Source organism: Pantherophis guttatus, chromosome 5, assembly GCF_059756535.1.
Source record: "Pantherophis guttatus breed Tessera chromosome 5, ASM5975653v1, whole genome shotgun sequence".
NCBI classification, from domain to species: domain Eukaryota; kingdom Metazoa; phylum Chordata; class Lepidosauria; order Squamata; family Colubridae; genus Pantherophis; species Pantherophis guttatus.
The window spans coordinates 91,320,100-91,464,278 of NC_142067.1; the positions used below are offsets into that span (position 1 = coordinate 91,320,100).

General features: G+C 37.3%; 2 long non-coding RNA genes across 3 annotated transcripts in view; one reads left to right on the forward strand and one right to left on the reverse strand.

Moving 5' to 3' along the window:
- The window catches only part of LOC117673717 (uncharacterized), a 14,933-nt gene extending 14,390 nt beyond the window's left edge, over positions 1-543 (forward strand). Inside the window, exon 2 of the long non-coding RNA XR_004593551.3 lies at positions 202-543. This is a non-coding gene — a long non-coding RNA (uncharacterized LOC117673717). The remainder of the gene's footprint in view (positions 1-201) is intronic.
- A 12,351-nt stretch (positions 544-12,894) lies between these two features.
- On the reverse strand, positions 12,895-79,908 carry LOC148113518 (uncharacterized). Of its 2 annotated transcripts, XR_015734522.1 has the most exons (5): positions 79,849-79,908; positions 78,224-78,324; positions 28,785-28,882; positions 27,906-27,982; positions 12,895-15,324 (listed from the first exon to the last, which is right to left on the reverse strand). It is a non-coding gene; the product is annotated as an uncharacterized LOC148113518 (long non-coding RNA). The 2 variants fall into 2 exon arrangements; XR_015734523.1 differs by lacking the exons at positions 12,895-15,324; positions 27,906-27,982; positions 28,785-28,882 and adding an exon at positions 41,667-41,779.
- Between the last annotated feature and the right edge of the window lie 64,271 nt (positions 79,909-144,179).

Below are 144,179 nucleotides of genomic sequence, written 5' to 3' on the forward strand. Positions count from 1 at the left end.
TTTTACAATAAGTAAATTCCAAACAAGCTTCTGATAGTGATAATTATAGAGTAAACTTAGAAACTTTGTTCAATTGGTCACTTAGAAGCATGTGCACTGAGCCAATTCAAATATTTTAAAATGAAAGGAGTTAATTTTAATCCCTGTAATTTGTGTGTTCAAAGTTGCTAATCCTTGGTAATTCTCCGCAATGTTTTCTAGCCAATATGGATTTCCAGATTCTCAAAAAAATTATGGAAAATTCTATGCTGTGAAATTGTAACTCATCTTTTCTCAAAGTCCTGCCATCCCTCCTCCACTTGCAACATTCTAAGCTTTTGAAGAAGTTTGAAGTATCTATACATGAAGTTGTAGAAGCAGAAGACAGAGAGGAGAATAGAGGGGCACTTTTTAGAAGCAAAAAAATAGGAAGTCTGCTGTGTATTTACTATTCCTTATGTGCATGTGCAGAAAATCACATATTTGCCTCTTCTCATTACATAATGTTTTATATAATTAATTAGCAACAGAACCTCCATTAAATGTACCATATAAATACAAATCTATCCAAGTTCTTTCTCTTTTTTGTGTTACTGTTAGGTATGAGAATATAAATGAAGTTATGTTTCTGACACTTCAGATTTACATATCTGTTCAACCTGATGCTGCATTAATAATTTTCAGTTTATTCTTGGACCATTTGTTCATTTAGCAATGAATGTTCTTTGCCATCCTACTCAAAAATCTGGATGATCATGCTTTGGATAGCTTAGGTCAAAGGGCATGAATCTGTGGTGCTCTATGAGTTTTGAATGCTGTTTGGGTGAGATGATTTTTTTTATCTTCTTAATGGAAATTCTCATACCAGTTTTACACAAATATGCACCATCCTGTAGTTGCACACAAAGAATTTCTGCACAATAATAATGCTAGTTGTCAATAGCATGAATATCCAAGAGATTTTACAGTGGCCAAGCAAATAGTTATAGACATATATAGACACACATACAAGTGTGCCTAAAATCCTGTATTATAGAATCAGGCTAAAAAGCCTTATTTGTCAAAGAATACTATACAGTACCCTTTTAATTATAGCTCTGCTATTCTTTATTGTGTCAGCAATTCCATAAAAAACCTCCTATTTTTAGAGGCTTGAAATACTACTTTTAAAGATTTGTTTTAGGCAGAAACCTGGCTTGTAAGTTTGCATGCATGCATTATTTTTTTTGAAAAAGTAAAAATGACAAATATTTTAGGGGTTCAGTTCTTAGCATATTTGAAAATATATAAATTCTCTTTTATGCTTTTGGCTAGGTGTAGGGTTACCAGGTCTGCTTCCAAAAAATAGCGGACAAGCTGGGGGAGGGGGGGTGTTAAGTAGTAAAAAATAAAAAAAAATTTACAATTAAATTATATATTTTATTACAAACATTTTAACATGTATTAAAATAATCACTTCAAAACTTTACTTAAAATTCAAAACATCAAATATATTATAATAATATGTAAAATATAAAATTACATTTTACTTTGCTGTCGTGCATATTTTTTATTTGACTGCGCAGCTTTGATCAATTCTTTGTGTTTAAGGAATAATTCTTTAATTTCAGTACAACGTTGAGAAATATTAAAAAATATACAAAGTTCACTTCGAACTGATGGTACAAGCAGTCAGTTATGTTCGTCAGTCCTCAAATTTCCCATGACGTGAAAATTCGTTCAACACTTGCATTTGATACCGGAATTGATGCACAATACTGGAACAGTTTCAGTAAACTCAGAGCTGGCTCTTTCTTGAAAAAGTACGTCCACTTATCAAGGGATGAATCGCCCTGCAGATGAACATAAACTTTGGTGTATTTGCACACTCCTCTCTTTCGTTTTAAAGAATTCGAAATCTTGCCGCTGTCACTCTCATCACTCGACGCCATTTTAGGTCAGTCGACACAAGCTACAATACATTTTAAAAATGTGAACTGTACATAATTTTATAATATATTTTTATTTTAATCTTATCATTAATTTTTTCAGAGAATCGAGTTCAATGGATATTCGATCTTTGTCTCATTCTAACTTATGAAAAAAAAGACAAAACGCGATTCTCCTATCCTTATTCTCTTAGATTGTACAGCTTTAGATTACGTATCATTTCATCATAAAGCTTTTGAATAAAAAAAATGTCCACTATTTTGTGAAAAAAAATAGTGAACATAATGTGAAAAAAGCGGACTGTCTGCTCAAATAGTGGACACCTGGCAAGCCTAGCTAGGTGATATACTCAAGCATTCATTTTTCAGATTTTAATAGTTTGATCCTCATGCATTCATCATCTGTGGGTCTGATCTCCTATGTCAAACAGATACTGTATATCTAGCAATCTAACTATAGATCCACTCCTGCAGCTATACAAAAAGAAGCCAATGTGAAGAAGTTCTCCATATAAAGGTGAGCCTGATCAAGTTATCTTCAGAAGATACAACTAGGGGGTGGATCTATCCAGAGGCGGGTTTCAAAACCCATTGCTACTGGTTCACTCTAGGGTGCCCTTGCGCTTGTGTGTGTGCGATGCTTCTGTGCATGCAGGTGGGTGGGCAGAGCCTCCCGCCGCAGCTCCGGCGAACTGGTAGCAACCCACCACTGAATCTATCACACATGTTACTAGATCAGGGGAAGGGCTAACTTCAGGGGCTCACAAACCACATCATAATTTTGTCTTTCCATTCAGTCACGTCTGATTCTTGGAGACTTCCTAGACAAGTCTCTGCAGATTTCTTGGCAAGGTTTTCCAGAAGTGGTTTGCCATTGCCCCTTTTCTGGGGCTGAGAGAAAATGACAGGTCCAAGATCACAAAGTTGGCTTTGTGCCTAAGGCGAGACTAGAACTTATAGTTTTCTGGTTTCTAGACTGATGCCTTATCCACACCAAACTGGCTCTCATGCATTTTACTTACCAGTTTACTAATGGTCCCACATTTGTAATACTTTGATACCCCTTGTTCAAGAAAAATCTGAACCAGACTATTTACAAACCAATTTACAAACCATCATCAGTCATGATGTTACATAGATACTGAATTACCATTCTATAGTTGAATGCAGTCTGCTTGTAAAATGGGGTTTCCTGTTATTTTGATTACAGGGGGTATTGTGAATCTCTTTCACTGGTAGAGTGACACCAGTCAGCAGGATTAAATAATCAGATATGTATTTGCACTACATAATGATTAGTGGTTCTATAACTAGTTTCAAAAGATGTTAGATGTCTTCATGTATAACTCTTGTGTAAGTAACAATATAAAGAAATATGAAGATTCCTTAAGGGGTCCCATTTATAAATAAAGAAGAAAGCTAATGTAAAAGGCATCAAGTGACTAGCATTTATTTGTAATCATATCCTTCTTTTCCATAACATTTTAATATGCTAAATACATTGCTTTTCTATCTTTTAGATCACTATTTTATTCTGTCAAATGAAATGAATTTTAATTATTTAATCATGAATCTAGTTGATAAATTAACTATCTGATTAAATGTGCCTACACAAATGTATATATAAACAAAATGTTCTAAATCTGAACCATATTTAAGTTATTTCAAAATCAATGGAACATACAGTAAGTTAGCTGTTATTTTTTTTTACTTGAACTGGATGGAAGCTCAATAGAACTTGAGTGTAATTTCATGCAGATGTTGCAACAACAAATACCTTCAAAAATAACAGTTTTCTAAGCAATTATACACACTGTAAAATGTGCAAAGATAGATTTTAAAAACTACTAAAACAGATTGTCTGAATGCAATTTGTTGTATTTTTCACTGTGTGATTTATTTTATTTTATTTTATTTCAAATTTATATACTGCACCTTCTCTCAAAAGATTCAGGGCGGTGTACAGCCAGATAAAAACATACAATACAAACATTAAAAAACAATTAAAAGGATATATATTAATTTGGCCCCAGTTTAAGATAACAAACCAATTAAAAATTAAAAATATGTTAAAAAAATATGTTAAGCCAGCCCGATTTGCTGGAAAAAGAAGGTTTTAAGGGCACGGCAGAAGGCACCGAGGTCTTGGATTCTCCTTATCTCTGGCGGCAGCTGATTCCAGAGGGTAGGTGCCCCCACAGAGAAGGCCCTCCCCCTCGGGGTCACCAGCCTACATTGTTTGGCTGATGGCAACCCGAGGAGGCCCTCTCTGTGGGAGCTCACAGGTCGGTGGGAGGTCATCGGTAGCAGCAGGCGGTCTCGAAGATAACTAGGTCCTATGCCATGGAGCGCTTTAAAGGTGGTAACCAACACCTTGAAGCGCACCCAGAAGACCACTGGGAGCCAGTGCAGCTCATGCAGGAGCGGTGTTATATGGGAGCATCAGGCGGCTCCTGTGATTACCCGCGCGGCCGCATTCTGGACCAGTTGGAGCCTCCGGGTACTCCTCAAGGGGAGCCCCATGTAGAGAGCTTTGCAGTAGTCCTGGCGCGAGGTGATGAGGGCGTGAGTGACTGTGCATAGGGAATCCCAATCAAGAAAGGGCCGCAACTGGCGAATCAGGCGAACCTGACAAAAGGTCCCCCTGGCTACAGCCGTCAGATGTTCCTCCAAGGACAGCTGCGTATCCAGGAGGACTCCCAGATTGCGTGCCCTTTCCACGGGGGCTAAAGACTCGCCCCCGATCGGGGGCGATAGTCAGTGATGGAGTCAACTGACTATATCGGGATGCCGGGAACCACAGCCATTCAGTCTTGGAAGGGTTGAGCCTGAGCCTGTTCCTCCCCATCCAGATCCGCACAGCCTCCAGGCACTGGGACATCACTTCAAGGGCATCGTTGGGGTGGCCTGGGGTGGAGATGTACAGCTGGGTGTCATCAGCGTACTGATGGTACTTCACCCCAAAGCCACGGATGATGTCACCCAGCAGCTTCACATAAATGTTAAAAGAAGGGGCGAGAGGACTGACCCCTGAGGCACTCCACATATAAGAGGCCTTGAGGTCTATCTCTGCCCCCCTGCCAACACAAACTGTGACCGGTCAGAGAGAAAGGAGGAGAACCACCGTAACATGATGCCCCCCATCCCCAACTCTTCCAACTGGTGCAGCATGATACCATGGTTGATGAGCCGCTGAGAGGTCTAACAGGGCTAGAACAGAGGAGCAACCCTTGTCCCGAGCCCTCCAGAGATCATCTACCAACGTGACCAATGCCGTTTCCGTACTGTGCCCAGGCCTGAAACCCGACTGTAACGGATCTAGATAAGACGTTTCCTCCAGGAATTGTGGAAACTGTCACGCGACCATACTCTCAACAACCTTTGCCATGAAGCGAAGGTTGGAGACAGGACGGTAGTTGGCCAATACTGCTGGGTCCAGGGAGGGCTTCTTGAGGAGAGGCCTCACCACCACCTCTTTCAAGGCTGTGGGGAAGTAACCCTCATTCAACAAAGCGTTAATAATTCCCTGGAGCCAGCCTCATGTAACCTCCCGGGAAGCCAGTACTAACCAGGAGGGACACGGATCCAGTAAACATGTGGCCGCACTAAGTCTCCCCAAAATCCTGTCCACGTCATCAGGGGTCACAGAGTCAAACTCTTCCCAGATAACATTCTCAAGACTATTCCTCGCAACCCTGTCCGAATCTACCCAGTCAGAGTCCAAATCTCCCCGGATCTGCGCGATTCAAACTTTATGCCTGGATGCTTTTCAAGATGTTGGTTTGCCAGGTTATTTGAGGGACCATCTCTCCTCAATTAGTTATATGCATCATATCAGATCTGACAGGAAAGGCTTGTAGTGGATACTGTCTGCTAAGGAGTTCTGTTTGACAGGATTTAGGAGATGAACCTTTTCTGCCCTGGCATCTGCTCTGTGGACCATCATCACTCCCTGAGGTGAGGTTGGCCCCAACCCTTATGGCCCTCAAAGTATATTTTTCATTAGACCTGGTGGCTTAATCAACATTATGATTATAACTTCTTGTGGTCTTGTTCTTATTTATGTTTAATTATTTAGATGTTTTAAGTGGTTTCATTGTTCATTTTATTGTACGCTGCCCAGAATCACCATGTGAAATGAGCAACCATACAAATTTAATAAATAAGATTGTCATTGTCATTTAATTTCTCTCTCTATTTTAGGCAGAGACACACATGCATTCCTTTCCTACTGTATATTATATCAGACATAGAGAGTATTTTCTCTGGAGAAATACTATCTCACTATTCTCCCCAAAGCAACTGTTTTAGTTGAGATTCAAGAAACATCAGTTGCACTCTGTTAGTGACAACATACTTGCTCAAGTCAGATGCTTCCAGGCCTGCAACCTCTGACAAGACAGGTATGTCCTAAAGGTATCTTTCCCTCTAGGATTTCCTCCATCCCAGATGCTGTTTGATAAAGTTTTGACACTTCAACATATATTGTTTGTCTGTTACTAAGAAATAGATGGGGATTCTTTCCACATCTTGACTTTAGGAATTTTTATATTGAAGATAAGCTCACAATTATGTTCCATGAACTTTGAGAGACAGATAAAGCAGTGTGATAGCTAAGCCTATATGAAAAAGAACAGAGAAGGGATAAGGATTGGTGAGATGCTGACAATGAATTAGCCCAGGGGTGGGCAACTGTGGCCCTTTTACAACCTGTGGACTTCAACTCCCAGAATTCCTGAGACAGCCAAGCTGTCCACAGGTTGTAAAAGGGCCAGAATTGCCCACCCCTGAATTAGCCAATGAATCAAATGATAAGAGGGAAAGTGCTGATTGGCTTATGTAGAATAAAAGTTATTTCTCTACATCAAGGTACATCATGCTGGCTAAGGAATTCTGGGAGTTGAAGTCCACAGGCCATAAAGGATACATATTTCCCCACCCCTGGTCTACACAGTATTCTTTCTACTCAGCACTGAAAAAGTGGGCAATGTCCCACATTACCACAGATCTTTCCTTTCCACCATTGTATAGGACAAGCTGCAAGTCTTCAGGAACTGGTTAAAATTCAATTTGCTTATCACCTATGCAAAATGAGTCCCCCCCTCCTATTGCAGTAATAGAGTACACATGGATTCAAGTGAGACCATCTGGTCTCTATAGGTGGGTGTTTTCTCAACATATTCCTTTCATTACAATTCTGTTTTGATCAATGAAGAGAAGTCCAGCAATGCTACTTTGTCAGGATGAAACAATTGAAGAGCAACACACAGGAACATGGTGGTGCAGTGGTTAGAATGCAGTATTGCAGACTAAGTCTACCCATAGCCTGGAGTTCAATCCTGACCAACTCAAGATTGACTCAGCCTTCCATCTTTCTGGTTTTGCTGCTACGGGAAACACAATATACCAAAAGAGCCTATCTGGTGCAATATAGAAGACAAGTCTTCTGACTCTACAGTGGATATACTATGCCCATCATAATTTAATCTTCCTTTGAAAGGTATGCCTGCTCAGTACCCACAACATTATAACTGGTCAGAACAAATGTTTTACAAAGAATATGAAAGCATAAAATAAATTCGTACATATACCTGTTTGAGGTTATTGCTTTGGTGTGATTTGGTATACAATCTTTCAGGGAATTATGGAGCCGGTGTCCAAATGGAGTCAGAGACACTGACACGTAGGGTTGCCAGGTCTGCTTCGAAAAAATAGTGGACAAGCGGAGGGTGGTGGTGGTTAAGTAGTAAAAAAATAAAAAAAATTACAATTAAATTATATATTTTCTTACAAACATTTTAACACGTATTAAAATAATCACTTCAAAACTTTACTTAAAATTCAAAACATCAAATATATTATAATAATATGTAAAATATAAAATTACATTTTACTTTGCTGTCGTGTGTATTTTTTATTTGACTGCGCAGCTTTGATCAATTCTTTGTGTTTAAGGAATAATTCTTTAATTTCAGTACAATGTTGAGAAATATTAAAAAATATACAAAGTTCACTTCGAAGTGATACAAGCAGTCGGTTACATTCGTCAGTCCACAAATTTCCCATGACGCTGAAAATTCGTTCAACGTTTGCATTTGATACCGGAATTGATGCACAATACTGGAACAGTTTCAGTAAACTCGGAGCTGGCTCTTTCTTGAAAAAGTACGTCCACTTATCAAGGGATGAATCGCCCTGCAGATGAACACAAACTTCTTCTAAGGCAGAAATTTCATCGAAGAGAGTGTTGGGTGGAAGTTCTTCTCACCGTGGTGATAATAACCAGATGTTCGTCATTTCTTCTAAAGTTGGAGGATTATTGCGATCAATTAGATTGAAACAATTTAGCGTCTCATATATTGAATCAGTGAAATTATACCACTTTTCTAGGTACGCAATGGCTCTTTGATACACGTTGATGGCTTCTTTCTTAAACTTTTGCACGGCATTCTCAGGCAAATGTTTTTTACGTAAGGCAAATAAAACTTTCATTCCAAAAAACTGCTCATCGGATTTTTTTTGCAAAGAATCACGGAGCTTACACATGATAATGTGAAGATCACATGCAAGAATTTTCTTGCTTTCCAGCTTCAATAGGGTGTCTTGCATTATTGACATGAAGAAGTGCGTGAAATATAAATATAATTCTGAAATTGTTGGTTCATTGTCCTTTGCGAGTTCATTTTCCTGATCCAAAATAAGGTTCCAGATAACCTTATGGCACTCATCAGATCCGAGAAAAATAAAATACGATTTTAGAGGTATCCAGTTTAAAAAAGTCTTTCGACCGCTTTAAACGAACTTAACCAACGTGTTGGAACATGGTGCAAAACTTCATGGAATTCTGACTCGCAAAACTCAAAAAATGATTTCAACTCTTCTCGTTTCTTCACAGAATTCGAAAATTCGGCAAAAACCTTCAGCACTACATTTTCGATATCAAAAGATAACTGCTTTAATGCATTTTTTGCGCTGTTGTGTAAAATGTGATTATTGCAATGAGCATTCAATCTTTGTCTCATTCTAACTTATGAAAAAAAAGACAAAACGCGATTCTCCTATCCTTATTCTCTTAGACTGTACAGTTTTAGATTACGTACCATTTCATCATAAAGCTTTTGAATAAAAAAACGTCCACTATTTTGTGAAAAAAAATAGTGAACATAATGTGAAAAAAGTGGACTGTCCGCTCAAATAGTGGACACCTGGCAACCGTATGACACGAACCAGTTATATATAAATAAATATGTTTACAGTAAATAAGATAGACAAAAAGGAGCATTGTCAGGTAAATCAACAGAGCAGGAACATCATGAAGTAAATCAATAGACAGCACACACATCACAGAGGAAAAAGATGGGAAACAAGGAAACTCCCCCTTTATACTCAGCAACCAATCACAGGTTAGGTTGCCTCATGTAGTGGCCATCTCTCTTCAACCAATTAGCTATAACTGTGTGTTCTTACTCATTGTCCAACCCTTCACTGCTCTAGCTATTAAATTTTAAATACCTTAACACCCTTCCAATTTTATAGCTGGACAACATTTAAACCAAGTTGTTTCACAAGATCCTTGTGTTTCTGTATACCCAATGGCTTTGTCATGAGGGCAGCCAAATTATCTTCTGATGGACAATAAATTAGGTCTATAGCTGTGTGTTCTTGCTCATTGTCCAATGTTATCTGCTCCAGGTATTACATTTTAAATATCTTAACACAATCTTTGTATTACAAGTGGCCTAGGATATCGTAAGAATGTTTATATATAAAGAAAAAAGAGAAAAGCTATTTATTATTTCACCTTAGATGACTGAAGAGAGGTAGTTGCAATGAATTGACTTTCATACTTTGTCTCAACTATTGGTCAGTTTGGGCTCAGCAGTGATTGACTTTTGAGTGGGAGCCCTAGACTCTCAAGCATAGGGATGACAACAGTATATGTTTGTGTTTGGAGTTGATGACAGCAATATGACCAAAAACAGAAAGTTACACAGCTTTTCTAGCATGAATTGGGGATTGTAGTATGGAAAAAAATGGATTGGGATTCTGTCTTATCTTTCTTAGTATGGAACCCTTATTTTATTATAGATTTGATTTGTATATAAGAAAAACTGAAGGCCCTGTGAATCTGATTTCTATTAAAAAATTGCCCCATAATAATCTCTCTTTCTGAGTCAAAAAGATTGACAGACCTAATATAAAATTTTGAATCATGAATTTCAGGCTAGCATTTCCTCATATGATATGCCAGTCATGAAAAAGTTGAATGGAGTATATTCCTCCATTTACTCAAAATGGCACGAGGTAACCTTCTCCTCACAATGTTAAGCAATCCCTATCATCATGGTCAATACTAAGCTGTGTTGGGAGTTACAGTTATCAACAATTGACGAGCAACACACAGGAACATGGTAGTGCAGTGGTTAGAATGCAGTATTGCAGACTAAGTCTACCCACAGCCTGTAGTTCAATCCTGACCAGCTCAAGGTTCACTCAGCCTTCCATCTTTCTGAGGTCGGTAAAATGAGGACCCAGACTGTTGGCAATATGCTGACTCTGTAAACTGCCCAGAGAGTGCTGTACAGCACTATGAAGCAGTATATTAGTGCTATTGCTATTTATTTCTGTTGTATTCAGGGAGCTAGAATCAATATATAGGAGCACTATGTAGAGTTACTGTCTCACATTATTTCTTATCCTCATTAGGTGTTTTGGGGTTTTCTGTTGTGTTTCTTTTTTCTTTTTTCTTTTTTTTCCCTTTTTTTTTTCTTTGTTTTAAAATTTGATTTATATGCCGCCCTTCTCCGGAGACTCAGGGCGGCTTACAATGCGTTAAGCAATAGCCTTCATACTTTTGTGTATTTTATACAAAGTCAGCTTATTGCCCCCACAAACTGGATCCTCAATTTACCTACCTTAGAAAGGATGGAAGCTGAGTCAACCTTGAGCCTGGCAAGATTCAAACTTACTTTAATTGCAGACAGCTGGTGTTAAATTATAGTGCCTTGTCTGCAGAGCTATCCAGGCTCCCTAGTTTTTACACACTGTCTTCCTAAATGGGAGTTAAGTAGCATTATATTGAATCACTACTTTGTGAAATAGCTGGGCACTATCTCCAACACAGTCAAGGGTGGTTTTGTCATTGAGGGACTGAAAATACTGTGGAATTGTTGTGAATATTGCAATTAAGAGTTATGCATGCTCTGTCACACTAAGCTCTATAGCATTGTTAAAAGTGAACTGCAACCCAAGAAGACCAGTTTTTATCATGAAGCCAGTTCAAAGCTAAAACACATTTCTAGAATTACTTCTCCCCTGTTGATTGCCAAGCTCCAGAATATTTACTGTCTTGCTTAGAAATGTTAATATTTTAATACTTAAATACTTAATGACCAGTATACTGCAATTACTCTTTGTACTCCACTACGATCATCTTCTAATATTACAGAAAAAAATAGTTGCTGCTTATAGGCTCAGTTTAAATATCCCATATTCAAATAGCTGGAAAGAAGGAGTTAGTGATGATCCAGGTTGATGGAAGTATCTCAAGAAAAATAAGACCCAAATAATTACTGGACTGTTGATTAGGCAATAACACTAACATTTCCACTGGAGGATGAAACCATCCAATTTTATGGTCCCATTGTTGTTTCAGTACTTTTAATTCCACTAGATAATATACATATTTAAAACAAAAACAAAGAAAAATAATCAGTTTTCTGCTATGCTAATTGGAACAAAACAAAACAGGTATGAGAACTAAATGGAACAACTGAATGTCTAGAAACATTCTATAGATCCTAGGCCTAAACAACTGCAGCTTCTGGTTTCATGAATATAATAATAATAATAATAATAATAATAATAATCATAATCATAATCATAATAATAATAATAATAATAATAATAATAATAATAATAAAACAATCAAAATTAATTTGAGGCTATCCTGCCAGTCAATAGTGAGTTTTTTCAACTGAAATGGTAACAGTTAAATCAAATATTTATATTAGCCTGTTTAGAACAAGGTTAGAAAATTTATATTTATATTCTTACTGCATTTTTATGTAAATCTACTCCAAGCTCTGTTCTCTGAAATGTGGTGGAGACTACATACCATTGCATCGTCAATTAAGCCAAATTTTTTAAAAAAATTCCATAAGTATGTATTGCACCCCTAGTCCCTACCCTCACCCCATGCTATCTTCAGGTTTTAGAGAAAAAGTCCTCTCATACCCCAAACATGTTTCAACAAAATCAATGTGAATTAGTTTCTTGTGAATTCATGCAAGATTAAAATGTCAATCCCTGAAGTGGTTATGAGAAAATAAAAGCTAATTAGAAAGATTAGATTTTCTGCCTTGTGGTATGGAATGGAAATCTTGTTTCGATCACCAGTCAAAAAGAATGACAAATATCCGGTGAATTAATCCTGGAAGGATAAGGTTGAAGAGGATGAAGAAGAGGCCACATTATCATCATCATCATTATCAAGAACAACAACAATGGTGGTATATCCATTTTAAAGCCAGAGACTTTCTCCCCCTGGACTGCCCAGGGCATGGACTATTAGCTTCTGCAGTTTTCTCACTCCTTGTCCCTTTTTTTATTCCAGCCTTTAATCCCAGCCTTGGCTTGTTGCGCTTCAAATTGAAATATCCTGAACAGATGTAAAAACACATGTGAGCCACTGCTCGCAAGCTGTGCAAAGCTTTGTTTCATCTGCTGATGATGTGAGCCTAAAGGAGATCTTTTTAAAATTTCATCACTATTCAAAAGGATAATTAATACGTACCCCCAGGCTTTGATTATGCTATACCCAGTGTGTACTGCTGGTACAGAAATAATGAGGCTCTCATCAGGCCGAATGAACACTTGCAGCAAACATTCAGTTTCCATAAGAAATTTAAGATTCAGCAGTGGTACCATGTAGGTGGCTTAATCTAATTTTAATTTGTAACACAATACAATAGATAAGATCATTTGTTTGTAACCAGCGCAGGCATTTTGTTTACATGAAACCCCAGTCAGCATTCAGCAGATGGTCTTTTTAAAGGCTTAATTGAAGTTTTCTAATCTAACATTTTCCCCTTCCATTATGGAATTTTTTTAAAAAAAAATGAGAGAGAGAGAGAGAGAGAGAGAGAGGGAGGGAGGGAGAGGGAGAGAGAGAGAGAATAACGATAAAACCATTGTGTGGGAATGTACAGTATCTTGGAAGAGAGCAGATCCTTGTTACATACACCAGATAAGGAATTGGAGGTTTTCATTATCTACTAAGATGCTTGAACGGAACTGCCATGCAAAAGTTGACACCGAATGGTGTTTGCTTGTATGCTTGAAAGAGATTTCTAAGTATTGTCCCCCTCCTCCTCCTCCATGACCACAACTATTACTACTACTACTATTGTACTCTAAAAAAAACCTTCATCTCTCTTGTATTCACACAAGGCCTATCTTGCCTACGGTTTCTGTTTCTTTTCACTCAAGACTAGCTTTTCTGCCCTGATATTAATATTTTCCCCCACTGGCTTTAATTTGCTTCTGGCGACTTTTTTGTGATATGCACATATTTAAAAATCAGACTGAAACATGTTTCCGTGCTTTGCACATATTTAACAATTATTTTGAAAGCAAAAAAATGCAGTAAGTCTCCCCTGATTAATTGTTACGATTTGGGGATCATTACGAACAATTGGAAAGAATGGCAATGGGTTACCTAAAGTTAAGTACCTTTGTATATTTGTTGGAAATCAGGGATAACTTATATATGTTCAGCTTGGACCTTGCTTAATTCTCTCAAGGGATGTTACCATTCACCAACTTTCTTCAATTCTTCTTGACCATCTGTATGGGTTTCTGGTGTTTAATGAAGCTTTCACCTTAGTGTGAATTGCAACACGATTTAAGACAGATTTAATTGATTCAATATGACATGTTGATTGAACAGATCCATGTAACGTATGTCACAGCTGAATGACTTATAATATGCTTAGCTCAAAATTCACTTTTACTGTATCTCTGGTAAAACCACTTTAGGCAATTTGGCAAATTAATGTGTCAAACTGAAAGCTCAGTGTAAGAAATGAGTCACTGAGCTATATATCAAACACAAATATCCTACTAATATCTTTTACTGATTAAATAATTTCCATCACTGGAATGAGGAGATGCAATTAGTCTGGCAGTATAGCATCTTTGCACAGCCACAAAATATGCTCTACAGTACGCAGGATCAGCCATAGTGAGAAAGAAGAAGTTTCCATAGCATTGCAGATGTCTACTGATGTAATTTTGGATTTCACTTTATGTAGAACTCTCTTTAGGCATTATTAATCCAAAGCACTCAATAGTATGTGAATGATGACTTCCAAGTGATTTGGGATCCTGATTTTGGAGATTCCTGGTCTTCATGGAAGCTAAGGGCTATTCTTTTCTGTATATATTCATGCTGGATGCACAAATGTCTATAGGAAAGCAATGTTATTTTGACTGATGTTAACAAGCCATGGAATTTATCCAGTTCTTAGATTTAATAGCATCCAAACAAAGCTTATGTCAATTAACATTCTGAGCATGCCCAATCTCTCTTTGAATCTAAGGCTGCTGATTTATTGAGATTTAATTGAGCTAGGGACTGGCCATGTTATTGTGGATGTTTTTCCAAATGCATGCGGAAATTGGGGGAAGTATGGTTGTATAAAGTAAGTGCAATATAGAAGAAAATAATAAAGAGTACATCAGTTGGAACATGCAATTATGCATGCAAAGTTTATTTCATGCAGTTACTATTGTTATTCCTCTGGGTTTCACAGTTACATTTTATTTGATTAATTTTATTTATTAATATTGGTTCAAGTATTTTTTCATGAAGGAACCTTAATCACTTCCAAGCCATTGAAAACAATGTTACTACATTTTACGGTCTTTACAAGATTTGCAAAAAATATAATGGATATACCATGACAAATACTGTCATGGTAGCTTCATCCCAAAAGGCAAGTTACTTGCCCAAGAAATTTAATATAAGATAGAAATTATTGCTGAACCACAGTTGGCAAGATGAATATATAAAACACAAAGCACTTATTCCTCTGGCTATGTGAAAGGGGGGAACAGCAACATATGCTGACATATAGGTTCATTCACACCAAAATTCTGAAGCAACTAGAAGCACATAAATTCAATAATTATTCCAAAATATGGACCATGAGCCCTGTCTTTTGCAATCTCCAAAGCACACCAAGCAGAAGGTGAGTCCATTTTCTATGTCTTTCATTGACTGTTTAGCAATCAGTTGGCTAGAAAGCAAAATGCAATTTAAGTCCCCTTTCTTTCAATGCTTTTGAGTCCATGTGCAGCCCAGAGGCATTCTCAGGAAAGGATGTAGAGCAGCTGGATGCCTCCATTTCCACTCCTAGAAATCAAAATGGAAAAATATTTTAAAATATATATATATATATATATATATATATATATATATATAATTCACTAGCATCAGAATAAATGGGGTTATATATAGGCAATTCCAATTTTAAACAGCATTTAAATTAAGGCAAAACCATTTTTTTTTCTTATATGCAACAAAATAAATAAATAAAACTTAGATCTTATGCTGATTTACAAAAATCATTTTCCAAAATAGTTCAGATCAGGAAGCAAAAGGAAACTTTAGAAATTGCATGTATTGTACTGTATTACATTCAGTAATACAAAACAGAACCAACAGATTATGCCTTTTATGGCATAAATAAATGGGTTTTTTTAACGTCTCTTATTGTATATTGTTTATACTGTCTTTGTTGTAAGCCGCCCAGAGTCCTCGGAGAGTTGGGCGATATAGAAATACGAATAATAAATAAATAAATAAAATAAATCAGAGGTGGGTAACCCTCTTGTGACTTTTGGAATTCAACTCCAGAATTTAGGAATTCTGTGAGTTAAAGTCCACAAGTCATAAAAAGACCATAGTTCCCCATCCCTGGCATAAATAAATCCCTTTATAGCTAATTATATCAGTTGTTTCCAGTGAGAGAACAAGTTTATTTTGGCATTTATTTCAAGAAAATACAGATAAGAAGAAGGGGGGGGGGTAACTAGCTTCACACACATGTGTATGTACACATACAACACAATAATAGTTATTCATGGGATTTTGTAGCCTTGAATTGCAAAAGATAGAAAACATTGATTTAGAGTTATGAATATTACATGACCCCAAAGGAAATCAAAATTAGTGTTTGCAAATCCTTGAATTTGTTGACTTGATTAAAGAAAATGCAGAACTCATTTTTTGTTTTTGCACATAGATTTTTTATAATGTAATAATATTGATTGGATTTTTACTGTATTGCTAAATAGTATGCAATATAGGCATACCATTTAGATATGATAGTTGCACACTGTAATCCATGATGGTATAAAAATGCACTTTTGTCCTGTATGACAAGCCTGAAACACAGTACTATGTAATATACGTTGCTGTAGATCTTAATGATAGGTTGAGAGAAAGCATCCTAAGTAGGACTCAGAATTGTGTCTTGGGCTATGAAAGTCATTTAAAGGAATTTTGGTCTTTGCTGACTGTCTTAACCATAGACCCTTAAGTGAATGATGAGGCAGCCAACTAAACTGAATTTGATAAATCAACTAGTAATAGTTGCTAAATTTGGTGGATTGGGAAGGGAATGTCTCTCATCCCAAATAAAGTTGTTTGTGCTGTTGCTAAAGTTCCATGTTTTAGGATTCTCATTGATTTTCATGAAACAGAAACTAAAACCTAAAAAGTTTTTTTTTTTTAACTGGAGACCTTGAAACTGGCTTTTATATGTCCATCAACTTTGGCTGATGGATTGAATTAGTTATAATAATAATAAATTTATTTACGGTCACAGACCAAAATGCAAGCATAGCTACAGAAAAACATAGGGAAAAGAACATCACGAACAGCCGGCCACCGGAAGCCCCGGCTGAGAGGGACCACAGCGCTCTCCTCTAATGGTTATGGCTCTTAGAAAAAATTTTGAGACCTGAGAGGTAGTATATGAGGAGCCATCCCCTAGACAATACAAGGCCAAATCACTATCATTGGGCCCACAGAAATCTGTCTCTAAGAGAGACATCAAATTAGTCCTGGCTACGTTGTACATGGGGCAGTGTAAAAGGACATGCTCCACAGTCTCAACCTCCGCTCTACCACAGGGACATAGCCGCTCGCCCCTCGGAAGCCTCTTGAATCGACCGTCCAGCAATGCTGAAGGCAAGACGTTAAAACGAGCAAGGGAGAAGACTCTTCTATACTTAGGGATGGTTAGAGTATAGAAATATGAGGCCATCCTCAGTCCAAAATTATTAAGTTGGCTGAAGACCAGAGGGGAGCAGGTTTTATTGGCTCTAGCTCTCAGATATTGTAAGTCTATGTCCACAAGCCGTTGGACTACCCTACATTGGGCATCTTTAAGGCCATAGTCTCCCATGGCATCCCCCGAAAAACCTAACAGGTGGAGTTTCTTCGTCAGATCCCTCTCCCACCGAGACGTATAGGGGTCAGCTAACACCAGGGAGAGGTAGCTGCCAGGGGCTGCCAAAAAGAGTGCCCAAAACCACCATTTAAAGGTGTTGATCCACGCCATGCATTCGACTGATCGAATGCCCAGTTCCAGATACATCGGAGCAAAGCCAACACAGGGAGGGAGACCCAAAAGTTTCCTTAAAAAAGCAGCCTGCGTTCTTTCAATACACTCCTTGAAGCCCTGTATCCATATCGGAATTCCATAAAGAGTTTGGGCCAAGGTTTTGGCTTTGTAAATACGCAGAGCAGAAGGAATAAATTGGCCACCTTGGGTATAGAAAAATCTTAAAATCTGCTGATGGCTACAAAAAGCTGAATTCAGCACCTGGGTTCGGTGTCTAGTCCAAGCACCAGTGTTCTGAAAATGTATACCTAAATACTTAAAATGGGAAACCTGCTTAACAGCATTACCCTTAATAGCCCAGTTGTGTAACTTCCGGGCACTAGAGAACACCAAGACTTTTGATTTGTCGTAGTTAATGGACAAGTGATTCTCAGCACAGTAGGACCCAAATGCAGAGAGAAGCCTTTTCAGGCCAAGCCTCGTCAGTGATAGGAGGACCGCGTCATCAGCATAAAGGAGAAGCGGGATCTTCGTTGTTGACAGCTTTGGGGCGTGAGACTCAATACATCCAATATAAGAGGCCAAATCAGATAAAAATAGGTTAAACAAAAGAGGAGCCAGGAGACAGCCCTGCCTTACTCCACTCTTTATCGGGATAGGGTTAGAGAGTTCTCCCTGCAAACTACACCTGACCTGACTAGAAGTCTGATTGTATAGGGATCTAATTAGGAACAACAGACGTCTGTCGATGGAGCTTTTGAACAATTTTGTCCACAACAATTCCCTTGGGATTGAATCAAATGCTGCCTTTAGATCGATAAAAGCAGTAAAAAGTTTACCACCTGGTATGGTGGCATATTTGTCAACCAGGTGCGCTAGGACAAAGCAGTGGTCCAATGTGGCACAGCCTGCTTTAAACCCAATCTGTTCAGCACCAATAATGTTGGACTCCTCGACCCAGGTGAGGAGTCTGCGTTGGAGATATTTAGCGTACAATTTCCCAATGATGGAGAGCAGACTTATAGGACGATAATCGGCTGGGTTGTTCCTATTTCCTCATTTAAAAATAGGGACAATAATTGCTTGGTTCCAGGAGGTAGGAATCCTGCCAGAGGTATTGATATGGGTAAAGAGTGTTGCTAAAAGAGGAGACCACCACTTGGGATTAGATTTTAACAGATCAGGGGGTATAGCATCAGGGCCAGGAGCTTTGCCTGACTTAAGTTCAGAGATAAGCTCGTTGATCTCAGCATGAGTCACGGGGTGCCAGTCCGGAATTGCAGGGGGCAGTTGTTGTCCGAGTCCGGTCGTGACTATTGAAGCCTGGAAGATTGATCCAAAATGACTTTCCCAATCTCTGTTGGAAATACAACAGAGAGGGAGTTCTTGATGACCAGGCAGCGAACAGGCGACCATTTGCCAAAATAGTCGGGTGTTCTTCTGCTGAATAGAGAGGAGAAGTAGGTCCCACTTCTCTTTTTCTTTAGCCCTCTTTTTCTTAACAATTAGTCCTTTATACTCCCGCTTCAGGTGGTAATAGTCCTCAGGTAGGCGTTTATCCCCTCGATTACGATAGAGCAGGTAAACCTGTCTGATCTTGTTCCTGAGCAGCACACATTCTTCATCGAACCAGGGATTGCTTCTTGGACGATATGGGCCACTTGGCCTACGATCAGCTCCTAGTTCCCTTTGAATACTGTTAATTAATGATTCGAAGGTCGAGATTGCCACTGAGTCACTGCATGTTAAGGCCTGATTGTATAGGCTAAGACACTCCGGCGATGATAAAAGAGAGTGGAACTTTCTTTCAGTCTTGGGAGACCATTTGATCCTCCTTGCATAAGAGGTCACATAAGGATCCAGTATTTGGGGGCCCTTAGGCAGATGTATATTTGTAAAGAGCCCAATGATTGTGACCAGGGGGTAGTGGTCGCTCTCTGTGAGGCAGTCCACAAAAAAAACATGGACTGCCTGTCTTAGTGGCTGGGAAACCATCACAAAATCAATAACACTACTCCCCCGTGAAGAGCTAAAAGTAAATTCACCCGCTAGATCGCCTGGGGTACTCCCGTTAAGGATTGTCATATTGTGTTGGGATGCTAAGAGGGCTAATTGAACGCCGGCAAAATTTGTTAGCTCATCCTTAGAATGCCTGGCTGAGAACTGGTGTCCTATGGCCTGGCAGATTTCTTGGGAGTAGAGTGCCTCAATTGGTGGGGGAATTTGGCCTCCCAATCGGGCATTAAAGTCACCCCCTATAAAGATGTACGGCGCTGGAAATTTAGTTTCTGTATGGGTAATATAGCTCTCCAGTTCGCCCCATTGAGCCTTAGTGTCAGCTTGCCTCACCGTCGGGGGAAGGTAAACGTTGAACACTAGCATTTTACTGTGTCCTCTCTTAATTAGGAGCGCCATGGCTAAGGACCCACTGGGGGGGAGCTCCACTGTCTCCACTTTCAGGGAGGTAGAGACCAAACAAGCTAAAACACCCTTAGGTCTTCCCGACTTGAATTGTTTGGTAGCAGCCAAAGAAATGGCCGTAAACCCTGTAAGGGATATCTTATCGCATGCCCAGGTCTCCTGAAGCAGGACCACATCAAATGACTGAATATAGTTAATAAAATCGGTGGTGCCGCACCTTCTCCCCCAACCTGCTATATTCCATGAAAGGCATCTAAGTGTGCAAGGGGGGGATGCCGGGTTTGCTAGTCATTCTGTATAATTAATTTTTTCCAGAGAGCCCTTCAAATCCGAAAAAATACAGCCGTTATTCGATGGAAGTGTCACCCTTTTGGGAGATAAAGGCAAAGAAAAGTGGAAGGGAGGCGAGCCTTGTTCATGAGGCTGTAGGGCTCTACATGCAGTCCAGTTTATGCTTCTATCGTTCATTGGTTGCTTACCTGGCAAGCATTCGGTGACATCAACAGACGGGGTTTGGAGTAGCCCTGGATCTTCAAGTTTACAAGTTGGACATTCTGGAGGGAGGGCCGAGGGAACTGCCTCTGATAAATTGATGTGGACTCCCTGGGGTCCAGGGGGATCCTTATCAGGTAGTGAAAGACTCCAGAGCTTGGATTTAACTGCAGACAGGCGCGTTATAATTTGGGCCCTTTCTGGTTGTGGAAGTGCGCGAAAGGAGTCGAAAAGCTGTATCTCCTCCAGATTCCAAAAATTGTCTTGAGATGGAATGGTTTCATAGATGGGTGGAATCCCAGAGGCACTAGCCTGAGGCTTATTCACTAAGGAACTTTGGAGGCCCTGGGCTGGTGTCGCTTCCTTTGGGGCCATTTCTTCCCAGCTGATCAGATCGTGACAAACTTCCTGATGAGATGGGCCTCGCTGAGGGGAGAAGATTTGACCAGCTGTAGGAGGAACAGACAAGGTACCATCTGAGAAGATGCCATCGGGAAGTCTTGCAGGAATGGATCTGTGTTTGATAAATGGTCTAGTATTAGGGATGGCATTCAAAATTGGCACATTAGTATGTGCTGCTAAGGGTCTTTTTGGGGCTGTAAGTCTCCTGCTGGTCACAGATTGTCGGTTTCTTAAGAGTGGCTTAATCGATATATCTTTGAAGACTCTGCTTGGCATGATGCCGAAAGATCTTAGCAGAGAACTTCTCCTGAAGAATAATTTCGGGGTGCTGGAGTTATCAAAATTAAGTAACACTCTGGAGCAGTATGCAGGGGAGGGTAAAAGTTCAATCTTCTTCAGATCATCAGCAGTCAACCCCAGTAGCTGTAGTATATGACCCCTTGCCAGCTGAATTGAGCCCCAGTAAGGCAAATTGCCGTTAATGGGATTAATATTAAGGGCCACCTGTCTTGGCTGTAAAACCAGGTGGCTTCTCGCACCCGGAGGTGTAGAGTTCAACCCACTGGCAGAGCCACCCCAACCGGTACTTTTGCTGGGGCCCGACAGGGAGGGCCCTGTCACTGAACCAGGCTGCCGAGCAGTCCGTCCAGGGCAGCCGGCGGTAATCGAGGAAACTAGACAATCTAAAGTACTTATTATTTTATCAAGCTGTGACTGTATACTCGCAGTTGTTTCTGCAACCAGAAAACATTGCTGGGCCAAGAGTTCTATAAGAGTAGGTTCATTTGAAGGTTGAGTGGGGGCCATAGTTTTTGAAGAGCCTTTGTTCTCAACTCGGGGGACGACATCCTCGACCAACGGAAGATCACGATGACCAGCAGCAGTCAGATGAAAGGGAGCTAGAGTTTCCAGGCAGGGAGGTCGAATTAAAGCAAAGTCCTCAATCTTAGATTGCTTCAAAGAAGGTTGGGGAGCCAAGTCAGTAAGGGATCTGGTCCTTTTCCTTGACTTCATTATATAATATGGTGAAAAATCTAGTTTCTGGGACGAGTCCAGGTCCAGAGGCAGAGGGATCAAGAGGAAACAAGCCCTGATGCAAATAACAACAAAACTCCTCACGAGTAAGGCAAGGATCCTACCCTCCCGGCAGAGCAAGGAGCAGGGAGTAGATAAAAATAATAAGATAAATGCAGTAACAAAATGATAGTTAAAAATAATTGTCAGATAGAAGAAGAAGTCAGATCAAAGCTTGGCAGTACTCGGCTTCCAAGCTAAAGCAATAAATCGTAGATAGCAGCAACAAAAGCGGCAGCAAAAACACTCCCAAAACTGAGGCCAGCTCAGGTAGTTAAAAGTTGTTAAAAATACAGCTACTATAGCCGGGGTATAGCTAAAGGTAAATTGAGAAATATAAAAATATAAATATAGAAATATTTAAAATTTAAAACTTAAAAATTTAAAAATTAAAACAGAAACCTTAAAAACAGTTAGAAGATAAAATAAGTCAGTTTAAGCTTGGATAGGAGCCGTTGTAGTTGCCTGCAGCTCTGCCGAGCCACTCCAGCCTTGACCCCCAGGAGGCCGCGGATTGAATTAGTTATATCCTCTATGCATCTAGGGCAGTGATCGCTAACCTTTCCTGGACTGAATGCCCAAAGCATGTGTGTACACATGTGAATGTGCATGTGCATGCCTGAACCCCTAAAATGCAATGCATGTGCAGCCCCTGTGCATGCGCCACACTCCCCCACGCATGCGCATATGGCCCCTGTGCATGCAGCCCCCTGCATGCACCCTGCCCTTCTGCATGTGCGCACCCCCGCATGTGCCCCACCCCTATATGCCCCCATGGCCTCCGTGCCCTGCCCCAGCACATGCACGTGCAACCCCCATATGCGCCCTAGCCCCCGTGCATGTGTGGCAGAGACCTGAAGATCAGCTGGTTGGCGGGAGCCATGCACATGCATGACAGAACTGAACTGGGGTGATGGCTCACGTGCCCATAGAGAGGGCGCTGCATGCCACCTCTGGCATGCATGCCATAAGTTCACCATCATGGATCTAGAGCAGTGGTTCTCAACCTTCCTAATGCCATGACCCTTTAATACAGTTCCTCATGTTGTGGTGACCCCCAACCAGGGGTGGGTTCTAATTTTTTTTACTACCGGTTCTGTGGGCGTGGCTTATTTTGTGGGCGTGGCTTGGAGGTCATGTGACTGGTCCTCGCACTTTTGACTGGTCCTCACACTTATGACCATCCTCACATTTATGCCCGTGCAGCATTCTTAACAAACATGTCACTCATTTCACAACTGCTTCTTTTCACCATGATGATAAGATAGGGCAAAAAATGTAAAATGTGAGGATAGTCGTAAATTCGAGATCTGGTCAAAAGTGCGAGGACCAGTCAGAAATAACTTTTTCAGCCCTCTGAGTAGTCCATATGCATAAAAGGATACAGCAATAGAGAGGGATGAAGGAAGGGAAGGGAAATTAGAGTAGGAGTGAGGGTAAGAGAGGGAGGAAGAGAAGAGGAGAAGGAGAAAGGAAGAGGAAGTAGGGAGGAGAAGAAGAGGGGGAGGAAGAGAAAGTAAGAAGGAAAGAAAAGAGAGAGGTGGTAGGTTTGAGGAGAAAGATTGCTGTACAATAAAAAAGATGAAAGGGAAGAAAGCCAACCCCAAACAAATATAAAGATATTAAGATAAAGAATGAATTGTTAAACTTTAAAGAATAAAAGAGAACAAATATGAATAAATAACAATAATTAGAAACACACATACAATGTATTTTCTTTGAATAGAGTTTTTGGCCAGTTCACAAATTTAAACAGTGTTTAGTCATTTCAATTAAATTTACAATTTCTATATTTCCTTTTTGCCATATTTATTCCTCATCTATTTTTGTAAAAAACCAATATTACCCTTCATCCTCATCTCTAATCTTAATCAAATTCAATTTTTCCCTTCTATTCTATATTATACCCCTTCCCATTGTCATCTATTTTTATATCCATCCTCACATTAGTTAATTATGTAATATTACAGTTGTTTAATATAAATTCAACATTTTAATATAAATCAGTTATATAACTACCTTTTTTGTATATTAATCAATATGAACATGAATATTCCAATTATTTCAATGCAATCCAGTTTCTTACAAATCAATTAATTATATTTACCAATAATAATAAACCAAATAATTTCCCCCATATATTCCTCCAAACCACAACTTAACCATTTCTGCTTTCAACACAATATACAATTAATAGTATCTCAATTATTACAATTCCCTAGTTAAATAGAGCTTTTTTTCTTTTGTGTTTTAAAATCTTGAACTCTCCTCTTTTGCCCTAAATTTCCCATTGTTTGCAGTTTTGCACCTACCTTTTTTGGTGAGGAAAAAGAAAAAGAAATATCTCTCTGCCTCATTTTGCCACGTTGCAGCAACAGCAAAGCCAACAGCCTGCTTTACTTTCAGTTTCGTTTTTCAGCATAGCTAGGGGAAAAAAAATCTGCTCCAGCAAGCAGCAAAGCCCTGAGCAAAACAGCTGAGAGCAAATCAGCTGAGAGTCGGGAGCCGATCTAATCAAGGGCTAATTAGCCTATGCTGAAGCTCCGCAGGCCAATAAAATTACAAAAAAACACCGAACTATTTGTTAAATTGCTGGCTCGCCCGCCCCTCGCCCACCACTATTTATTGGCAATAAATAGTGGTGCGGAGGGACGGGGCAAGGGGTGGGGCGGAACCGGCAGAATCCCACCACTGGCTATAGGGCGGCCCTTTGAAGTCCCGTGGCAAGAATTTAAACAGTTTTTTTTCCTCTAGCCATCAGCTGGGACTCCGGAGGCAGCAATAGATTGGGAGTGGGTGGGGTAAGCGAACGGCCGGTGAGCCAACAGAGCAGAAAGTGAGGGTGAGTGAAGGCATGGGGGGGGTGAGAGAGGGCTTTGGTGACCCCTGTGAAATGGCCGTTCGACCCCCAAAGGGGTCGCGACCCCCAGGTTGAGAACTGCTGATCTAGGGCATTCAAAATTATTTGTTGTGGCTACATAACCACTTCCCATTTGAAAATCAAGTCTACATTACTTGCAATGTCCAAGGGAGGGGAGTACAGTGAACATGACTCAGGGGCATTTTCATAGAAGAGATGACAGCAGGCCCTCACTCCTTTTTTATAGCCACTCTGAGGACTTCAGGGGTCCTGGTGACATTACCAGTAGAACTGAACATGTTGGCATTTTTATTTCTTTTTTGGGAAGGATTTTTGGAGGACTGTTACAATGAGAGGTTACCAAAGATTTATTATGCCTATTTTGGAATATATTTTTTAAAAAACAACAACGTGCATGAGATCGCACTATAAAATTTAATGATTTGCTACCTAGTATTAGCAGTGCAGGGATGCAGTGGCTCAGTGGCTAAGACGCTGAGCTTGTTGATTGAAAGATCGGCAGTTCAGTGGTTTAATAATCCCTAGTGCCGCGTAATGGGGTGAGCTCCCATTACTTGTCCCAGCTTCTGCCAACCTAGCAGTTCAAAAGCACATTAAAAATGCAAGTAGAAAAATAGGGACCACCTTTGGTGAGAAGGTAACAGCGTTCCATGCGCCTTTGGCATTTAGTCCTGCTGGCCACATGACCACGGAGATGTCTTCGGACAATGCTGGCTCTTTGGCTTTGAAATGAAGATGAGCACTGCCCCCTAGAGTCAGGAATGACTAGCACATATGTGCAAGGGGAACCCTTATCTTTACCTTTACCTTATAAGCAATGCAAGCATGAGAACTCCAGAGGCATCTCTGACATGACACATAATAGTTGTGTATATTCATAGCTGTAGTCACATGCAATATTTTATTATTTTATTAATATATGTATGGTATGTGAAGAAACTGCTAGCAAGATTAGGATATAGAGACTACTTTCATGGTTCAAAAACACTGAAACACATAATCCTTATTTCCTGAATCAGTAGCTTAATGTCGCCAGAGGGTATTACAACCTGTTGTCCTTCAGTATCTGGATAGTTCAAATACTGGTTGCTGGGATGTGTGGGAAATTAAGTGAGGAAAGAGTAGGATTTGTTTGAAGCTCTATTCTCACCCCTCTCCAGTCTTCAAGAGATCAGACCGGACAGTTTAAGAGTGGCTTTACTCACCACTACTGGAAAGCTCATTGTCATCATCATCTTCATCATTCATTTTGGTGACTGACCAACTAAATTTATGTTCAGAACTAAAATGAAAGCCATCCCGTTGCATCAATAGTCTATTTCAGTGATGGCAAACCTTTTCAGCACCGACTACTCAAACCGGAACGCTCATGTGCGCATGTATGCGCATGCACAGAAGCACCAGAAACCAGATGACCATCTGTCTTCGGGTTTCTGGTGTGCACATGCACGCTGGCCAGTTGGTCTTTGTGCGTGCCGGAGCGGCGGAAACCGGAAGAGCAGCTGGCGACAGCACGTGTGCCCACAAAGAGGGCTCTGCGTGCCACCTCTGGCATGCATACCATAGGTTCATCATCACACGTCTATTTTATAACTAAAATTTAAGTTACTAGCACAAATATAAAAATATTATTCAAATTATAAATATAATTAGGATTACAAAATCATCTATAAAAGCAGTGCTATATAAATACATGTAATTAATATACTAATACATAGTATATTAATATACTATGCATTAATATATTAATTAGTATATGAATTAATACTGTACATATATACTATTTTTTTAAAAAAAAATTTTTTTTTTTAATTTTTATATGCCGCCCTTCTCCGGAAACTCAGGGGGGCTTACAATGCGTTACGCAATAGCCTTCATACTTTTGTATATTTTATACGAAGTCAGCTTATTGCCCCCACAAACCGGGTCCTCATTTTACCCACCTTAGAAACAATGGAAGGCTGAGTCGACCTTGAGCCTGGTGAGAATTGAACTCGCAGTAATTGCAAGCAGCTGGATGTTAAATGCTGCCTTAGTAGGAGGCATTAGCCTCCTACACCACTCAGGCTCCTAAAGTACTAAAACTATATATTAAAATTATATATGATGCTAAAATGACAATCATTATACACAAAGTTGAAAGCAGGGGTGAAATGCTCCCGGTTCGGACCAGCTTGGGTGAGTAGGTAGCGATGGTGGCGGGCAGTTCGGAAAACCGGTAGCAAAAATCCCTGCCCCCGCCCCCCATGCCCAGCTGAGCCGCGCGATCATCAGAGGCTTTTTTTCTTTTAAATGGCTCTGACGATCCAAGCTCTGACGATCCCAACTGAGTTGCCTGATTGGCAGAGGGTTTTTTAAAAACCCTCTGACGATCAGGCAACTCAGCTGGGATTGTCAGAGCCTTTTGAAAGCATTTTTTTACATGGTTTTACATGTAAAAAATGGTTTTAAAAGTAAAAAAAAATTGGCCACGCCCACCCAGTCACATTACCCCGCCACCAAGCCACGCCCACAGAACCGGTAGTAACAAATTTTAGATTTCACCACTGGTTGAAAGTACAGTGTGCTGTGTGATACGGCACTTGAATAAATCCAAGTCTAGGGGCTTGCTTACAGCTGTGTTGTATTTCAGCTGCCTTTCAGACTTCTTGCTAAACATCTGGAAGTTTTGTCCTGTTTTTGGCCAGTTTGCGCTAAAGCAAATCCTTGAACTAGACTTTAGCACTGAATGAATTTGTGAATTGCCTTTTTCTTTTTTCTTTTTTGCTTCTCCTGGGTAAGACAATCATTTCAGACATTCTCTAGCAAGCAATGTCTAATTACCAAAGCTTTCTGCAGGCTGTCAGTTCAGACCTTCAATAGTTGCTGAGCAAACAAAAGAAGAGGCACAGAGGCCAGACTCTTTTGGCTCTGTCCTCATTCATGGCTGTTATGCTCCAAGGGATTTTTTGCTTCAGCAGCCTTCTTTTTCAGAAGGGCAGCAATATTGTTTCACTTGTTTTTTCAGCTTGTATTTGTATGGTGGATGACTGGAGAAGGAAGTTGCAAAGTGACACACAACACATCACCAAGGCAAATGACATTCTTCCTTACCTCAAGAAGACACCCCTGCAGTATGTCCTTAGGGTCAAGCGGCTCGCTGAGGCAAATCAAGGCTGTGTTTCATAGACCTAATGCCCATCAGGATGAGCGGTATGAAAAGTATACTGATTTTAAATTAGTGATTTTTTTTTTACAATTTTACATCTATTCTGAATGAAATGCATGAAATGAACAGATGAAAAGAAAGTTTCTATCTCATTGACAGAATATCCACAGATAGAAAAACAATTTTAAAAGTAGGTCTGCTTTTTAATTTAGCCACATTCTAAATCACAATTGATGTAGATGTCTTCTTTAACTGAAATCTTTAGTTTTTCCAGTATCCAATTTTTAAAAAACTTTTCTATGTGTTTTTAAAATCAAAATAGGGAAGAAATCTTTATAATTAACTCCAAAATCTTATTTAAAATTTACATGGACCATTATCTATTTATAACTTTTTACAACCAAAGCCTTAATTGGCTTTTTACTGTCTAATTTTTGTTCGAAGTTTTTGAGCTTATAGTTATTTTTTTTTTCATTAAGGACTGAAGACAGACTCACATAGTATTTTCAGACTTGTCAATCCAAAGGTTTCTAATAGCTGAAAAGTAGTTAATAAGCAATTTCCTAATGTGATTAGAAAAGGAAATATGCAAACTTAGCATCTTTTTAAAGGTGTCAACCATGATTTGAGCAAGACGGCTATTCCCTCATTTCCCAGTGCTCAGTATTGGAGGCTTCTGTCTTGCAGACATCTTATTTATTTATTTATTAAATTGATGTACCACCCATCTTGCTGTTTGGGGTGGCTTACAAGGAGCAACTGTCTGAAGCATTTGTGGGTGATCTCCTGTTTGTTCGAGGAGTTTGAAGACCAATTCTACTTACCGGTTCTTTGTTCTTTGCCATTATTGCAGCTTGGCATATCACAGAGCCATCTTCAGTCCACCATTTCTTCCTCCAAAAGTTGCCAATACCATCAAATTCTGGCATAGCAAATAAAAATTTGCAAGAATTTCATCTTTTGAAAATCAACCAATGTTTTAAGGAGTTTAGCATAAAACATCTGCAACCAGTCCTCTGAAACTAGGCTGATATAATATTCTTAGAAAATCTATATCATCTGCAAATTTTAAGTTTTTTAAAACTTAAAAAAATGCTACCTTCATCTATAAATTTTCAATGATTACCCTTGGGAGGTTTCTAAATCTCCCTTCATGTTTGGTTGACCTCCAAATTTGAATTAGGCTAAATTCCAAATCAGCATATCATGTTCGAATGAAATCTTCTGGACAATGGTCACCTTTAATTTTAAAAGGAGCTATTTCCATTATTACAACTGACTAATACTATAATGTTAAAAACTGTTAAAGCCCTATAAAAGGGTCTTTTTGCAATCAAGCCAAAGGATACTGCAATTATTCTTAACAGTAACATTAACTGATTACAATAAATAACACAGAGAACCATGTCTTTTTTTTTTTTTTTAAGTCTCCTGTGATATACAGCTCAATTGTTTTTCATCAGTCCAACTGAATCCTATTAGTCCTCATTAGCACTTCTGGCCTATTTTTTATTCTACGGTTGGTCAGCATAGCCAAATGATCGAAGTCATACATTCTGTAGAATAAGACCTGGGACTCTTAATTACAAAACAAGTAAATTAGAGTAGAATTGGAAGAGAAATAAATTCCAAAGAGAGAGATATTGTTGAAGGGAAACATTTAAATTATATGATTGCGCGTATTATTTGGTTCCTTTGGTGTGAATAGAATGAGTTATTTGCTTTCAGGCATGGCATTCTGCATTTCCATTGCATGGATGATCTTATTTGCGTTCCCCAAACAAAAGAGCATCCTCCTTCTCCCTTCCTTCAAAATACCCTTTTGCTTTGAATGAGGGAATGATGAGGCACAATTCCCAGGTTAATGAGTGCCAATCAAAGTCCCAGCCCTGGTGTGTTTTTTTCCCTCTCTCCCTGACTTGGCCACAAGTTCCCTTAGCCTTAGCAAACAATTATCATTCAGTGACTGTAAAAAAAAAAGAAAGAAAGAAAGAAAGAAAAAAAGAAAAATGGAATCTTGAGTTGACGTGAACAGCCCTCCCTCGGCTGGTGAGGTCCTGCCATGGGAAGCAATTACCGCAAGATGCCAGCTGACAGACTCATTCCGTGGGAAGTCAGGTTGTCTTGATCCTCAGGCACTCTCTAGGCAAATTGTATCCTCACCCTCATCTCAAACCTCTTACGATCTGTTGGCTTCTATCAGGAAAAATGGATTGTTCCCTTTGTTTCTGTGTCATTTGATAGAATAAAACTGGACACCCTGCCTACACAAGAATGAGATTTAATTTCAAAATTCTAACTCCAAAATGTTGCTGTATCATAAAGAAAGAACAGCCCCAAAGAAATGAAGATTGCTGTCTGCCTAGGGAACATTAGGAGAACACAACCAAGTTGACAGCTCTTACATGTGTAAAAGATCCAAATTCCATTAGTGGAGGCCTGTCTATCAGGAACATAATTTCCATTTTACCCTTAATTTCTCTCGGTTTGGAGTATTGCATTCATTCCATTTTATCTGGCACATCAGATTTTCTTTTTGTTATCCTTAATATACTAAGATAGACGACTGAAAAGGGAAGTGGAAACATGCCTGCTAATTGTGACTCTCTGTATGAGTCTGTCTGAAGGCAATTAAACATCCCCCAGCACAAAAAGGGGATTCACATAGATACAGGCAGTGATGAAATTTTTTAAATACTCTGTAAAGAAACCCATACTGAATTATGTGCTCTTCCTGAAATGCAAATGCTTCAATAAGCTGGTGTATTAGAGAAGATCATGAAATATATGGAGTCTAGTAAAAACATTAAATAGCCTACTGAATGCACATTTGAGCCAGTCTTGAACCTGAGAGCCAGCATAAGCAGAAGGCAAGTTATCCTGCTTAAACTGCCCATAAAATCAAGATCTTTGACAGTGTTAAATCAATGCTTCAGTTTAGAAGCTATAAGGTTTGACTGTATTTGACTGCATTCAGTCTGTTTTACATTAGTTGAAGAGACTTTGAAGAACGAACTGAACTGTATACAAAAAACAAAACAAAACAAAACAAAACAAACCACTACTTTCTGCAATAGCCTTCATACTTTTGTATATTTATACAAAGTCAGCTTATTGCCCCTACAAACTGGGTCCTCAATTTAGCTACCTTAGAAAGGATGGAAGGCTGAGTCAACCTTGAGCCTGGCGAGATTCGATCTTACTTTAATTGCAGACAGCTGGTGTTAAATTACAGAGCTCTGTCTGTTGAGCTATCCAGGCTCCCTGGATAAAATATTAAAATATTTAATATTTTAGAAATGTTTATGAACTGACAGTGTATCCTTGTCTAAATATTTCAATATCTTCCCGCAATTATGCAACTTGTCAGAGATGTTACTACAATAATTCATATGATGAGTGATCACATAAAGGAAACTTTATCTCCCCGAAATATCAAAAACTACTGTTTTCTACACTGTACTCTTCTCATGCAAAAGTTGCTGATGTCTTTTCTTTTTTTTTAAGCATCTAGGCAAAATGATTCAGAAGGAGAATGAAAAAAACTTATGGAATCATGGAAATCTGAGATATGATATTAATATTGAACTAATTCTTGATTCTGTCAAATTGGCAAGACTATAGATGATGAAATTGCATTGGATATAGAGGACTCAGTTTTTATCTAATATGCTATTCACATCAGATGACAATCTGTAGGCATTTATTTGATCCTCTACAGTTTCTGACAAAGTATTCCTTAAGTATTCTTCTTAATTGTATTTTTGTTACTGTTTTATTTCCCCTGAAATCTATTTTCATTTTCTCCCTTTTATTTTATTATTAGTTATTCTTCTCATTCAATGTGCGCTGTGCATACCCCCAGAAAGCCTTTTAACCTGGCTGATGAGCTACAACTCTCTAAATCTCACAAGCCTACAGGGTTTCCCACCTAAATTAATTAGTAACCCCTTCCATGTCCTCTTAAACTGGGTCATGAATTAATTTAAAGCTAATTATGTATCATTACCTTTACTTCAGTGATGATTTTTCCTCCCATCTCCCTGCTAGCCAACAGCTATAAAAGTAATCTAGTGATGATATTGCATAAAAAAAGGTAAGAACTTTCAGGTGATTGTATACAATGACAAACCCATTCAGGTTTTCCAGTACTCTTCACTGCATCTGAAAGAAATGAAAACTAAATACAAAAAAATCCTTACATTATTCATAAACATGGTAAAACAGAACAATTAAGTAGTGAGTGAAGAAGCTGAACTGGATAATTTCCTACTGTATCCTAAAAATCTATTTCTGACATATATTTGATAGTGTAATGTTCAAATGATAGATAAAAAATATAATAGATGTTAAAGTTGACTAAGCAAATAATTATTTGATGTTTCTATAGATCAGTAGCCCAGAGTTATGCAATTTATGCAATGCTAACCTAAGAATCAGTGTAAACAATGTCACACTTGAGCCATGCTTTCCATGGATTTCAATTTCTGTAATTCAAAAAACAAGAAATGTATTGTGACACCATTATCAGAAAGTTTTGCTATGAAATGGCATATGCATTGATAGAAAGTTCTAGTTGCATTCTAAATAAACAACTCATGTGGAAAATATTCAGAGAGCAATCTATTGAGACATCTGTGTCAGCTAGCTAATTATCACAAATTTGATCTACTAATACACAATTTTCAAGTTAGTTCCACTCTATTGAAAAATGGTCCACACTAACCAAATGGTCCATTACCAAAATAGCAACCCTCACAATAGATGCTATGTAAGAATATTATTCAGATATGTATCAGCACACTGCAGCAACCAGGAACACCAGAAAAAGAATATACACTGTCTATTTTCCAACAAAATAGATACCCCTGAAATGTTATCAAAAAGTACCTGACCAGCCAACCCACTACAGCACAACCAACACAAGCTATGAAAAGAACAACACTATCATACATGAAAAACATCTCAGAAACTGAGCCATAGCTCATTTTAATTCATCCAGGAATAGGGTTATGAAAGAAAGAAAATTTGTGATAGGTGAAAATCTAGCAGCTTGAGATGGAATATGGTTTCATTTAACATAATAACTCTCTCTCTCTCCCACTTCCCAGAAAATACATTTAATCCTGAGTATCCATTAATCATAAAAAGCAGTATGATTACAATGTAAAAGGTAAAAAGAATATTAAAGTGAAAAATGGGATCAAAGTTTCTGAATAATAAGAGTCTTGGGTTTTGAATGTTTTGAAAAAGAAAAACCAGAACCAGTTCTGAATAACTAAAGAAAGTAACTTTGTTGTTCTCTACCTATATTACAAGAATCTTCTCAGTCTCCTTGCTTTCTCCTGGGTACAGATTAGATAAGCTTTAAGGATCTAGTGGGAGGTCAAACTTATTCTTTTTGTGGCTGCACAAGGATTCTAAACTAACCCCACACTTGATCCCAGTTCCAGCCTAACTGGCAGTTTCCTAACAAAAACATGGCATTATTCAGAGAGTTCTAGAGCTCACAGCACTACAAGAGTTAGTTCTTCATTTTAGAAGTTTCAGGGAGCGGTGTCTAAATATCCTGAGATATCACAGACTAGAACATAATTCATCACCTCCAGACCAGTGGTGAAATCCTACCGGTTCACACCAGTTCGGGTGAACCGGTAGTGATAAAAGCTACCAGTTCAGCAAACTGATAGTAAAAAAAAAGCTACCGGTTGGTCTGAACCGGTATTTCTGACAATCAGCTGTGCCACGCCATTTAAAATCACTAGAAAGCAGGAAATCCTGCAGCATGCATTTGGCACACACTGCACATGCGTGCTCAGAGTGCATTTGATGCACACTGCACATGTGTACAGCATGCGTTTGGCACATAGCACATGCGCAGACAGTGAACTGGTGGCAAACCAGGGAGGATTTCATCACTGCTCCAGACCTACTAAGTATTCAATTTTTGGAAATGATAACTGTGATCAAGCCATATTTGGTAGCATTTTAGATCATCCATGTAAACATTCCCACTGAATGTTTTGTCAATAGATATTATTATTATTATTATTTTATTTGATTTATATGCCGCCCTTCTCTGGAGACTCAGAGCGGCTTACAATGCATTAAGCAATTATCACCTTCTTATATTGTTAACTGAATTCATATTTGTAAGAATATAAATATATTTGTATCTGGGCATTATTATTTTTCTAAAATACTTATTTTATTTGTAACACCCTGAATTTTTATGATGTTTCAAAAATCAGATTAATTTCTATAATGTTCATGGAATTATTTTCAATACTGAAATAAAAATTAGAATAATATTTGTATTGTCCTCTGGTGCAGATTAAAATTATTTTGATTGATGTCTCCTATATGCCTAATTTATTATTGTAATTACAATAATTTAGGAAAGAAGGATAAATGGAACTACATAAGAATTTAATAAAGAAAACTGAAATTAATATTCTTGAGAGGACTGTTTGGGAATGTACATGGAAATATTATAACATTTATGCTACAACAGTGAGAAGAAAATAAACTACCTTTTCAATATGTGCAAACTATAAGGGATATGTTTGCCCAATTTCATTTTAATTAAATAATAAAGATTTAAATATCAAGAAATCCTTAATTATTTTGAAGATATTGAGTACTGAGTATGGTTTAGAGGTAACCTATTGATAAGGGAATAAAATATTTGCTTTCATATAGTTATTATATATCAATATACATTCATCACATAAAGAAGTAAGAAATAATAATAAGAAAAAAAAGAAACATGAGATAGAGATTTACCCCAACACTGCTTGGTATTCCTCTCCATACATTTTGTTCTTGTAAATCTTGTTTGGTTCTTCCAGAGGCATCAACAGAATGTGAACTTTTGTCAAAAGGATGAAAGCAGCATAATGCTGTTGCAATGCAAACTGCTACCTATTTGTACATGGTGTTTCTTCACAATGCATGTACAAAAGGGGTGAAGTTTACTGTGAGGCACATTTTCATTATGTGACACCTTGCAACTCCTATGGACAGCTTTGCTTCTACTGTTTTCATAACCCAATTCATACATCAGCCTTTGTTCTTCAAATTACTCGCCTTCCCCTTTTTCGGAATCCCATCAACTCCATATATAATTTTCTCAGTCTCCACCTCATCTGATCCTATGAAACATCAGTTGTCATTTCATTTATAGGATCAAACAACCCCAACATAGATCTTTCACTTTGGTCATTTGCTTTTGCATGCAAGCTACAGTATATTTATTCAATAGTAATAGCAATATTATTTAGACTTATATACTGCTTCACAGTGCTTTTACAGTCCTCTCTAAGGGATTTAAAGAGTCAGCCTATTGCCCCCAACAATCTGGGTCCTCATTTTACCAACCTTGGAAGGATGGAAGGCTTAGTCAACCTTGAGCCTGGTGAGATTCAAACTGCCAAATTGCAGTCAGCCAGCAGTCAGCAAAAGTATCCTGTAGTACTGCATGCTAACCACTGTGCCACCACGGCTCTCAATAGAGCTAGTTTGGTGTAGTGGTTTCTACACTAGAAAGTGGGAGACTGTGAATTGGCAAAGCTAAACCACTTTCCAAAAATCTTGCAAAGAAAGTTGTAGGGACTTGTCCAGGCAGTTGCCAGGAGTCAAGATTGACTCAAAGGTAAAAAAAAATAAAATTAAAATCATTCAGTACCTATACATTCTTGACCTTGTATTTTGTACCTTTGAGGGAGATGGGCAGTCCAAAAACAAACAAACAAACAAACAAACAAACAAACAAACAAACATAAATTAAATAAATATTATCATACAGACTTCAACATTGCCCACTCTCATAATATTCAACTTCGTTTTATGATTTTTTTTTTTTGCCATATTCACTCTGCCTTATATATAAAAATGGGGGCAGAAGCTCACTCTTAAACACAGCTATTTTGCTTCTTTTACATTCACTCCTTGCAAGTGTTAACATATAACACACTATTTTTCTACTAACACTTCTCCCATCATTTTTCATCTGCAGTGAATAATCTACAATAATCTTCCACCTTCTTATTTGCCATTTTCATTTCTATTTCAGATACAACTAGCTGTGATTTTGATACATTAATTTTACAGCTATACCTTTGTTGTATCACACAATCTGCCTAATATTTCCTGCAAATTATTCCGATCCTCAGACAACAACATGACATTTTCTACATGCAAAATAATAATCAAGTAAATAATATAGAAGCCAGTCTAGAAGAGATTAAAAACTCTGGCTGTTGTGTTTGTGTGTTTCTGTCTCTATGCAGGATAGAAGGGTAAATTGTTAATCATGATGACCGGCTTTTAAAGCTTTTCTCCAAAGTGCCAAAATACGTCATGGTGTAATTAAAAATAATAATAAGTATGAAAAAGACAGCAGTTGCTATCACCTATTTACTGTCAAATTAATTCAGCAGCTCCTGAGATGTCTTCTGTATCAGGAGACCAAGGGTGTCACTCACTTTATCCATCAGGAGAACTGAGAGTGGTGTTCTGTTTGATGGCTCTGATAATGGGAAGAAGCTAAGCAATTGCAACAGATACATCATAGATTTTCTCATAATTACCTGACCTGTTACACTGTGTCACTCTGCCACCAAACACACTGTTTCTATGTCAGAAGCTGTATGGGCATTCTTCACTTTGATCAATCTATATTCTGCAAATGTCAGCATTACTGTATTTTAATTGACTCTGGGATTGCATTAAAAAGCAACTTCTATTTTGGTTGCTTTAGACCCAATGAGACTGACAACCTAGCATTTATGAAGATTAGGTCTGCATGGCAACTATGTCAAGATCTGTGTGTTTTCCTACAATCCTACAGGATGTCAGAACAAAATGATGATAGTAAAATAGTTAAGGAACTGATTTTGCAATGGCTATTGCTACCATTTACTATCTACTGTATAACTATGATATTCGAAGTTTACTCAACAAAGATAAATATGGATCCTTTCTTTCTCCAAATTAAAAGAATTTGATGGTAGGTCACAAACAGCTCTACAGCAATTGTAAGAAAACGATACAAGAAAATATTCCCTCCTGAGATAATAGGCAGTCTCCTGGTGTGCTATTTATTTTATCATGTTTATTTTCTGCTATGCCTATATGTCTATAGAGATTCTCAGTCATCCAGGTCATGGTTGTCTCAAAGGTACTTTCTTTCTCTTTCTCTTTTCTACCATGTCCACAGAGGAAACATTTAAATCAGTGTTTCTCAACTTTGGCAACTTTAAGATGGGTGGACTTCAATTCCCAGAATACCCCATTCATCATTCTAAGAATTGAAGTCCACAAATCTTAAAACTGCCAAGGTTCAGAAAAACTGATCTAGTTTATAAATCCTAGAGATTAGATACTATTAAGAATATGAAAAAAATCCTTCAGTGATCCTTACAGAAGGAAAGACTACCACTAATTTAGCATCTCTATGGACTCAGTAATCTCCCACAGTCATTCATGTCTTTATTTTATCCTGCATTGATGCAAAATTACAAAATTACATACAATACATCCATGAAAGTTCCTATTATTATCCACCTTTCTGAAAAAGGAATTAGCTCCAGGCAGTTTTCCTATAATATGGTCATTCATCCAAACTGTATAGGAAATGAGAACACTTGTTTCTTATTCAAACATATATCCTAAGATACAAACAATATTGACCTGAGTTGGCCAATGCATAAAATTCATTTCTATCTTAACACATGTTCTATTCTAATATGTACCATTTGCATTTGGCTTTTGATTATAAATTGTAGAGGAATGTCTGGAATGTCAGTTAAAAGAATAGAAATAAAATATATGTTTAGATATTTTAGAATTTAGAAGAAGAAAACTGCCCATGCCGTATAGTTAAGTTTCTCTTACTTTCTAATTCTATTGCCATGATGGCGAATCTATGGCATGCATGGCCAAAGTGGCACGTGGAGCCATGTCACATGGCATGCGCTGCATCACCCATTCCTCTTCTGGATTTCTGGCATGCATGCGCATGCGATGATCAGCTGGCCTTTTTGCATGTGGCAGTGCTGGAAACTAGAAGATCTAGCTGGTCTTCTTTTCCTGTGTGAGCATGCATGCCGGCCAGCTGATCGTTGCATGCGCCGGTGCGCCAGAAACCCAGAAGAGTAGCTGGTTGAAACTGGAAGTTCAGTACCTGAAACCAGAAGTTCATTTTCAGGCATGCACATGCACCCTGGGCAGCTCCTTTTCTGGGTTGTGGCCCAGACACGCGCATGGTGCCGAAAAGGTTTGCCATCACTGAGCTATTACAAACACACTTATAAGAATATATAAGCTAATATATGGCTTCCTAGTATTTCATGGACATTATTAAGTGGTCCACAATGCAGGTCTCTGGCCTTACTTTACAATCTAAATTCATCTCAAGATGACATTACTGAAATTTAACATCAAACCTGCCAATGTTCATGGAGACAGTCCCTGAAAAAGTATGCAAAAAATAGGAATCCTTGATGCTCCCTGAACTTTGTTGTTTGCTTCCATACAACCAGGTAACATCCTTGATGCTAGTTAATATGGTTGCTCCCTACAACCAGGCTCAGAGAACACCACATTTCTACCCTAAACTATGTATGTTCTCTTCTATTGGAACAAAAAAAAATGCATTTAATGGCATCTGTGTCCTTCAGTGTCTGGAAAAAAAAATTAAACAAAATAAATTTTGTTGGTCTTAAACTTTTGTTGTCTCTGGGGTTTTATAATGAGTTGGTAACTTTCTTCAAGACAATAAAAATTCAAATTCATAATTTAATATAAATTTGATAATTAGGATTTAACATTTTTACAATTTAAATTATGGTCTTGAGGAACAAAGAAGCGCTGCAGTTGTAAGCAGCAACAATGATATGGAAGAACAATGTCAGATGAATTAAGGTTTACATAAAATTGGCTACTGTAAATGTTATGTTTATGTGACCCTTATCTCACAAGAGTGGCTTTTTCTTTTTCATTTGAGGATGACATGCTAGAGTGGGCTACATGCAATGCAGAGGTGGGTTTCAGCAGGTTCTGATCAGTTCTGGAGAACCGGTAGCAGACATTTTGAGTAGTTCGGAGAACCGGTAGTAAACATTCTGACTGGCCCCACCCCCACCTATTCTCTGCCTCCCAAGTCCCAGCTGATCGGGAGGAAATGGGGATTTTGCAGTACCCTTCCCCTGGATTGGGATGGGAATGGAGATTTTACAGTATCCTTTTCCTGCCACGCCCACCAAGCGACTCCTGCCATGCCATGCCACACTCACCAAGCCACACCCACAGAACCGGTAGTTAAAAATTTTGAAACCCACCACTGATGCAATGTATCCAAAAGCAAGTGATGGTCACAACTATGGATAAATGTAGATAAAACATTTGGCATCTGGCATTCCCTTTATTTCGTCTTTCTTGCCTCTATTTTCTTCATTCCATCCCTTTGCCCTTTCCCAATACAGCAAACTGGTAGCAAGAGATAACTGATAGAATAAGGAACCAATTTTTTGCAGCAGAAGTTTTAAAATCAATCTGAGGGCTGCCTGAAACTAGTCTGATTGTAAGGTTCAGTGGGCAAATACAGACTGAGGCTTGGTTGCTCAAACTCAACTTTATTAACGAGCCAAAGAACAAGAAACACCAAACATGGCAAGCAACAGGGCGAACAAGCGACTCCTGACAGCCGCTTAAATAGCGAGCTGTCAAATGCAAGAACCAATGAGCGAGCAGCGATTTCCCTTCACTTCAGCTGCTCGCGTTAGAACCAATCAACTTAGCCCGGCAACAGCCGAGGCACGGGGAGTCGTAACAGTGAGGACTCAACACCCCTTCACACCTGGCTCACGCACTCGTAGTCCTCCAAATACGTGGGATGACGACGGTGCTTCCCAGACTGTCTGACAGTGGGCGTGGCTGATGCCTCAGGTGGAGCCCCGCCTTCTTTTTTCTGCACCACAGGAAGTGGAACGTCGGTTGATGGAGGAGGACTCAAACTCACTGCCGGACCTTGGATGTCAGGTAAGCGCTCTGGCGAGAACGCTTCGGTCATGGGAGGCCAGGTGGGGTTTGAGCCAGGGAGCGGTTCATCAGGATGGCGTTCTGTTGTTGGTGCTGGAGGATCTAACACAGGCTGAGGCTCGAGGTCCGCGGTCCACCATCTCAGCTGATTTACATGCCGTCTCCAAATCCTCCCATCGGCGAGTTGGACCCTATAAGAATAGGGGCCAGTTATTTGGATTATTTGTCTTGGTAGCCACTGTATGTCTTTATCAAAGGTCAGTGCATGTATCAGGTCTCCCACACTGAAGACCCATGGTGGAATGCTCGTCCCAAGAGGTGGTTTGTGAGCATAGTTAGGGTGCAGGCGGTCTAGGGAGCCGCCTGCCCATGAGGAGCTCTGCGGGGCTTTGTTTAACAGAGATGCAAGGGGTCATGTGCTGGGCTAGCAGGTACTGGTGAAGTTTGTGATGCCAATCGGTGGACCCTAAACGGTGCAACGCCTCTTTGGCGGAACGCACAGCCCTCTCTGCCTGCCCATTAGCCTCCAGATGTAGCGGTGCCGTTTGGGCATGGCGGATGCCCAACCGGGCCAGAAACAGCTGGAAGGGTGCCGAAGTGAACTGCGGCCCATTATTGGTGACTATGGTATCCGGCAACCCATGGGTGGCAAGCCATCCCTCTAACATCCTAATGACGGCCGTGGTAGTAGTCGATTGCATGATAGCGAGCTCCACCCATTTAGAGTGGGCATCGATGGTGATCAGAAAGGTTTGGCCTAAAAAGGGCCCTGCTAAGTCTAGGTGGACCCTTGCCCACGGCGCCCCGGGAGGTTCCCAATCCTGTATGGGTGCTGATGGGGGAGCGGGACGTGTGTGCTGACATTGACGGCAACGGGCTACCCAGTCCTCAACCTGCTGGTCAAACTTTGGCCACCACACATAACTGCGGCCGAGGGCTTTCATGCGAACTACCCCCGGGTGGACAGTGTGAAGGCCAGCCAGGACCTGTCCCCTAAGATCTGGGGGCACAACCACCTGGTTACCCCAAAGGAGGCACCCCTGTAACACTCGTGGCACCTGCGGAAAAAGGGAAGAAACTCTGCAGAGCCCTGTGAGGTAGGCCATCCCCTGCGCACCCAGTCCAAAACTTTGGACAGGATCAGATCCACCGCCGAGCGGGCGCAAACGTCCGCCACCATCACCAAGGAAGGCAGTTCATCCACTAGAAGGACGGCTGCTGTGGGGGCAGGGTCATGGACAGGCAAGGGAAGCAGACAGTGGCTGAGGGCGTCAGCGTGCCCAATAGCCTTACCCGGCCTATACAGCAATTGGTAGGAGTAAGCCGCCAAGAATTCCACCCAGCGTGACATGCATGGGGATAAAATTTGGGGGGTCTGCCTGTCACCGGCCAGCAAGCCCAGAAGGGGCTTGTGATCGGTGACCAGGTACAAAAACCTGCCATACAGGTAGTCGTGGAATCTTTTGATTCCAGTTACGGCTGCCAACGCCTCACGATCAATCTGACTGTAGTTCCTCTCTGTAGCTGACAAAGTCTTGGAATAGTAAGCGACTGGAGCCTCAGCGCTGGTAGGCAAAATGTGGCTCAGGACAGCCCCCACCCCGTAGGGGAAGGCGTCACAAGTTAAAGAGAGAGGCAAAGAGTCGTCATACTGTACCAGGACAGCGTCGGAGGAGAGGATGTCCTTAACGGCCCTAAAAGAGTCGGAGGCACGCCAGTCCCAGCGCCACGGGGATTTAGAGTCAAGGAGCCGATGGAGAGGCTCAGCCAGGGAAGCCTTGTGGGGCAAGAAAATAGAATAAAAATTGAGAAGGCCAAGGAAGGCCTGGAGCTGGGGCTTGGAGGTGGGAGTAGGGGCGTGTTTAATTGCCTCCACCTTGGCCGGGGCGGGCCGGATGCCGGAAGCATCAATGAGGAACCCCAAGAACTCTACCCGGGGCACCCCGATGCGACACTTTTCCTTTTTCAATTTTAACCCCGCCTTCCTAAAACGTGTAAGGACAGCCCTAAGCTTATTGATGAGGCCTCCCTGATCTGCGGCCGCAGATGAGGATGTCGTCAAAATAGGGTACCATGCCCTGCAACCCATGCTGCTCCATAAGGCTTTGAAAGATCCCCGGGGCCACGCTAATACCAAACTGCAGCCGGGTGCACTTAAACTAAGGTGACCAGACGTCCCGCTTTTGGCGGGACAGTCCCGCTTTTGAGCAATTTGTCCCGCATCCCGCGGCGTTTTAAAAAAGTCCCGATTTTTCATTCTGCCTCCTGAGTCCCGGCTGCCTCCTGAGTCCCAGCTGATGGCTAGAGGGAAAAAAACTGTTTAAACTCTTGCCGCGGGGCTTCAAAGGGCCGCCCTATGTTGATTAGCTCGGCTTCCCCACTCTCAGCTGTTTTGCGGAGGGCTCTTGCTGCTTGCTAAATTGCTCCAGCAGATTTTTTTTTCTCCTTGTGGAAACCAAGCTCAAAACGAAACTGAAAGTGAAACAGGCTGTTGGCTTGTTTGGTGCAACGTTGGAAAATTAGGCAGCAGATTTCTTTTCTTTTTCCTCACCAAAAAAGGTAGGTGCAAACTACCTTTAGTGAAAAGGTAGTTTTCCCTAAAGAGGTAGCTCCTCTTTAGGGAAAAAGAGGAGAGTTCAAGATTTTAAAACACAAAAGAAAAGAAAGCTCTTTTTAACTAGGGAATTGTAATAATTGAGATACTATTAATTGTATACTGTGTTGAAAGCAGAAATGGTTAAGTTGTGGTTTGGAGGAATATATGGGGGAAATTATTTGGTTTATTATTATTGGTAAATATAATTAATTGATTTGTAAGAAATTGGATTGCACGGAAATAACTGGAATATTCATGTTCATATTGATTAATATACAAAAAAGATAGTTATATAACTAATTGATTTATATTAAAATGTTGAATTTGTATTAAACAACTGTATTACATAATTACATAATTAACCAATGTGAGGATGGATATAAAAATAGATGACAATGGGAAAGGGTATAATATAGAATAGAAGGGAAAAATTGAATTTGATTAAGATTAGAGATGAGGATGAAGGGTAATATTGTTTTTTTAAAAAAATAGATGAGGAATAAATATGGCAAAAAGGAAATATAGAAATTGTAAATTTAATTGAAATGACTAAACACTGTTTAAATTTGTGAACCAGCCAAATATTCTGTTCAAAGAAAATACATTGTATGTTTGTATGTGTGTTTCTAATTATTGCTATTTATTCATATTTGTTCTCTTTTATTCTTTAAAGTTTAACAATTCATTCTTTATCTTAATATCTTTATATTTGTTTGGGGTTGGCTTTCTTCCCTTTCATCTTTTTTATTGTATAGCAATCTTTCTCCTCAAACCTACCACCTCTCTTTTCTTTCCTTCTTACTTTCTCTTCCCCCCACCCTCTTCTTCTCCTCCCTATTTCCTCTTCCTTTCTCCTTCTCCTCCTCTCTTCCTCCCTCTCTTACCGTCACTCCTACTCTAATTTCCCTTCCCATCCTTCATCCCTCTCTATTGCTGTATCCTTTTATGTATATGGACTACTCAGAGGGCTGAAAAAGTTATTTTTGACTGGTCCTCACACTTTTGACCAGTCCTCGAACTTACGACTGTCCTCATATTTTACATTTTTGCCCTATCTTGTCACCATGGTGAAGAGAAGCAGTTGTGAAATGAGTGACATGGTTGTTAAGAATGCTGCACGGGCATAAATGTGAGGATGGTCATAAGTGTGAGGACCAGTCAAAAGTGCGAGGACCTGTCAGAAATGACTTTTTTCAGCCCTCTGAGTAGTCCCTATACATATAGCCATGGCCACCCAGTCACATGACCAGCTAGCCATGCCCATCCAGTCACATGACCAGCTAGCCACGCCCACAAAATAAGCCACGCCCACAAAATAAGCCACGCCCACAATGGTGTCCCTCTTTACCAATGTTAAAATCTGGTCACCTTAACTTAAACGCACCCCTGTGTGTAATAATCATCTGGGCCAGGGCCGTCTTGCTATCAACCGGGAGTTGTTGATAAGCTTGGGCTAGGTCCAGTTTTGCGAAGACCTTTCCCCGGCCCAGGGAGTGCAGCAATTGCTGGATAACGGGCACCGGATAATGGTTGGCTTGAAGCGCCCTGTTCAGGGTCGCCTTGTAGTCAGCACAAATTCTAATTGAGCCATCCCGCTTGAGGGGAATTACTATCGGGGTCTCCCACTTGGAGTGCTCTACTGGTTGAAGGACCCCCTGGACGATGAGCTTATCCAACTCCCTATCTACCCTGGGCCGCAGAGCAAGGGGCACCCTCCACAGTTTCAGTCACATGGGCACTACCTGAGGGTCTAAATTGAATAAAATAGGGAGGCTGTTGTATTTACCGAGGCGGCCATCAAATACATCAGCAAATTCTCGCATAATGTCAGCAGCGACATCAGAGCTAGTGGCATGGATACCAGAAAGACCGAGGTGGAGGGCTGCAAACCAGTCAAGGCCAAGTAAAGAGGGGAGACTGTCACGAACAATGACCAGGGGCAGGTGGCCAGAAAATGAGCCATAGGCTACGTGGAAAGAAGCACACCCTAGGGTTGGTATAATTTTCCCCTGGTAGTCCTTTAACGTGATGTGGCAAGGCTGCAATCGCCGCCGGGAAACAGAGGGAAGCAGGGCTTTGAGTGCGGGCCATGCAATCAAAGACTTGGAGGAGCCTGTGTCAACTTCCATTCTACCGGGGCTCCCTCCAGGAGGATGGTGAGGTAAATCTTACTGGGGAAGAGGCATGGCTTATGGAAACCGCCGACACCTCGGCATCCTGAGAGATCACGAAACTCACTCTCTCACTCTCTCGCTCCCTGCGGCCAGGCCGTCTGATCTTTTGCCGCTTAAACCTCGGCTCCTCTGTGTCTTCCGGACTTGGAAAGGTCGCACGGCAGACCCTGGAGTCGTAACAGTGAGGACTCAACACTGATGGCTGGATCAGGTTATAGGAAGCAGGTTATTCCCACCATCATACTTCCTCTTCAGTGGTGGGATTCAAATTTTTTTACTACCGGTTCTGTGGGCGTGGCTTGGTGGGCATGGCAAGGCTTGGTGGGTGTGACATAGTGGGTGTGGCAGGGGAAGGATACTGTAAAATCTCCATTCCCACCCCACTCCGGGGAAGGTTACTGCAAATCCCCATTTCCTCCCAATCACCTGGGACTCGGGAGGCAGGGAATAGATGGGGGCGGGGTCAGTCACAGGTGGTATTTAACAGTTCTCTGAACTACTCAAAATTTCCACTACCGAACTCTCTGCAGAGTCCCAAAAGTTTTTCTTTTTCTTTTGGGACGGAGCGGATGAGATGCCCCATATCCCCAGCCGTTGCTCTGGGCTTTGGGAGACCTCTGCTAATGCAGAGCCAGGCGTCAAGAGCAAGCCTGTGAATCTAACAGATTACTCAAAGAAAATGTGAGCTGGATCTGTAATACTGAACCGCAAGTATTTTACTTATCTTTTAAAAAAAATTACTTAAGAGAAAAGACGAAAGGAAAGGGGGGGAAAAAAGCCTTTTAAAATGGCGCTTGCAGCAGCTGGAGAAGAGGCAGAAAGGAAAAGTCCTTCCGTTTTCTATTATTACAATGTAGCGGAATAAATACCACTGGTTACATTTGTAGACAAAACTTCGCTCCTGTGTTTTTCTTTTCTTTTTTTTCCTGAAGACTTGATATTGTTGTTGATTGGAAAGAAGTTTTTTCTCTTGTTTTTTTTTTTCTTTTCTTTTTAACAAAGCCTGCCTGGGCGGAAACATGGCACTGAGATTTACAAAGTCAGACAAACAAGTGGGGGGGGGGATTCCCCCACCAACAATTTAAAGGAACAAGTTTTAACTCTTCAGTCTCAGAAACCTGATTTTAATATAATAGAATTTCTCTTAGAGGAGATTGAAAGAAGGGATGAGATTGCGAATCAGCATCTTGAAAAATTTAAGCAGGAAATTAAAGAATTGGTAAAATCTAAGTTTGATTTTTTGGAGCGAAAAATTTTAAAAGTGGTTAATGGATTTTCAGAATTTATGATACAGTTGGATACAAATACTAATTTACTAGAGTCTAAAATGGATGAAATTCAAGATAAATTGGACAATAGAATTCAAAAAATTGAAAATGATTTGATAAACACTCAGGATAATAGCTCAGAAGAAAAACCTAAAATGGATGCTGACCAAAAGTCTGGTAATGTAGAAAATCTGCAACAGAGGATTGAACAAGAGATTCTAATGGTACAATATAATTTTACAGAATATGCGATAAGATTGCGAGGTTTGCAGGAAAATAATAGAGATGATTTAAGGAAAATATCTTCTGAATTTCTAGCTGGGATTCTAAAGGTTCAACCTGATGAAGTGTTTAGTAGGATTGATAGAGTTTTCAGAATAAATTCCTGGATTGCTAAGCAAAGGCAACTGCCTAGAGATGTGGTGATTTATTTTACGGACAAGGAAATTAGGAATAATATTGTGCAAAATTCCTTCAATTCTAATTTGCAATTGTATGGAAGAAAGATATGGATCTACAAGGAACTCCCACCTAAGATATTAATAGAAAGGAAGAAATTTGGTTTTCTGGTGTCTGAGTTAAAAAAGAGAAATATCCCATATAGGTGGAACGCCCCAGTTGGTATTATACTGAGACATCAAGGAGAAAGATATCAGTTAAATACTATTGAAAGAGCGGAAGAATTTTATCAAAATAGGTTGAACATGAATTTAACATCTTCAGGTATAATACAGGATAAGCAGAAGGAGTTGGAAATAAAGGGAAAATATCGAATTACAGAGACTGTACCAGATAAATTGCCTTTGGATTTATCGGATACCCCAGCTGGATTATCTACAAATTTGAGAGAAGTGCCATCTGATTTTAATGTGATGACTTATCAAGGCAAGGACAAGCATGGAAACCAATTAGAGGATATACAAGGGATAAAAAAGAAACATGAGACACAAAAACAAAATCAACAAGACCAATCTACAAAGCAGAATGAAAACCGACCAGTTGACACACAATCTGTAGAAAGGAAACCAGGATGGAAGTCAAACCCACAAAAAGAAAACAAAAAAAGAAATAGGTTGTACAAAAATAGAAATTTTTAACCCAAGCAACAGTGAAGCCAGTGACTTTAAAATATGAATGATTATGTGAAAACATAGAGGAGGCGACATATTGGTCAATATTATCCTGAGGATAGTGGCAGATCTCTGCATTGCCGTAATTTTGGGACGTGGAAAGAGCCTCAAACTGATGGATTTGAATTATCTACTTTGAAATTTCTTTTTGTGTTGATAAATATATTATAATTATCTTGAATCATAAGGCAAGAGAATCATGCTGGGGCATGCAGAAGATCCGGTTGTTACCCACCACGATGATGGAAATCAATAATCCTGATGAAACCCACAATTATTATTATATGGAATATAATCATAATGTCACTCGGGTGGTTGTTTTTACTTTTATACATATAAGAAGATATTTACTACTGATGGGGGCAGATATGATTGAAGATCTTGAATAAACTGTTGCATCAGCAAGCTATGTTACCCTATTATGGATGTTGGTTTTAACAATCCAGTGGAAAGACCTCAAAGAAGATATTATATGGACTATAAAATTAAAGTTATTGTCTTTTTTTTTTTTATTTAGATATAATGGAATATATATATATATATATTTAAGTAGTGTGGGCAGTGAATTAAAGATATTAAGAATTGTTGTGTATGGTAAATTTGCAGGACAGTGGGTGAATAAGCTAGCTACAGACTGATTAGTTTAAGAAAAGGGATTTTTAATCCTGAGGACCTCGGGAGTATAAAAAATTGCCCCGAAGGTTCAAGGAAAGTCCCTTAATTCAGCCCGGAAAAAAACCAACCTCTTGTCGGTTGGCCAGAACGCTGACGGTTGCTTTTAAAAAAGGGAAGCGAGGATCGAGCAAACAGCATCAATAAGAATAACTAATTACTCTTATTCTGAAACATTTAAATATTTAAAACATCGGATACATAACTAAAAAGAGAAACTGATTGGCAAAGCAGAATTGTTAAGAAGAAACGGAGTGAAAATATAACGGAGTGAGTTAACGAGGCTAATTGAAGTGTGAGGGGGCGAAACTGACAGGCAACGGAGCTGAGGCGATTTTGAGGAAGTGCAACGGAGAGGTGTGGATTGGAAATAAAACACATAGTTATAGATTTACCAGACAGAAATTGGGAAATAGACAAAGATTATTCATTTGGGGAAAGAAATACAGATCCAAGTGTTGGACTTATTTTAAAAAAAAAGAAGGTGGTGCGGAGACAATAAAGAAGAGACGAAGAAGAAACAGTATCTAGTTTCGGGAGTGACTGTGAGGGATTTAAAAACTTTGTAACGGTGGCAGAGCTTCAGTGAACAGATACTGTAACTATATTAGAGTATTAACTTGCAAATAAATAAAAAACATTGAGGCTCTGGAAGAGGTGTTTAAAATATTTTTAGAAGGCAAATTGAAGGACTTTGGAAACAATTACAAACTAGACGACTGAAAAGACACAAAACCAAGTGAGGATTGCAAAGACTTCAATTCTGGAACCTAATACAACGAAAGAAATTTATTTTATTGTTTGAAAGACTTAATTTATTTGAATTATTTTAATTGAATTATTTTAATAATATTTTAAGTACTTTTAAGTACTTTTATCTATTTATTTGTTTATTTATGTAATACTTAATGTTTTAATATAGAATATAGTATATAATATTATAGCCCAAATAGCATAAGGTTTAGGATTACTTAAGTTTAAATGTTAAATATATACTTTTTAATATATTCTGGAACCTAATATAACGAAAGAAATTTATTTTATTGTTTGAGAGACTTAATTTATTTGAATTATTTTAATTGAATTATTTTAATAATATTTTAAATACTTTTAAGTACTTTTATCTATTTATTTGTTTATTTATGTAATACTTAATGTTTTAATATAGAATATAGTATATAATATTATAGCCCAAATAGCATAAGGTTTAGGATTACTTAAGCTTAAATGTTAAATATATACTTTCTAATATAAGTAAGAAAAGTTGGAATATATAAGTTTTGAATAGATATAATAATATAACACATAGCATATCTGTTTTTTCTTATTTCTGTTTTATCTTGTTTTTCTATTCTAATAGTTTTTTTATGTGACACAATTTAATATTAATTTAAAAATTGATATGGTGTTAAAAGAATGAATTGAAAATTGATTATTAATATTGATATATATTGATTTAAATAAGAATAAATTTATTAAAATTGATAAAATTTATTAGAGATATAACTAAGGATTTAATAGAACTTATTAGAATTAATAATATATTTAAATAGAATATTTAGTTTAGAAACTGAAATATGACTTGCTGAGATATCATATTTTATCCCTGCTCCTTATTTAAATTTAATTAATCCCTCATATAATGATATTATAGTTTGAAATTTGACTGTATTTGAAAACTAAACAAGTGATATTGGCTTCTGTAATTATCAGAAGGAAAATCTTACTATATACTATAGACAGTGCGTGAAAATTTGGGAATTATTAAATTAGAAAATTAAGACGACAACTACTGACTTATTAATAATGACAAAACCAGGTAAAAAGGCAATAGCCAACCAAGCAATGTCTATTACATCATCAACACAACAGAAAACAATAGACACAATGTTACTTTCAGAAAAAGAGAAATCTCCTCAATCAATTAACATCAAAAACATTCACTCAGTATTATCAATGATACAAGAGACTATGAACAAAACACAGGAATCAATTGCTGATAACCATCAAGAAAGTAGGAAAAACCATGAGGATTTGAAAATGGACATAGGTGAAATTAAAGATAATCTTAAAAAAATGGATAATAAGATGGAGAAAATTCAACAAAATATTGCTAAAAATGAACAAAGGATCCAAAATATTGAAGATAAGATGGGCAAAGTAGAAAAAAAGATAGAAGAGTCAGAATGTGCTCAAACAACAATAAACAAAGAACTGGAAGATTCAATTTCATTTTTAGAAATGGAAAAGGCGTTATTTTACCTAAGATTTCAAAATATAGTGGAAAACAGAGAGGAAGATTTGAGAGATGTAATGGTGGGAATTCTGGCTGAAGCAACGTTAAAGAATAAAGAAGAAATTAATAAGGAAATTGATGAAATTTATAGAGTATTCACAAATTACGCCCGAAGAAACAGGTTACCAAAAGAGGTTCATATTAGATTTGTAAGGAAGTTGGTGAAAGAGGAAATATACAAAAAAATGAGAGAAAAACCAATTATATATAAGGGAAAAGAAATAATTACATTAAAACAAATACCAAGAAGAATAAGAGAAACAAGGAAAAATTATAACTTTCTGACAACAGAATTACACAAACATAAAATAATGTTCCGGTGGTTAACACCAGAGGGACTGCTTGTTTCATGGCAAGATAAAAAATATAAACTTGATACACTAGAGAAAGCACAGCAATTTTTTGATAGCAACTTTTTTCCTGAGGAAGAACAAGAATCTGAACCACAGCAAGAAATTGCAAATCAGGAGAACAAACCGAGAAAAATACAGCAAGAAGAAAGAAAAAGAGGGGAGAAAGAAAGAATGGAAAGAGAAGGAGTAAGGGATAAAATACAAATTACAGGAAAAAAAAGACACTAGGAAAATAAGAACATCAAGAAAATAGAAATTTGAAATGGAGAAAGATTTAAAATTGATATCGATTAACATAAATGGACTAAACATTCCATCAAAGAGATCACGTACTTTTAGAAATTTACAAAAATTGAAGATAGATATTATAACATTACAAGAAGTTCATATTAAAAAACAACAACGCAGTTTATTAGAGAACAAAAGATTAGGAAAACTTTATACGGCACTAACAGAACAAAAAAAGAGAGGTATAGCAATGTACATCCGGAATCATATACAATCAAAGCAATTATTTGCAGATGAGGAGGGTAGGATGCTGATGGTTGAAATTGAAACAGAAAAGAAGAAGATATTACTAGTATCACTTTATGCACCAAATGGAACCCAAATTGATTATTTTAAAAAGATGCACAACAAAATTAAGGAATTGGAATACCAAAACATATGCATAATTGGAGATTTTAATGCAATTGTAAACATAGAGAAGGACTATAGGAGTTGTAAACATAATAAATCCAGGAAAAAAACACTTCCAGAAACATTTTATGATATAGTAGAAGAATTTCAATTACAAGATGCTTGGAGGGAACTCAATTATGATAAACAACAATACACATTCTATTCAAATCCACATCAATCGTGGTCCAGAATTGACATGGCTTGGATGACAGCAGAGCTTATAGCAGACATTAAACAAATAGAAATTACAACAAACACATGGGCTGATCATAGCCCCATTGAAATAACATGGAAGGGACACCAAAAGCGTAAAAGATGGATGATGGATAGAGATATTATAAATGACAAACAATACGTGGATATGATCCAAAAAGAATTGAAAATATTTCTACAAATTAATGTGAAAGAGCACACCAGTCTACAAAATCTATGGGACACAACCAAGGCATATATCAGAGGCTTAACAATTGCCTATACTGCACAAAAAAATAAAAACAAACAACAAATAAAACAAAATTTACAGACAATATTACATCAATATGAATTAGATCTACAGAAACAGCCATATAATCAAGAAATTAAGGAGAAAATAAATTTAACAAGGCATAAATTAAATTTGATCACAACAACAGAAATAGCAAGAAAAATAAAAATCGCTAAACAAAACCAATTTGAACATGCAAACAAAACTGGACGGTGGTTAGCATATAAATTGAAAATAGAAAAACAGAGGAATATTATAATACAGTTAAAAGATGTAGATGGTTGTTTATACCAGAATATTGAAGACAAAAAACGAATTGCAAAGGAATTTTTCAAAAACTTATACGCAAAGGAAGAGATTAGAGAAGAAAATATCATAGAATATTTAAATAAAATAAAGATTCAAGAATTAGAAGAAGAACATATAGAATTATTGAACAGACCAATCTCAATGTTAGAATTAATAGAAGCGAGAAAGAAACAAAAAAATAACAAGACACCGGGAACAGACGGTATACCGGCAGAGTTTTATAAGACATTCCAACAACCATTAGATGATATATTAATACAAGTTTTCAATGATGCATTAATGGAAGCTGAAATTCCGAAGTCATGGAATGAAACAATAATCACATTAATACCAAAACAAGATTCGGATCCCACGGAAATTAAAAATTATAGACCAATTTCTCTTCTCAATGTAGATTATAAACTATTCACATCAATTATAACACAGAGATTGAAAAACCTAGTCAAATACTATATACATCCTGATCAAAATGGTTTTATTCCTGGAAGACAAATTCATAACAATACAAGAACAATTATTGACACTCTGGAATTCTATGAGCAAAGATCGGAAAATCAGTTAGCTCTAATTTTCCTAGATGCGCAAAAAGCGTTTGATAATCTCAACTGGACATTTCTATTAGCACAATTAGAAAAAATGAAATTTGGAGAAAGATTTATAAAAATGATTAAAAAGATATACAACACCCAAACAGCAAAAATACAAATTAATGGCGATACAACTGAACAATTTGATATAAAGAAAGGAGTGAGACAAGGATGCCCATTATCTCCTATACTGTTTATATTAACATTGGAAATATTACTAGAAGAAATCAGGAATGATACAGAAATAACTGGACTAAAAATAAAAAATCAAGAATATAAACTGCAAGCCTTTGCAGATGATATAGTATTCATTTTAGATAAACCCATACAATCTGGACCAAAATTAATGATAAAAGTACAACAATATGGAGAAGTAGCGGGATTGAAAATTAATAAACAAAAAACTAAAATTATAACAAAGAATCTTAACAAATATCAAAAAGAAGAATTGGAAAATATATTAGGGATACAAATAGCAAAGAAAGTTAAATACTTAGGAATATGGATTACAAACAAAATATCAACTTTGAAGGAAGACAATTATATTAAATTGGCTAAACAAATAGAAAAGGATTTGGAAAAATGGGCAAAACTCCAATTGTCTCTTTTAGGCAAAATTGCTACCATTAAAATGAATATTCTGCCAAGAGTGTTATACTTATTTAGGGTAATACCAGTAAACCCAGGAAGAACATATTTTAAAGATTTAGACAGAATGATATTAAAATTTATTTGGCAGGGGAAAAAAGCAAGAATCAAATTAAAACATCTACAAGACAAAAGAGAGAGGGGGGGAATGGGACTCCCTGATTGGCAGAGTTATTACAAAGCCTCAGCGTTAATATGGATAAAAGATTGGATCGAACTCAAAAACATAAGAACATTAATATTGGAAGGTTTTGACTTAACAAGAGGTTGGCATGCATATCTTTGGGGAGAGAAAATTACAAAACAAGAACAATTTCGCAAACATATTGTAAGAGATAATTTGCTTAAAATATGGAATGAAATCAGAAAATATCACTATGATAGGATTCCTAGGTGGACTTCCATAATGGAAGCACATATTTATCCAAATACAATAGATACAAATAAATTAAAAACATATAAGGACATCTTAAATGAAGAAGGAAAACTAAAAACAAGAGAAGAATTGAGAATGCAAAATGTGGAAATAGAGTGGTGATCATATTTGCAATTAAAATCCAGATATAAATCTGATATGGAAAAAACTGGAATTCAAATGGAACCAAATCAGTTGGATAAAATTTTATTAGGCCCCAATGAGAAATTAATAACCAAAATTTATAATTTTCTATTGGAATATAAACTAGCAGAGGAAGTAGTTAAAGAGAATATGATCACATGGGCGACGAATTTTGGGTATGCAATAGAATTAAATAAGTGGGAAAATTTGTGGAAAAATATTAATAAATTAACATTATCTGTACCATACAAAGAAAATGCTTATAAATTGTTCTATAGGTGGCATCTACCACCGGCGCGAATTTCTAAAATGTTTCCTGGCACATCTCCACTCTGTTGGAAATGTAAAGCGCATAAAGGGACATATTATCATATATGGTGGTCATGTTCCAAAGCTAAAAAATTCTGGAACAATATAAAAATGCAACTAGAACAAATAATAACTCAAAAGGTGCCATTAAAGCCAGAAACTTATTTATTAGGAATACCTACAAGCAAATATGAAAAAGAAATAATATATTTAATAACACACATTTTGACTGCAGCAAGAATTATATACGCACAAAATTGGAAACAAGAAGAGGTCCCGACTCAAGAGAAATTAATATCCAAAATTATGGAATGCGCTGAGATGGATAAACTTACCAAGGAGATCCAAGGAAAAGAAGAATCTGAATATTATTTAGTCTGGCAAAAATGGTATAAATGGTTAGAGGGAAGTGAAAAAAGAAGAGAAGAAGAAAGAAAGAGAAATTGAATAAAAGAAAAGATATCAATAGAGTAAAATAAAGTTTTAAATCAAATGAAATTTAAGAAAGAGACACGAGATATCAATAAAATAATATCATTATATAAGGTGAGAGAAATATTGTATATTGAAGAATATAGGATATTGATATTGTAACAATTCAGATATTATAGGTAGATGTTATAAAGATGATGTTTGTTGTAAATTGTTTTACTTGCATTTATAAATGTATTATGTGGTTTCTTAAATTAATAAAAATTAAAAAAAAAAAAAAAGTTATGGGAGAAATAACCTGCATGAAAAATAACTCATTTTAAAGCTTGTATGCTTGCCAGACGCTTCAGTTTATATTATTCTCATATGGAACATTTGAAGAAAATTAATTAGTTTACTAGGAAAATTGGTTGAGAATTGACTTGTTTGTTCAACATACTTTCAGTTCTATCAACAAATTAAATTTAACATATTTAGAAAAAAAAAGGGATTTTTAAGTGATACATTTAGGGGAGTGGAGGAAATGGATAGAGTGGAATAAATGTTAAATTAGATTTTATGGGGAGGCCGCTTTGAAATGTTATAGTAATATATATAGAAGATTAAATATTAAAGTAGGACTTATCGTATAGTTTTAAAGTGGAAGGTGGTTTTGAATTGTTGTAATAATATATAGATATAAAACATTATTATGTTAAATTAGAAGTTATTTTACAATAGTTATAGTATAATGTTTTTTTTTCTTCTTCTTTTCTGAAAAGTATGGATAAAGGGGGATGTTATAATATTTATAATATTTTTAGTAAGTAAAGGTCAGTATTTTGAGGAGGGAGTAAGTAATCTGTTATGAATTAGGGGTTTTTTTGTTACGAAGAAGTCACAGGGGGGATGGGTGGGGAGGGGGGGTTAGGGAGGGGGAGGGAAAAAAAAAAGGCGGAAAAATTTGTATTTGAAAACTTTTTCAATAAAAAAAAAAAAAATTTCCACTACCGGTTCTCCAAAACTGGCCAGAACCTGCTGGATACCACCTCTGTTCCTCTTGGTAATTCCTGATCAGAAGAGGGAGATTAAACACAAAATGAGACGTGAGGCCTGGTCCCTAAGGCCTCTGATGCTAAAAGAGATTGCTTGAAAATTGTGGATTAAAGCTCATTCTTTGCATGGTAGTGGGCCTCACAGTTTGTGGTAAATTGTTCCCTTCTAAAAGCTAGAAAAAAAAATATTTAGAAGTTATTTGACCATGAACTTTTTATTTCTTGAATGATGCATTTGCCGATTCTTTCCTGGATTAACAGTGGATTTGTTCTTGGTTGCTAGTTCTATCCTTTTTTTTTTTTTCCTGTCTTTCACTTTCATTATCAGCTTGATAAGTTGATAATAATCAACTTGCCATTCCATTATCAACTAGATATGATTCTAGTTTATTATTTATTGTTTGTTGATGAGGCGGTGAATTTATCCCTAGCAGATGAATCATATTTAAAAAGGATACCATCTGACTTGCCTTCCAGTGGATGTAGATACATGTTGATGCCATATCAGGACATTTCTGTTAGGAATAATCACTATGTGAAAATTGTAAGAATGTGGTGAAATTAGTACCCAATATCCTGTTATTCTGCATGAAAGCTTTGAATATTTGGTCATTAGAAATGACAATCAGTAAACTAATCTTAGCTGATGCAGAAAAAGTTACATTTCCCCTTTCATTTGATATATCACTTAAACATAATTGAAGGTATGGAAACAGGGCAGAAGTGCCAAACTCAATTTCATTGAGGAGCACATGAGGGTTGTGTTTGACCTCTGGGTACTGGGACGGGTGTGACTGGGATGGGTATGGCCAGCTCAATGTCACTTGTGTCAGGGGCACCTGTGGTGACCCAAGTGCTCTGCCAGCAAAAACGGGCTCCCGAGCTCCATTTTTGGCTGCTACGGCATCCTGCAATCCTCTGCCAGCAAAAATGGAGCTCGGGAGGGCCGCATGCAGCCTTCCTGAGCTCCATTTTCACTGGCAGAGGCTGGTCCTTCGTTGTTTCCAGGGTGGCCCCACAGGCTAGATCTAAGCACCCCATGACTGGATCCGGCCCCTGGGCCTTCAGTTTGACACCCCTGCTATAGGGAATGGCCCCTAAATTCCCAAAAGATTCTGAATCAGTGTCCTATATTAAAGAATTTTAATAAGGAGAAAAAATGAAACTATAGTGGAATTCCTTTAATGCTTGAACTAAATATTGTCAAATGACCTAAATATAATTCTGTGTGTGAAATCTTAAGAGAATACATGGGAGGTGCTTAGAATACATTGAGGAATCTAACATTAGTTCTTATTAAATTACTTGTGATTTGACACGACTAATAATGATTTTATAATAAGACTGTTAAGAATTTAGTTTGCAAATCTTTAACAAAAACTCCCATTTTTTATATGACAAAACACAATTTAGATACAAAATGCAACTTACTGTATAATGAAAATGCTTTGTGTAACTATCCTGTCATCAAATAACTATGTACATATGCCAAATAGAAATTATTGAAACTGGACTGCGCTTGAATAAGCCTGTATCCAAGTTTGATATAACCTAAGCCAAATACCTGGAGAAAAAGTCCACTGTGATTTCTTTAAAAATGCCTAAAATATAGCATAATTTATTTTAAAAATGAATCTTTGCTAGAAAGTTGTCAGTTTCAGTTTTATTCAGTGATACTCAGTTTCTTGTTTTTGTTTTTTTTTCCAGTTTTTAAGTTTCTTCAGTCAATTTTTATCTCAGAAGTCAAACATATTTGTATGTATTTTAGGACTTTTCGTACTTTCTAATCTATTACATATACTTGTTACAAGTATTTTTTTAGGACTGTATGTTATGCATGGATTTTCTTCTACATTTTTCCTTTAACGGGTATTTAGATTTAATGTAAAAATAAGAATTTAGGCATTTCCTTTTTATTATGTATTAAATATCTATCCTAAATAAATGAATAAAAATGCCCACTAAGTTGGGAAACAGCTATAATCAGCTTGGTTGGGATAAGGAATACTAGAACTTGTACTTTAGGAAACATCTGAAGGACCACATGTTGTCTACCCCACATTAATTAGAGATCAGATAAAAACTGATATTCCTATACACATAGTGATACTAATGAGCAGCCACGATTCTACAATAGCTAGTTTGTCTGCATACATTCTTACATAATTCTAGCTTCCATAAATCAATCTAATCGTGTATATATGATAGCCGAGTTATTAAGGCTTAGTCAAGGCATGGCATGATGATTCTGTTCAGCACAGCTTAAATAAGCTTCAACCAAGGACAATCCAACCCTGAGCTACAAATATATCTTCTATTAGTATCACCTTCAATAGTTGGCATACCTGAATTATGATCATGCTTTCTCTTTGGCCCCCCTCTTTGAACTTTTTGGTGTAGTGGTTATAATGCAGTATTGTAAGCTAACTGTCCACAGTCTAGAGTTCAATCCTGATGGGCTTAATAAAGTTGACTCAGCTTTCCATCCTTCTGAGATTGGTAAAATGAGGACCCAGATTGTTGGAGGCAATCTGCTGACTCTGTAAACCACTCAGAGAGTGCTGTAAAGCACTATGAAGTTATATATAAGTCTAAGTGCTATTGCTATTGCTATTATTCCTCAACAGTGATTTTCTGTAATTGCACTTTCTCTTCCCCATCTCCTTCCCCTTCATATTATCTGGGAACTAAGAAAGCTACTCACAGAAAATGATGAGGGCACATATAGGGTTCATATTTTACCTAGAAAGATACTATAGATGTGGAGAATTTACAGTATGGTGTGGACATTCTTTCTTTATAAAGCTCCAGGGTGTTATATGCCTTATTTCTAAAAATAAAAATAAAAAATCTACTTGTCTCTAGAAACCTCAATGGCTATACTTGCCTGATTAATGCAATCAGTGTAGCAGTTATTCCTTTACTGTCTGGCACCAGTTTTGCCTAATAGTGACCAAGCTTCCAATTTTCCCATGCCATAATATTCCCAATGAAAGGATTGTGTCATTACAATCAGGAAACCAAACTTTCTTTTGAAAGATTTTATACTTTTGAAAACTTGATCATTAGGAAGGAATTGCTCTCCATCCCTCCTAATTAAGAAACTTTGCTAAAGAGAAAAAGCTTGGGAATTCACAGAACATTATGATGATGGTTTAGATGTCATATTTGTTTGATCTTACAAGAGGACTTAACTTGGATGTGACATACTTTACTGACATACAAACCTTGCTTCGTAAAATTGTAATAAAATTGAAACTGACCAGAGCAAGAGCAAAATCCAAAATCATATTTATAAAAGAGGAAAATGGTAAGTAAGGATTAAGGCCCAAATAAATAGGAAAAGATAGCTCTGATATATAGTGTGATATATGATTTTGATTCTTGATGAGGTTTTTGTATTGTTATTAGGACATAAACATTTAGCAAATAGCAGAGACTTTTTTGATGCCTAAATATTGGGGGATAGAGAAGTTTTCTGTTGCAAGACTCCCTTTATCTCAGAGGGCTTTTCCTTGGATAAGGAGTGACAGCAGTGCCAAATAAGCTCTTGAGAGCAGTTGCTTAGGGGATATGCCATCTGGCAACTCTTGAAGAGTGCCAGAGTAAGAGGAAAGGCATGCCATGTGAAGGAAAAATTGGGAAGAAAATTACTTTCACTCTCTGCACCTGTTTTTGGAAGACATCAAAGGAAACAGAAGTCTACTGGAATTCATCAATGACATTCAAGTCCTTTTTGAAAGCAGGCAACCTAAATAGGTATTTCAGTAGTTTGAATCATATTTATTGTACAAAAATGACTGCTATTTTTCTATAGCTCTAATGTATATTCAGGCATGTATTAGTTTATTCCATAAATGAATGTGTTGATCTCTCTCTCTCTCTCTCTCTCTCTCTCTCTCTCTCTCTCTCTCTCTCTCTCTCACACACACACACACACACACACACACACACACACACTCTCTCTCTCTCTCTCTCTCTCTCACACACACACACACACACACACACACACACACTCTCTCTCTCTCTCACACACACACACACTCTCACACACACACTCACACACACACACACACACACAACTCATATACATACCCCCATATGCACACATTCATTATTGGAACTTGTTCCCATACAGATAGATAGGCAGGCAGGCAGGCAATCAGGCATACCCACACCCACAAGTACATATAAAATATGCAAAATAACCTCAGTTTAATAGATATCTATTTAGTGACTTTGAATTCTATTACATGAATTCCATCTGTAAATCCCAACCTGAACCCAATAACAAAGGGTGTTGTATCTAAAGTCATATTTTAATTTTATGTTCTAATATTCATTGTGATTTATATCATTTACCTATGATACCTTTATGTAGATGATTGAAATCAACATAAACATGTACTTTCATTTTAAATAAAAACATTCTAAAGAAACAGACCAAATGATCTGTTAAAATAATTATCTAAAGAAGTTCCTTTTCCTGGAAAGTTTACACAGAGTGATGACTTTATTTGTGGTAACTATTTCTAAAATTTCCTTTCCCTAAAATAGTGTCAACCTCAGTAGATTTAAGATGTGTGGACTTCAACTCCCAGCATTCTCCAGCTGACAATACTTCCTATTTATATTTCACAAGTCAGCAAAATTGGTAAAATTTCATTTCCAACCCTAGTGGATTTAGGGTACCATCAGACATAATTTGTATGGCATCTGCAAGTTATATATTTCTGTACTATTTGCTGTCCCAAGTAAGTATGTTTAGAAATAGATTGCTAACATCTAAGAAACGAAAATATCATCACACATTCATCGTGGCAGTGAGAATGGTATTAAAACATTATTCTCAATAATATCAAAAAGGAAAAATAACCTTTTAAAAAGCTGTCTCTGGTAGCAATAACCAAGAAGCATATTTCAATGCTTAGAAAATCTTCTGTTCAGTAAAAATGATGATCTGGTAGGCTGCTTATCATCAGATTAGTTTTTGGCTATAGTAGATCACAGAAAAGCAAAATATCTTCTATGCATCAAAATGATTAAGGCCTGTCTTTCCAATGTGCACTTATTTCAGTGTTTCAAAGACTATCAAGCTCAATTTACAGCATCAAGGGCCAAACGTCACCTTAGAACTTTAACAGAGAACAGAGAACAAATATTTTAGATCTCTGTCTCTCTCTCTTTTCATAGAGCCTTGCCAGAAATCCCCATTTAAAAGAGAGCATATCCCCCGTTTCAATTCTTCTTTCAGTCAAGGCCACAGGCCAAAAATCTAAATAGACAAGAGAACCAGAAACTTTCTGAGATTTAGGGCATTGGTAATATTCCACCTTAGATGTGCTAGCATAAGAAGTTAACTGCCAGAAAAGCTGTGTCAGGAATATCAACGCTGACAATTTCCTTTGTAACTAATTTTGTTCACTTACAGGACCGAAAAATACCTTTAAAAAGAGACACACCATCTTTTGCAGTCTTTCAATGTGTTAATGTCGACATATGAAGAACAATATTTGCATGACATAGAAAGCACACTTTTATTATAGCTTATGATACGTTAACTGGAAGCCTGCAGACAACAGTGTAACTCATATAGAAGGACAGATTTTGGTCAAATGCTGAGCAAGTGCACTCTACTTATTAAAACTTGATCAATCAAGTAGACAAAATGCCATTAGGAAACTAAGCTGCTGTAACAATTTGTCGTGTTAAACCTGCTGTATTTAAGTACTTATTAGAAATAGTCCCCATAGCATGATTAAATCCTAATAATGTTTCCATATATTAATCATAACCTTCTTATTTAATATCTACTGGAGCTGATATTTGAAATACAAATCTCTCAGAAAAAGCATCTTTTTGGAGATATATTGTATCTCCAAAATACAATATATACAGTTATTGCTTATACATACATACATACATACATACATACATACATACATACATACATACATACATACATATATATATATATATATATATATATATATATATATATGATTATAATTAGATTTTACTTAAAATGAATAATGCAAGAAGCAATCATTTCTGGTCTGTTAAGGATGGAAATCAAGAGTGTTAAAATTCTATCATTACAGCAATATTTTACAATATTTTTTCCATTTGTAATCTTATTAATAAAATATTCACATTTGTCAACTGGTACCTCATCTTTTTTTTAGAGCATACTTGTGTAAAATTGTATATGTTATTTTATTTTGCAATCCTGTTCATGAAGATAATATTTTACTCTCGATGAATGGTTTTGTGACATTTAAACTTTATACTAGTTGGGGAATTGAGATTGTTCTTCATGTCCTGATTTATGTAATACTTTAATTATAGTAGGTACATGTTTGTTAAAGTTGGTTCACCACATTATGGAAATTGTATCTTCAAAGGTGTTCAATTGGGATAGTTTTGTGCTGGTCATTCCAATTAGAATGTGGAAGCTGACTGTCAGCCAACTCACATACCACAAGACACAGAGCATACCATCACATATTAAGTGCCTTTAACAGACAAGAAGATAAATCATTCCATTGTGGGCTCTTTTCTTCTAGCCTCTTTCCAGTGTTGTCATCAGCATATTTTCCTGTTCACTTGTCAACAGTTTCTATTATTCCCATGTAGTAATCAACACTGCAGTTTCATTTTTGCAATGAATTAGTTTAATTCATGACTGAACTAAAGCTAACTAGATTTATGAAAACTTTGTTTCCAAGAGATAAGTAGGCAGTGGTGGAAAGGTGATGACATATGATCTGTCTTAAAGGAAATATAGTTTTTTAAAAAAGATATTTTAATGGAAATTTTAAACACCATAATGACATTGTAAACCAGAAAAAAAAAATAGAGGAAAAAGTACAAAGAAAAGAGAAAGGAAAAAATAAGGAAAGAAGAAAAGAATTGTTTAAAGAAGTAATTTCCAATCTTCATCACAAGTACAAACAAACTTATTCTTCACCACCATAAGGTTACAACCAAGTATTTCTTCTGCCCATATCCTTATTCATGCATGAATCCATAAATCATTAACATTTCAGTCCCAGAACCATAACAATAAATAGTAGAGACCTTCAAGTTTCTAGGTTCTATAATATCTCAAGACTTAAAATGGACACCTAACATCAAAAACGTCATCAAAAAAGCACAACAAAGAATGTTCTTTCTGTGCCAACTAAGGAAGCTCAGACCGCCCAAGGAGCTGCTGATACAGTTCTACAGAGGAATCATTGAGTCTGTCATCTGCACCTCTATAACTGTTGGGTTTGGCTTTGAAACCAAACAAGACAGAAACAGACTTCAACACATCATTAGAACTGTAGAAAAAACAATTGCTACCAACCTGCCTTCCATTGAGGACCTGTATACTACATGAGTCAAAAATATCTACAGACCCCTCACATTCTGGACATAAATTGTTTCAACTTCTACCCTCAAAATGACATTTTAGGGCATTGCACACCAGAACAACTAGACACAAGGACAGTCTTTTTCCCATGCTATCATTCTGCTAAACAACTAATTCCCACAACACTGTCAATCTGTTTACTAAGACTGTATTACTATTATTCTCAACCTTCCTATTTCCATTTCTACTTAAGACTATAACTTTGTTGCTTGTATCGTTACGATTTATGTTTAATTTAGTTTCCTAGTATGATTTATGTTGATTGCTTATTTAGTATCCTATGACTATCGCTAAGTGTTATTTATTTATTTATTTATTTATTTATTTATTTATTTATTTATTTAATTTGTATACCACCCTTCTCCCAGAAGGGACTCAGGGCGGTGAACAGCCAAAATTAAAAAACATACAAATACAAAAGTTAAGATAAATTAAAAAGAATTAAATCATTAGCTTCCCAATTTAAAACCCCCAAGTCCATAAAATTTAAAATCCCAATTAAGAACCATTTAGGCTAGGATGGCTAGGTGGAATAAATAAGTCTTCAGGGCTTTACGGAAGGTCCGGAGGTCCGGGATCAGTCGTATTGCAGGAGGCAGCTCGTTCCACAGGGCGGGTGCCCCCACAGAGAAGGCTCTCCCCCTGGGGGCCGCCAGCCGACATTGCCTGACCGACGGCATCCTGAGGAGGCCCTCTCTGTGAGAGCATATTGGCCGGTGGGAGGTTATCGGTAGCAGCAGGCGGTCTCGCAAATATCCTGGCCCTAAGCCATGGAGCGCTTTAAAGATGAGAACCAACACCTTAAAGCGCACCCAGAAGACCACCGGGAGCCAATGCAGCTCGCGCAGGAGAGGTGTTACATGGGAGCGCCATGTCGCTCCCATAATCACCCGTTATATCTTATGATTCATGATGAATGTATTTATGATGCCTATTATTATGATTTATCACTTATATCTTTTATGTACACTGAGAGCTCATGCACCGAAGACAAATTCCTTGTGTGTCCAAATATACTTGGCCAATAAAGAACTCTACTCTACTCTACTCTAGGTTCCCAAAACTTCATACAAATATGTTTTGTTTTAACCTTGATCAAACAAGTTCAAACTGTCTTTGCACTCCTTTTTGTTTCTAACAATCTTGGTCATTAATTGATTCAGATATTATCATAGGATTTGATCTATCTTCAAATTTTCATTTTCCCATCTCAAAGGCTTTTTCTAGGCTTTACCAAACCTCTTTTGTTAATCCACTAAGGCAGGGGTGTCAAACTCATGTCATCACAGCATTGTCACATGATGTATCAGGACTTTTCCCCCCTTCACTAAACCTGGCATGGGCATGGCCAGTGCATGACACATCTGGCCTGCAGGCCATGAGTTTGACAGCCGTGCACTAAGGAGTCATTATCCAGGTCATTCTCTTGACTTATCACTTGTATTTCTACTTCTAAATCATCGCTGTCTTAGAATCCACATTTTTTAAAAAAAAATCAGTGTTTCAACTAATTTTTTATATTCTAATATTTCTGTATCAGGTGAGGCTTGTTTCAGTTCTTCATCCTGTAGAACTTCCAAGGTATTCTCTTTTGAATCTGTAATTTCCTTAATATTTTGGGAAAATCAAAATTGTTGACATTGTAGCTATTTTCTGATGAAGATTTCTTGAAGTATTTCATATATCATACCATTTTCTATAACTTTGTTCCAATGCCAAAAAGAAACAAAAGACAGGCCATTGTCTCTCTTTTTTCTTTTCAACCTGGAATCTTTAGTTCTTTCTATTATCCAAATTCTGAAATCATAAAATCTCAAATTTCTGTTATGACTTAAGATAGATGAAACAATTTTATTTACCTTCATTAAAGGTAAATACTATTTATTTATATACTGATTTCCAAAATATTATAGCACACATACTAATATTCAAAATATGTCTGCTCCTCTAATAAAATTTATAACTTTCTTGAAGTAAGGTCTTATTTAACTTTTTACTGTTTATTTCTAATACTTTAAATACTTAAGCTTATAATTTTAATTTTAGTGTGGAATGAAGGCAAACTCAACAGTGGCTTTGCAAACTTGTTGTTTTGAAGATCTCTAATAGCCTTAAGATATAGTAGTTAGTTAATTTCTGAAAATGATTAGAAAGTGAGCTTAATGAATCCCATGTCCTGAGAAGGTTCTGCCACAGTTGAGACCTTGATGACTTCTTCTTCATCTCCAGGTGCTCAAACCTATCAGAAACTATTGTCCTGCAGTCTCCTTGTGACAAGTAGCTATCTGAAACACAAATGGGAAATCTCCTATCCTCTCCTTTTCTGGAGAGGTTCTGAAGGACTTTTCTAATTGCTGGTTCTTTGTCGTGTCTGCAAGATCATCTCTGCTTGTTTGGAGACATTTTAATTATCCATTTCTCACTAGGAATTCTTGGAATACAGTTTCAAATTAAATCCTATTCCTCACTAGGGCATTAGAGCAGCTAATAGAAACATAATCCTATCGATTGTTTAGAAAAGTTGTGACTTGGAAATGGCAGTCACAAAGAATCATCTGTGAATGGAAACATTTGTTAAAACAAAGTATTGACATATCAGTTGTTTCTGTCTTCGACTATGGGAAATACCTCATCATAATAAATGTATAAATTTGTTCTAAATAGCTGCTTTAATACAACTTTAGTATATTTCCTCTATTTTGTTTCCATAGTGTTGTTACCCTGAGAAATTTAATAAGCTAAAAAAACCATAGTAAAGGAATTATGTAACACAACTTCTACAGCTTCAGATGTGTTGGGATTGCAATTCCCAGAATTCTCGGACAGCAGTATGAGAATCAATGAGAATTTTGGGTGTTATAGTCTATCACAAATGATTGAACTAACATAACTATGTTGGAAACAGAACTTTAGATTTTAGATCTTTTATCTTCAACAAGTAAAGGAGAATAAAATTATTGGATGTGCCTATTAAGAGCATTTTAATATTTTTCCAGTTTCTTTGCTGGAAAAAAACATTTTGCAACTGTTTCCTGATCTCTTCTATTTATTCAACAGCAACAATTCTATTTAAATCTATGAACACCTTATATTATGAGAGAGCAGAGGCATTTATATTCTATTTTTCTCCTTTTCTGAAGGCAGAAATTAATGTTTGTTATTTTCCCTCAAGGTATTTTATAATAAGAATATTTTAAATATTTTAAACATAAATTTAAAAATATACTTTATAAATGGCAACAGGAAGAAAAACAATGGATTAACTCTTTTCCTTTTCAGTTTGATTTAGCAGAGATAATTGCTTCCCATGGAAGCCCATCTAATTTAACGCACATCCATTTATGACATTTCTTGAAATTAGATTCACTGAATTTTCACATGGCTTGCTGCTTATCTGACCATATATACTCCTCAGTTATTCAACTTCTTGTCTATGGAGATTCTCAGTCATCCAGGTCATGATTGTCCCAAAGGTGCTTTTTCATGAGGCAACTGGACTTTCTTTTTTTCTTTGAAGACATTTTGCTTCTTATCCAAGAAGCTGCTTCAGCTCTGACTAGATAGTGGGGAATGGAAGGATTTATATTCCTTGCAGACAGTTGGTAATTTGCACTCTTTTAGAGAGTTTTTGAGGCCACTAGGAGGTTTGACTGCTATAGTTATTATAAACCTCCTAGTGGACTCAATGACTCTCTAGTAAATATTGGGTATCAACTAATCAGTGGCCAGGACAATATATGGGGCATGGAATATTGGAAAAACATTGACCAAGGCAGTGGTGGGCTTCAAATTTTTAAAAAACTGGTTCTCTGCTCTAATGACAGGCTGAGTGGGTGGGGCTGGGTGGTCATGTGACTGGGTGGGTGTGGCCAACTCGACATCACTCACCAGCACCCGCCCCTCTCAGCCATTCCTCACTGCTGGAGATCACCCCGTTGGGGACAGACAGCTAGTTTTCTAACCGCAGCCAGCACATATGCAGCTGGTCTAGCTTCACGCCTCTATTCGCACTAGGCTAAGCTCAAAAAAATTTGGGAAAATAATCATTTTGGCTTAGAGGGCTACACCATCCTGCAATCCGGCCCTTTGGGGATCACGCATTAGCAGGTCTGCATCCTGGATGCCCTCCACCCCCCCTTTCATGAAAACAAATGAAAACCAATTTTGCACTCTGGGACACTGCCAAGCTCTCTCAGATGCAGTTCCCCCAGATGTTGCAATGCAGGCAGAATACAGATGCAGAGGAGAGGAAGCAGACTTCTAGCTGCTTCCAACCATGGAAGAGGAGACCGGCTGCCCCACTCTCTTCTCCACCTTGCTTCTTGACCCTTCCATCTCCCTAATAAACCAGGATGGAGAGAGAGACAGAGAGACCCTCCCAGGCCACCCCTCTTCGTTGCCAACTCATATTCCTGGGACATGCGTTTTTGTGCAAGGCTTTCCTGCTGCTACCTGCTCTGGCTGCTTCCCCTTGGCTAACCACTCCCCAGTGAGGGGAGAAGTTGCTCTGCCATGAATGGGTGGAGAATGGGGGTGTGGGGGATGCCTGAGCATGCTCCTGCGCTGAAAAACCTTCCCTTATCCTCCTTCTGTGTAAAATTGGGGCCTTTCTACTCCATCCGGTGTGAGTCCATTTGCTAAATCCCCCCCCCACTATCAAAGAGGATCTTGGGCACTGCACTCAATAGAGAAATGAGAAAAAGAGCTGCCAGCACAAAGACAAGCAGCAGGCAAGGAGAAAAAGCAGTTTCCTTCCCTTGCACTAGCTGCTCTGTCCCACCGCCTACCTGCACTATCAAAGGGGATCCCGCCTGGGCACTGCACTCAATAGGGAAATGAGAAAGGGAACTGCTGGCAGAGGGAAAGACAAGCAGCAAGGAAAAAAGAAAAGCGGCTTCTTTCCCTCATGGTGGCTGCTCTGTTGCCCATTTCTCCATTTCAGCACCGTGCAGTGAAGCTTGCCCCACCCACCACCAGGCCTTTGCTTCCCCCAAGCATTTCTTTGCCTACCTGATTTCCCCTCCGTCACATTTTTCCATCGCGTTTCTTGTCATCTTGTGCAGGGGAATAAGTTTGTGGGACTAAAAAAAAACATTCAATCAATCAATTCCAACTTTGTGAGATCTTTTTTCCCCCCCAGAGAAGTTGGAATTGATTGATTGAAGTTGAAACATGAAACATGTAATAGGTAAAGCATAAAAAGATATGCTTTCACAGCAGGTAGCAGCAACTAGTTAATCTTGCTTGATCTTGGAAAAACTAAGCAGAGTTAGACCAGTTTATATATATCCCCCAAGTAGACAATGGGAACCCACTTTTATATTGCAGCCATGAAAACAATTTATATATGTTCATATAAGTTCCACTTGAAGGAGACTTTATCTCTGCAAGATATGTAATTACTTCTAGAGCTTAATGTTGCCTAGCAGCTGACTTTCCCCACTCCTCCAAAGTTTCTTGAAGTGAAAATATATAATGACATGATTTTCTAAGGGGAAAAAAAAAACATTTGCCCTGTTGAAAGCCACTATTTTTCCTCCACCAATTATGGAACAGTCTTTTCTAATCCTTCCAGATATGTTTTAATATAAGTCCCATCCTTCTCAACCAGCCTGTCCATACTGATTCTGGACTGTGAGCATTTAGATCCAATATAGCTGGTGGCAAATAGATTGGGAAAGGCTGTCTTAGGACATGGAATATTTTGTTTAAAGCAACAGTGTGAGTGGTTTATTCCCACAAAAATAAGAAAAGGGCAAAAATCTGAAAGAATACAAATGATGTGAATTTAGTGAAAGAGAAATAAATATAAGATCAAAAAAGACAATACAAATACTGCTATACCTGGGGAATTCCCCCAAACGTCTGAAATGAGAGTGAGTCATCATACATCTATAATATTTTCCATATGTAGCCTCTATAGTGACTCTTACCACAAGTCTGCATCTATATTGTTCTGATTCACTTCAGAAATAATAAAAGAAATCAAGGTTAATTCAAAGCAGTATCAGGGGAAAACATGGACCTTTGATAAAACAATATATTGCCAATGAAATAGTAGCCTAAGAGCTAATAAAATATCCATAAAAGAACAGAAATGGGAAAAAAAATCCACATAATCCAAAAGTTGTGATTCTGTTAGCTAACAACTTGAAAAAAAAATCCTAATCATGAATTTTTTCTTTAGTTGTATAACTGACAGTTATCTTTTGGATGGATAACTGGTGGAATTTTGATTCTTATGTGCCTAATAAAGTTTCCTGATGACACTGAATTGTCTTTGGAGGAAGATAATGATAATATCAAATGTTCTTTTGAGCCAAGGTAATCAAAATTCAGAATCCTAATAAGCTATAAACACAGGGTTGTATATGCTCTGTAGATCATAAAACGAGAACTTTGGGCAAAAGATTGAAGTTCAAAAATAGCTCTGCGAAAATAAATATATTTTAACATTAGCACCAATAAGAACAATTAATGGCAAACACAGTTCTCTTAAAAAAACAACCTACAATTATCAAAGCAATGAATAATTTTATCTAAGTAAAGTATTTTTGAAGAGACATAACAAAATCCAAAGCATTCTTCACTGGTAGTCATATAATAGTGTTTAATATTATTCGATGAAAAGACTATTTATATTTTAGAATTATCAGGACAGGAAAGGAAAGGGGAAAGGGGAAGGGGGAAAGGAGAAAGGGAAGGGAAGAATCAAATTTGTCACCTACAATAGAAATGGTTGTGATGGCACAGAGGCATGATGGAGAGGCACAACCCTGAATTGGGTAATTGGAGGCAGGTAGGCAGGTCTCTGACCTCTGAAGATTTCTCTTCCATATTACCCAGAATACCCGGAGAAAAAAATATTCCTACCAGAAGACCAGGTTCAACCTGCAACAGCAGTGGGTCTACAATGAAATGGAGACTTTGTTGTGAGGACACCTCGTCATTCCTAAGTGAAATGCCTCTGAGCCAATACAAGCTCCTGTATCATTGAGACCAGAAAGTCCTTACAAATATCTCCATAATTTAATAGTTCTTCATATAGTATTGCCTCATTATTCTCATCAATATAAGTTTGTCTTGAAAGCTTTTTCTTTGATTTCACTCTTTTCTCAAGAAATCAAGTTATCATAATTTGTAGCAGTTTTTCTCTTAATAACATTAAATGTGACATACTCTAAAAAGTGACTCTAAATAGCAGCTTATAAATATTTTTTATGAATGAATGAATGAATGGGAAAAAAATACAGGGACATCTGAAATGCTACAGTAATACACTATTGATAATGTTGGGTTACATTAAGCCAAGATTGTAAAAATGTTGAGCGCATAAAACAATATTATAAATGAGGTTTAAAGTCCTTGGAAATAATATAATCAAAGGAAATAGTCAGCAAATAATTTATTTTGAAACATGACATTCCTTTGATATCATTTATTGTCACATCAGTTTCTAGTGAAAGATACTACAAAAGCCCCAAAGCAGTTGTGTTTAAAAAAAGAAAAAGAAACAAAGAAAGAAAGATTTTTTTGTTAAAATCTGGCTCCCAAATGTCCAACTTACCCACTTGTAAAATAAAGACAGATGGGGGATTAGAAAATACATTTTCCGTTGTGGAATGTTTTCTCTATATTCATCAAAGAATTGGTTGTTCATTATTAATGCTTTGAAAAAATTAGTCAAGGACTGCTATTTTTTTTTAATGAACATGTTTTTGTTGTTGTTTAGTGGTATTATTCTGTTTCTAACATCCCATTTGAACTTCCTTAATATTTTTTTCTTATTTAAAAAAATATTTTTATTTTTTACTGTTTTCTCTTTAAGGAGGTGGAACAAGGAGGGCACACAGAAATTATCTATCTATCTTCTATCTGTCTGTCTGTCTGTCTGTCTGTCTGTCTGTCTGTCTGTCTGTCTGTCTGTCTGTCTAATCTATCTAATTTATCGTCATTCCTGACAATGCTTTCAGACCAAGGAGGAAATATCTCCTTCGCGTCTGAAGCAAATAGGATGAATAGCTCAAAAACTGACAGAGATCCTTCTGAATACTTTTGTGGCATTAATTTAAATCAGTGTAATGTTTGAAAACATTTCAGTCCCTCAAACAGCTGATGCAGCTTAGATTCAATTATAACAAATTGCAACACACTGTCAAGTCTTTTTACGAAGTCATTAGTCAGGAATTTTGAATGCAGTCTCCTTCGAACACCATTGACTTGGCTGACAGCTCTAATTGTGAGGAACTTTAAAAGATTACTAATGAACTGGGGGAATCTGTTGGGCCTGAATTATCTTCGGGCTGGATTTTTTAAAAAAAGACAATATTATTATGGTTGGCTGCAGAGTCAGCCATATATTTAGATTAGATTTGGCATTATTTATTTATTTTTATCCCATTTTATATAAAGGCAGCAAATATATCTAATATTCCTCCCACCTCTTATTTGCCCCACAATCACAACCCTATGAGTGAGTGAGGCTGAGAGTGACTGGCCCAAAATCATCCACCTGGTTTTTAATACATAAGGAAAGACTAAAATTTACAGACTCCAGATTTCTAGGCAGCACCTTAACCACTAGATTAAGGGTGTCAAACTCAAGTCATCATGGTGTCGTCACACTACATATTGGGACTTTTTTCCACTTTGCTATACTGGGCGTGGGTGAGGCCAGCATGTGACGTATCTGGCCCACAGGCCATGAAGTTTGACAGCCCTGCACTAGATTAAACTGGTTTGTACCTAATAAATCTTTCCAAGTTGCTCATCGCCCGTTTCTCTTCCGGGTTCTGGCGCGCTGGCCAGCTGGTCTTCATGCACGCGGGAGCACCAGAAACCAGAAGAGTAGCCGCCCAGTGCGCATGCATGCACCAGGAAGATGATCTTCCAATTTCTGGCATGCACATGTGCAGCAACCACCTGGTCTTCCAGTTTCTGGTGTTCATGCACGCACAAAGACCAACTGGCCAGAGCATATGCACACACTGGAAATCAGAAGATCATTTTCCTGGCATGTGCATGCGCCCCGGGTGGCTGCTCTTCCGGTTTCTGGCATACTTACATGTGCAGACTCCCCAGTAGTGGGTTTCAAATCCCGGCACTACCGGTTTGCTATTGGTAGTGCGTGGGCGTGAGCGCTTGCTTCATGAGTGCATGGCACTTCTGTGCATGCGCCAGTGGAGGGTTGCTTTTGGTTCAGTCTGGTTCTATAGAACCGGTAGTAAAACCGGCGGGAGGCTCCACCCATCCGCCACAATGTCATCATGGGTGATCTGCGCTGCAAACCAGTAGTGAAGGTAAGTAGAACGCACACCTGGCATGTGCAGAGCGTTTTTGATGACGTCTAGATGGGTGGGTGGAGCCTCCCGCTGCCACCGCTACCGGTTCACCCAAACCAGGGCAAACCGGTTTCAGCACTATTTTTTCCCTGTTGATGGTGACGGTGGCACATTTGTCCAATCCAAACTCCATTGCAATATCTTGGTTGTACATAGAGACAATGTTGAGCACTGATTCTATGAGCCAGACAGAGTATCTTTTCAATAAATAATATAATGAGTCATAATTTTTAAAAATATTATGATTATGGTTGGTCATACAGTCATCCAGACGTTGAGACTGGATTTGGCATTTTTACCTACCTATTGAGTCCTTTCCAAGGATCTGAGATATTGTTTGATGCTATTAGTTATTACTATTATGATTTGTCCAACAGGATTATTATTTTTGGACAAAATTTACAAGGTCATTGGCATGTAGCATGGACCATTTGCTAACTTGTCAGCTACAGAGTAGAGAAGTCTGGATCTCTGCTTTTAAGCTGATGCCACAGTTGAAAGTGCCGAGAGACTCTTGGCCCAAAGCCTTTTTTTCATGTGTCAATAAAACAGCACTGAGAGACGCTCACAGAAAGAAGCCATAGCTGCAGTGGCCACAATATCTTCATTATGAGTTACAAAAGGAAGACAGAAGTTTCCTGCTTGTTTTTTGTGAGAAAACAAGAGGGATGACGGGTCTGAAACTGGTCCCTAGGTTGGTAGTTTTCCTTGTATTTGCTACCCTGCAGACAGCTCTGTCTACCTTGACAGAGAGCAGAGGACTCTTGCAACCGGGGACTATCCACTATCTTCTGCTTGGAAAAAAATGGCTGATATTAAGAGAGAGCATGGACAAATATTTATGGAGACAATTGTTCCCCTCCTCAGGATTGAAAAAAATCTGATTCTCTTCTATTGAAAAAAATCTGATTCTTAATAAACTTGGAATATAGAAAAAGTCTTTCTTCAAAGAATGTATATTTTATTCTGGATATTTATTCCCATTAGATGCACAAATGACCACTAAATGTGGGTGGCCAAAATGTAGAAATATGTCAGGCAGGAAAGACCAGAACCATGTGTGAAGTTTCAATTAAACTGATTTATTGCCCACGCCTATGCACAGAAATCTACTCAACTAAAAGCATTATTTCAGTGCTAATTAAGGCTAGATGAATTCAAGAGGGGTTGGACTTAATCCATTTGCAACTATGTAGAAACTCAAAGTTGATTCCTCTTTTGACTCCAGCTGTTCTACTACTCATTCTCCTACAAAATAATTGCATGGTCAAAGGCTTTCCAGAGGATTGGACCAACATTGAAGAATATAGCTAGAAAATGGTTACAACTAAATAAACGCTTATGTTTAGATATAGCATTTCTCAAAATACCAGATTCTAGGAAACATAAGTGGTGCTTTCTCTCTCCTTATCAGTGGCATTATTAGGAATAAGTTCTGGGCCTTATCAACCTTTGGCTGATCCAGCAGAATTTACAATACAACTTTCACTGGTAGCCATTTCAAGTATCACAAAAACAGTACAAGCTGAAATACCTCTAGAGGAGTATAACAAATGCTAAAAATGGTTGATATCATTTCTCAAATATGACAAATCATTTGATGCAGAAGATTGATGCAGATCAGACACATTCCATTTTTTCAGCGATGCATGCATTCACTTTATTCTATGAATTAGTTTACAAAATGAAAGGAAATTCATGTTATTGTGTCCTACTTTCCATAGTAAGCATGCTTTGAAGTATAACTTTTCCCACAATACATTTTTATGATGCAACTTTCCCAGACAATTGCTTATTTCTGTGGAATACTTAAACAGACAATGAATTATACTAGCCTGTGCTATACCTGTCCATCACACAGACTTTTGGAGAGTCTCTTTGGTTGTGGTGTATGTACCAATAGAGAAATGTGAAATCTCTCTTGTTAGGTTGAGCTGAAGGAAAGCAATGCTACACCTACAGTGATTAGTAGTGATGCTTCTGCTGCACTTGATAAGGACAGGTCAGCCTGAGGAAACCTTGAGGCAGCATTAGAGCTGTTATTCTCTGTAATGTAGACAAAATGAGATAGCCAATTTCTCCAAACTTAGAACTAAGCATCTGTATTGCTGCTGGTGAGTGGTGATCTTCCATATAAGTGAAAGGAACAAAAACATGTATTGGGTCAGTAGGAGAATAACACGCCAAACAACCTGGAGAGATCTAAATTATTGCAGGTTCTCACTTGTGGAAGATAATGTAGAAATATCCAGCTAGCTTTGAAATATGTCTTTTGGCATCAGCAGAAAGGTTTGGCACCAGTGGTGGATTGCTCCCGGTTCGCACCGGTTCTGGAGCACCGGTAGTAAAAATCTCTCACCGTTCAGAGAACTGGTAGTAGTTGCTGGCTGGCCACGCCCCCGAACCGGTTCCCCGGCCGCCATGTTCATCACCGCCATGTTCTTTGCACATGCGCATCCTATTGCCTTGCAAGTCCAATGGAATGTGCATGCGCAAAGAACGTGGAGACAACAGCAGATGCTTTTTGGCAGTCTGCAGAGAAAGTGGCTGGCAAAAAAGCCTTTTCGGAGGCTTTCTGGCCAGCCACTTCCAGCAGTGGCAGCTGGGTGGGGGCTGCCAAAAACTCAGGTTAGCTTGCCTTCCCGACTCTGGACCAGCTGCCGTGGAAGATAAGCAGCCAAAAAAAGAAGCAGTGGTGGGGGAAGAAGGTAAGCAAGCAGGCCTGCCCACGGAGACCACCGGGAAGGCAGGCAAGCATGTCGGGGCTGCTCAGCTAGCTAGCTCCCTTCCCCTTGATCCTACCATGCTTGCCTGCCTTCCAGCCCGGCCAGTGGGTGGGCGGGTGGCCCTTCAGGGAGATGGAGCTGCTGTGCTGGAGGTGAGAGGGGCAGGAGCAGTGGCGGTGCTGGGGGAGGGTAGCTGGATGTCTCTCTCTCTCTCTCTCTCTCTCTCTCTCTCTCTCTCTCTCTCAAACACACACACACGCCCTGCCCTGTTGCCTCCACTGCTGCTTCTTTTGCGTTGGCTTCTTGCCTGTCTTAAAGTTGATCGTGAAGTGGCAGTGGAGCCAACAGGGGCTTGTGTGTGTGTGTGTGTGTTTGTTCTTCTGCGGTCCTCTCCCGAGGGACAGCCATCTTGCCGTCTCATCTTTCCCTCAGAGGGGCTGCCTCCAAGTCCTTGCGAAGGGATAAACACACACACGCCCTGCTCTGCCCTGTCACCTCCACTGCTGCTTCTTTTGCATTGGCTTCTCGCCTCTCTTAAAGTTGATTGTGAAGAGCTGGAAGACTTTTCCTTAGATCTCTGATGCTCCAGCAATGACTTGGGGGAGAAAACAGCGCATGGTTCCACTTCCGGGGCAGGAGAGGCGAGGAGCAGCAGCTGCTGCAAAGTTAGAGGCTCTTGGAAATGTTGGGGGGGGAGGGTGAGAGGGAAATGAATCTCTTCTTGGTCTTGGGGGGGAAGTTTGTCAAAATTCCACCCCTTTTTTACGTTCATCCATGTTAAGGGGGATTTGTCCCTCTCTCCCCCTTCAGTCGCTTCCCCACTCTTCGTCCGACCCGTTACTCAGAGCCCAAAGCCCTGATCGGAGGAGTTTGTGGTTTGATGAGGCGATTAAAAGAAAGGCTGTTTTTCTAGACATGAAGGGTTCCCCCCCCCCATTTTCCAGTTTGGGCTGCTAGGCAGGCAGGCTTTTATTTTGTCAGCCCAAGGGTCAGGGGAAGGTACATAGGAAATTGCTCTGTCTCTGCAGATTCGGTCATGTGACTGAGGGGGTGTGGCCAACTGATGTCACTCACAGCTGCCCCACCTTGCCGTGAGTGACTTTGAGTTGGCCATGCCCACTCAGTCACATGACCACCAAGCCACACCCACCAAATAAGCCATGCCCACAGAACCAGTAGTAAAAAAATTTGGAACCCACCCCTGTTTGGTACATCTTTTATTTTAAACCGTGTATTTCTCTGTTCAATGAAATATATTTGCAAGAGTCACCTACATATTTTAAAATGTAGCAACAAAGAGAATATACGTCAGGACAGCCCTTAGCTCACCCCCCAAATCTTCTGTAAAACTAAATTTTTATTTACTACTTGAAAGCAATATAAGGACTAGGGATTCTCTTGTGGAAGGGTTCTTCACCATCATCTAAAAGTGTCTGCTAAGGAAGGAAGAAGCTACAAGATAAATAGTGCTTATATACTTTAAGAAAATTAAATTCAGCTGCATTTTAGGACAGATAGGCCTCAATTTACTCTGCCTTTGGTAAGTCCACGGTTCAACTAGCATTACATCAAAAAATTAAGGAACAAAAGCTGAAAAAAAAAACCAAGTTTGTAAATATATAACAACCAAACCCATTGTGAAAAATAATCAGCCATTTGATTGGAAGGGTACTATGAAATCATAGATTACACAAACAACAAAAGGACCAGAGAATTTCTATAATGCTGGCATTCAAATAAATGGGCCATAAATAGTACCATGAGGTACACAAACAGACATTGCTTCTGAACTGTTGCACCCAGAAAGCTTCAGAGACATGGTATGAAATGCCTGCAGAATCACATAAGTGCCTTGATGTTAATCTTCTGAAACGCAGAGAAGCCAACCATATGATATGTACAACAAACCTGGACTAGGTCTACTTCCAGAAATTCATAAGCTTCAACATACATTACCTTGAGCTCCTTGGAAAGAAGATGATATATAAACTCAAACAGTGATCGCCATATTTAGAGTCAATACTTTTTGCAACAGTTATCCCAAATCTCTTCCTCCAGGTATATTGAACTTCAACTCCCATATGCTAGTGAGGAATTTGGAGGATGAACATATTGTATAGCTTTAGAAAGAGCCTTCTGCTTGATCTCCATTGGCTGGTAGCATGAAAGGCAAGGGGCAATAGTATGAAAGCAAAGCTTCTGACTGCATGAAGTGATGACCTAGAGCAATTATCAGTTATTTCAGCCCCATTTGATACAAATCCCAGCTCTGTATCAGACAAATGGGTTATATTAATGTGTAATTACTGTCTCCAAGATATAGCCTGCTTTCTTCTTAAATAATTCCCAAGATGTGAAGGAAAAGAAAGAATCCAGTCCTTACTTTTGTATTTGTAAAAAATAGTCCCATTTGCCAACTGTTCAAAGTACAACCCCTTATGTATTGAATTCCTGTTTAGCAACCGAAACCTATCGTTTTTGTCAGGGAAAAAGCAATTTCCCCCATCTGTCTCAAAACATAAGAAAACAAAACAGATGCTTGTTCTATTTAATAAAGAACACGCACATGCATTGCAATAACTTCTAGCTTATATTTGCATGATGCCAATATTTAATTATGCTCATTTTGTATTTGTAATTAGAGGTTTGAAACAGATGGCAGAAACTTAGTTCAGAAAGATGTGTCCATTCAGATCATTTGCAGTCCTTTGCTCAATAAGATAGCCATTTATTGATTTGACTCAAAATTTAGTGGATTAGTGACAGTAGAGAAGAGTTGAAAGCAGCTGCAACAATGTAGGAGAAGGGAAAATTTTCTATGGATCATGCAAATAATGAAAGCTGTATAACAGTGTTTCTCAACCTTAGTCGTTTGAAGATGTGTGAACTTCAACACTCAGAATTCCCCAACCAACATAGCTCTTTAAGAATTGTGTTGGTAGCCGAGATACTCACTTGAGTCTTACCCTCTGTGAGAACATAATTGCCCCATAGAACACCTCTATGTTAACCCCAAGAGCTCATGTCCAAAAGTACAGTCCACTCCTTTTGCTTGAAATGTGCAGGCATGTACCATTTGCCCAAGAACTTTGATTAGAAATGGGATTCCACACAGGAAAGTCACTGACACTGGATGCTCCCAGTCCAGTTACTTCCAGGCATTGTTGTGGAGACAAAATGAAGGAAACATACCTGTGAATCTTACCTCTGATTTCCATATGAACAGCTTACTTGAATAGGTCATTATCTTCTATAGTTGCACAATGTGATGTTTACTGGCAGCTTTAACAATACTATAGAACTAGACTGTTGAAAGACAGCAGGTATTAGGACCTTCTATTATACCATTGCATTGGTTTCTGCTTTCTTTCAAGAATCACGGGTGAGTTCAGGAATCTGATGTTAACTTTTAAAAACCAAAATGGTTTCTGTTCTAGTTTAGTAAGAGCCACTTTTTCTACTATGATCTCATTATCCAAAGAGAAGAAAAATTGGGAAATGAGGCCCAGTTTAGAAGGGAAAAGTTATTTATTAATAGTAGCATTCATAAAAGCACTGTTAAATATGACACTGACATTCTGATTGAGCTGACCTGGTAAACACAATTCTGTCCAATCCAAAATACACATCATACTCAAAATAGATTAATGCTGTGTATATATTTGATAAAATATATCCACAAAGATTTGTCATAAAAATGTGTAAGTCTTTAAAATGCCATTTGTAAGAATAATTCTGCCCCTGTTGAAACTCACACTTCATTACTAATTACACATGGCTCTAATTCATAAAATTCAAACAGCCATAAAGACATTTTCTTTTTTGAAGGATCTGAAGGACAGCCATAGTAAGTAAAATAAGTAAGAAATCATATTAATTTCTAAGTTCTAGAATTTTGCTGGCTGTTTGAGAACAATTTGGACAGAGAAAACAAGGCAAATTCTTAAGATCAATTATTCATTAGAATTAGTCTTTTTGCTCTAGCAAGGAATGTAGATTTTTGGAAAATATGCGGCAAGGGATTTACTCTTTTAAAGGCTGAAATAAAAATACTTTGCTTTTATATAACACTTCTCATCCAAATTCTCAAAGCACTTAAGATACTAATTAGGCTGAATATTAATTACAACCTTTTTTACATCTGAATAAAGTAAGGCACCATCATTTGCCTGTAGTTACACAGCATGTGGCTGTTAAATCTGGGAACGGTTTCATCTCTGAACCTTTTCTATTAAATGTCTTTGGGGCTAATTTTTTCTTAATGCTTCAGTGACATTTCAATAACACCTTTCATCTGTATATTTGTTTGTCAATACACATGCATTTTAAAACTTTCTTCTGATCCAAGAACTTAGATTTCCCCTCCTGCCACCCCCTCCCCCAATACTTAAGAGTTATCAAACCTCCTGACCAACACAACAATATAGATAGATGCTTACTGTAAAATTTCAATCAGCTGGTTGGGAAAAGAAAAATATGTTGACAAAGGCCTCTTGGGGTGATATAATTCAGTCCATGTTATTCCTCGTGAAGCAGGATGCATGGAGAGAAATAATGGCTACAAATTACTCAGTGTGTAAGCACGATGGCTAATGAAGACTTGGATCCCAGGTATCTCAAGTCCCAGTCTATTTGGACTTCATTGGGATTTGATTCTATTAAAGATTCATTTCCTTTGTTCATGTCCATGTTCATATTCATACCTGCTATCTTGTACATGTTTGACAAATTAATTAATTAATTAATTAATTAAACAAATAAATAAATAAATTACAGTTTCAGAAACAAACCACATGTGGCATTACCCAAAGAAAGGCAATAAAAACTCACAAGGATGTTGATACTTCCTCCTGCACCCAATCCTTCACTGGATACATGAATGAAGAGGAGCTCATAGTGCTTCCAGGCCATAATAAGTTGAGGCAGATCCAATAATTTTTCCCACATGTGCTGGAGGAAGATGATGATGTTTCCTCCTTCCTTGTAGGAAACCACTTCCTGTGCCACAGCTGCTGCTTCTACTACATATATTTGAGCTGAGTTCCTGCAAAGCAAAAATCCTCATATACATGTTGCAGGCAGTGGTTAATGGTTATAGTGTAATTCTGACCACCCAATAAAACCCATTTCTGAATCTGTAATTAATTTAAGGGAAATAAAAACCTATATGGTTAAAAGCAAATGTGTTGTTTGAGCCTCAGCTATTCTGCCAATATATCTAAATTGGGAACCACTGCATCTGGCATTCATGGGGCTTTGTTTAACCTTAATTAGTGGATTTTCACTGTTGATTGCATCCTACATAAGTGCTAAATTGCCAGAAAATATGCAAATTCACATTACCTTTGGTTCATTATATGGAAGCAATTAATCAGTGGGTGCAAACAAAACCCTAAAAATACAAGACTAGTTAAAATAAACATAACAAAGAATTTTAATTCTCAAATATACTTTCAGTAAGAAATAAACAAGCTTATAGACTGAAAATGGGAGAAAATGAATTGGTGATTTCTTAATCAGATTCTTGCTGATTAAAAAGGGTTCAGTATAGGAATAAAAGAACGATGATGTCATTTTAAAAATTGAAGAGGAGATTATACATTTGTTTGTAATTGCTGTAAAAAATTGGGAGTTTCTTTTTTTTTCCCTTCTCTTTTTTTCTTCCTGTACTGTTATTTTCTATTTCTTCTAGCTTTTATCTCCCTTTCTTTACTAATTTCACTGTATATAATATCAAATTTATCTTTTATTTATGTGAAAGTCTTTAATAAAAATTTCAAACAAAAAGCAAATAAACAAACCTTAAAAGGGTTTGTTTTAAAACATATATAATAAAATCTCTGCAAAGTTAATGATGATAAAAATTCATCTGTAAAAATTTCTTCTTTTCTATGACAGAAAATTAAGATACCTAGCCTTTTAGAGATTTATTATATTGCATTCAAAATTTCCATAAATAGTTTGTTTTTAAAGCCAAATTGACAATGACAGAAATATATTCACATAGTATACTTTTTAATCTCTTCTCTGTCACAACTTTCTCTTTAATACTGTTGGAGTTCTAACAGAAGGGAAAAGTTAACAGGACAGCTTTTCATTGCCCAGATCAGTAGTATGGTCACTAAGAGTTGACACCAACTTGATTGCATATAGCAATCAATCAATCAATCAATCAACCAGAGATAATTGCTAAAAATGTTAAAAGTAAAAATACCATAGAAGGTGAACTTCCTATAGGTTAAGAAAATGCAGAAATAAATATTACGTACTGGGCATGCCAAAAGTATTATAAGCTAATTTTCCAGGAATATAGTATATTAATCATTTGTTGATATACAATCAGAATGTTGGGAGCTAAAATTAAATGACAAGAGTTCAAACTTCCTACATTTTATGTCTCGCTAGAGCACAATTGATTTTAACATTTGTCATTCAAAAGAAACTTTGGCAGGAGTATGTTTCATGAAAAATGTTTCCGATTAGCTGACTGTTAAAACTTCAAAGTAAAAAAAAAATCATGTAAAATGCGGTTGTCTAGGCGTAATATCAAGAAATGTGATTGCAGATTAAAATAAATTCTTAGCAAAACTAAAAGAAACTCTTGCCAACACAGACTTATGAAACTGATTACCATATTTTTTGGAATATAAGACACACCTCCCCCCCCCAAAGTGGGTGATAATGTCTGTGCGTCTTATACAGTGAATGTTGCTGAAGCCCCACCCACTCACTGCCCCCCACCCTTTGGCCATTTTCAGCCTTCACGCATCATGTTTTTGGCCTCCACATGCCCTGTTTTAGACCTGTTCCAGGCTGAGGGCATCGCCACAGCACTTCGCCGCCGATAGCCACCTCTGCGCATCAAGTTTTCAGCCTCTGCACACCCCATTTGTGTCCTCTGCGCATTGTGTTTTTGGCCGGTTCCCCACCGCCTGGAACCAGCCAAAAATGTGACACGCAGATGCCAAAAATGGGGTTGCAGAGGCCGAAAATGTGATGCGCCGAGGCAGCAATGGGCTGTGGCGATCCCCGCAGCCTGGAACAGCTGATTGGCAGTATTCTGGGAGGCCGATCTAACCACCAATCAGCTGCTTATGCTGAATCAGGCTGCGGTAACATGCTGAAGCTGACTAGGCTGTTTGCTGCAAGGACGCTAGCCAGATGAATACCGATGGATGCTGGTAGGCAGAGGCAGAATTTGTTTTCTTGTTTTCCTCCCCAAAAATTAATGTGTGTCTTATACTCCAATAAATACGGTATGTATTATGTGGAATCTACAATTTATATTTCATGCATTTATTTTTCATATTTATACAGACTGACAACCTGCCAGTCTTTTCACATTTGTGATGATTGAAGCATATTCTAAATGAACTGGATCAGATCACAGTGGAACCAGAGATTGATAAAGACCAAGTCATTTTCTTGTCATGATTTCAAGTTATTTAAAATATTGCAAAGTCATTTTACAAAGAGGAACAAGGAATGTTATTAGAAACAATGCAACCCTATAGCAAAGTTGCAGCCCAAACTGTGAGACAGATTGAACTCTGAACTTCAAAAAAATAATAATTTGTTGTATCATTTCACCACTCAAATTCTCCTTCCTGCTATGGCTTCTTCAGAACAGCTACTTCAGTTTGTGAACAAGGGAAAAATTTAGACAAGCAAAAAGAGAATGAAAGAATTTATCAGTACAATAAAGATCTTAACAACAATAAAGCAAGCCAAGTTGCATTCAGGCCATGGTGCTGGCCTCATGGGGTAAGCCAGATAAGAACCACAACCAGATGAGCCATTTCTACTTTATTGTAAAGCTACATTGACAGAATCTTGCAAGTATGAAAGTGAAGTCTCTCTGGTCTTCCGGTTTTGTGTTGCGGCGAGACAGTCTAGGAAATAGCGGGCTCTAATGAGCCCCGTGAAAACCCCGGCTGACGAACTGCCGCCAATGGGTCTTCGGACTGAACCCATCCTGCAGGGATGGGGGAAGAAGAGGAGTGCTTCGGACGACCGAGAGGAACAGGCAAGTTCCTCGGAGATCGGAGGGAACCTTCTGTGAGTGGGCGGCGGGGGACAGCAGCCATGGTGGCTGCCACAAAGCTGTAACAACCGGGCAAGAAAAGTGCTGGAGGAAAGAGGAGAAAAACAGAGCTCTTTGAAGCCAGGTGAGTGACAACAGCCCAGGCTTGTAACAACGTTTGGAACATCACTAATAATTAGAAGACCCCTAGCCTAAAACAGCAGCTATGCAACAAAGGGGCTTTGGAAAAAAAATTTAAAACTACAACTTTAAAGAGACAAAGACTCGAGAAACAACTAATTTTGGAACAGAACTAAGAGAATTAATCTGGAGATATGATTAAAAGACTAACCACTTTAAAATTTGAACTGGATTTTTAAAAAAGAAGATTTGATATTTTTTTAATTAAAAGAAGAAATAAGAAGAAATAAATTGGATGGTTATATAATAATAAATAAAATGGAATCTTGCATGACTAATGGAAAATGTGGATTATAGAGAGAGACACCATCTGGCATAAAGAGGAACTTTGTAACTTTCCTTTGTTATGGGAAACTCTGAGTTTTATAAATAAAAATTACCTAATTCTGTGGAGGAGGATTTCTTTCCTGTATGCAGGCAGTTGATTATGGTGAAAAGAAAAGAAATTTACAATGGAACTCCTTCAGTTGAAATAATAACAATTTAAATGTTGGCACAGGAATAGAAGAAGGATTAAGCGCAGCCTCAAAAGAAAAAGACTTGATACATCATATCCAGAATAAAAATAAGAAAAGAGATTTAATGTGATTTATGGAGAAAAAAATTAAAAATTTGGAAAATGGAAGAAAATATACGTTTGCATGCGAGGAAATGAAGATAATGTGATTAAAAATAAAATAAAGTAAAATTGGATTGTAATAATAAAGGGGAGGTTTTTATAGAAATTAAGAATGTTAAAAGAAATTAATTAATACATGTAAAGATATGCTTGATGCAAGAACTATGTTTTAATGTCAAAATGCTAAGGAAAAGAACAAGGATAAATATGATTAATTGAAAATGTTAAAAGGAATTTATAAATACAGTTAAAGATATGTATTAAGCAAGAACCATGTCTCAATGTTAAAATGTCATGAATGTCATGAAAAAGGATACAGAAAAATAAGTTTATGTGAAAAAACAATGCATAGATGGACGGAAACAACAAAGAAAGGTTTAAGTAGAGATTGATAGTTAAACCAACTATGAATATGCTGTGTTTAACAGCCAAAAGGTTATAATATGCTGTGTTGAACAGCCAAACAAAATGATTATGCTGTGTAACAGCCAAACCAAACTGAATATGCCGTGTAACGGCCAAAAATCAAAAATTAATATGCTGTGTTTAACAGCCAAACAAAGGGCATGCTGTATAACAGCCAAAAAATAAAAAAGGATATGCTGTTGTTCAACAGCCAAAATAATGCTGTGTTTAATAACCAAGAAGTAAAAATGATTGCTTTAACAACAAAGATAAAGATAATAATGTTGTTTTTGTTTTTTTTAAGGAAAATATAAAATAAGGTGGGATAATTAAGGTGAGGGGATATATGTTGAGAGTGATAGTTAAGATAAAATGAATAAGATAGGTTTAATAATAGAAATAAAGAGTATAAATTTTGAATTTTAGAAAAAAAATGGGTATGTTGAAATTAAATTTTTTTGGAATGTTTAATATAATTGTATGATTTATATTGTTAAAATATATCCATCTAAGAAAATGAAACAGAAAATGGATTGATAATTGGTTAGTATTTAAGATTTAAGTAATGGGTTTTTGGGATAATGGCATAGGTATATAGATAGATTTGAGGGAAATATTTGTTTTAAAATATTTAGTTGTGTTAATTGAAAAATTTGTTAATGATTTGCTTTAATATGTGACCGTGTCAAAGCTTCGTTTTGAAAAGATGTGTTTTATGTTTTTGTTTTAATATATATATATATATATATATATATATATATATATATATATATATATATATATATATATATATATATATATATATATATATATATATATATAGAAAGTTCAAGTCTCTCCCTACACATACATCTCCTTTACAGCCTGAGAAACTAGGGAGGGTTTCTTCTCAGCTTCTTGCATCACCCACTATTAGGTTGTGGGCTATGCTGACCTCTTACATGACTATTTCTTGACCTTGCCTCTTTGTCCAGTGTTCAGAGATCTTTCTCACATACCATTATACATGGGAGCTACAGTTCACAATGGATGAAATGGTAAATGTCAAGATCCAGTTCATACACATTGATACAAACAGACACCAGACAGCAGCTGTATATAATATTCCCATTATTAAGGCTAGCATTGATGCAATTGTGTATGTGGAAGTAAACAAAGTACTGGAATTGATTTTAGATGGCAGAGGTTCAGCTGGAAACACACACTGGGCTTTATCCCAAAGATCGGAAGCCAGCTGGATACAAGCTTTTAACATTTATTTAGAAATGTAAGCAGATGTATTTGTAGGTTGGTTTTATTGGAAGCCTTCTTGCAGGTTCATTTTTAAACAGGAATGTGTTATATACATGAAACAGATAAATCTGGCAAAAAATTGTTACAATTTTCTTTGGTAGGGTTGAAGTAGGAACTCAATAAAAGAAAAGAGAAAACCATTCTTACTTCAACTGGAGATCCTCCAAAGGTATTACCTTTCAAATTCCAGATATCCCAGTTTTTGGTCAGGTTGGCTGAGAATTTTGGACATTGAAGTTCAGCATTTCTGAATCTCATCAGATTAGGCTGGTTATCTCTTATTCTCTGTTTATTTTAATCTGCCACAATAAACTATACAATTTGAATCTAATCTCCAGTACCTACCAGAAAAAGGGTTCCTAATGGCAATCTAATAGTTTATGTCAACTGTTGTATTGTGAAAAATACCTTGGAGCTCCAGATCTCCAAATAATATTAATTATTCTGATATTCCACTAGGATCAAGATTCTGTATTTTATACATTTGAGATTGACTACAGGCTTTGTTCTGTTATATGTATGCATTGGTAAATAATATTGACCAGTTCCAATGTAAGTAGTAAAAGAAATTGACAGTATAAAGCTAGGAGGATTAAAGTTACGAAATAGTGATGTAAGAAATATTTTCACCTACTTTAAAGTCTCTGTAAATAGAATCCATTCATTTCATTTTAAAACAGTCCATGCATTGTGTTTGGGTTTGCAGTGAAATGAATACATTCCAGTGATATAATGTCCAGAAAATAATATTGACCTCTTCATTCTGAATAGTATTCAAATCCCAACAGGCTAATAGGTTTAGCTATTTTAAATGGATAATTTGGAAGCCAGATAATAGTGTGTTTACTCTAAACACTGAGGGTTGGTGTCTCACTTATTTTAATGTGATCTGAACATGCAGTTGATAAATTAAAAAGCTGGCTCTTCTATTAAATGTGTTTGCCTACCACTGCCACCCTTATTATTTCCATATTTATTATGCCACAAATAAAAAATGGAAATATTTGAATGATAGCTTCTGCATATATCATTAATTCATTAAAAATATGGTCTAAATGTAAGAGGGAAAGTATCTTCTGCCAAACACATTTTTCCTTACTGCTTATTCTTTTTCCCATTAATTGCCTATTCATGCCATCCTTCCTTGACCTTTTTTCCCACCTCTAATCCTTTTTGTACTAATAAATATGGAGGATTAATGGTGAAAACTGCATTTAATGAGTGTTGTGGGCAGCTTTCAAAGACCACACGAAGCAGAAAATACTGTTAAACCATTTCTCCCAAAGGTGGGAAGTTGAAAGGATATTGCACTTACCCAGGTTAAGTTTCCTTGTGAAGAAGCCCACATTAGACACATTGAAAATCTGTAAACCATCCATTTATTTACACATATGACTGAACATAAGTGGAAGAGTGACTTAAATACTCTTTTTATCTCTGATCTCCAGTAAAATCACAGCACCATACAAATGCTATTTATGCATAAATTCAGTTCTGTAATATTGTGCCCTTTGGCCACGGCTGCAGTTTATTGTCCTGATTAAATTCAATATTGATATGGTAATGAACACATTATTGAAGAGCTCTTTGTGAGAGAAAAATTAGTGGATTCATTTTGTAACCTTTTGATATCTATTTATAATCATAATCTCTTTTATTTTTTTAATTTTTACTTTTCTTGGATTCATTCTCATGAATTGTATTATAATTTTTCTCTCATATATAGCTTTGAATCTATCTTAATGCCTCTTAAATATAAACTTTTCTGCTATGGAAACACCAGAAATATTTCTCCTCTCCTCTCCTCTTCTGTTAGGCATAGAAGAGTTGGTAACTAGAGAATAGTTTGCTTTCCCTGTAGTAAGTTATAACTTCATTTTTGTCTAAAGGGTAAAATTATTGTTAGTACATTGTCTTCAGCTACTCACTGGGTATGTGTTTAGGTCCTAAGGTCACCACTTATATTACAATATGACCAGGGATGAAATGCTCCAAAGTCTGCTACCGGTTCGCTATGCACGTGCATGCACACCATAGGCACTACCACGCAGCGCTGAAAAAGGAGGCTTAAGAAGACTTTTTTAACGTAAGTAGAACAGTGAGGGGGTGTAACAGCTGTGCCGTGTGATTTAGATTCACTAGAAAGCAGGATTTCCTGCTTTCTAGCGAATATAAATCGTGCGGCACAGCTGATCATCGGAAATACTGGTTTGTCCGAACTGGTAGCATTTTTTTATTACTGGTTCACCAGAACTGGTACCTTTTATGGCCTCATCAGTGGTGAAATCCTTCACGGATTGCTATTGGCCATCTATAGAATAACAAAGTTGAAGGAATCAACCTTGACCATCCAAAATTAAATATGTGAACTCTTTGCATATGTGTATTTGTGTTTGATGAGTTTGGTGATTTTGATGTGCATCAATCCAGATGACAAATTTTATCACTTTCTTGAAAGACTACCCATGGGAAGATTTTCAAAAGTCATGCATATATTCCATAGAATTAAAAACAATTTACTGTTTTGAAGGAGAAAATGACTGAGGCACTTGAAGGGGTGTCAAGTCAAAATTCAAGTAAAAATAAGCAAATGCCAGTCAAAATGAGCAAGAAAATGGTAAACACTTATCTATTCCAGATGGGTTCAAATAACCTGGATCAGGTAACAGCAACAGGTAACAGTAACAGAGTTGGAAGGTACCTTGGAGGTCATCTAGTCCAACCCCCTGCTCACGCAGGAGACCTATACTAGGGATTTGAACCGCCAAACTGCTGACTTTTCTGATCAACAAGCTCAGTGTCTTAGCCCCTGAGCCACCTAGCCAGGCTATATACCAGGATCAGATGGATTACATCTCAAGATTCTGAAGGAACTGGCAAATGTGATGTTAGAATCTCTGAACTATATCTTTCAAAAATCCTGGAACATAGGGGAACAACCAGATACCTGGGAAATAGCTGATGTGGTTCCCATCTTCAAAAAAGGGGGGGAAATGGATCCAGGAAACTACAAATCTATCAGCCTGACATCAATATCAGGAAGACTCTGGAAAAGATAATCTGCAAACACTTGGCAAGCAAAGTCATAACCAGAAGCCAACATGTCAAAAAAATATCCCAGAAAAATCTTATTGCATTCTTTGACAATATGATAAAATTAGTGGACCAGCAAAATGCTGTAGATATAATTTTCTTGGACTTCAGTAAGGAATTTGATAAAGTAGACCACAACCTACTACTTGATAAGATAGAAAAATGTGGTTTAGACAGCATTTCTCCCTACTTGATGCATTTGTAACTGGCTAACTAACCACACTCAACATGTAATCCTTAATGGAACTGCATCTACATGGAGGGAAGTATGCAGTGTGGTATCTGAAGGCTCTGTCTTAGGTCCAGTACTCTTAAATATCTTCATAAATGATTTAAACAATGGGATAGAAGGATACTCATCAAATTTGCAGATGACACCAAGCTGGCAGGAATAGCTAACAGTCCAGAAGATAGGTTCAAGATACAGAAGGATCTTTACAGACTTGAACACCAGGCCCTAGCTAACAAAATGAAATTTGTTAAGAAAAGTAAGATTCTACATTTAGGCAAGACAAACTAAATGCACAGGTATAGAATAGGTGACACCAGCCTAAATAGTAGTAACTGTGAAAAGAATCTTGGAGTCCTACTGGACCATGGGTGTCAAACTCACGATATCATGTTGCCATCACATGACGTTTTGCAATGTTTTTCCCATTCGCGGAGCTGGGGTGGGCGTGGCCTGCACATGACGCATCCAGCCTGCAGGCCGCCAGTTTAATACTCCTATACTGGACTATTACTTAAATATAACCCAGCAGTCAGCTGCAGCTGCCAAAAAAGCCAACACAGTCCTAGGCTGTGTTAACAGAAGGATAGAATTAAAATGACAGTATTAGTATCACTTTATAAGGTTTTGGTAAGATCACACTTAGAATAATGTATCGGGTTTTGGTCATCATGACATAAAAAAAGATGTTAAGACTCTAGAAAGAGGGCAGAGAAGAGCAACAAAGATGATTAGGGGACTGGCGGCTAAAACATATGGAAAATAGTTGCAGGAATTGGGTATGTCTACTTTGACAAAAAGAAGGACTGGGGTGACATGGTAGCAGTGTTCCAGTTTGAGCGGCTGCCAGCACCTGAAGGCAGGACAAGAAGCAATGGATGGAAACTTATCAAGGAAAGGACCAACCTAGAAATAAGGAGAAATTTCATGACACTTAGAACAATTAATCAGTGGAATGGTTTGCCTCCAGAATTGGGGGTGCTCCAACACTGGAGATTTCTAAGAAGGAATTGGATGATCATTTGCTTGAAATGATTTAAGGGGATTGGATTAGAAGCCAGTTCCTTTCAACTCTGTAATTCTGTTATTCTATCATTCTTTCACTCTTTGACTACTGAATCAGGGGTGGGTTCTAATTTTTTTTACTATCGGTTCTGTGGGCGTGGCTTATTTTGTGGGTGTGGCTTGGAAGTCATGTGACTAGGTGGACGTGGCTAGCTGGTCAGAGTCATTTCTGGAAGGTCCTCGCACTTACGACTAGTCCTCGCACTTACGACCTGACTCATTTGTTTGCTTTTAACACTGATCAGCTGTAGGACGGCCCTTTGAAGCCCCGCGGCAAGAGTTTAAACAGTTTTTTTCCCTCTAGTCATCAGCTGGGACTCAGGAGGCAGCAATAGATTGGGGATGGGACCAAATAAAAGGTAAGAATAACGTGCGAGGGTGGGGGGGTGGGAGGGCGGGGAAGAGAACCGGTTCGATGATGTTATATCATCACCGCTACCGGCTTGGCCGAACTGGACCGAACCAGGAGGAACCCACCACTGTACTGAATTAACGTGCAATATTGCCTTTGTGTAACCTGTGATTCTTCCTGATAGATCAGTTTGGTTTAGGGAAGTAGTTGTGAGGTGCTAGGATTTGCAATGTATTTATGAAATGCAGAGTAGACAAAAGAATCTTAGCTCCAAAGAAAAGTTGCCAGATGTAATTTAGCAAAATAAGTTAAAGATCAACACAAGCCCACTATTGTCATAAAGATAGGAAAGAAACAACCAGTGCATACAAAAGAAGGTTGAAATAGTTCGGTACTCTTCTAGAAATTGTCTTTATCTAAATAAAGATCACTCATGAAAGTAAGGGTAGGAGAACATTTAGGAACTGTTCCCATTTTGGTTTACTCAGTAAACAAATGCTTCTGTTAGAACGTAAGAAGTGCTTTCTCAGCCATAGAAACTTTTATGTTTTATCAAATCTTTGATCTGTCTAGCTGGCATCATCAGCATAGTGCAGCAAAGTACCTCAAGGCTTTAGGCAGGACTTTTCCAGTTCTATCCAAAATGCTAAGGAATGAACCTGGGAAGTTCTACTTCACACTGTCTGTGACTAATGATTGTTCCTTCTTTTCTGTGACCCATTGAACTATGGTTCTATGCAGTTATTTTCTTCCAAAAGCACTTAACAACTGATTTTCAGGCTTTTGCCTAATGTGGACAATTGATGCTCAATTATATTGAAATATGAGACATATTGGAGAAGTGTAGAATTTAATAAATGAAGCAGCAAGGGTTCCTTCTGGAGATGGTTCATTTTGGAAGACTCAGAATTCTAGTTCAGTATCTGGAAAAAGTAAGCTAACCAAAACTTATCTATCCCCAGAAAGGTGAAGCACTTTTGGCCATACATTAAGCCTTATAACCTCTTTTTGTGGGAAGTTAAGATGAGTAATGGCTCAATAGATAGGGACTACAGAAGGGGCACTGGAATTTAGTGGTGGGAAAGTCTTAAGAAACTTCTATATTAAAATTGAATGTTCACAACTGGACTAAAAAAACAGTTCTTAATTATCTTAGGAGAGAAAGTAAGCAAACTAATCTCAATAGCTATTTGCTTCATTCAGTCCCAGATCACTGTTTTTCCCTTTTTTTCTACCTATTAATTCTCATCACCCTGACTACTTCTTTCAGACAAATGTTCTGCTTCCAAACTACATTAAATAAGAGATTGGGATTACATGTCCTACAGCTATATCTCTCCTACTTTATTTATTTATTTATTTATTTATTCAATTTATATACCGCCCTTCTCCTAGTGGACTCAGGGCGGTGCACAGCCAAAACTAAAATACATAACAATACAAAATTTAAAATTAATTAAAAGAATTATATACTTTGGCCCGAATTAAAACAATGTGAATTAAAACCCATTAACAGATTAAAACTAAACAATTAATAACCATTAAAAACTAAAAAAGGGGGCGGGGTTCACGCCATCCCTGCTTGCTGGAAAAGAAGAGTTTTCAGGGCATGGCGAAAGACCCGGAGATCCAATATCCTTCTTATCTCCGGGGGCAAATCGTTCCAGAGGGCGGGAGCTGCCACAGAGAAGGCCCTCCCCCTGGGGGTCACCAGCCAACATTGCCTGGCCGACGGCACCCTGAGGAGTCCCTCTCTGTGGGAGCGTACTGGTCGGTGGGAGGCTATCGGCGGCAGAAGGCGGTCCCGCAAATACCCAGGTCCTATGCCATGGAGCGCTTTAAAGGTGGTAACCAACACCTTGAAGCGTACCCGGAAGACCACTGGAAGCCAATGCAGCTCACACAGGAGAGGTGTCACATGGGAGCGACCCCTCGCTCCCATAATCCCCCGTGTGGCCGCATTCTGCACCAGTTGGAGCCTCCGGGTACTCCTCAAGGGGAGCCCCATGTAGAGAGCATTGCAGTAGTCCAGGTGGGAAGTGACGAGTGCCTGAGTGACTGTGTGTAAGGAATCCCGATCCAGAAAGGGACGCAACTGGCGAATCAGGGGGACCTGATAAAAAGCCCCCCTGGCCACGGCCGTCGTATGCTCTTCTAAAGACAGCCGTGCATCCAGGAGGACGCCCAAGTTGCGAGTCCTATCCGTGGGGGCCAATAACTCGCCCCCAATAGCCAGCGATGGCACCAGCTGGCTATATCGGGACGCCGGAAGCCACAGCCACTCGGTCTTGGAAGGGTTGAGTCGGAGCCTGTTACTCCCCATCCAGATCCGCACGGCCTCCAGGCACTGGGACATCACTTCAAGGGCATCATTGGGATGGCCTGGGGTGGAGATGTACAGCTGCGTATCATCAGCGTACTGATGGAACTCCACCCCAAAGCCACAGATGATCTCACCCAGCGGCTTCACATAAATGTTGAACAGAAGGGGCGAGAGGACCGATCCCTGAGGCACCCCACAAACAAGGTGCCTCGGGGTCGACCTCTGCCCCCCTGCCAACACTGACTGCGACTGGTCAGAGAGATAGGAGGAGAACCACCACAAAACAGTGCTCCCCACTCCCAACCCCTCCAACCGGCGCAGCAGGATACCATGGTCGATGGTACTTCTTTACCAATTATCCTTAGGTAGATATTTTTGCTTGTGTTCTTCTGAACAACCTTACCAAGAAGCTTCCAAAATCTTGGTAAATTATGGAATATTCCTTCATTCTGGAATATCTGCTAACAATTTTTCCTTCACAAAATACTCAGGTAATTATGATTGAATTATCCTCAAGTTTTGAAGACCACAAAGGCTAACTACAGGCTAACTACAGGTACTCTTGTATAAAATGCTTCCGTTCCCGTTACTACCATTGGATTGGAGGTTTGTTTGTTTGTTTGTTGGTTCTATGTATAGGGTAGAAAAAGAGAACATGGAATATGGTTTCTGTAATACTCCAAAGACCTATCATGTGAATTAGGGAAAACATTGAGCTGGAAATGCAGAAATGTTAAATGCTGAAAAATACAAATTGGCAGTCTGCAATCTACAATCATTAAGGTAAACAGATGATGATTTGCATAAAATAAGTATTCACTATTCAGTCAAAATACAGTATATACACTTGATGTTGAAAGGAGCCAATAATGAAAGGAATCAACAAGGAATCAGCCTGGAATCAAATAGATTTGAACAGGACTTCAGAGGTTGATGGTGGCATGGACGCTACTGGAAACTGATATGTCATGAAAATTATCACAATTTAAAAGTTGTGCTAGTGTTGGAAGGCAGCATGCTAATCATAAGAATAAACCTACCTAGTCTTCTTCCTTTGATACAGCTCAAAGAGATCATTGGTCACTTTGAACTATAAATGGTGTCATTGGGAATTTCATCCCTACACACAAGGTGCCTTTTTAACATTCCCCTCTCTGGGATAAAAAGTCAAAATCCTGTATTATACATACAAAAAGCATACCAAGCAGACAGATCTGGTCATTATTCAGGCTACAACTGTAGTCCAAGCAAAAATAATTTTGCAAGTTAAATATTTTAAAAATGTTTATCTTTTCTCCATACTTTTGCCCTTGTCTGCTCTGCGGCAAATTTCTTTTGAAATGGTAAAATGGATTTATTTGCTGGAGTTTCATTTCCCGGTAAAACTCCATGTGGAACACAGAGAGGAAATTAAAGGACCAGAGTCTCTATGTTTCCATTACATCGCTCATCCTTGTTGCAAGAAATACTAATCAGAAAGGAAAAGTTGATTTAGTCAAAGAGAAAAATCAATAATATTGATCAATTATCATATTGTTTGTAAAGAAATTATACATTATAATTTCTTATATAATTATACATTCAGATAGATAAAGATGAAAACTGCTATTTTAAACCATTAATCCGTGCTTGTGAAATTTCTGGATTCTTAATGATTTTAAGGAAATAAATAATAGCTGCAAACTTTATGTTTGTTTAGAGTTGCTGCTAAATAATTATGCTTTGTAGAGCAAGTAAAATATCATTTGTTCCAAAAGTAAGTACACTTTCTTTAAAGGAGTTAACAGCCCAGAATAAACTTATTTCTGGAATGTCTTCTAGCTGAACCAAGTGATTCCAGTGTCCAATACATTATTCATTTCTTTTCTGAACATCTGGATATTAATGGACATTTTTTAAAATATTAATTATTATTGTTCTACAAGATTGATGCCATTAATATTAGCTTTTGAGATGACAGATTAGGATCACTGATTAATCAAGGCTATTAGCAGATAAATATATGTAATTTAACCACTACAGTAATTTCTTTTCCAATAAGATTTACAAATGCAAGTGATTAAGTAATTAGCTTACATCTCCATAAATTACAAATCTTCTGAGCTCTTTTTTAACTTTCTCTTTCACAATTATATTCTTTAATTACTGTAAACTCTTCCTTTATTTTCCTTTTAAAATTTTATATATGTGTGTGCTTAAGAAAAATTCCTTTAAATAATAATCACTCATTTTGGGCATAAAACCATCTGTTTTCTTTCATTCATCATTTCTTGCCAATTTATCCCACTGAAGCTTCAAGCCTTTAAATAAATTCCGTTCTTACTCACTGATTTCCACTATAATTTCTTACTCACAGTCCTAATATGCCTTGTCAGAAGGGATGCAAAATATAGAAAGAAGATGTATAAAAATGTAATAGAAAAACTCTGTGCACCTGATAATATCAAAGCCTTCCTTGCTCACTCAGCCCATCCAAAATCTCTCTCCAGAATCCATTTGTTGCCTATTCCATCAAGCAGGCCTGAGGCATAAAGCAAGCAAGTTTGACTTTTCCCCAAACTTATATTCTTCTATTTGCAGTGTGATTTGACAGTTACTGTTAATTTACTAAATGTAACATGAAAGCTGAGGAAGGCAGCCTACAAAAGGATTTGACTGTTGGCTTGGGGGGGGGGGAGCAAATAATGAGTGAGAATTTCATAAAGAATAGCAAAAGTATATACAAAAAATTACTTTCATGTGTTGGTACAGACTGGGCTTCAGCTGAAAGCTGTGGGAGATCCCCCCATCTACTCCATTTGACCCTTTGAAACTGGGGAAGTTTTCTCTGGTATATGATAAAACCTTTCATAAAGGTCTAATTTTTATCACCAGTCTATTGACATCAAAGTGCTTCAGATTGTCATTCAGAATCTCACCAGGAGTAATTTTAGGTGTAGGACAAATTTATTGCAAATCATTTCCTTGCTGCGTAATAAATTCAATGAAAAATAAGAAGATCGGCCATTGTTACAACTACCTTTTTTTTTCTTTTTGTCCCTGTTTTATGTATGCATATATGCAAGTGTTTACTAGATTGATATTCCACTTTTATTTGGTACAAATCAAGACTTGCATGCATAATATTCCCTCCCCTCCTAATTGCTTACATTGTTCAGCAATTATTGAATATTTCCAGAAATTTATAACATGCATAAAGTTGTCATGGGGTGGGTAGGGAAGGCTCAGCAGAATCAGAATTCATTTTCAATGCAATGTATTTAATTTCAGAAATTTGACTTAAATAAATCTGTATTAATATAGTAATAAAAAATGGATTTCTATAAAATAAAAAGGAGGCTTTCAGAAAATTTTATAAATACTTTACTTTTCAGAGTTTTGGATTGAAGGGTGTGTATCTGAATGCATTTATTTTTTTATAAAATTTTATTTATTGGTTTATTGATTTATTTATCTGCTAACGATAAGGAGAGTCATTATTTTGTGCATGCCTAGTAAATTGGGTAGATATATAATGAAACTATTCAATTTCAATGAATTACAGTCATTAGCCAGTAAAGGAATACAGAAAAAAGAAAAAGAAACAATGCAAACAAATATAGTGTTCTGGCTTATTTTTCACCATGCAACAATAAAATGCAACATATAATACTATTTTAAAAGCATCAATAAAACTAAGTATAAAATACAAATTATTTTATATCTTACATTTAGGTACTTTCCGCAAATCCTATCCAAGGTAGCTAACACTAGAATAAACTATAAATAAAATACTAAAATAGTAATGTAAGGCAAGGTAATATGACATAGTATAATATAATAACGTAGTAGTTTGGTGTGACTCTGAGTTTTAATCCTGCCTCAACCATGAAGCCAGCTGAGCTGAATTTGGACCAATCACTCTCTTTTAGAAATGTCTGTATCAATTCTGCAGATAAAAATTCCTCATGCAGGAATAATTGTTGTCAAGTTGTAACATAGGGCTGTGAAAACTGGACCACCAGAAAAGTTAAACAAAGAAATTGATGCTTTTTAAATTTTTAGGACTATTTTTGACCAGAAGAAGAACAATACAAAGTAAAGTAAAGCAACCTATTGACTTGAAGCACTAATAATGAAACTAAACCCTTGGACCCATGTGAAGGCAAGAGTCATTGAATAAGACTTCAACGCTTGGAAAAAAATCAGACTCCAACAGAAAACCTGGTCATCTGTCTGGTTGTCTTCTACAGATCCCTCTCTTAGAAGAAAGTATTGGAATCTGCCATACATCAATCCTGTCATCACATATTTAATTTTGAGAATTGGTATTCCTTCCCTCCCCTTCCACAGTTTATCATCATGGTCAAGGCAAAAATTATGTAAATTATATAATTAGTAAAATAAATCAATAGTATTTTATAGGTAAAGGTAGAGGTTCCCCTTGCACATATGTGCTAGTCATTCCCAATTCTAGGAGGCGGTGCTCATCTCCGTTTCAAATTCGAAGAGCCAGCCCTGTCCGAAGATGTCTCCGTTGTCATGTGGCCGGCATGACTAAATGCCAAAGGCACATGGAACACTGTTACCTTCCCATCAAAGGTGGTCCCTACTTTTCTACTTGCATTTTTTACGTGTTTTTAAACTGTTAGGTTGGCAGAAGCTGGGACAAGTAACGGGTGCTCTCCCTGTTATGCGGCACTAGGGATTCGAACCGCTGAACTGCTGACCTTTTGATTGACAAGCTCAATATCTTAGCCACTGAGCTACCGTGTCCCTTAGTATTATATAGCCACTGGTATATAAAGGCTTTGGGGCCCAATGGCTCAGTGGTTAAAGATGCTGAGCTTATCACCTGGAAAGCTGATAGCATAGGTTCAAGACCTGAACACTGCTCCCATTCCTGACCCAGTTCCTCCTTACCTAGCAGTTCAAAATCTTGCAAATGTGAGTAGTTTAATAGGTACTACTTTGGTGGTAAGGTAACAGCATTCCATGTGCCTTTGGCATATAGTCATGCTGACCACATGACCACAGAAAATATCTTCGGACAAGAATGGCTCCCTCGGCTGAGAAATGGAGATGAGCATCTGGCCATAGAGTCAGACACAACTGGACAGAGAAACTTTTAGCTTTGTATAAATGCTACAGATACTATAATAATAATATATATATGTATGTTTAGTGAGTGCAAGTCATTATTATCTGACGACGGGAACTGTAGATAAAATCTAAGTGCTCTGGAAAATTAGCTATCAATGGAATTAATGAATACAAATGTCTTTATAGAAAAGAATATAAAAATATAAAAGAAAATGGGGTATAATTTTAATAACATTAAAATTTTGCACAAAGAGAGCCACACTTAGTATATAATCTTATATTTCCTTTAGAATATAGCCATACAAAATGTGCTAACATCATAGATCTTCTATATTTAAATATTTTGATTTGAGTTAAATATCTGGCACAGATACTCACAGACACTAATGGGCTAACCTGCTAAATAAATTACTTCTGCAAACAGATGTACACATTTTGTTCCTCAATATTTAAAAATGTCTGCCTTAGCTCTGACTTCACTTGGCCAAATCCCAAAGCTACAAGAACTGCTTGAGAATACCAATAATGATTCATCTTTTCAAAATTGATCCTTTCCATTTGGTAATAAAGTATTTAGGTTAGATCAAAGAGACAAATCCAGAAGAAGCAAAGTATAATTTGGGATATTACACCACATCACAGTTTTGATTTTAATTATACCAGCTTCTTGACCAAATATCACATTTGGAGCACAATGGGGTATTTGTAGTTTGTTACTCAAAAACGTGGATTATAGAAACTCCAAAATCATGGTGTGATTGTAGGTCTCCAAATGCCATAAAGCAATGGCATTTGAGCTTTATTTATGGTTTAATTGCTGCCAGGATCATAAACCTCTGGGTTAAAAAAATATCTTGCATGGCCAGATTTAATTTCTGAGCACTTTGCAGCACATATTCTAAAATTGCTCTTTGACAGGCATGAAAAATATTTACCTATTCAGCCTCCAGATAATGGACTTTAGGGTACTTTGCAAAGATAAGCATTTTGGTCCTATTTAATCCCAATACTTTGTGTGGAAAGGACAGGCAGAAATAAGCCCACTTCTTTCAGTTCTGCAAACCCATTTCAGTCAAACCCGGAGAAGCAAAACTTTCACCAAATAATAAATTAACTTCTACGTCTCCCTCCAGGATCATTAATGAATATAACTGAAAAAATACATCTCCTCTGTGGAGACTTGATTAACTTGTAAGATGCTACACCCTATCCCAAATCAAAATAAACCCACCAAAGTCCACGTTTTCTCTGTATCCTAAGGACCAAATATAATCCTCAATGATAGAAGCAGGAGGAACAAGATTGGATTTTTCCCACAGTATCAAGTCTCTGCACCTGCTTAAAGCAATGTGTTTCATTTTTCCTGATGTCTGTGAAGTGGGACTCTTCAGAAACAGGAACTTTTGGGGTAGAAGAACAACAAAGGTAGTCAAAAGAAGCAAACAGAACAAAACAAAACAAAACAAAACAGGTGAAAGACTTTTAAGGCTGCCATTGTCTTTTTAGTTGCTATGGTAAAAGTTCAAATTAATGTATTTTATGTAAAACAGATTCAGGTATCTATAAAAACCAGAATAAATTTATTCCTTTTGCTATATGATAGAGAGGGCTATAAAATGCTTTTCAGATATTGTGTGATTCCAGTCCAAATCTGATTACATTTTATGTCACAGATCTGCAATTTCTCTTGTTTCCCTGGCAACCAGTGTAAATGCACTCCCTCCCTCAACTGCTCCGCCCCTCCTGCTGCTGATGTCAGACACAAAACGAACTCAGCTCCTAACCTGTCAAAGGAGCTGGATGCTCCGTTTGATCATACACTTCCTTGGTCCCGCAAAGACTACTCGTTTGGTGATCAGAGAGCAGTCTTAATTTAGTTGGCTAGCAAAATAGTAGCAAGAGAAACAAGGATATCTTTTTTGGGGGGGGAGGGGCTATAGAACTGATAAAGTCTAAGCTGCTGGCATCAAGCATGTAAACTGCAGAGAATCTCATACAATTAGCATCTATTAGTGTATCATTAAAGAGAGTTTTGTTGAATTAGAGCAAATATTTGATAGGTCGCGTGATCTATTTGTCCCAAGCTGTCCAAAGATCAACCTGGCTGATTCATTCTTTTTCTTCTTCTTTTTAAAATTTTACTTAATAGTAATTACAGAATGATAGAATTAAGACCAAGGCCACCGTGCATGGAGTGGAAAAATTGAAAAGAAATTGGCTTCCCCCCTACCTTTTTAAAGAAAATTTTGTATTTCTGGATATGACTTTTCTTTAAAAAAAAAAAAAAGCTTTATTGTCACCAACTTTTTTTTAATGCACCCACAGTGGAATGGTAATAATGTAAGAATTTCCATGCACATAGGAATCCCAGTCGAGGCTAAGCTAACATGCAATTAATTAAAGCAAAACAATAAGGCAGAGTGATATGAATTTTTCATTTGATCAATTTAGCCTTAAGGAAAGAACATGAGCAAGATCTGATCTTGCTGTCCCTCCTCACCATTGCTCCATACCATCTGATTTTATGAAGCAAAATGTTCAAGAAAGAAGCTTTCTCGAGTTTGGAAAAATCTCGAGTGAATAGAAGAGACGGCAATTTTTCCCTAATTCCTATTCCTGCATCCAAAGCATTCTGATTTCAGAAACAAAGGAAGTGCTACAAGTAAGTCAACCCTGTTATTATTTTTCAAAATCTGCCTCTATATTGACGGAATGAAGGACATTTGTGGATCCAATTCAATGTATTATATAATTAAATAATGGATATAGTAGGCCTATCTCAGGTTTGATATTTAGTTGGCTAGCAAAATAGCCAACCATCTCATATAAGGAGCAGCAGTAAAGATTGTCATGAACTTTAGAAGTTCTTGTTGCATACCGCTGAGGGACAGATCTGAGAAACAGCAGAGAAATTCACTACCTTCTTAAGGAGAGACAAAATAAGCATTTTGGACAACTAAACTGGAGAGGAAGGAGCAGCTGAGATACTCAGTAAGACTTCAGAGGAATTGCCGTAAACATAGATAGGAAAAGCAACAACTCTGATTTTTTTAAAGAAAAAATAGGATAGGTGGGCGGGCTTTTTTAGATAGGTTCAGATGGTTAACCCTTTTTTATATTTTTTATAAAAATATACTTTTGTTATAATTTGTCCTAGGTAAAATTTGATGGAACACGACTTTACTTAGAGTCAATCTACAAGTACCAGTACTTCAAATACTGTAACATTTAATAGCACACACAAACATATTCTGAAAAAAAAGAAAAACAAAGAAAACTATAAGATGGTCAAGATGGAGATGGCAAGGAGAGAGCATTCAAAAAGATTTCTTCACCTAGAGTCTGTTTAGCCTAAGGCTGGCCCTGGCAGCACAAATAGTAAAATCTGAATAATTGTTGTAACAAGCATATATATATATTTGGATAACCAGGACATTATTTAAACAGCAGAAGAGCTTTAAATATATGAGTCCTTAACTTGCTTTTTTAAAAAAATCATAACATTTTATGAAATTTGTGCCAATATTAAATGTCTCCAGAGGAATAGGGCTTAATTTAGCATAGGTAGTCCTCAATTTACAACAGTTCATTTAGTGACCATTCAAAGTGACAACGGCACTGAAAAAAGTGACTATGACTGTCTTCACACTTACAACCATCATGGCTGCCCCAAAGTCACATGATCAAAATTCAGATGCTTGGCAACTGGTTCATATTTATGACAGTTGTCGTCATGTGATCACCTTTTGTGACCTTCTGACAAGCAAATGGAGAAACAAAATTCACTTAACAACTGTGTTACTAATTTAATAACTGCAGCAATTCACTTAACAATTGTGACAAGAAAGGTCATAAAATGGGGCAAAATTCATTTAACAAGAGAAATTTTGGCCTCAATTGTAGTTGTAAGTAGAGGACTACCTGTAATCAAAATGTTAACGACAAACAATACACTTATATTTCTTTAATCCTGATTTGCTATCAAGTTTTTTTCTTTCATCATAAATTTTTGTTTACCTTGAAATGTTTACAGATGTTTTTCTTTTATTGTTGTAATAATGTACAAGTGTACATTATTTACAACATTCATTTAATGATCGTTAGAAGTTAAAACAGCACTGAAAAAATTGACTTACGTTATGACCAGTTTTCACCAGTTTTCACATTTACGAAATTGCAGCATCCCCATAGTCACATGATCAAAATTCAGACGCTTGGCAATGTATTTATGACGGCTGCAGCGTCCCAGGATCATGCGATTCCCATTTGTAACCTTCCCAGCTGGCTTCTGTTAAGCAAAGTCAAGGGAGAAAGCCAGATTCGCTTAATAACCACATAGTTCATTTAATAACTGCAATAATTTGCTTAACAACTGTGGCAAAAAAACTCACTTGCTCACAACTCCCTTGCTTAACAATGGACATTAAACGAGGACTACCTGTATTGGGATATTATTCTTTTTTTCTTTTCATTTACAAATTGGTTTTTCTTCCAGGTAGAAAAAATATAACTAACTGTTGATTCCCTACTGCCCAACTAAATATAGGCATATTTTTTCAAAGATTACTAACATTGACTTTTTGAATAATAAAAGTATTGTGAAAATTTCCACAATTGGTATAATCTATAATAAAGCAACAAACCAAAGTTGTAATAAGCCTGTTGAATAACATTTAAGAACTATAAGCTGACTCAGCTACTGATAGAATATGATTTTAGTGAAATTCTTCATAGTGAAATATATTTTGACATCTGTTTCCTATAAAATCAAATCCCAATACTATGGGATTTCTAATCCCACAAAACTGTCATTACACACACTACATTAAGTTATTGTTTTTTGTTTTATTAATTAATCCACAAAGTTGATTCAACATGCTAGGCCATAAATCTTGGTTTACCAACCACAATGGCTGATCAGACACCAAAACTCAGTGAACATTACAGTTTAACTTGAAGAATGAATTCAGTAATTGGAGTTTATATTGCATATGGTTTTGTAATAAATAATATGCATACAGTACAAGGTATAGAATCACATGTAAAATTAATTTTTATGGAATTCTCATGGGTCCAACACAGATCCATTTAACAGAACAGATTTTTTCCCCATCATGTAAACGAATGCATTGGATAAATATATTTTTTCCCTTCACAGAAACCTTTATCAAAGCAGCTCAGACTGAACTGCGTACTCCTTTCAATAAAGGCTTTTGAATTACAAAAGGCTACTAATACCTTATTACTTTCTGTGACTGTTTATTGTGAATATACCTGCTATATGATGAGCAATTATAAGAGGAAAATTGGTGCCATAAAGTTATGATGAAGAAAACAAAGTGAGTGCAGAAGAGTATAGCAAAAAAATTCTATGTCAGACGACTCATAGTTTTCTTTTAACTGAATGCCTTTAGGTTCCCCATCCCCCATCAATTGGGATTCAGAAGTTACTTGGTACTATCCGACTTCTAATATTAAAAATTCTGTCTCATAAAAAGTGGATCTAACAGGCATCAAAGAACTTGCATTCCACTGCGATTTAGATTGTAAAAAATGTAAAAGTGAAGATGTGCACAAACCTTAATATTCTCAATAAGACTTTCCATCTTGCACGCTTTTATCTGATAACAACTTTTGCCTGTCAGCAGTGTTCATATTGACACAAAAATGCATTTGGATTTCATGGTGTTTAAAGTCTTTTTGATGAATTGATTATATTGATTTGATTAGATACCTTCAGAAATAGCGCCATATACAAATATATGTTGCAGTAAACATCAGGAAGTCTTTTCTAATAATAACTGATTCTTTGTATGTTTCTACTGTACATTTTTGAGACAGATTAGATTTTTCAGAAAGTTGTAATGGTTCTAGGTATACCACTCATCTCCCTTAGTCCCTTTTTTACATGGAAAAAGGGTTCTATTTAATACACATTGCTAATTAGACATACCTTAGCAACAGTTTCTTCCCATCTCTTGGCTCCTCATTTATAGCTGTTAGCTCTTTAAAGCTGCAGAGCCTACATGAGAAACTAATCTGTGTCCAGATTAGTATTTGGGCTAAAGAAGCTGCAGGTTTTATCTGAAATCTCTGGAATCTCATTAGTTAGCCTAGATTTCTGATTGATTTTGTAGAGTACATATAATGTCTCAAAATGTTCAAGCACTAGCTCTCCTTGAATGTGATATATTTAATGATGTAACAGCTATAAACAATCCTACATATAGAGATTAGTGCAATGTGACCATTACACTTGTTTTGAGCCTATTTCTTGATCATGGAACAAGAAAAAATACAATTCTTCAAAATGTCATAAATAAAGAAAATTTTAAGGGAAATTTATGATAAACTTTATGGCAGAAAAATGTAATCTGAGTTTACAATACCTGAGGAATAGTATAGTGCTGTTTATTCTACTAGCAGCATATCTGTTTGCCAAAGGCATAAAACAAATAACATTTCTTCCTTTAATAAATATGATAGGTAGATACAAGTGTGTCGGTCTCCCAAACTATAATTCTTGGCATTGATCATTACTTGTTGAAATAATTTCCTTTCTCCATTTACAGTACATGATCTTATTGTACATAATAATAATAGTAATAGTTCCCCTGCCTTTTCAGAAGCCTACTGGTTATTTATAGCAATAGCAATAGCACTTTTTTAAAAAAAAAAAAAAGATTTATATGCCGCCCTTCTCCGGAGATTCAGGGCGGCCTACAATGCGTTAAGCAATAGCCTTCATATTTTTGTATATTTATACAAAGTCAGCTTATTGCCCCCACAAACTGGCTCCTCAATTTACCTACCTTAGAAAGGATGGAAGGCTGAGTCAACCTTGAGCCTGGTGAGATTCGAACTTACAGTAATTGCAGACAGCTGGTGTTAATCACAATGCTATCAGTCTGCTGAGCCACCAGGCCCTATAACTTAGACTTATATACCGCTTCAACATGCTTTTACAGCCTTCTCTAAGTTTACAGAGTGAGTATATTGCCCCCAACAGTCTGGGTCCTCATTTTACTAATCTAGGAAGGATGGAAAGCTGAGTCAACCTTGAGCCGGTGAGATTTGAACTGCCAAACTGCAGCTAGCAGTCAGCTGAAGTAGCCTGCAGTGCTGCACTCTAACCACTGCGCCACCTCGGCTCAATAATCCACATAGTTGCAGTCAATATTCAGAGTACAATGGTAAAGTGAGTTGCTGACCATTCGTCTCCGCAGAGTAAATTTAATACATTTATCCCCACAGCAGACCGGCCAATAGAAGAAACGGAATCAAAGGCCCTTCATAATCCAAAAGACAGGCAGATTCAGAAGTAACTGCAATATCTCTATTTCTGGTAACATGTAAGTTCAATAAATCTTCAGATATTAGGCCTTCATTCAATATGTAGAAAAGGGAAATATGTAAAGAATAATCTGGATGAAGTTAATCTTCTCTAATTTGCTGCTCTCCAGATACACTGTTATAAAAATAAAAATGCAATAAACTAGAGGGCATCAGGTTTGATACCATGCTGCCTGAAGTTAATAGCACCAATAATTAAATAGAAAGGAAAAGGTGTGCAAAAATGTGAATTGTTAGATTTAAAACAGTAACAATATGTGGTGCAATGGTTAATATCTTGTATTGGAAGTCAGGAGATTTGTTTTTTAATCCATCCCCATCTCAGACTCTCTGGATGACTTTGGACAAGATACCCTCAGCATACTCTATCTCACAAAGTTGTTAAAGTTGTTATAGAATAGAGGTTTATGAACACTGCCATGATTTCCTCAATGAAAGACTGTATATAAATCTAATAAACACATTTTTAAGCTGTGCAGTTTTCTTTTTTTAATTTGTTCATAGTATAGAAAGGGGAGAAAAAAGAAATAAGGATCGTGTTTGCCAACATTCCACATTTTGAGCTGTAGTAGTGGAATGGAATAGTGGAGAGTTAAAGGTATGAAAAAGCTTCAGGGCTGGCCTGACAAGCTGTATTCTCCTGTTAGCCTGTGCTCCATCCTGCCTGACTATTGAATTCAGTGTGATCTTGCCCGCTCCATCATGATTTGTGGCCTATCTAGCAGTCTAAGAAAAATCGTCTACAAATAACATGTAATATTCCAGCTACCCACAAGTGGTAGCAGTGTGATGAAATCCATTTCCTAAGCTTTTCTTTTTCTAGAAATGCTCATTGAAAATAAACTGAAGACATCAACCTCCATTTTCAGAAAGTGACAAATCAATCTATATTTTGAAAAGTTGCATTTTGTCAAATAAGTTATAAATAGTACAAGCACAGAAAAAAATCTTCATTAGGGAAAGTTGTAAGGAAATAAGTATATGAAGATAGTGGCATGTTTTCTATAGCAAAATACAGCTAAAAAACTAAAGTACATAAAACAGGAATATGTACACTTTCTGTGCCATTTATTGTGAAAACACAGGCAAAGTGTGTAGATTCAAGGTATTTTTCAAGAATGGCAAATTCTTGGCTATCAAATTTTGTCATTTTGTTGCCAAGAATATAGAATTATCTTTTGGGGATTTTGTCTTATGTGCCAGAATAACTTGGCTAGGTTGCCTTGACATGAATGTATGGGAAAGAATCATTTGTTGTTCTGCCTCAGGCTACAAAGTACCTTAAATGAGTAGTCCAGCAGGACCAATATTCTCTTCTTTCCTTCCTTCCTTCCTTCCTTCCTTCCTTCCTTCCTTCCTTCCTTCCTTCCTTCCTTCCTTCCTTCCTTCCTCCTTTTTTGTTTCCTTCATTCCCTCCTTCCTCTTTCCCTCCCTCCCTCCCTCCCTCCCTCCTTTTCTTTCTTTCTTTCTTTCTTTCTTTCTTTCTTTCTTTCTTTCTTTCTTTCTTTCTTTCCTCTTTCTCAAAAATACAATCATATTATAAAGTAGTGAAGGATAGTATGCTTCTTGTAGTCACAGTTCTGGAAGGGAAGGTTTTGACTGCTTTTTCCCCCATCTCAACATATTTGTTTCCTCTCTATTTTACAAGTTTTTGGTGGTGCTGAGAAAGCGATCTGGCTATGATCTATTAAGAATCATAATCACAAGCTTGAGTGGCAAAAAATAGGTCTTTGATATAACAACAAAGTACAAATCATACGTGCCTTAGATAGAGGGAAAATGGTAGGCAAATTAAAACTTTAAAATATTAGACACATAAAAGTAGTTGCATTGTTTCAGTAAAATTAAAAGTAAGATGCCTATAATTTTAATATCTATTTTTAATCAATACCATACATTGTTAAGCATTGCTCATTCTCTAATTTGTCTTTAAAATGTTGTTCTGCATCTATATTGGAGTCCTCTTATGATTATAATATACCGGAAGGCAACATTGATTGTCACATTGTATGCTACCTATTGTATCTGCAATATGACATTCATGAAAGGTAATGAATGATCAGAGCAAAGTTTTATTTTACTCAAAATGTATTCTGGTTTATTGTTAGTGTTTGAATAGCATAACAATATTACATGATAGTGGCTAATAAATAATTGTATTTCATCTTTGATTTGCCCCAGTAAGCAGCAATAATTTATTCTGTTTGAATTAAATAATTCAAAACAACTGCTTTTAAAAAGGCCCAGGTTTTGGCAGAAAACCCACAACACTTCATTATTTTAATACAGATGTCAATGTCTTTGTTCTATGAACTTATTCTTCAGAAATATGAATTCAGGCAAGAACTCAGGAGGAGAAAGGAACCATATTTTAAATTTGTTATTGTTATTACTTTTAAAAAATTGAAAATTTACTTATTGGATTGAATTTATATCCTTAAAATCTGCCATTACTAACATTCATTCCCTCCCCACTCCAAGGGTAGGTTACTGCAAAATCCCCATTTCCTCCCCATCAGCTGGGACTCGGGAGGCAGAGAATAGATGGGGCACAGCCAGTCAGAGGTGGTATTTACTGGTTCTCCAAATCATTCAAAATTTCTGCTACTGGTTCTCCAGAACTGGTCAGAACCTGCTGAATACCACCTCTGATTCAGATGTATTAAAATATCTTTCTAGAGATATCACTCTTCCTGCCCTAGGATCCTAGGATCTCATGATAAAGGTTCCAGGTCTTATTTTTTCAAATAATGCAGATCAAAGGAACTTTTTTTTCAAAAAAAATTGTCTATTCATATAGTTTGTAGTTTAGTTATATCGAATGATTAAGTGATCTTCCTAAGACAACACTTCTAAAATATCACTGTGTTTTTTTATTGTATTCATTAACTCTGCCATTGTTATTCTTTCCTCCAGCCTATTCTTAACCATTTCTGAAATTTTAGGCAAATTGTCTTTCTCCAGATATTGTATTAGTATCTTGTCTTCTATTTTATCAGTTTTGTATAATTTCTGATAAAAATCATGAACTATATCTCTTTTCTTTTCAAGTTGGCTATGTAGTATGTCTTCCTCATCCTGTTGTTTTATTATCCAATTCTTCTTTTTTTATTTCTTCAATCTATAGGCTAACCACCTTCCCAGTTTATTGGCATTTTCAAAGAAATTTTGTTTTGTTCTTTTTATTTGTTGTGCCAGTTCCTCCTTTCCTATAAGATTTAATTAGTGTTTAATCAGCTCCATTCTATTTCTTAAATCTATTCTTTGTGGATCTTTTTGTGATTTTAATTCAAGTTCTTTATATCCTTCTTCCAGGGCCTTTTGATTTTGTTTCTTTTTCTTATTTTTCTGTGCCATATAGTTTATAGCTAATCCTCTTATAACTTCTTTGGCAGTATCCCACACATTCTGTTATGTAGTCACTTCCTTTCTATTTTCTTTAAAAAAGAACCCCAATTCCTTCTGCGCATGTGCGAAGATGGCGGCATCCAGCTAGCTCCCGTCTGATGATGGGACTATTTTGGCCTTTTTCAGGGGTGTAGGGGCCGTTAATACTTTTTGCGGCCCCAACCCCAGTGAGGAGAACCCCCACCCAACCTGGGGAGGGCTTTATGCCCCCCGGAACATCTCAGCTGGAGCTGGGAAGCCGGCAGTCGATGGGGCCATGCGGAGCGCTGCTGCGGAGCACCATGGAGATAAGGGCGGCGGCGGTGAGGGAGGCGACGCCTTAACTCGGCTGCAGCGACTTTCCTGGCTGCAGCTTGATGCCAACAGAGACAAGGGGTTTGGAGGGGGATGGCGACTCTGGGGCAACGCGAGGAGTCGTGGGGCGATGTCTGCCCCCCCCATTTGAAGCGGCGTTAGCTGATATGTTAGGGAGGAATGAGGAGGTGAGGGCGGCCAGGACTTATACATCGGTGGAGGAGGATGTTATCCTCCTCTGGGGATATTATTCCCCCCTCTCCCTGCCTCACCCTCCCCCCTCCATTTGCGGGATGGGTTTACGAACTGCTACGCAGGACCTCTTCCCATGTTCCAATTTATACCTCTCGCCGGAAGGAGAGACCAAGCACTACTATGGGGGAGCTGAGGGACTTTTTATACCCAACGGAGGAGACAGAACATCATCCCTGGTGTAACCATCTCTAGGGAGACTAACCATCGTGAGAGGATGGTTTGGATATGGCCCTCCGTTGGGTGAAAGAAAAACATCAAAGGACATTGGACCTTCTCCCTGTCGTGAGAGGACAGTGGAGTCCAGCTCTACGATGGACATTTGTGATCTTGTGCACGGTTATCTCTCTGGACTATGGAGGAACCCTGAACTGGCCCTCCTTTCCCGTCCTTGGTTCAGATGATGCTTTTAAAAGCCGACCTTCTAGCGCTGTGAGACTCCTCCCTCTCGCAGGCCTGACCCTCCACGTTATCGAGGGCCTATCTTGATGACGGGCTTTGGAACCCCAAGAGATGGCATGCAGCGAAGAGGGGGTTGAGGGGTTTTTTATTGGGATTTTTAAGGAAAATTTTAAGGGGACCCGGGAGGAGGGGAGGGGGTTGTAGAGATGACCTGGGGGAGTTCATATAGCCACTGGGCGGGATGATGGGTCGCTTGGGCGCAGCAGAGGGATCACGGAAGGAAATTTGTCTGGGGAACAACGAGGTGTTGGGAAGGGCAGTGCAATTGAAATAGTGAGTGGGAGGGGCAGATACGACGGGCGCAGTGGACCATATCATGTTCTGGGGGTGCGCATACGCTGTCTACGCACTCTGACCCCCAATGCGCCACTCAGGTCCTGGGTTGCACAGAGCCTCAGGCCCTGGGTCCATGGCTGATGTTATGTAATGCCAGGTCTGTTGTTAACAAAGCCCCCCTCATTTGTGATCTTATTTTGGAGGGGGGTGCAGACCTGGCAGGTATTTACGGCATGGGAGTAAAAAATGTGACAAAACCTGGGAGATGCTTGTGTTGATACTGGGATGATCTTTAACTTGGCAGAATATTTGTATTTGTGATATTATTGTTATTGTATGATTTTAACTGCTGTTTGCCACCCAGGGACATGAGGTTGAGATGTATAAATTGAAACAAATAAACAAAGAAGTCATAGGTTCTTTTCAATAGTCACCTAAAAAGAAAAGAAGTACATCCATCTTCCACTAAGGTCTATAATTCTGAGAAAATAATGTTGCCTTTCTGTATAAAATTGTTGTAAAAATTGATGACATAGCAAAAGTATATGCTAGAAAACCACCATATTTCAGCATTTGTTTCTTGCTTTTCTTCCAAGGAAAACAATATGATGTAAATAGTTTTCTACCTTCCACATCCTCCAAATTGTGACTTGGTAGGAGATGATGATTGGAACAAAATTACCTACACATTGTATAGGTACTGTAAAGAGAAGATCGAGCTTTCTGGCTAAATATTCCCTCATAATAAATCACCATGTGCTATACATGCTTGGAGACCAATAGAAAAAGTAGAAAATATATCAACAATACAGCTCTAATTGATGGCTAGTTTCCTGTTATATCCAGTTACCACTTTGATTTTCCTAATAATGAAGATGCATTTTAGGGTCCAGTAAAAAACACTTTATTAGCTGATCTATGGAATATTTCCTAAAAACATTATATAAGCAATCATGCTTGGTTTAACTATTTCAATGGCAATTCAGATCGATTATCTTTATTTTTAATCTACCTGGTAGTCTTCTAGCTTTTTCACTTATTTATATATTTATTATATTGACATATATTCTTAAATGTCACTGTCTTCCCATTTTCAGTTCTCTGTATTTCCTTCTTCTAAACATATTCTTGAGGTAGCATTGGTGACATAACATTTTTGTACCAGAAATATTCCTTTATAGAACTTTTTTAAGTTTGCATTTTATATGGGTTTTTGCCATTCTAAAAATATTCATCATCGAAGGCTAAATAACAAGCTAGACATGCTGACTAACTTGATTGCCTAAGGGAAAAATGTACAATGGTGTCTGTCTAAAGGTAAAGGAGTAGGAGGCTATATTATGAAGTTACTTTATTACACATGCATTTTCAAGAAAAAGAAAAGAGATCAGCAGCTTACAGAGACATATTGTCAATGGCAAATATAAATATTTTAGATTTTAAGTAGAATGGGAATGTCATTAATCTAAAAAACTGACAACAAGGAGCCCTAGAGTCAGCAATGACCATGGGAGGCACCTACAAGAGACAGCAAAGAAGTGATGACAAGAGCCAATCTAATAATAATAAACTCATTTGAAAGCTGCCTAGGAAAGTGAAAAACTGGGGCAAAGCAGCTGTAGCTTCAAATGTTTTCAATTGAAAGTAAAAAATATATAATACTTCACAGCGTTCAATATTTGAGTTGTCATGGTTAGATAAGTTCATGTCTGTGGCATGCCTTTATCTATAGATGCAAGAGATAGTCAAACACTTTCAGGAAGGGCTCCACTGTCTTAAACAGAGACATGAAGAAAAGTTGTACAGGGAGCACTTGGATACCAACTTAGATCCTGGGTGAAGAGGGAAATGAAATTATTTAAGAATAGGAACAATAATATTTAGATAATCAAAAATATTTTATTCAAGAAAAATGCAGAATATCCTTCCTTGCAGGAATTTTGAATTATGCATTAATGGAAAACCAATTAGGGGCAAAGAATTTTAAACAAACTAGAATTCCTACTCAGAGAACTGAAATTTATTTAAAGAATGGAATAAAAGGAAACCAAGATCTGAAACAACAGCTGGACCTTTACTTATTTTCATTTAACGTAGCTTAATAAAATAAGTTCTGTATATTTGAAAACAATTTGCTTGACAAAAAAAGGGGGAAAGCTACATTGCAAAGTTATAGCCTTATCACTTAGGAGATAACCTTTTCCTTGGTCATTTCAGTAATATAATACTAATTTGAAATAATTTCTGTTCTGTTTTGTACTGAGGAAATTAACTGGAGACAGAGAGAGACAGATACAGATACAGAGATGGAGACAGAGACAGAAAGAGACAGAGAGTATGTTGCTTGTGTTTGGGGGGGGGGAAATAAAAATCAGAATGTTTGCAGTAGGATGAGGGCCAGTTTGATGTAGAAGACTACACAAATTTATCATACTTAGAGAAATCAAATTTAGTGTTGTAGTTAAGGTATGATGAGCTTGTATATGTGTGTGTTCTTTTGTTTGTATTTTTGAATAGTTTAATACAATATTAAATACAATATTATTAATATTAAATATATTTAATATTAATATTAAATAAATAAAAAAATTGCTGCCAAGTTAGAGAGGCTGGGTGGCTTTATAAATTTAATCAATAAATCAATCAATTACAGAGAGAGGGAGAGGGAGGGAGGGAGAGAGAGAGGGAGAGAGAAACTGAAAAGCTGGACCAAACATGGTGGAAAAACTGAGCAACTATATTGATAATGAGGAAGCTCTATTGGCTTCACCAGAAAACTGGAACTTACATTGTTAAGATATTTAAAATGTAATAGCTGGAGCAGTGAAGGATTGGACAATGAATAAGAACACACAGTTATAGCTAATTGGTTAAAGAGAGATGGTCACCACATGGGGGAATCTGAGCTGTAATTGGTTGCTCTGAGAGTAAAGGGGCAATTTCCTTGTTTCCTGCCTTTTTCCTCGGTGTGCCTTGTGTGATCTCTATGATTTACCTTATGATATTCCTGCTGTGTTGATTTATCTGATAATGAAGCTGTTTGACTATTTATTGTAAATGTATTTATTTATTTATATAAAACTGGTTCATGTCAGCATCTCTGACTCAATTTGGACACCGGCTGTGTGATTCCGACATATATGCTCTACAAAAACTATCCAGGAGAATGAGTTAAATGGGATTTGTGGCTTCCTGTTTACAAACAGCAAATATCTCTTAAGATCAGAGTAGGGCAACTGTTCCATGATACAAAGTGAGGCACTACTTTTCGTACCATTCAAGAGTAGCAAATTTTTTATGATCTTCTAAATTTTTATTCTCCTTGCCAGAGGGACCAAAAGTGCTTGTATGGTTTTCTGTTAACCATCTTCAGTTTGGCTGAATTAAGGTCCAATTTATTTGTCTCCCTTAAGGAATAAAATAGGCCAATCTCAAGAAAGTTGGAGAATTCTTTTGAGCTTGCAGTCTTGGGAAGACAAGTGTCAATAGGAAGAGGAGATTTCTATCAAATTCCTTTTACAAGAAATCTTGGCAAGCTGTGTTGAAACCAGCTGAGGAGGTTTAGCAGTAGGAACAGCAGTAGGAAACTGCTGAGAGAAGTAGATTTCTTAGAATTTGTTAGAGCAATTCCATTTCAATCAGAGTAGAGCTGGAAGAAATCTTAGAGGTCTTGCAGTTCAACTCCCTGCACAAGCAGGAAATCCTACACCATTTCAGACAAGTGACTGTCCAGTCTCTTCTCCAGTGATGAAGCACCCACAACTTCTGAAAGCAAGCTGTTCCACTGGTTAATTGTTCTCACTGTTAGAAAATTTCTCCTTAATTCTAGGTTGCTTCTTTCTTTGATTAGTTTTCATTCATTGTTTCCTGTCTTGTCTTCTGGTGCTTTGGAAAATAAGTAGATAAGTTGTCTTTGTGGCAGCCCCACACCTCTGATCCCACAGGCCTTGTTTACACAGGCTTCTTGCCAACTTGGGGATTTCATTGCCAAAGAATGGAGTGAAGAGGAAATTTATGGAAGATTGTAGTGATTATTCACATATATTCAGTTCATATGGAGCTGTGTGACTTTTTCCATGCAGGAGTAGGAAGCATTCAATGAAGAAAATTTATTAAAAACAAATGTCCTGATAGGATTACCACATCAAATATACTCTACATAACTCTAATTTAAAATTAGAAAACATATCTTTCTTTGATGTATCCTGTAGGGCAGTAAGCCACTTTATGCTATTTTACCATTTTTTGCTTCATAAAGAATTTCATTTAGACTACAAACCTCGTGATAGGTAATTATATTCAGGAAGCAAAACACATATGAATTTTATATTTATGGTTTCCACTGAGGTCACCATTTAAATTCCAGAAAAAATTGCCTTCAGAAATACCAGTTAGTGTGTCATTTTTATTTTAATTGCATTTCCTCCCCTCTGGTACATGATCAGCTAAATATCAGAATACATATTTTATGTAATATGTAATATATTCTAAATCTAACAATAAACCCTTAGATTCATAATGTTCATATCACTGGTATTTTACTTTTGCTTCTTTTGGACCACATCAAATACTGAAAAAGTCTTATAGGAAATCCACTGACCTTACTTCCATGTCCTAAATGTGGGTGTACATGCATACACACACTCAAAGACCAATATAATCTTGCAAAACAGATGAAAATACTTTATGCATTATGGAATAGTTTTTCATAGGACAATAAATAGCAGTCATTATTTCCAAGGGCTTGCAAGTGCCAAGGATTTGCAGATATTGAAAGGAAGGGCAGTTGCAAACATTCTACAGAAATGGTGGATAATAAAGAAGATGGTTGCAGCACTTCCTATTTTCCTGCTTCCTGTATAATTCCAGAAGCAGGAAATCCCCACAGTGAGTTACAGACATGGTGCGCACATCTGGAACTCATGTATCTCTCTCTCTGCTTGAAAGATTGTGTTTCTCCTTCTGATGAAACACAGGAAGGTAGGGGGGATGTGAACAATGAATACCTCTTTTCTACCACTTCAATGTAACATCTGCAACTGGCAAAATAGCAGTCATTTTAATAACCTCAAAAATGGAGTGAACCAGACTTCTGAAGAGGGTGGAAGTAAAAATCACACACCTCTGTATTTGCAGGAACATCTCTGGATCACTATGCCAAATGTCATAGCGTTTGAAACCTATATTTCAGCAATTCAGCATAATAGAAGAATGACTATGCCAAATTGAATATAGACAGTAGAAGTTCTAAATTACAAAAGGTTACAGGGCTAGTCTATAATGTACTTGTGAATAAGTCTCATGCTATTAAAGGAGCCTGATCCCTAAATGTTATGATAGAATGAAAGCATATGCTGTCCCGTGTCTCTTATCTTAACTTTCTGAGTGTCAATATTTTCAGGACTAATTCTCTTTCCAATGTTACATTCAAGACTTGTTCAATGGCTGGAGATATCCGCATGCTCAGCATAGATATAGGCTATCTATCTAGGCAATCTCATAGAGAAAGAGAGGAAGAGGGAAAAGGTAATGAATGGTGACAAGTCTTTGACTGAAATAATTGGGATCAAAAAGGGTTTCATTTTGGTAGTATTTTGTTCATTGTTCAACATTTTCCATCCTGGTACTCTCAATGAATCATGAACTAGATCAACTTTGTAGGATCCAATCTGGGTCAGTCACCGGGACCAGAGGTTTAATTTTCCAAGCTTTCAGACTCATGCTGGAGCCTATCCTCAGGAAACTTCTGTCTAGCATAGTGTGTGCTTTGGGCTTTTCTGTTTGTGGTATTTATATGGTGCCTGTTGTATGTGGCTTTTTAAGATGTTGATTAGGATGTTGACAGCTGGATATTAAGTCATTGGCTGCTGTTTCTTTGTGCTAGATCAATTTTCTAGTATTGGGACTGGAAATTCTGAGCAGTGAAGTCCAATACGTATAGAAGGCACTAGATTGCTAAAATATATGTGTAACAATTATTATATTATATTTAAGAAAGGTTTAACAAAACAAATAAATAAACAAATAAATGCAGAAGAAGAATTCAAATTCAAATTAGATCTATCTATATTCTCCACCACCACCCTTTAAGTTCTGCTATGCTGCCTTCCTGTGACAAAATCATCCCAGCTCTCCAGCTAAAATAAGCAGGCACCTATATTGCACAGTGAAGGCAGAATATCATTTTAGTGACAACAGCAAAGGCATCATTTCATACTATAGGGGGGAAGGCAATGGTAAACGATTCCTGTATTACATGGGTAGACAATAAAAAGATCTTAATGATATATTGCTGGATGTTAGGCCCCTCAGGTCAGATGGCACTCAATATGCTACTACAGCAATATCCTACCTTCCTATACTTGAGGAAATGCTGACAGTCTTTGACAGTACTAATGGTGTTTATCACGTGACTAGAAATTTTCTCAATGTTTAGCTTATCAATATTGCCATGCAGAAAAAGAAAATCCAAAGCTGCAAAGGGAAAATTTGCAGAATGCGGCCGCGCGGGTGATCACGGGAGCTACATGGCGCTCCCATATAACACCTCTCCTGCGCGAGCTGCACTGGCTCCCGGTGGTCTTCCGGGTGCGCTTCAAGGTGTTGGTTCTCACCTTTAAAGCACTCCATGGCTTAGGGCCAGGGTATTTACGAGACCGCCTGCTGCTACCGATAACCTCCCACCGGCCAATACACTCTAACAGAGAGGGCCTCCTCAGGGTGGCGTCGGTCAAGCAATGTCGGCTGGCGGCCCCCAGGGGGAGGGCCTTCTCTGTGGGAGCACCCGCCCTCTGGAACGAGCTACCTCCCGAAATACGGCTGATTCCAGATCTCCGAACTTTCCGTGAGGCCCTGAAGACGTTTTTATTTTAGCAAGCCGGCCTGGCCTGAATAGGTTTTACGGGTTTTTAATTGTATTGCTAGGGGTTTTAAATTGGGGTGGCCATTTAATTTAATTTATTTTTAATTATTTTAACTTTTATATTGCATGTTATTTTAATTCTCGGCTGTTCACCGCCCTGAGTCCCTTCAGGGAGAAGGGCGGGATATAAATTTAATAAATAATAATAATAATAATAATAATAATAATAATAATAATAATAATAATAATAATAATAATAATAAATAAAATAAAAATTGTATTTAGAACATGGAGTGTAAGAAGCATATGCATATGAAAAGTTTAACACATTGAAATAAAGCAATTACATATTTACATTTTAGGCATCATCAAATTGAGATACCAGGTTTGGACAGCTTATAGCAAATTGGTAACTTAAAAATTATTGCAGGCCACAAATGAATAGTTGGCATGCAGATCAGCTGTTCAGCAGCTTTTACTGCAATAATAGTGGTGGAGCCAACAATGCTAGGGAGGTATTAGAAGCACTTGGCAGTATGACTTTCAAGGCAGCAGATATTTCCTGGTAGCAGTGACATTTGGCAGAAGTGCATTTATTGAGTTTTCAAAAAGCACCAGTGGATCACACAATGTTACTTAATGCATGTGGCCCATGGGGAATATATTGTGAAGGCCTGCTGTATACCATTTAGAACTCAAAATGTACAGAAAAACAGTATTGCTTCCGTAGTAAGGAGATGTATATTAAAGATTATACATGATACCTCCCTCTCGGGAGGTTACACGAGGCTGGCTCCAGGGGTTTATAAATGCTTCCTTGAGTGAGGGTGTCTTCCCTGCCACCTTGAAAGAGGCGGTGGTGAGGCCTCTCCTCAAGAAGCCTTCCCTGGACCTGGCAGTGTTGGCAAATTATCGTCCAGTCTCCAACCTTCGCTTCGTTGCAAAGGTTGTTGAGAGTGTGGTAGCGCGACAGCTCCCCCAGTACCTGGATGAATCATCGTATCTGGATCCATTCCAGTCGGGCTTCAGGCCTGGGTACAGCACGGAAACGGCATTGGTCACATTGGTTGATGATCTCTGGAGGGCTCGGGACAGGGGTTGTTCCTCTGTCCTGGTCCTATTAGACCTCTCAGCGGCTTTTGATACCATCGACCATGGTATCATGCTGCACCAGCTAGAGGAGTTAGGGGTGAGGGGCACCGTCCTACAGTGGCTCTCCCCCTTTCTCTCTGACCGGTCACAGTCTGTGTTGACAGGGGGGCAGAGGTCGACCCCGAGGCCCCTTGTATGTGGGGTGCCACAAGGGTCAGTCCTCTCGCCCCTTCTGTTCAACATTTATGTGAAGCCGCTGGGTGAGATCATCCGTGGTTTCGGGGTGAAGTACCATCAGTACGCTGATGATACTCAGCTGTACATCTCCACCCCGGACCACCCCAATGATGCCCTTGAAGTGATGTCCCGGTGTCTGGAGGCCGTGCGGATCTGGATGGGGAGAAACAGACTCAGGCTCAACCCATCCAAGACCGAGTGGCTGTGGTTTCCGACATCCCGATATAGTCAGTTGGTGCCATCACTGACTATTGGGGGCGAGTAATTGTCCCCCACGGAGACGGTTCGCAACTTGGGTGTCCTCCTGGACTCACGGCTGTTTTTAGAAGAGCACATGACAGCTGTGGCCAGGGGGACTTTTTATCAGGTCCGCCTGATTCGCCAGTTGCGTCCCTTTCTGGATTGGGACTCGTTAAATACGGTCACTCATGCTCTCGTTACTTCCCGCTTGGACTACTGCAATGCTCTCTACATGGGGCTCCCCTTGAGGAGCACCCGGAGGCTCCAGCTGGTCCAGAAGGCAGCTGCGCGGGTGGTTATGGGAGCGACGTGGCGCTCCCATGTGACCCCCCTCCTGCGCGAGCTGCACTGGCTCCCGGTGGTCTTCTGGGTGCGCTTCAAGGTTTTGGTTACCACCTTTAGAGCGCTCCATGGCATCGGACCGGGGTATCTACGAGACCGCCTTCTGCTACCAATAGCCTCTCACCGACCAGTACGCTCCCATAGATAGGGGCTCCTCAGGGTGCCGTCGGCCAAACAGTGTCGACTGGCGGCCCCCAGGGGGAGAGCCTTCTCTGTGGGGGCACCTACCATCTGGAACGAGCTCCCCCCAGAGATACGGAAGATCCCAGACCTGCGCACGTTTCGCCGTGCTCTCAAAACTTTTCTATTTCAGCAAGCTGGCCTGGCCTACCTCCCCTCTTTTAAATTATTTTTTAAATTTTTTAATTCGTGATTTTATAAATTGGGTGTTTTAATTTGTGTTTCGGCCAAAATATTTAATAATTTTAAAGGATTTTTAATATTTGTATTATCTGTATTTTATCTTGGCTGTTCACCGCCCTGAGTCCTTCGGGAGTAGGGCAGTATAGAAATTTGATTAAATAAATAAATAAATAAATAAAATATTTTAAAAATTGTACTTTTAAAACTAACTGTACTGTAAAACCTACCTAAATCTTGTGGAGGGTCTTTTAATATGATGACTATTCAAATTTATGCTTCAGCCACTGATGCAGAAGAGGTGGTTTACAAGATTTATAGTCAATTTTACTCTGAAACTTGATTAGAATATAAGAAATATGTGCTTCCTGCTGTTGGAGACTGAAATGCCAAAGCTGGAAATATGATGAAAACATAGGTGGACCCTATGGCCTAAGAAGTCATGATGAAGCAGGGAAATGATTTACAAATTTCTGCCAATCCATTTATTTCTTCCTTGATTACACAACCAAAACTACACCTAGAACACAAAACAAAACCAAGCAGTTTCCATGCGATGATTTTGAGTATATACTTCCTACTTTCAAGAGGACCATCAGGAACTGCTTCAAAATTCTGAACAATATTTATAATCATCCAAAGGAATTGTGCAATGAAATCAAAGAAGCCGTTAAAGATAAACATGAAAAGTTATTGCCAAAGAACAAGAAGTAGAAAACAAGCAATTATGGAAATTGCCAAGAAAAGAAGCAAAGCTCTGAAAGACAAAGATCTCAGAAAAAACTTTAACAAAGAATTTCACAAAGCTATTAATTAATAGCTTTAAGTTTAAGCTATTAAAGCTAATAATTTTAATTATTTTTAAATTTTGTTTGTCTTTGTGCTTTTAATTAGGCTGTACACCGCCCTGAGTCCTTTGGGAGAAGGGTGGTATAGAAATAAAATTATTATTATTATTTATTATTATTATTATTAGAAGATTTACAATATAATTTGTAGACATGGAAGATGAAAATAGAGAGAAAAACCTTCCAGAAGGTTTCCAAGGTCAGAAAGATCTCCAACATCAAATTGGTATACTAAAAGATGCCAATGGACAGTAACTGATTCAAAAAAAGATCAAAGAAAGACAGAAATATGTTGAAGTTCTATAGAACTGTCAACATCCAAGATATCTTAGAAGATATTGCTTACTTACAAGAACTTAAGTATTAGAAAATAAAGTTAAATCTGGACTGCATTACCAAGTGGGAAGACTACAAGAATTGATGGAATCTATGGGAATATGGAAACAAACAAAAGAATCAGTAATGGTACTAATCAAATTATACCAGCAAATCTGGACAACAACATAGCAGTCAACAGAGTATGTAAACCATTCTACAATAGCGTTAATTTCATATGATAGTAAAATAATGTTTGGGATTAAGTTAGAGCCCTACATGATGAAGTTGCTGTTTAAAGTGGTTTTGGAAAAAACTGAGAAACCAAAAATATTATTGTTGATGCATGCTGGATAATTGAAAAAAGCAAAGAGTGCAAAAAAGATATAATTGGGTCTTCCAATTATGTCAAGTGTGCAATTTATAGAAAATGAAAATCCCAGATCATCTCTTTTTTTTTAATAATTTTTTTTTCATCTTTGCCTTTTTATTGGTTTATAATATAAAATACAAAAATACAAAAGCAAATAATAGGAAAAGTAGGGAAGGAAAAAGAGAAGGGACAAGTGTAGAGAAGAAGGAAAAAAGAAAGAAAAGGCATTGACAATGCTCTTTGGTACAGTAAAATAAGAAGCAACATCAAACCTCAACTTTTTACTTTTACATAATAGTATAAACTAGCCATTTCTATAACAACAAAACTAATCAGTAAAGCCCAAAATCAGTTTCATTTTTTTCCCACTTCAATCACAAAGTCCAGAAGCGGTTTCTAAGTAGAAACAAAAGTTTTTTACTTTTATCAAAGCAGTCAATTTAGCTATCTTTACTAACTCCATCAGCTTTTTGCAAACATTCATCCATTGTGAGGATTAGTGTCCTTCCATTTTTGTGCATAAAGTAATCTTATTGCAGTCAACATCAAAGTTCCATTTTTTTCCAAGTCTTTTTCCAGTGAAAATCCCAGAATATCTCATTTATATGAGAAACCTATTCATAGACAAGAAGCCAAGGCCTAAAGGGAATATTGTAAAACAGATTGCTCTAGGTCAGCAAAGAACTGAAATAAGAATCTACATTCCTTATCTGTTAAATTTATATACTGAATAAATATCTTTAAAGGATGCATTAGAAGAACATGGTTTTAAAATTGGAGGCAGGAATATAAATAACTTTCAGTACTCTGATGACACTACTCTGATAAATGCAAATGAACTTCAAGCTCTAGTAGTGACAGTCAAGGAGCACAGTAATATAAAAAGGTTGAACTAAAATTATGTCTAAAAGAGATCAAACTAATGATAACAGACACAGATTTAGGACCAACAGCAGAGATATGGAAGTGGTGGATAGTTTCTGCCTTTTACAATCAATCAACTTTAATTGCTCAATCAATCATATATATCCATTATAAAAACAAATGTATTTTTGTTTTAAGTATGTTTCCTTTTCTAGATTCTTTCATTGTCATCTAATTTACAAAGAGTCTGTAAATAAAGGCAAACTATATAAATTATGTGTAACTGTTCCTCTCAATGCTCTTGAATCTATATAATAATTTTGAAATGATATTAGGATCACATTTTTAGACATTAGCTTTGTGTTTTCTACTGTTCTTGTGTATATTATTAGCTTCTCAAATTAAGAAGTCCCTGGTATATTTTTAATCTCAGTTGAGTTCACAGTCTTTCAATTTTCAGTTGATATGAAAGGTAAATATATAAATATGTTTTGAAGTTAAATTTAAAGAAGATAGGTTTTCTTTAGGAAGACTAAACTTATAGTAATAATTTTATCAAAGGCAGCAAGAATTGCTTAAATGAGTAAAGTCCATCAATAGCTAAATGGTGACATAAATTTGGAATGCAAAACAAAAATATTGAATTTTTTTTTTATTGAAAAGTTTTAAAATATTTTTACAAACAAATTTTCCCCCCTTCCTCCCCCCCTCCATTCCCTTCTCCCTCCCCCCCACCCGACTTCCCAAAGCAAAATACAGGGTATAGCATTCAGCAAACATAATCAAACATAAACAAACTAACTATAAGCTCTTAACTCCCCCTCACATTTTAACTCCCCCATACATACCAAAATATAGGAATATAAAAATTCACCTAAATTCATTCATAAGCTATTTGCAACTTTTTAGTCCCATATTTGTTTTGAATATAATCAATCCATCTTCTCCATTCCAATATGTATCTTTCATTCGAACGATCCTTCAAATATGCAGAGATTTTAGCCATCTCCGCCAAATTAGCTACTTTTAATGTCCATTCTTCAATGGTAGGTACGTCTTCCGTCTTCCAATACTGCGCCACCAAAAGTCTGGCTGCAGTTATTAAGTTCAAAATCAAATTAGTCTCTATAACCGTACAGTCTGTAATTATATCCAATAAAAACAACTGTGGAGTAAATTTTATCTTCTTTTTAAGAATATTTTGTATAATCCACCATATCTTAATCCAAAATGCCTTAATTTTTTTACATATCCATCATATATGATAATACGTTGCATAATCACATTTACATCTCCAGCATGTAGATTGTAGGGTTGGATACATACAAGCTAACTTTTTGGGATCTAAATGCCATCTATAAAACATTTTGTAAAAATTTTCTATCAAGTTTTGGGCTTGGGTAAATTTTACATTTCTGAACCATATTTTTTCCCATGTTTCCATCATTATTGGTTCCTCGATGTTTTGTGCCCATTTTATCATACAGTCCTTCACTAGCTCAGTTTCTGAATCTATTTCTATCAATGCATTATACAACCTTTTAATATGCATTGGGCTTTGATTCCTAATTTGTTTTATCAGATTTTCCTCATTTTGCAAGATACCAATTTTCTGATCCTCTTTCCATCTAGTATACAACTGTCCATGCTGAAACCAAGTTTGAATTATCCTTTCTTCCTTTAATACCCCTAAAGACTTTAACTGCAATGTACCTCTTTCCATAATAAGAAGCTCTTTGTAAGTAATCACATCTTGTTTCTGTTCTACACTTATATTCTCTATCGTATGTCTAGGTATTGCCCATATAGGTAATTTATTATTTAATTTATATTGATACTTTTTCCATACACGTAGTAATGCATTCCTCAATATATGACTTTTAAAATTCTTGTCCACCTTTTTATTATATAGTAAATATGCATGCCACCTATATAGCAAATCATATCTCTCAATATTCAATATTCTTTCTTCTGTTGAGTTAATCCAATCGCTAATTACTGAGAGAGCAGCTGCCTCATAATACAATCTTAAATTAGGCATTTTGAGACCTTCTCTTTCACGTATATCTTGCATTATTTTTTGTTTTATCCTCGGTCTCTTTCCTGCCCACACAAAATTACTAATGCTCTTCTGCCATTCTTTCAAATTTCCATCTTTTTTCAATATTGGTATCATTTGGAAAAGGAATAAGAACTTTGGCAAAATATTTATTTTCACTGGACAGTGAAGATATTCTTGTTAAAAGAAACCTTTATATTAACTGTCCTGACTCTGATAACTTTATAGATTTAGGGTTAGGGTTATGCTATGAAAAGAATCTGTAAAGCATCAGCTGTTGTACTCCGTATGTGAGTATGCTATGTCCATAAATGCCCCTTTTCCCTGGATGAGCCATAAGGCATTCTAGCAGTGGTGGGTTTCAAAATTTTTTACTGCTGGTTCTGTGGGCGTGGCTTGGTGGGCGTGGCATGGCTTGGTGGGTGTGGCTTGGTGGACATGGCAAGGGAAGGATACTGTAAAATCTATTCCCTCCCCAATCCAGGGCAAGGTTACTGCAAAATCCCCATTTCCTCCCGGTCAGCTGGGACTTGGGAGGCAGAGAATAGATGGGGGCGGGGCCAGTCAGAATTTTTACTACGGGTTCTTCGAACTACTCAAACTTTCCGCTACCAGTTCTCCAGAACTGGTCAGAACCTCCTGAAACCCACTTCTGCATTCTAGCCTTTTTAACTGGAATTCTATGTTGATAAGGGTTGCAAATGGGACTAATACAAAACTACAATGCCCTTAGTCTTGTAGTTAAACTCCTTTCTTTCTTTCTTTCTTTCTTTCTTTCTTTCTTTCTTTCTTTCTTTCTTTCTTTCTTTCTTTCTTTTTTTTTTTTCTTTTCATTTTTATTCTGTTGAATCTTGTATGATTTCTCAGAGATTGCCTGGACAAGACTACAGTTTTCATGACAAGATTTTTCAGAAATAGTATGCCACTTCCTCCTTCCTAGGGCTGAGAGAAATTATTGGCCCAAGTTCACCCAGCTGGCTTTGTGCCTAAAATGGGCTAGAATTCATGATTTCCTCATCTCTAGTTTATGCCAAAACTGTTTCTCTATGTCTTCCTATAGAGTAACTAAACTCCTCTCCTTGGGATACTGCTACTGGACATTGCATGCCAGACACAGAGACAATTTTTTCCCCTTATGTCATCACTCTGCTGAATACCTAATTCCCACAGTACTGTCTTATTTCTAAATATATTTGCTCATGGAGTATGGCTCTATTACTATTATCCTTCTCATCTTTTCTTATTGGTATCAATATTATGATTATTATTACTCTTTCGTTTTGCATGAACACTAAGAGCTTCTGACTAGAGACAATTTTTTCTATTCTATTCTATTCTATTCTATTCTATTCTATTCTATTCTATTCTATTCTATTCTATTCTATTCTTTAACAACCAACTGGATTTTTTTTATCATTAATTTTGAAAATAAAAATCCTTAGTTCCACGTGTATTAAATATGTCACAGTTTGGGATAGGAGTGGGAACTGTTGTGAGAGGATTAGTTGGTAATGTGTCTCAGCTATTTCTGTAACAAATAAATAAAGACATTCAATCCATGCAAAATAATGGCTCATGAAGTGTTACTAATTTTTTTATAAATGATTTAATGGCTGCAACAGACAAATCTTCATTAATAATTTGGACTACTATCATTCATTCTCTAGATCGTTATTTGTCCTTTTAGTAGTAAACCAGTGAATATCTTGCAAAAAGAAAAAGAAAGAATTACTAACATCTTGGAAGAAGTAGTAGATTTAAATATTAAAAACTTAGCAGAATTAAAAGCTTCAAAACAACAATATCACTGAATTCAATTGACTCTGGAATGATTTTGATATATAATTTATATAAGTAAATTATTTAGTATTTATGCAGATTAGCCTATTATGAAGAGACCCTGTGTTGTGAGTGGCAGTTCAACCCATGTACCTTTCAACTGCTAATAAAATAAATATTGAAATAAAAAATGTTTTTAGTTCACATGTATGCAAGATGGCATGAAGCTGTAGACAATGTGTTGGAGTGGAAAGCTTTGTTGTATCCGGTCTGGTGGGGAACTTTCATAGAAGCTAATGAATAGGTCTTTGTTTCAAAAGAATTCTGGCTTGAATTTTATGTATCGCATATAATATCAGGTTACAATCTGCCAAGTAGCACTCCTGTATTACCTCTTTTCATTCCGGTGAGACATACACATGAGCAGTGGATAGAATACAATGCCAGACAACTGTCTATTGCAACAGATGCTATACATGCACACCATAAGCAATTGTTCTTCTTCCTCAAAAAGAGAGGAAGTAGTCTGATTCTGCTAATAAAGCAATCAAGAAGCAGGTTTAAAGCTGGATTTGAATGCATATGCATGAATCCCTAACCTTTGTACCAATAAGAAATGGCAGTATTGTGTATAAAAAGTTGGAGGAAGGTAGAGCAATTGCGGGTAATTCATGGCCATGCATTTGGGCTTCAGAATTAGAATTAAACCCTCTCTGTGGCAAAAAAAAAGATCTTTTATGAAGAACCCACCACTCACTCTCTCTGTCTCTCAAACACACTCACACACATACATACAAACACATGGACAGGAGTAAGGAAGTGGTTTGTCATTGCTTTCTTTCTGGAGCTGAGAGCAACTGACTGGCCCAAAATCAAGCAAGGTGGGATCAGAACTCAAAATTTCCTGATTTCTAGCCTGATGCCCTAAAATTGCATCAAGTTGTAGTTGTATATATTGCTGTATTTGTGTATATTTCTCCAATGTAGAGATCTGCGCATGTCTCACTGTATTGTACCTCATATATCACATTACTCAAAAACAAAATAACCACTTCACAAAAGCATGGCACAACAAGGAAAGCAAGGATATCAGGACAACATTCAGCAGTCCATTTGCATTTGAAAGACAAAGGCCACTCTTCTGAAGACAGCAAAGACACTAATCCACATTCTGGACAGAGAGGACACTTGATTTGAAAGACGGATCAAAGAGGCCATCTACATTAAAATTGAACAGCCCTCTGTCAGCAAAGGGGGAGGGATACAACACCACCTACCTCCTGTTTACAACATAGTCCTTTCAGCAGTTCCAAAAAGGTTCCACAAATATTTGTACTATTCAGGTAACCCTGAGGGCACAGATAAAGCTCCAAGTGGCCTCAATGGCTCTCAGAAAGAATGCTAACAACCTGATGACTGCAAGGAATATAAATCTTTCTGTTCTCCACCATTCAGTCAGAACTGAAGAAGCTTCTTGGATGAGAAGCGGAATATCTTCAAGGAAAAACAAAGAAAGCCCAGTTGCCTCTTAAAAAGAGGCAACTTAAAAAGAGGCAACTTCTGCACTTCTGGCAAATTGAATATATAGTTTGTTTGTATTTGAGAATGGGTTATACTTGTTTTCCATACACAATTATGAATATAGGTATCTCTTATATGCATATGTAAACTTTAACCAGAAATATGAAATGTCAAAAGTGGCCTTTGTCTGAATGTATTCATATGACCAGTTCAGACAAAATCTGATCTACGTAAACAGTGATCCTTTAAAATAAAGATATTTCACCAGCCATCTTCAGAACAGGCAACTTCTTTCTGCAATTCTAAACAAGCAAAACAACCCAAGGGTAATATGGAAACTCAAGTAAGCTATAGAGTGCATATTTAAATAAGAAAGTAAATATTCCATTAAACAAATATAGATAGTATTTCACTAGGACAAAAAAGATTCCATATGTATTAGGTTTTTTTAAAATATTATGTTTATTCTATTGTTTTCATACATATATAAAAAGGGAAAAATAGAAAAAAAGGAGCAACGAATATACATCATGGAATCATTTAGCCCAATTTTTAAGCACATCATTAATTCTTGGCAGCACAGAATAATCTTAATTAGTCTTTCCATTAGGTTAATAGAAACTGAAAGTTAATGCATATGCATTATAGATGTTCTAAGACTTGGGATCTTGGGTTGTATTCACTGCCCAACATTGAAGACAACATTTTTTGTTACCCCCCGCCTCCCCCACCACCACGCCTGATAAATACAGTACATAGTTCTTCACACAGTGACAATTTGTGTTTTCAATGCATAATTTTAAACTGTTTCATCAGGTAAGGATACAACAATATCTTATGGTCCTCAGTTCTTATTTGGAGTGATTACTGAGACCCAGGATCTTCCATATATATGTCACATAGGAGAGAATACATTTCAGAGTATTCCTATGGGATCTGATGGGTTTGGGTTTCTACTTGGTTCAATGTCATATCTTGCTTCAGATATTTTACTAGATTACTCAAATCTTCTGCTCGAAATAAAATTTCCTATACCATCAGGCTTGAAATTTTAGGTCTGGATAGCCTCGAACCGTCTATGTTCCAACCTATGCTTAGTTCATAAGATTATTTACCAAAAAGTCCTACCTGTAAATGAGTACTTTAATTTCAACTGTAATAACACAAGGGCTATCAATAGATTCAAACTCAATGTAATTCGCTCTAATCTTGATTGTAGGAAATATGACTTCTACAATAGAGTAGTAAATTCTGGAACACTCTACGTGATCCTGTTGTTAGTCTCGCTAGTCCCCATACCTTTTACCTTAAACTGTCTACCGTGGACCTTTCATGTTTCTTAAGAGTCCCTAAGGGGGTGGGCATAAGCGCACCAGCATGCTTACCATTTCTATCCTACTGTCCCAATTTATATGTAATCATTCTATGTGTTTATGGCTATGTTTTGCCTTGTTATATATTTTTATTTGTGCCAATTTTTTTCATGTGTCCATGTCTATGTCTACACCGTTACTTGTTTCCTTGTACTTGTTGATAAATAAATAAATAAATAAATAAATGGGATAGTGAATGACAATCATGCAGAGAAAAGTCATGAGAGAAAGTTCATTAGAGACAGCAAATTAGAATCATGAATGAAGGCACATATATGTGTCCCAGAGTAATGTTTCAGGATCCAATCTGGGTTGGTCACCAGGACTAGAAATTTAGTCTTCCGAGCTTTTGGACTTGTGCTGGAACCAATCTTCAGGGAATTTCTCTCTCACCAGAATATGTCATTTTTAGTTGAGTTGGCTGAGATAACCATTGTTCTCATTTTTGCTGGTCTTTGCTGGTCTATAGGCTGAGGAATCATTGAGCAGGGCAAAAATGCCATTTCATTGATTCATTAAATCAGAAAGTTGCTTCTTTTCTAGTATGTATTTAACAAAGTACTTACTCCAGCTAAATAAAATATGGAAATAATGAGTACAACAGTAATTAGTAAAATTTGAGACCACATACCAACCTAATTTCTAAATCTTAAATTTCAATCTAGTATAATCCCATACCAATGTATGCATAGTCTTACTCATTTTAGAGTGAAGCTGGAGTGGGGGAAAGGGTCTGAGTGAGGAAGATGTTGCATTCTCTCCTGTTATCCGGTTGGTAATTTTCATGCGTGGATATGTGGCATTTGAATAGAGAATAGAATTCTTTATTGGCCAAGTGTGATTGGACAAACAAGGAATTTGTCTTGGTGCATATGCTGTCAGTGTATATAAAAGAAAAGATACATTTGTCAAGAATCATAACGTACAACACTTAATGATAGTCATAGGGAACAAATAAGCAATCAAATCATATTAGGAAACTGTCAATATAATTGTAAGGATACCAGCAAAAAGGTTACAGTCATACAGTCATAAGTGGGAGGAGATGGGAGATAGGAACGATGAGAAGATTAATAGTAATATAGGCTTAATAACTAGTTTGACATTGTTGAGGGAATTATTTGTTTAGCAGAGTGATGGCGTTTGGGGAAAAACTGTTTGTGTGTCTAGTTGTTCTGGTGTGCAGTGCCCTATGGCATCGTTTTGAGGGTAGGAGTTGAAACAGTTTATGTCCAGGATGTGAGGGGTCTGTAAATATTTTTACAGCCCTCTTTTTGACTTGTGCAGTATACAGGTCCTCAATGGAAGGCAGGTTGGTAGTAATTGTTTTTTCTGCAGTTCTTTGTGACTACCATAGGAAGTCTATTGTAAGAATACTATTGTGTCTGCATGCAGAAATAACTGAAAACTGTCTTTGAGACATTTACCACAATATACAAAAGGAAATCTGCCAGAAGAGCTTTTCCCTTTTTTTGAACTCTAGGCTTAAGACAGGTGAATGCCTCCAGAGTTTTTGCCTGACTTTGCTGTGTTTCGTGACTGAGTTAGGACTTTGCCCATTAACAGCAAAATGAACAAAACCTGTTAGTAAACAGCAGAGCCTGCCTCCTTTTTTCCTTTCCTGGAAAGTTAGCATGCAGGGCATTGGTTGGCTGATGCAACACCAAAATAGCTGTTGATTTGTCTTTTTGAACATGATCTATCAACAATATCAATCTTTTTAACACTTAGATGTTAATATATATAGATAGGTATAGGTATTATGTAATATCTTGTACCAAAAGAGGAAAGTCATAGAACAAGTCCCTAATATATGAAAAGTGCCCTGTCAACCATTTTATATTTCTCACACACTATAGAGGACACTGTGGTCAGATAAGTGGAGCTTCTGCCTGGGCCAAGAAATTAGTTTGAGAAAGTATCACATACAAGCCATTCCTTACTTCATAGAAGAATAAAGTGAGGGAGAGGGAAAGCACAATAAGAGAGAGATGCATAATTCAGTTACTGTGGCTTTACAATCAAAGTAGTACTGATATACACCATATGGAGTTGGTTTCTTGGTCTATCTGTCTTGTAAGACTGGCACATATTGAGGTTAACAGCCAACTGTTTTTAAACATTCTCTGTGCTCTCCAAAAATCATGACCATGGTAGCACCTAACTAACTTTATTAAAAGGTTCCTCGTGTGTTTATCTTTCTTAATCAGAAACTGTGCTGCAGACTTCTGATTTTTGTTTCCACAAATAATGAGATCTACAATATCTCTTCTGTCCTGTAAATATAAAAATGGTAATGGTAAGTTGCCTTGTCTTAAAATCATAAACAACACAACAATATTCTTTAAAATTCTTAATCATAGTGATTTCTTAATATGGCTATTTCAACTCCTATTTCCAAAGTCCAATCTATGTAATTATTTGTTAAAAAAAATACTGTATACTTAATTCTTAATTTAACTACATTTCATTTTAGATTCCACTAATACGTCTGGAATATACTGTGAAATGGAGTTTTTTAAAAATTGAATATAATGAAAACCCAATTATCTCCTGCAACAACTCAAATGATTTAAAAACAAAAATATCAATAGTTTATTTCTTGATTATATAGACCTTTTAAAAAATTTAATGCAATTTTCAAACTGAGATTATCCTAGAATATAAATTTGTCACATGAATCAGAGCCAAAATTATACTTCTGTCTCAACATCCTCCAAACAGACCTTACTACATGGTTGAAGATGATGAAGTGGAAGTCCCTGATGTTCATGTCATCAAACCGTTGTGTAAGCAGGCAACTAATAGCAGAAATCTAAAACTGAAGAATAGTAGCTCCATAGCTATTGGCTTGAAAAAGTGGGAGGAAGAGGTTTAGGAATTAAATCAAGGGATAAAGCAACACAAAGGGCAGGATTCCAAAGGCATTGTGAGATGAATGAGTTGGCATGGCTTCCTAATTGTATTCAATTCATCTTCTTATGTAACTTTCTTACCGTATCTTCTTATCTAATTTATCTAACTTTCTTGTGTCTGCTTGAGAATGTGAATCAGGAAGAAAAGTTGACCCTTGCAAACTTTATTGCAGGAAATACATATTATAGGTAGAGCTATTTCTAAAAACAAAGGAAGTAGCAGTAAAATATAATCTCTTCAAGATGAACTCAGTTTCTGCTGACTTCATAAACACATGCATGCATCTTGGCAATCCAGTATGGTTTCCAGGTTCTTAATCAAACCAGAACCCAATAGTAAAAGAAAGAGAGCACCGATTTAATCTGGAGAAGAAATTTAAAAATAGATAAGTAAATTGTTTACATAAGTTGAATTATGCCAATGTTTCTACTGATATTGAACCTCCCAGGTTAATAGAATGAAAAAGAGACACTTTTCTCAGGCGGACATAAGTATAAAATGAAGATGGACTAAAACAATATCAGTGATCAAATACTTTCACTGAATTTCTAGCAGAAAGGATTACCCTTTGTCATATGCCTAAGGCAATGTTCTAAATGAACAGCAGAAAAGAGTGGGAAATTCTATAGGGAATATAGATAATATTCCCTTGATAATATTTTACTTTTCTTTCCATGGTAGAATACTCCTTCCCCTGTAGCACATGAGAGAAAAGGGAGAAAATTGGCTAGACGGAAGCATCCTGGGAGAATTTACACTAGGTATGGATTACGCAATACTTGGAACTTTATTCCTAAATACACCAATTTGTTTCATAAATAAAATAAAAACATTTTTACAAAATTAATACAGTGTGGTACTGTAAAGAATACGAGTCAGTCCATTTGCCCCCTGTCCTAAGTCCTCACAAATGAAGGCAAATATACGTGTGCCAGGATAATGATGCTGGATCCAATCTGGGTTGGTTACCAAGACCAGAGGTTTTGACTTCCAAGCTTTCAGATATGCATTGTAATGAACAAAGACATATATTCAATTTTGCAAATACTAAGATTGTTGGATGAGCAAGCATAAAAACAACCAAGTGATTGAAGCCTGGATAATGGGCCCCTCATCAGTCAACAGGAGTGCTGATTTACCATCAGTTTATCAAATACTTAGGAGGCAAGGGCTTGGCAGCATAAGGAAACAACAACCAATGACTTAATAGCAGCCATCAACACCCCAATCAACATCTAAAAAGCCACACACACTGATGATGTTACCTAGTTTGGGTAATTAAATGTTTGTAAGAAAACATTTAATGATGTTTAATCAAACATCACAGAGCAACAAGGACCCGCCCTAAACCCAGTGACCGACCCAGATTGGATCTTGAAAAAAATTCAGTTCAGAGGAAGAGGCATGGAATTCATGATGAAGTCCAGTTTGTTTAAAATGCTGGACGAATTTACCAACATCTTAAGAATGTTCAGGATATGACATCACCTGGAAGCTTCATCTCAAATCTTTGATAGCTTCCTTAACTATCAATTGAGCCCTACTCTTTTCACAGATTTTTACTCTAACCACAAAACAAAGTTGGCAAAAGACCTGGTGGGAAATACAGAAGATTTAATCTGTAACAGTGCTTCTAATGAGCATCACCTCTAGCATTTTGATTCCAAAGCATTTTCACGGTGCTTCATGAATGCCCTTACAATGCTCAATATTTCCTGTGAGCCAGCCAACTTTCTCTCCACCTAACCAGTGGGGAAATTCAAAAATTGGCTTCACTTCCATCATCTTCATTATTTTGCTGTGTCTGTTTTTGTAGTGTGGGAGAAAAATATGCAGGGAATACAGTGAAATGGAAAAGAAGTGCAGAATGCCATCACTTTCCTGGGAATGAGGTGAGTTGAATACACTGATGCTTAAGGAAACATAAATTCCTAACTTAAAACCTAACAGATATTTCTTAGCAGAAACCATTATGAAGTTTAGGAACATTAAAATATTTTCGAACATTTTTGGAAGATAGTTTGGCTTATATTTGGTGACTGTTCACAGTCACTAAAAATACACCATATCTTCGCTATGGACACTGCTATTTGTTATTAATAAGATACATTGGTTTGATCAGGGAAGATCAGCATGAGATATTCAGATCTCTGAGTAACCTGCTCCTGTTTCAGAAGATTTTTAATACAAGGTTTTGTAATTAATGATCAGCTTTCAAATGACAAAAGGAGAGGTAATATTTTTGAAACATTTTGCATAGATGATCACTAACAAAAAGAAAAAGGAAATAGAAAAATCTGCTTAATCAGAACAGTTATGAAGAAAATGAACATATTCAATGAATGGTTATTATCTGTCTCATGGGATGTTATATAATAAATGAATTTGTGCTGTGAGTGGGGTAGAAAAGCCCTAAAATATTTGCTATATGGAATTATTTTTGACTTATCTGCAATCTACAAGCTATCTGACTGATTACTACAAGACACTTTATGACATTTCTCCAGTGTCTCTTTTTCCTCTATAGCTATCTAAATTAAAACTTGGGTTTCTGGCTAAAATACCATTCAGAAGTTTACAAGTGAATTTTATTGGTTTTTATTTATTTATTTCCAAAAGCATTGTGCATAATTGCTCAAACATATAGCTGTGCAGCAGGAAGGAAGCGCTAGATTCTATTTTATGTTGCTTTTACTCTTTCAATCAAATCAAATCCTTGTTATGGTCATAAACCAGCATATCATTTACTCTTCTTTTTTTTAAAAAGTATTGGAAATATGTCAGATATAAAGAGAAGCCAAGTACAAAAAAATATTATGACATTCTTCCATCGCTCCCATTCAAGATGTGATGTCCCCATCAATAATCTCATTATATTAATAAATAAAATAAAACAATAAATGTATAAATTATAGCTAAGAGCACACTAGAATCAATGCAAATCATTGTCGTCTTATTTTTCCAAGTACCATTACAACTAGATATACTTCCTAGTCTTTTTCAAGTATCTGAAACCTTGGTAAATTAAAAGACTGTGACTTTTCATCCTTGGTTTCAAAAGCTTTTGATGGAAAGACCTGGGGATGAACTGCTGTCTGTTGGAAGAAAGGACAGAGTTGGTATGGCACATATTTGGACGTGAAGAGTATCTAGACAAAGTGACTAGACTTAAGAGTGCTAAGTGGTAACCAGAAACATCCTGGATGCCTGTATTGGTCAACTATTTGGAATATCACATCATCTGGTTGTGTTTTGGGGTCCTTTGACTTAGAAGAAGGAGGACAAGATTTGGGTTGCCTCTCAAGGGGAAAGAATACAAGCAAAAATAAGATGGTAGTGTTGGACAAGGGAGATATGATCAGAGACAGGGTTAGGCCATCCTTGAGGAAGATGGTATCAGTATTTGGCAGCAATTTAATGTCATCTCCACAACACTTCCCTTTTGGGTTTCCTTTCAGTTACTATCTGCTATAGACAAGATGGACTTATTTCATCAGTCGATCCCAAAGAGCTTGTTGGGTTTCAGAAGCAATTTGGGGATGTTCTGAGGTTCTGTTCCATGGTTTGATTAAAGCCTGAGATACTGCTTGGACAAGAGAATAGCCATATCCTTGGACTGGATAGCAACAGTGTGGACTCGGAATTCATGAATTCCAATCGGCAATCTGGTTTTAGAGGGAAATGAAATGCTGAAGGAAAGCAAATCCAATTAAGTACAGTGAAAAGCCTTTATTAAGTATTACTATGTTGGTGGTGGTAAAAGCAGCAGAATATCCACTGTTGTAATAGTTTGGTGTTTAAGGAGACCTAGTCTAAGAGGGACTGGGAAACAGATATAGAGCTATGAGAATTGTCTGCATCTGTTGGATAAAATCATTTGGATTCACTCAGAGATGGGCTCCAGCTGTGCAAGCCCCATGGAGTTGACCAGCATATAGTCACATTTAGTTATCTGGAAAAAATATCTGGGCCTGGGGCTGTTTTTCCTGATGAAATGGTCAATATCTGGGTTCTTGGGGTTTTGAGTCATGACTCTCTTGATTTGTCAAGGCCTCCAAGAAGATGGTTTGTGGTTGGGTCCATGTTTCAGCTTTTTGAGGGATTACAGGCAAGAAGCACAAACTGTGAGTACTAATACTACCTTTATTATAAGGTTACAGTAACACAACCTTACAAGTCTGAAAACCCTTATTTGTTTGTTTGTTTATTGAATTTATGCAGCCGTCCAACTCACAACAGTGTACAAACTTCTTCCCTTCCTTATTTTTATAAACTTCTTCCCTTCCTTATTTCTCAGAAGTGCCTTTTGAGAATCTCCCTGTGTTTCTTTCTGTGAGCTGAGGATAATTTTATCATGAAAGTTGTCTAGGTTATTCCTCTTAATCTGCTTCACAAGGTTACTGTCATTGACCATTATACCATGTGATTTTTTTTTCTTGAAGGAATTCAGTGGTTCCACTCATTTTGAAAGAAATGGTGTTCTGATTTCCCTTCAAGAAGCATCACTGGATTCAAAAGACAATTTCTTCCAGTTTCCAACCTTTTCTTGTTGAGAAATATTGTTGAGAAAATGGTTTATAACTCCACAGAACCTTGAAGAAAACAGAATTTAAAGCCTTTTCAGTCAGATTTTATACCAGGTACTTTATACTACAGAATTCCACTTGTTGATGTAGCCCTCACTAAAATGGTTTTTTTGACCATTAATCATTGCACTTTTATAGCGTAGTTTAAGGAGATGGGAGGACATGGTTTTACAGTAGTTTCCCCTTCTCCATTGACAGTTCCAGGTGTGGGAGAATGGGGTAGGAAGAAAGATCTGGCTCTGACCCCTGCATTGTGGGGTATCACAGCATTCTATTCTCTTGTTATTATTAGTTAACATACACAGGAAATTTATGAATGAGGTCATCTCTTGACATATCAGTTCATTGATAATACTCACTTGTATAGCTTTGCTGTTGAAATTACAAATAGTTTAGTAAATATGTAATATCTGACAAAATGCATTATTTTTATTTGCATTTGTTCTTTTTATTTAATGAAGAAGGTTTTTCATGCTTCAATGCTTCTTCACTATGGCTTTTCTAAAGTAAAGAAATCAAATATCAATTAATGTGTTAAAATTATTCTACTATCTTTTGGCAAAATAATGATGTTATTATGTTTTTCCTCCACTATCCTTATTTTCCATTTACTAAATGGAATACTAATATTACTAAATAGTCTTCCAGCTTCTATTTAGTTATTCATAAACTGTTCAACTGTTATGAAAACATCACCTTAAGTTAATTGTTCAAATGTGTACACCATTTCCCTTCTTTTTTTAAAAAAAGTACTTTGGAAAATAAACTGTAAATTAATAGCTTGTAGCCCAATAACTGACAATTCATACACACAAACAAACACACCCAACACTGCAGTGTCTCATCATTGGTTTCATTTCTAATTTGCATTTCTGCCTGCCCTTGCAAATATATTATTTAATTAAGGTGTGTTTTTTTTTAACAGAAGAAATTTTAATGACTTCTTTTTATCAATTGTTTCCATATGCATGTAGTTACCTTTCTTACAAATGGAAATGAGACTCAAAATTGCAACAAATGGGGCCAATCCTCTCAATACACGTGTTCCCATTTTGGAGAAAGTACACATGCCTGATCAAATTAACTTTAACCTTTCTATCCATTGAACAGACATTGTCTAATGGGAGGACAGCTTTTAAACTCATTCTTGTTAAATTTATTTCAAATGCTGAGAACACTCTATTACAATTTTCAGCAAATAAGCTTCAGAAATATTAAACATCTGGTAAGACCTGTTCCCCAAGGGATCAGATGCTGTTGTGTTAGACCCTCGACCTTTGGCAACCAAGTTCAGCCTTTGTGATCTACTCCAATTGTGGCAGGAAAGCTGTTCTGAGGGAAAACACCTGCTTGTGAGACTGACCCTAAGTCAGTGCATGGATGAAAGAAACCAGCTGGGTAAAATGGGATAGACCCCAGGGCAGGTGTTTCCTATGGCACCATTCAGAGAAAACTGAAAGATCTTTCTAGGAAAAGGGGACTTCTGGCCAGGGGGTACTTAGGTATTTTCCACAGATTTGTCTGGGCTTTTCATCTTAAGTGAAACATCTGAAGAAGTATGTTTATGAAATGGAAAACCCATTGATTTCAATTGTCCAAAGGTTATAACATTATGCTATGTTAGATCAAAGGCTAACACAGTTTTAGGAACAAGAACAGACAACTGGTATATGGAAGTTAAATGGCAGATAACTAGCTCCTCTCTGAACATCTTTGTATGCCCAGAACTGGGATGGTTAATGGGTTATTTCAGTCAATGACTCTCTCTCAGCCCAACCCATTCATAGGTTTATTGTTGTGGGAAAAATAGGGGGCAAGACTATTGGATATGTTCACCATTTTGAGTTGACCAATTGTAAAAAAATAAAAAGGGGGATTTAACCACAATAATAGCCAGGACTCCATTTGTGCACCCCTGCTTTCTTTTAATTGTTAGTGACCCTAAATTAGATCAAATCAATTCCTTCCAACTCCTCTGCGAATAAAAGAGGAAAGATAACAACTTACTGAATGAAGTTGTTTTTGTGCATTGTGTATTTGTGCAGATATTAATAATCTGTTCCAAGAAAATGGTGCTAAATTCAACATTTGCGACATATAAATCCCATTTGTTATTTTTATCAACACCTCAGTCCAAGGGCCTGGTAATGAAAGGAAAGTATTTAATTTCTTCCTTCATTCATTGAGTATCCTGAAATAAATAACAGTGCTAAAAACCTAAACCTGCTGTTAAATTTCTCTTTATGTATTTTTTTTTTTTTCTCTGTCTTCTCCTGGATTTTTTCTCCTCAGGTTGCTTTAGGGTGCTGTATTGGAGTCTGGCTCACTGGCACCCTCAAAGGCTGTCAACACACTTCCATTCGTTAACGAGAACACTTTCACTAGCCCAATAAACCCTTCAATTTCCTACAATCTTGGACTTTTGAATTCTCTCATATTAAACATCCTATTCAAAATCCATTTGAGTAGGAAATAAAGAACAAGAGTGGGTAGTTGTTTCTGAACAATGGGAATTCAACTATGATTTGTCAGAATTCATTTTACCTGTAACTGTTTACAGCCTTCTTATCCAAAGTGTTTTCCACCATTTTGGTTGAGACAGGATTTGAATGCTCATTCCAGATGGGCTATGCAGAATACATTGTGGAAATGCTATCTTGAATGTAGCCATATTCTTGAAGAAAAAGATGTGGAAAGAGGTCCAAGGCAACCATTATGGACCTTGTAAAGACCAACACCTGAAACCAAATGCTAAAGTGCATAAGTTTTCCCCCTGCTCCCCCCTCCTCCAAGCTGAATTAAAGTACGGTATAATAATGAGACATTTATCTCTGCTTTCACATTTAAAAAAGAAAAGCTTGTGAACATTTTGCCATCTATTTCCAAGATGATGGAGATGGAAGTGGGAAGAAGACAAGTCCTTTAAGTAACTTCCTGCCTTTTTCCTATTTGTACACTGGGAACAACTGACACTGAATTGTATGCACCCTCCTGGTACTAAATGCAAGTCTTCACTTCACATCAGGCTGTGGCTATGATTTCTGCCAAGGCTGATAACAATGCCCTATTGTTGATGAGCCTCTGTCAGATCCTCTTAGCAGTGAGAATGTCAAAGTGTCAAATGTTTTTAAGACTGGAAGGTAGGAGACAACCCACACCAATTTCACTTAGAGCCCAGAGGCTTGAATTCACCCCCCTCTCCCATCCACAAAAGGCCTCCCTATACTCAATGACACAGCATGATCAGAAGCTACAGCCAGTGGAAAAACAGAATGACTTTTTTTTTTTTAAATTATATCACTGCTAAGTAAAAGCCTAATACCTTTGCTTGTAGTGTAACAATTAAATTGAATCCACACAATGGGTTTAAAGTTTTTTAGACTATTTACAGGTTACTGTTGTTAAGAAACTGTTTTAGGGCTCACCAGAACATCCTCACACCACAGCTTGGTTTATGTGTTTTCTGTTTGGTGAAGCATGTTTTTTTTGTTTTTTCCCTTTTTATAATTGTGGATGGAAGTCAGAGCCAGAAAACTGAGCAATCTGACTCTGTTGGATGTTATGACACACTTCTAATTCTACTTGTAGAATTCATGGTGGCTCTTATCATGGCAATGGATGAATGGCTTCCAGTCGTGAATATTCCCTTTGCTCAATATTCTGCTAGTGAAGTATCCGTGGCATTTAAATACCAAGACAAATAGAGGAAAAGGAAAAGGCACAGTTTGCTGCAGAGGAAGAGATTATTTGAAAAAATGGAAAACTGAGTGATGATTTAAATATACATCATGTGATTTTTTAACAGTCACTCTCTCTCATCCCTAGAAAGAAGATAAGGACAAACCACTTCCAAAAATCTTGCCAAGAAAACTGTAGTAATTTGTCCAGGCAGTTGCCATGAGTCATATTGATTCAAAGACACCAAAATAATTGCTCTCATTTTTATTGATTTATTGATCTACTGCTTTCTGTCCATTTTACATTGTAAGAAACCAATGTATTTCATATATGAGAGTTGAATGAAAACTAATGCCTCTATCATTATTAGTCACTGATAGATGGCAGTATTGATGCACTAGAAGCTATAAAGTCTCTTTTAATAGCCATTCTTTCATTTCAGCGGATGGGAAATTACTGTGAAAAAAGATTGTGTTGGTACTATTTGTGAAACGGAAACTTGCAATGAATACTCATGCATGTATTTTAAGCAAAAGGTTATAACTGAATTTTTGACTGCTATTTGAAATTCACCACTATAAACAGAATGTTTATGGTTATGACTGTGTTGATGTGAGTACCATGCATCCCTGAGCCAAAACACATAAAGATGGTGAACTGGGAGTGCCAATTTCTGTGATCAGCAATGGATGACGGTAATAGCAACTGATAAAGAAGGTTGATGGACTGATTAAGAACAAAGCAGATCACTTGAAGGGAAACTGCTGTTAAGCTTGGCATTCAACAGGAAAGTGGGGCCCACATTATCAATGTTCTCCAATACTGAAAGATTTGTACAAGATGGATTCCTTGTATGCTGACAGAAACAATGAAAGATTCAAGCGCAATAAGTCAGGTGATGAAAAATGCTGATCAATTCAAGATAACAAAGATAATAACGAGGCACTTATGTCAGATAACAAAAGAAAAAGTACAATGGTCCATATAGAGTGTAGCAACTTAGAAATAAATACATGTAATAGATGTTCATCTCCTAAAGTAAGCTTTAGAAGATGAAAACGAATGCTACACTGCAACATTCAAAACTCTGAAAAAAACATTAAACAGAATTGTGAAGTTGAATCTCATCATCTTATATCATTTGCATAGAATCCAGACTTGGTGCCCTGACTGTGTTGATGTAAGTACCATTTTCCAATCCAACATTTTCCAAAACTGAAGAAATACATTTACAGTTAGTCCTCGACTTAGAACCATTTGTTATGTGACCATTCAAAGTTAAACAGCAGTGAAAAAAGTGACTTCTGACCATTTTTCACACTTACGACTGTTGCAGCATCCCCATGGCCACATGATCAAAATTCAGATGCTTGGCAACTGGTTCATATTTATGAAGGTTGCAGTGTCCCAGGGTCATGTGATCACCTTTTGCGACCTTCTGACAAGTAAAATCAATGGGGAAGTCACTTAATAAATAACTTAACTATAGTGATTCACTTAACAACTGTGAACAACAAGAAAGATTATAAACAAGAACAACAACAAAAACAAGAAAGATTATAAAATGGGGCAAACTCATTTAACAACCATCTTGCTTAACAACAGAAATTTTGGGCTCAATTGCAGTTGTAAATTGAGGACTACCTATATGGGATATATTTCAGTCAAATTAAGTGGTGGAATAGGACATAATCAGAAAGACAACATTCTTTCAGGATGAAATGGAGCTTGTCTGATAAGTTCTAGAGAATAAAATATGTTATCTTTCTGACTATATACAATCATTTCTGAATGGAGAAGATCTGCCCTTGAAATCAAAATAAAATGGCCATGTTCTATGAAAGGAAGATATCTATAATCAAGAATATGGAGCTTCATATTTCTCAATTGCTATATATCCGTGATGGCGAACCTATGGCACGCGTGTCAGAGGTGGCACACAGAGCCCTCTCTATAGGCACCTGTGCCATCGCCAGTTGCTCTTCTGGTTTCTGGTACGTGCATGCGCGCTATCCAGCTAGTCTTCGCGCGCACTGGAGCGCTGGAAACCCGAAGACCAACTGCCTGATGCACATGTGCGCGCTGGCCATTTGTCTTTGGGCTTCTGGCATTCCAGCATGCGTGAAGACCAGCTGGCCAGACTGCATGCATGCACCAGAAACCCAAAGACCAGGTGGCTGGCATGCACATGCACATCAGCCAGCTGGTGTTTGGGTTTCCGGAGTTCCATGCACACACATTCCAGTTTGGACACTCAGTGCCAAAAATGTTCACCATCACATATATGATATATATGATTTTTTAATAATTGTTTTTATTTGTTTATAAATATCCTCAGATAGAGTCATGTATTTGAGATAGGTAACCATATAAATTGAATAAATAAATAAATTTATAACACATAAATGAATTGGAGAACTCACATAGATTTTCTCCTTCTACCAAGCATCCTTTTTCACCTTTCAATGTACAAATGTCTATTGCAGGTGAGAAACAGCTTGGTCTTTTTATAAAATTATATTCTGCACTTTTGTTTGCCTGAAAGAAAAGGAAAAAAATATCCCACAACTGGTTCTCCTTTAAACAATATGTTTTTCTAGTCAAACAACAAGTTTTATGTGAGCTTGTAATAGTTATCTGGGTGAGTAGAAGTAGTTTCTCCTAGAGGTTGTTTAGCTTCTTGTCCAAACAGAAGAAAAATGTGTTTAAGGTCTGGAATTATCTCAGCCTTGGCCTATGTCTTCCTATTAACCTGAGCAATCATTATGTAGCAAGTTGCTAAATGGTATAGTTGCATGAACAATACATTTCCAAATAAAGTGGTACCTCATTGTTAATTGGTTTGAGGAGGTGCTTTGAGTACCAAAAATGATGTGTACCACACATTTTTTTTCCCATAAGGGATAATGTAGTGAGTCACAAGGCAGCTGATACCAACAGGTTCTAGCTTGTGTGTCGAGTATCAAATAAAAAATAAGTACCAGGGATTTTTTTTTATTTTTTTTTTGCCAAAATGCATTGAGTACCAAATTGAGTTTCCAAGCACTTGAGTACCAAGGTACCACTGTATGTAGTCTGAATATTATTTACAAATACATTAAGTAAACACAATGTCTTATTTATACATTTAAAATTATATCCTACAATTCTGCCCTGATTTGTTATGCGACTAAATTACAAATAATTTTACCAGCAGTTGGATATTTTTAATTATACTTTGCACTATGCAATCTAATCTAAATAATATAAAACACATAAAAACTAAGTATATATATTTAAAATTAAGCAGGTTGATATACAAAGTCTCATTTAACTTTGCTGATGCCATATGTTTCTTTCATTTTTTAATCAGACTATACTTGCATAACAGTTAAGAAAACTGAATCGGAGATGATCTGTTTTAAAAAACTAGAAAAATTACTTCAGTGGCATGTTATAATAGTTCTGTTCAATCATTGCATCTTTCTGTACACTGGAAGTAGCTAGACTGCTTCATTATTGGCCAACTGTGACCAAGTATGAGGGATTCAGACTTAGAAACCTTTAATCTGCTGAGTTTGCACACATGCTGAGCATCTGAAACACGAATGTGACTTTTGACCCTTTCTGGACCAGAAATAAATTTTGATATATTTTTTTAATGACAAATTGCAAATATTCTTGTTTGGCTCTCCAACACAGGATAGAAACATAATGTGAAGATCAATCTGGAATTACTTGATGGATGGAGAATCTGTTTCCCAATTCATTCTGTTTTGAAGTTAATATGGCAATTATTATAACAGGTTGGTAAAGAATGCACGTGTTTTAATACATTCATGATGAATTTTATGTGATGGGAGAATTATTCCTGTTCGTTAATTTCAGGAAAACAATAGAAACAAATGCCTAATTATATTAAATTAAAACCATATTCTACTATGGATTATGTGACATCCCATTTCACCTTTCAATTAGAAATTAATTAATGTATTTGCACTAACATCCCCAGATGTTAAAATATTTATGAAAAGTTTTAAGACAATACTTCCTGATTCAGTGAGATGACATTTAATTAAAAACTTTCTATTCCTGTAAAGGAAATTGCAGTTTATATCATCTCTAAAATACACAATCTTCTTTTGAATCTTAAAAAAAAATGCCTCTAAAGTCTGATATATATATATATATATATATATATATATATATATATATATATATATATATATATATATATATATATATATATTGAAACATGTTTTGTTTTATTCTTAAATTGGCAATTCATTAGAATCTGAAAATGATTTTTTAATAGCTACTACTTGCCAGATGATCTCTGCTCAAAGAACCTTATAATAAATAAGAGCTGTTATTCACATAATGCGGTAGTACTGTGCTCAGCACATATTTCAAGTATGAAATATACAGAGACATGTGGATAGAGGTATAACTATCATACATGTTTTATTACAGTTCACATTTGGTGAACTAAGAAAGAAAATTGTTACTTCTAAATATGTCAGGAAATGCTTTTACATATAAGAGTTCATTTTCATATGGGTTCATTTTATGCCATCTGTTTGGAGACAGAAAGAGAGAAAACAGGTCTAGGAGCAGTTGAATTTAACAGAGGTCACTTAGAAGGAAAACACTCATATTCCCATCCAGTTACAGCTGAACAAAGTTCTTTATTTTTAACCAGCCATGTATTCAAATTTGGGGGACAGGGGGAATCAAGACATAAAAATGTGATTTGTTGGAATGGATAGATGGCAGAGGTATCTGAAATTCACTCATTAAAATTAGTACCTCAATTTATTATAGATTGGATTTTTAAAAAACTCACTCAAAGGTAAGCGAATACATTTTATTCAAAATATGTATGTCCATCAGACCATACTAGCAGAGAATTCTCAGGGTTATAGTCTATTATTATCTATATCTATCTGACTTGGGCTGCAGAACTCTGGATGATTACTAGATGGTAGCAGGGAAATACAGAAAATA